This window comes from Diadema antillarum, unplaced genomic scaffold (assembly GCF_040938485.1).
Source record: "Diadema antillarum isolate AM-2024a unplaced genomic scaffold, OU_Dant_1.0 seq00000619_RagTag, whole genome shotgun sequence".
In the NCBI taxonomy this organism is placed as follows: domain Eukaryota; kingdom Metazoa; phylum Echinodermata; class Echinoidea; order Diadematoida; family Diadematidae; genus Diadema; species Diadema antillarum.
The window spans coordinates 1,372,590-1,516,768 of NW_027271542.1; positions in this window are offsets into that span (position 1 = coordinate 1,372,590).

A 144,179-nucleotide genomic window follows, 5' to 3' on the forward strand; every position below is an offset into this window, starting at 1 on the left:
TTGACGTTCAGCTTGAAAGAGCCAGATGCCCCGACACCTTTCGTCTGAACCAGTGTCTCGTTGGCAACCCCTTTCCGCAGAGCTCGCTTGATGAAGATGGTCTGTCGGTCCATATCGCCTACTTTGTAGTTGGCTGCGATGTACTTCTTAATGGCCTGAAGCGAAGATCCATTCCGCTCCTTCAGTGCGCCGATAGCAGCATTGACCATCACCTGAGTCGGTGGATGCTCGGGCGCTTTCTTCTTGGTCGTCTTCTTTGCTGCTTCCGAAGCCGCCATCACGATAACAATCGATGCGATACGTAGTGATTCAGAGAGTAGTGGAACAAAACTAATGACTCGCAACCTTCGCACTGTCGCTTTATCAGCTCATTGCGTACCTCGAAGGAATCACCGGACATCTCGGGCATGGCGTCGTGGAGAACGCTCTGCCTAATGTGCTTCCACGTCTGTTCCCTGTTTCATATTACTTGATTTACATTTCTGCTCCATTTGTTTTATCCACGTGTTTCCCTAAGGCAGCTGTTTTATATTACAACATGCCGAAAACTGCAACAATTTTAGACAGGAAACGCACAAACACTAGAGCATTAACGCAATCAAACACACAAATTTCCTACATACATGTGGCTGTGCTGTTCTCTATATGCTGTCGATGAATTACTCTTTTATCTTAATCCCTTCTTTTTAACCTCAAAACGGCCTCGCCTGACGATTTATCATCTGTGCATTTTTTATAAATTCATAAATTCTTCCGAAATTCTTGTTACTTAATTCTTGCTTATTTTTATACTCTATTATATGCCTATTCATTCTCCATCTTCTCTCCTCATCTAATGGTATGTATTGCCACCTTATATATTTTAGTGTTTATTTTATGCTTATCCCTTATCTATTTTGTCTCCTTATATAATATTGTGCATTGTCACCTTATATGTCTATCATTATATTTCTTCCTTTATTTTCATCACTGTATTTCTTCCTTTCTCTACATTTTCTATTTATGTGTGATTCAAGTAAGGATAATTAGAGAGAGAGAGAGAGAGAGAGAGAAAAAGACAAAAAAAAACACGGAAATTTCAACACAACACAAAATAGCATGATGAATTGAATGTATTCTTTCTGGAAAATGTGGTGGCCCTGATAAGGGCCGTTTGGTTGAAAAGAGCCGTGAAGTCTCTAACTGGACTTTGCAGTCTTCTTCGGCAGAAGCACGGCCTGGATGTTTGGCAGTACACCACCCTGAGCGATTGTCACGCCTCCCAGCAGCTTGTTCAGCTCTTCGTCGTTGCGAACGGCAAGTTGAAGATGTCGCGGGATGATCCTTGTCTTCTTGTTATCGCGGGCGGCGTTGCCGGCCAGCTCCAGAATCTCAGCGGTCAGGTACTCGAGAACAGCAGCTAGGTACACTGGTGCACCAGCGCCTACTCTCTGGGCGTAGTTGCCTTTACGAAGGAAGCGATGAACTCGGCCGACGGGGAACTGCAGGCCGGCGCGTGATGATCGAGACTTGGCCTTGGTGCGAGCCTTGCCAGATTTTCCTCGTCCAGACATGATTGGAGACGGAGAGACAAATGTGTTGACGTGATCTGAATGCTGATTCAACTGAGAGTGTGATCCCCGCTGATTGTTTCCGCACCCATTTATACCCCGCTCGGGGATCCAGCGGGTCAAGATCCTTTTGTTGACCGGTCGACCAATCAGCGTAGCCGGTGGTAGCCGTGGGCAGCTTCTGCTGCCAGTGCGGACACAAGCGCTGTTTGCTGCCCTCTTGCTGGCTAACTCGGCACAGTGTGTAGTGCTTCACTTCAGCTAGTTGTATCGAGGCGGCTATCCGTATATCATATTTCACGATAAAGCAATTGTGAATACACACTTTCAGTTGAATCAGCATTCAGATCACGTCAACACATTGATGAATAGACTCAGAATTGACGTCACAAACTTTTTTTTTCTTTCCTTGGCCATATAGTTTTACTTTGACTAATCCCCCCCCTCACTCCTTCTATCTCCCTATCTATCTACCCCCCCCCCCCCTCTCTCTCTCTCTCTCTCTCTCTATTAAGCACCTAATAGACCCCTTCTCGTCTCAATTACATATGGATTCAGTTGCGAGGTACATAATCACCGTCGACTGCGTTTCATATGAAGAAGGGGGCGGGGACAGATATTCCCTACTTTACGGGCATTTCATTTATCTTTTTGGTTTGTCGACATTTTTTTTTTCTTGTTCTCAATTTTTATTTCCGTTCAACTACGTGTGCACTTTTAAATATATAAATATCTTACATCATCCTAGCCTCTACTTTTTTACAACTAAGAATAACAAACAGAATATTGTATGAACCATGATATTCTTTCTTGATAATGTGGTGGCTCTGAAAAGAGCCGTTGTGTTGGGTGGTGCGACCACGGAGGACAGGCCTCTCTCTACGCCCTCTCTCCCCGGATGCGACGGGCCAGCTGAATGTCCTTGGGCATGATGGTGACCCGCTTGGCGTGGATGGCGCACAGGTTGGTGTCTTCGAACAGACCCACGAGGTAAGCCTCGCTCGCTTCTTGGAGGGCCATGACAGCAGAGCTTTGGAAGCGCAGCTCGGTCTTGAAATCCTGAGCAATCTCACGAACAAGTCGCTGGAAGGGAAGTTTGCGGATGAGAAGTTCGGTGCTCTTCTGGTAGCGGCGAATCTCACGAAGTGCGACTGTGCCGGGCCTATAGCGATGAGGTTTCTTCACTCCTCCGGTGGCGGGGGCACTCTTGCGAGCAGCCTTCGTAGCCAGTTGCTTGCGAGGAGCCTTGCCTCCAGTCGACTTGCGAGCCGTCTGCTTGGTGCGAGCCATGTTTTCTTCAGGTAACGAGTAGGGAGTTTTTTCGATGCGGAGTTGGGAAGAGAATGAAACCGCCGGACATTCAGCTCCCATTTTATATCGCGGACGATGGATCCCTAGACCCGGGACGGATCCAATCCGTGGCCTGTGATTGGTCAAGCAGTGATTTCCTTTGTCCGAGATGACCGCACTGTCCAGCCCCGCAGCGGCGGCCGCCACCCGTCCAGTCTGCTGTGGTTGGTCACGCTGCTCAACCTGTTCACGCGTTCCCGTAGATGGCGCCGTTGAGATACCAGCTCGCGAATTCAATGATTATTGCGACCACTATAATATACTTGTTACTTGTTGAAATAATCCCAAAACTGCAGCTCCGTTGAAGCTATACCGGGATGAACAATCCCTGCCGTGTGTCAACAAGGGTGCAGAGGTGCCATAGTCATAACCCACATATTTACAATAAAAGTGGTTGAACCCGTGCAAGTAAAAATAAGGTTGGCTCCTTACAGGACACTGGAACCAGAAGAAGGCTGCATTATGATGATATGTTGGAGTGCAGCCTCTCTGAATTCTGTTGGGTTGGTGAGTTGAACATCTGCGCCTGGCAAACTGTTCCACAGTCTTGTTGCTCTTGGAAATAGTGAAAACTTGTAGGGGTCGATGGTTGCTGTGGGTACTGTGTACTTGAGTTGGTGGTCATGTCTTCCAATATAAGTTGCAGGTGTGATGACTTGTGGGTGTGGGATGCAAACCAGTTGATAATGAATTTTATGGAATAGGACACACTGTGCTAGAAGTCGACGGTTATGAAGGGTGTGCCAGCCTAGGGCAGAAACTAGGGCTGAGGAAGATGTTGTTCTTCTATAGTCCCCATGCACGAAACGGGCCGCTGCTTTCTGGACTAGTTCAAGTGCATTTATGGCTGTAACAGTGTGTGGATTCCATGCTTCAGCTGCGTATTCCAGTTGTGGGCGGATTAACGCAGCATAAGCTCTGGTCTTGACCTCCATAGAACATGGTGACAGTGTTCGCCGGATAAGACCGAGAGTACGGCTTGCTTTGCGTCTGGTATTCTGACAGTGCGTATTCCATCTCAGATCTGGTGTAACCGTAACTCCTAGGTATTTGTACTCAGTGGGCCTTGGTATTACATCGTTGTGTAGACTGTAGTTGAAGATGCTTGGGGAACGTTTGCGAGTGATCGACAGAACACCGCATTTCTTTACATTGAAGCTCATTTGCCAGACAGATGACCAGGTAGACAGCTGGGTGAGATCATGCTGCAGGATTTGGTGATCTAACTCTGTTGCAATGTCTCTGTATACAACACAGTCATCTGCAAATAGACGGATTTTGGACTGGACTTGATCAGTGATATCATTTATGAAGATGAGAAAGAGGGTGGGACCAATAACAGAGCCTTGTGGCACTCCAGATGACACATTCCTCCAGGAAGACTGAGTTCCATCGACAACCACGGCCTGCTGTCTGTCTGCGAGAAAAGACATGATCCAGTTGAGCGTGTCTCCAGAGATACCATAGAACTGGAGCTTGATCTGAAGGCGTTGATGTGGCACCCTGTCAAAGGCCTTCTGGAAGTCAAGGAATACAGCATCAACTTGGCTCCGATGTTGGAGAGCTGAGGACCAGTCATCCACTGCCAGTGACAGTTGCGTAGTTGTTGAGAGACCCTGTCTGAAGCCATGTTGAGCATCAGTGAGGATCCTGTTTGAAGCCAGGTGTTTGGAGACATGACTAAGGATGATGTGCTCCATAACCTTGCAGGAGATGCAGGTAAGTGATATGGGCCGGTAATTTGACAGCTCACTTTTGTCCCCGGACTTGTGTATTGGAGAGATAAGTGCTGTTTTCCATTGTGAAGGGATCTGTCCAGTGTTGTAACTTTGTTGGAACAGGAATGAGAGTGCAGGAGCTATCTCACTTGCTATCAGTTTGAGGAGCTTGGGTGGTAATTCATCCGGACCACCGGCTTTGGTTGGGTTCAACTGCTGCAGCTGTTTTTCAACTCCTCTCCTGTCGATATGCAAATGGCCTATAGATGGAAAAGGAGACTCTCCCTTGGACGGTAAGCATTGTGTATCTTCTTGGGTGAACACAGACTGGAAGTAGGCATTTAGTGCTTCTGCCTTGTCAGGAGCTGTTGCACATAAATTTGTAGCAGAACGTAGGGATGGTATGCCAATTTGTTCTGAACGACAGCTCTTGATGTATGACCAGAATGTTTTGGGGTTTTCAGTAATGTTTGGTCCTATGATACTGTTGATGTATGTATCATGGGCCTTGTGTACAACTTTAGCAACTTGATTTCGAAAGCATTTGTATGTGTCCCAAGCAGATGTGGTGGCTTGACGACGTGCTCTCTTGAAAAGGCGATCTCGTTTTCTCATCTGCCGCTTAATATCTCGAGTAATCCATGGAAGGTGTCTCCTTCCCTTGCTCAGTTTTGAAGGAACAAGTTCATCCAAACATCTGGTCAGAAAATTAGAGATCATCATACTGAAGACATCATTCCGAACGATTTTTTCTGTACGCAGCAGGCTGCTGTAACATTGATATTATTACTATACGTGCATGATGGTATTTGGAATAGATTCATATAGCAACACCTCGTTAAGAAGATGATTCTATAAAGCGGTGTGGTAATTTAGACTCTTTGTATTCTCTCTTCTACCCGAAGAGGAAGAGCAGGCAGATTGGAAGTTACTGTATATTGTGCGGGTCTTAAGCATTAATCTGTAATATGTATGCATGATTTTTTCGATCAGGTAGTGCTTTAATTCAACTAATTAATGAGTACATTATGTTAACACGAGAAGCTAATATGAATAAGCAGACAATCTGAAATCACTAAGCAAGCAATGATTTGTATTTCTAGTCTGGTGTGTAAAGTACTAGCTTTTTGATTCGTTATAATTAGGATATAATTATGATTTCATACAACAGTTGGATATTCTTTCTTGGTTATGTGGTGGCCCTGATAAGGGCCGTTTGGATTAGAGGCGACTGTGGACATCTACTTGGATGTAGTGTACTTGGTGACAGCTTTGGTGCCCTCGCTGACGGCGTGCTTTGCCAGTTCTCCGGGGAGAAGGAGGCGCACTGCGGTCTGCACTTCACGGCTGCTGATGGTCGACTTCTTGTTGTACTGACCGAGACGGGCAGCTTCGGCGGCGATGCGTTCGAAAATGTCGTTGACGAAGCTGTTCATGATGGACATGGCGCGACTCGAAATTCCAGTATCTGGGTGGACTTGCTTCAGAACCTTGTAGATGTAGATGCCGTAGCTCTCCTTCCTCTTCCTACGCCTCTTCTTGTCGGCATTGGGCCGGGGAGCCTTGGCAGCTTTCTTGGAACCCTTCTTGGCAACTTGTCCGGATGGAGGAGCCATTGTGAGCGTTGATTAGACTAAGCGGGTGCGAATTCGACGTTGCTCTGAAAGAGAAATGTTATGGTCACCTGCCCCCTCTCCTCTTTTATACGCGTTCGGAGGATCCGCTCGCACAGTTCATGCAAATTAGATGAGGATTAGCAGAAGCATCAATTCAGGCGGGCGTGACGGCTCTGCCTGCCGGCCGTGGTGGAATAATGGTTTTTTGCCACCAGATGGCGGTAGACAGATTTCTGTCCAATATCAACCTGATTTTGTCCTTGAACTGCGTGTAAAAATGAAACACATTAATAATTCTCTGTAAATATTTTATTGATAACTTTTCTTTTCTTTTTGTAATCAAACCAGATCCAGAAAAGCTCCTGTAACTATACATATTCTGTTGCGTGTCTCACGAAATAGCTGCTAACTTCCCTTATTTCTTTTCAGTGCCTGTTAAACTTTTACACGTATTATCTACCTTCGTCGCCGTTTCCTAACGCGCTGCAGCTGAAATTCATTTGTAAAGATTTATTATGCGTTAGAGAAACCATACCTTCTTGCTTGCATACAACTGAAGCATGACTTTGTGTCATTTCTTCTTTCTTTTTCTTTTCTTTTTTTTTTTTTTGGCCAGTATGCGCTCTTATGTTTATGGATATCATTTATCTATTGCAAAGGCAAATGTTTTTGTTTATGATGTAATACCTGATTTATCTTGTGTTACGTTGAAAATGAAAATAAATGAATTGAATTGTCGATACTATTCTTTCTTTCTTTCTTTCTTTCTTTATTTGATTGATTGATTGATTGCTTTTTTGTTTCTCACTTCCCAATACTAAACCCAATGTCAAACAGCAAGATATTATCCAGACTTAATTACTCCAACATGTGTACTGCGGGTGCTTAATCTGCGCAAAATTGGCTATATGCTGGTCATGCCAAATAGTGCATAGAATCTTTCCTACACCAAACTTCACCAAAGAAATGTGTAAAGTTGTTGCTTTCTACAACCCACCCACTATGGGAACAACAACTTTACCAAAAAGACAACAACTTTACACACGAAGCAACAACTTCACACAGAAAGCAACAAGTTTACAATCGTATGACAACAACATTACAGAAGCCAAAACAACAACATTACTTGAGAGAAATTCCTCTCTCTCTCCATCTCTCTCTCTCTCTCTCTCTCTTTCCCTATTTGCAACTGGGGGCTGTGATGAGAAAAAACATGCCATAGTCGTTATGCCATCGTCATTTACAACCAGTAAACTCTATACAGCGTACAGTGGAGGCGTTTTTTATGAGCATGATTGCCACAGAACAGAAAAAAACAAAAATCTGAACTAGAAATATGTACGATGTTATATAAAGATGGGGAAATTATTTCAGTACAATATAATGACGAGGTTTGAGCATTGATTCAAACGTGCTTTTCATAATGACGTTCGGTCCATAGAATATGACCTGACGTGTCGTAATAACAAATGAAAGAGATGTGGAAATTTGTTTCATAAAGTGTATTCTTTCTTGATAATGTGGTGGCTCTGAAAAGAGCCGTGGTTTTGTGGTGTAGGAGGCCGTTGAATTCTAGCCGCCAAATCCGTAGAGTGTGCGTCCCTGCCTCTTCAATGCGTAAACGACGTCCATGGCAGTAACCGTCTTGCGTTTGGCATGCTCGCAGTATGTCACTGCATCGCGGATCACGTTCTCAAGGAAGACTTTCAGGACTCCGCGGGTTTCTTCGTAGATGAGGCCCGAGATTCTCTTCACTCCGCCCCTTCTTGCCAGACGACGGATTGCTGGCTTGGTGATGCCCTGGATGTTATCACGAAGAACTTTGCGGTGCCGCTTTGCTCCTCCCTTTCCTAGTCCTTTGCCTCCTTTACCGCGTCCAGACATGATGGTGCGAGTTGATTGTGGTATAGCTGATGAGAAATCCAAAAGCCGAATGATGACACTGCACCTGACCGAACAGGTTTTAAGTAACCGCTTTGCGGACATGGAGGGCGACGCCCCATTCTCCTACTGTCCGCCGCGGCCAGCCCACGATCCGCCTGCACGACATCCGGCTGGATCGAGTGCGCCACCTCACGGCCGTCCGTTGCGTTGACCAGACCAGCTGCACCGCGAGTCGGACGGGCACTGTGTCACATCACATACATTACTCTGTCGCACATTACCTAAAGAAATGAACAAATGAAATACACGTATGATAATATTGACAGCATAAAGCTACATAGATATGGAGTGGCAGATATGCATATATACACATACACTCACACTCACATGATTTCGAGTTTGAAACGATTTTTCAGAGTAAAACTTCTCTCCTAAACGAAAACCATCACCTTCCCCCGCTCACATTCTATTTAGCCTATTTTCGTTAGCTCTCACACAATTGTTTGCTATTGAGTAACACATAAAACTCCTCAATTGTGCCTTCATCTACCATTTCTCTCCTTTTCGACATAAATTCACCAATATAGAATGATTTCTGTTTTTGTAAACTATTCCTTTCTATTTTCCCCGTTTTGTGTGTCTGTGCATGCGTGTATTTCTTTCTTCTTCTTCTTCTTCTTCTTCTTTTCTCAGTGCATCGACTACTTAATACAATTATTCTTTCTTGGGTTTGTGGTGGCTCTTAAAAGAGCCGTTTGATTTTTGATGTGAGGTGCAAATAAAACTTATTTGGCACCCTTCTTGGCAGCAGGCTTCTTTGGTTTTGCCGCCTTGGACTTGGTGGTCGTCTTCTTCGCCACTTTCTTCGGGGTTGTCTTCTTGGATGGCTTCTTTGCTGCGGTCTTCTTCTTGGGCGTCTTCGTTTTCTCCGACTTGGTCGCTGTCTTCTTTGCCGGCTTCTTCTTTGTCGCCTTCTTCTGCTTCTTCTCCTTCTTTTCTGCTGCAGCTTTGGCCTTCTTGGCGACCGCCTTCTCTTTCTTTGCGGCTGCCTTTGCCTTGGTCTTCTCGCGGTCAGCCTTGGCCTTTGCCTTCTGCTTCTCTTTTCGTGCCTTCTCCGCCGCCTCTGCCTTTGCTGCCTTGACGTTCAGCTTGAAAGAGCCAGATGCCCCGACACCTTTCGTCTGAACCAGTGTCTCGTTGGCAACCCCTTTCCGCAGAGCTCGCTTGATGAAGATGGTCTGTCGGTCCATATCGCCTACTTTGTAGTTGGCTGCGATGTACTTCTTAATGGCCTGAAGCGAAGATCCATTCCGCTCCTTCAGTGCGCCGATAGCAGCATTGACCATCACCTGAGTCGATGGATGCTCGGGCGCTTTCTTCTTGGTCGTCTTCTTTGCTGCTTCCGAAGCCGCCATCACGATAACAATCGATGCGATACGTAGTGATTCAGAGAGTAGTGGAACAAAACTAATGACTCGCAACCTTCGCACTGTCGCTTTATCAGCTCATTGCGTACCTCGAAGGAATCACCGGACATCTCGGGCATGGCGTCGTGGAGAACGCTCTGCCTAATGTGCTTCCACGTCTGTTCCCTGTTTCATATTACTTGATTTACATTTCTGCTCCATTTGTTTTATCCACGTGTTTCCCTAAGGCAGCTGTTTTATATTACAACATGCCGAAAACTGCAACAATTTTAGACAGGAAACGCACAAACACTAGAGCATTAACGCAATCAAACACACAAATTTCCTACATACATGTGGCTGTGCTGTTCTCTATATGCTGTCGATGAATTACTCTTTTATCTTAATCCCTTCTTTTTAACCTCAAAACGGCCTCGCCTGACGATTTATCATCTGTGCATTTTTTATAAATTCATAAATTCTTCCGAAATTCTTGTTACTTAATTCTTGCTTATTTTTATACTCTATTATATGCCTATTCATTCTCCATCTTCTCTCCTCATCTAATGGTATGTATTGCCACCTTATATATTTTAGTGTTTATTTTATGCTTATCCCTTATCTATTTTGTCTCCTTATATAATATTGTGCATTGTCACCTTATATGTCTATCATTATATTTCTTCCTTTATTTTCATCACTGTATTTCTTCCTTTCTCTACATTTTCTATTTATGTGTGATTCAAGTAAGGATAATTAGAGAGAGAGAGAGAGAGAGAGAGAGAAAGACAAAAAAAAAACACGGAAATTTCAACACAACACAAAATAGCATGATGAATTGAATGTATTCTTTCTGGAAAATGTGGTGGCCCTGATAAGGGCCGTTTGGTTGAAAAGAGCCGTGAAGTCTCTAACTGGACTTTGCAGTCTTCTTCGGCAGAAGCACGGCCTGGATGTTTGGCAGTACACCACCCTGAGCGATTGTCACGCCTCCCAGCAGCTTGTTCAGCTCTTCGTCGTTGCGAACGGCAAGTTGAAGATGTCGCGGGATGATCCTTGTCTTCTTGTTATCGCGGGCGGCGTTGCCGGCCAGCTCCAGAATCTCAGCGGTCAGGTACTCGAGAACAGCAGCTAGGTACACTGGTGCACCAGCGCCTACTCTGGGCGTAGTTGCCTTTACGAAGGAAGCGATGAACTCGGCCGACGGGGAACTGCAGGCCGGCGCGTGATGATCGAGACTTGGCCTTGGTGCGAGCCTTGCCAGATTTTCCTCGTCCAGACATGATTGGAGACGGAGAGACAAATGTGTTGACGTGATCTGAATGCTGATTCAACTGAGAGTGTGATCCCCGCTGATTGTTTCCGCACCCATTTATACCCCGCTCGGGGATCCAGCGGGTCAAGATCCTTTTGTTGACCGGTCGACCAATCAGCGTAGCCGGTGGTAGCCGTGGGCAGCTTCTGCTGCCAGTGCGGACACAAGCGCTGTTTGCTGCCCTCTTGCTGGCTAACTCGGCACAGTGTGTAGTGCTTCACTTCAGCTAGTTGTATCGAGGCGGCTATCCGTATATCATATTTCACGATAAAGCAATTGTGAATACACACTTTCAGTTGAATCAGCATTCAGATCACGTCAACACATTGATGAATAGACTCAGAATTGACGTCACAAACTTTTTTTTCTTTCCTTGGCCATATAGTTTTACTTTGACTAATCCCCCCCCTCACTCCTTCTATCTCCCTATCTATCTACCCCCCCCCTCTCTCTCTCTCTCTCTCTCTATTAAGCACCTAATAGACCCCTTCTCGTCTCAATTACATATGGATTCAGTTGCGAGGTACATAATCACCGTCGACTGCGTTTCATATGAAGAAGGGGCGGGGACAGATATTCCCTACTTTACGGGCATTTCATTTATCTTTTTGGTTTGTCGACATTTTTTTTTTCTTGTTCTCAATTTTTATTTCCGTTCAACTACGTGTGCACTTTTAAATATATAAATATCTTACATCATCCTAGCCTCTACTTTTTTACAACTAAGAATAACAAACAGAATATTGTATGAACCATGATATTCTTTCTTGATAATGTGGTGGCTCTGAAAAGAGCCGTTGTGTTGGGTGGTGCGACCACGGAGGACAGCCTCTCTCTACGCCCTCTCTCCCCGGATGCGACGGGCCAGCTGAATGTCCTTGGGCATGATGGTGACCCGCTTGGCGTGGATGGCGCACAGGTTGGTGTCTTCGAACAGACCCACGAGGTAAGCCTCGCTCGCTTCTTGGAGGGCCATGACAGCAGAGCTTTGGAAGCGCAGCTCGGTCTTGAAATCCTGAGCAATCTCACGAACAAGTCGCTGGAAGGGAAGTTTGCGGATGAGAAGTTCGGTGCTCTTCTGGTAGCGGCGAATCTCACGAAGTGCGACTGTGCCGGGCCTATAGCGATGAGGTTTCTTCACTCCTCCGGTGGCGGGAGCACTCTTGCGAGCAGCCTTCGTAGCCAGTTGCTTGCGAGGAGCCTTGCCTCCAGTCGACTTGCGAGCCGTCTGCTTGGTGCGAGCCATGTTTTCTTCAGGTAACGAGTAGGGAGTTTTTTCGATGCGGAGTTGGGAAGAGAATGAAACCGCCGGACATTCAGCTCCCATTTTATATCGCGGACGATGGATCCCTAGACCCGGGACGGATCCAATCCGTGGCCTGTGATTGGTCAAGCAGTGATTTCCTTTGTCCGAGATGACCGCACTGTCCAGCCCCGCAGCGGTGGCCGCCACCCGTCCAGTCTGCTGTGGTTGGTCACGCTGCTCAACCTGTTCACGCGTTCCCGTAGATGGCGCCGTTGAGATACCAGCTCGCGAATTCAATGATTATTGCGACCACTATAATATACTGAAGACATCATTCCGAACGATTTTTTCTGTACGCAGCAGGCTGCTGTAACATTGATATTATATGTATGCATGATTTTTTCGATCAGGTAGTGCTTTAATTCAACTAATTAATGAGTACATTATGTTAACACGAGAAGCTAATATGAATAAGCAGACAATCTGAAATCACTAAGCAAGCAATGATTTGTATTTCTAGTCTGGTGTGTAAAGTACTAGCTTTTTGATTCGTTATAATTAGGATATAATTATGATTTCATACAACAGTTGGATATTCTTTCTTGGTTATGTGGTGGCCCTGATAAGGGCCGTTTGGATTAGAGGCGACTGTGGACATCTACTTGGATGTAGTGTACTTGGTGACAGCTTTGGTGCCCTCGCTGACGGCGTGCTTTGCCAGTTCTCCGGGGAGAAGGAGGCGCACTGCGGTCTGCACTTCACGGCTGCTGATGGTCGACTTCTTGTTGTACTGACCGAGACGGGCAGCTTCGGCGGCGATGCGTTCGAAAATGTCGTTGACGAAGCTGTTCATGATGGACATGGCGCGACTCGAAATTCCAGTATCTGGGTGGACTTGCTTCAGAACCTTGTAGATGTAGATGCCGTAGCTCTCCTTCCTCTTCCTACGCCTCTTCTTGTCGGCATTGGGCCGGGGAGCCTTGGCAGCTTTCTTGGAACCCTTCTTGGCAACTTGTCCGGATGGAGGAGCCATTGTGAGCGTTGATTAGACTAAGCGGGTGCGAATTCGACGTTGCTCTGAAAGAGAAATGTTATGGTCACCTGCCCCCTTTCCTCTTTTATACGCGTTCGGAGGATCCGCTCGCACAGTTCATGCAAATTAGATGAGGATTAGCAGAAGCATCGATTCAGGCGGGCGTGACGGCTCTGCCTGCCGGCCGTGGTGGAATAATGTTTTTTTTGCCACCAGATGGCGGTAGACAGATTTCTGTCCAATATCACCCTAATTTTTGTCCTTGAACTGCGTGTAAAAATGAAACACATTAATAATTCTCTGTAAATATTTTATTGATACCTTTTCTTTTCTTTTTGTAATCAAACCAGATCCAGAAAAGCTGTGACCTGTAACTATACATATTCTGTTGCGTGTCTCACGAAATAGCTGTTAACTTCCCTTATTTCTTTTCAGTGCCTGTTAAACTTTTACACGTATTATCTACCTTCGTCGCCGTTTCCTAACGCGCTGCAGCTGAAATTAATTTGTAAAGATTTATTATGCGTTAGAGAAACCATACCTTCTTGCTTGCATACAACTGAAGCATGACTTTGTGTCATTTCTTCTTTCTTTTTGTTTTCTTTTTTTTTTTTTGCCAGTATACGCTCTTATGTTTATGGATATCATTTATCTATTACAAAGGCAAATGTTTTTGTTTATGATGTAATACCTGATTTATCTTGTGTTACGTTGAAAATGAAAATAAATGAATTGAATTGTCGATACTATTCTTTCTTTCTTTCTTTCTTTATTTGATTGATTGATTGCTTTTTTGTTTCTCACTACCCAATACTAAACCCAATGTCAAACAGCAAGATATTATCCAGACTTAATTACTCCAACATGTGTACTGCGGGTGCTTAATCTGCGCTATATGCTGGTCATGCCAAATAGTGCATAGAATCTTTCCTACACCAAACTTCAGAAATGTGTAAAGTTGTTGCTTTCTACAACCCACCCACTATGGGAACAACAACTTTACCAAAAAGACAACAACTTTACACACGAAGCAACAACTTCACACATAAAGCAACAAGTTTACAATCGTATGACAACAACATTACAGAAGCCAAAACAACAACTTTACTTGAGAGAAATTCCCCTCTCTCTCTCTCTCTCTCTCTTTCCCTATTTGCAACTGGGGGCTGTGATGAGCAAAAACATGCCATAGTCGTTATGCCATCGTCATTTACAACCAGTAAACTCTATACAACGTGCAGTGGAGGCGGTTTTTTTTTTTTTTTTTTTATGAGCATGATTGCCACAGAACAGAAAAAAAAAAAAATCTGAACTAGAAATATGTACAATGTTATATAAAGATGGGGAAATTATTTCAGTACAATATAATGACGAGGTTTGAGCATTGATTCAAACGTGCTTTTCATAATAACGTTCGGTCCATAGAATATGACCTGACGTGTCGTAATAACAAATGAAAGAGATGTGGAAATTTGTTTCATAAAGTGTATTCTTTCTTGATAATGTGGTGGCTCTGAAAAGAGCCGTTGTTTTGTGGTGCAGGAGGCCGTTGAATTCTAGCCGCCAAATCCGTAGAGTGTGCGTCCCTGCCTCTTCAATGCGTAAACGACGTCCATGGCAGTAACCGTCTTGCGTTTGGCATGCTCGCAGTATGTCACTGCATCGCGGATCACGTTCTCAAGGAAGACTTTCAGGACTCCGCGGGTTTCTTCGTAGATGAGGCCCGAGATTCGCTTCACTCCGCCCCTTCTTGCCAGACGACGGATTGCTGGCTTGGTGATGCCCTGGATGTTATCACGAAGAACTTTGCGGTGCCGCTTTGCTCCTCCCTTTCCTAGTCCTTTGCCTCCTTTACCGCGTCCAGACATGATGGTGCGAGTTGATTGTGGTATAGCTGATGAGAAATCCAAAAGCCGAATGATGACACTGCACCTGACCGAACAGGTTTTAAGTAACCGCTTTGCGGACATGGAGGGCGACGCCCCATTCTCCTACTGTCCGCCGCGGCCAGCCCACGATCCGCCTGCACGACATCCGGCTGGATCGAGTGCGCCACCTCACGGCCGTCCGTTGCGTTGACCAGACCAGCTGCACCGCGAGTCGGACGGGCACTGTGTCACATCACATACATTACTCTGTCGCACATTACCTAAAGAAATGAACAAATGAAATACACGTATGATAATATTGACAGCATAAAGCTACATAGATATGGAGTGGCAGATATGCATATATACACATACACTCACACTCACATGATTTCGAGTTTGAAACGATTTTTCAGAGTAAAACTTCTCTCCTAAACGAAAACCATCACCCTTCCCCCGCTCACATTCTATTTAGCCTATTTTCGTTAGCTCTCACACAATTGTTTGCTATTGAGTAACACATAAAACTCCTCAATTGTGCCTTCATCTACCATTTCTCTCCTTTTCGACATAAATTCACCAATATAGAATGATTTCTGTTTTTGTAAACTATTCCTTTCTATTTTCCCCGTTTTGTGTTTCTGTGCATGCGTGTATTTCTTTTTCTTCTTCTTCTTCTTCTTCTTTTCTCAGTGCATCGACTACTTAATACAATTATTCTTTCTTGGGTTTGTGGTGGCTCTTAAAAGAGCCGTTTGATTTTTGATGTGAGGTGCAAATAAAACTTATTTGGCACCCTTCTTGGCAGCAGGCTTCTTTGGTTTTGCCGCCTTGGACTTGGTGGTCGTCTTCTTCGCCACTTTCTTCGGGGTTGTCTTCTTGGATGGCTTCTTTGCTGCGGTCTTCTTCTTGGGCGTCTTCGTTTTCTCCGACTTGGTCGCTGTCTTCTTTGCCGGCTTCTTCTTTGTCGCCTTCTTCTGCTTCTTCTCCTTCTTTTCTGCTGCAGCTTTGGCCTTCTTGGCGACCGCCTTCTCTTTCTTTGCGGCTGCCTTTGCCTTGGTCTTCTCGCGGTCAGCCTTGGCCTTTGCCTTCTGCTTCTCTTTTCGTGCCTTCTCCGCCGCCTCTGCCTTTGCTGCCTTGACGTTCAGCTTGAAAGAGCCAGATGCCCCGACACCTTTCGTCTGAACCAGTGTCTCGTTGGCAACCCCTTTCCGCAGAGCTCGCTTGATGAAGATGGTCTGTCGGTCCATATCGCCTACTTTGTAGTTGGCTGCGATGTACTTCTTAATGGCCTGAAGCGAAGATCCATTCCGCTCCTTCAGTGCGCCGATAGCAGCATTGACCATCACCTGAGTCGATGGATGCTCGGGCGCTTTCTTCTTGGTCGTCTTCTTTGCTGCTTCCGAAGCCGCCATCACGATAACAATCGATGCGATACGTAGTGATTCAGAGAGTAGTGGAACAAAACTAATGACTCGCAACCTTCGCACTGTCGCTTTATCAGCTCATTGCGTACCTCGAAGGAATCACCGGACATCTCGGGCATGGCGTCGTGGAGAACGCTCTGCCTAATGTGCTTCCACGTCTGTTCCCTGTTTCATATTACTTGATTTACATTTCTGCTCCATTTGTTTTATCCACGTGTTTCCCTAAGGCAGCTGTTTTATATTACAACATGCCGAAAACTGCAACAATTTTAGACAGGAAACGCACAAACACTAGAGCATTAACGCAATCAAACACACAAATTTCCTACATACATGTGGCTGTGCTGTTCTCTATATGCTGTCGATGAATTACTCTTTTATCTTAATCCCTTCTTTTTAACCTCAAAACGGCCTCGCCTGACGATTTATCATCTGTGCATTTTTTATAAATTCATAAATTCTTCCGAAATTCTTGTTACTTAATTCTTGCTTATTTTCATACTCTATTATATGCCTATTCATTCTCCATCTTCTCTCCTCATCTAATGGTATGTATTGCCACCTTATATATTTTAGTGTTTATTTTATGCTTATCCCTTATCTATTTTGTCTCCTTATATAATATTGTGCATTGTCACCTTATATGTCTATCATTATATTTCTTCCTTTATTTTCATCACTGTATTTCTTCCTTTCTCTACATTTTCTATTTATGTGTGATTCAAGTAAGGATAATTAGAGAGAGAGAGAGAGAGAGAGAGAAAGACAAAAAAAAAAAACACGGAAATTTCAACACAACACAAAATAGCATGATGAATTGAATGTATTCTTTCTGGAAAATGTGGTGGCCCTGATAAGGGCCGTTTGGTTGAAAAGAGCCGTGAAGTCTCTAACTGGACTTTGCAGTCTTCTTCGGCAGAAGCACGGCCTGGATGTTTGGCAGTACACCACCCTGAGCGATTGTCACGCCTCCCAGCAGCTTGTTCAGCTCTTCGTCGTTGCGAACGGCAAGTTGAAGATGTCGCGGGATGATCCTTGTCTTCTTGTTATCGCGGGCGGCGTTGCCGGCCAGCTCCAGAATCTCAGCGGTCAGGTACTCGAGAACAGCAGCTAGGTACACTGGTGCACCAGCGCCTACTCTCTGGGCGTAGTTGCCTTTACGAAGGAAGCGATGAACTCGGCCGACGGGGAACTGCAGGCCGGCGCGTGATGATCGAGACTTGGCCTTGGTGCGAGCCTTGCCAGATTTTCCTCGTCCAGACATGATTGGAGACGGAGAGACAAATGTGTTGACGTGATCTGAATGCTGATTCAACTGAGAGTGTGATCCCCGCTGATTGTTTCCGCACCCATTTATACCCCGCTCGGGGATCCAGCGGGTCAAGATCCTTTTGTTGACCGGTCGACCAATCAGCGTAGCCGGTGGTAGCCGTGGGCAGCTTCTGCTGCCAGTGCGGACACAAGCGCTGTTTGCTGCCCTCTTGCTGGCTAACTCGGCACAGTGTGTAGTGCTTCACTTCAGCTAGTTGTATCGAGGCGGCTATCCGTATATCATATTTCACGATAAAGCAATTGTGAATACACACTTTCAGTTGAATCAGCATTCAGATCACGTCAACACATTGATGAATAGACTCAGAATTGACGTCACAAACTTTTTTTTTCTTTCCTTGGCCATATAGTTTTACTTTGACTAATCCCCCCCCCCTCACTCCTTCTATCTCCCTATCTATCTACCCCCCCCCCTCTCTCTCTCTCTCTCTCTCTCTATTAAGCACCTAATAGACCCCTTCTCGTCTCAATTACATATGGATTCAGTTGCGAGGTACATAATCACCGTCGACTGCGTTTCATATGAAGAAGGGGGCGGGGACAGATATTCCCTACTTTACGGGCATTTCATTTATCTTTTTGGTTTGTCGACATTTTTTTTTTCTTGTTCTCAATTTTTATTTCCGTTCAACTACGTGTGCACTTTTAAATATATAAATATCTTACATCATCCTAGCCTCTACTTTTTTACAACTAAGAATAACAAACAGAATATTGTATGAACCATGATATTCTTTCTTGATAATGTGGTGGCTCTGAAAAGAGCCGTTGTGTTGGGTGGTGCGACCACGGAGGACAGGCCTCTCTCTACGCCCTCTCTCCCCGGATGCGACGGGCCAGCTGAATGTCCTTGGGCATGATGGTGACCCGCTTGGCGTGGATGGCGCACAGGTTGGTGTCTTCGAACAGACCCACGAGGTAAGCCTCGCTCGCTTCTTGGAGGGCCATGACAGCAGAGCTTTGGAAGCGCAGCTCGGTCTTGAAATCCTGAGCAATCTCACGAACAAGTCGCTGGAAGGGAAGTTTGCGGATGAGAAGTTCGGTGCTCTTCTGGTAGCGGCGAATCTCACGAAGTGCGACTGTGCCGGGCCTATAGCGATGAGGTTTCTTCACTCCTCCGGTGGCGGGGGCACTCTTGCGAGCAGCCTTCGTAGCCAGTTGCTTGCGAGGAGCCTTGCCTCCAGTCGACTTGCGAGCCGTCTGCTTGGTGCGAGCCATGTTTTCTTCAGGTAACGAGTAGGGAGTTTTTTCGATGCGGAGTTGGGAAGAGAATGAAACCGCCGGACATTCAGCTCCCATTTTATATCGCGGACGATGGATCCCTAGACCCGGGACGGATCCAATCCGTGGCCTGTGATTGGTCAAGCAGTGATTTCCTTTGTCCGAGATGACCGCACTGTCCAGCCCCGCAGCGGCGGCCGCCACCCGTCCAGTCTGCTGTGGTTGGTCACGCTGCTCAACCTGTTCACGCGTTCCCGTAGATGGCGCCGTTGAGATACCAGCTCGCGAATTCAATGATTATTGCGACCACTATAATATACTGAAGACATCATTCCGAACGATTTTTTCTGTACGCAGCAGGCTGCTGTAACATTGATATTATTACTATACGTGCATGATGGTATTTGGAATAGATTCATATAGCAACACCTCGTTAAGAAGATGATTCTATAAAGCGGTGTGGTAATTTAGACTCTTTGTATTCTCTCTTCTACCCGAAGAGGAAGAGCAGGCAGATTGGAAGTTACTGTATATTGTGCGGGTCTTAAGCATTAATCTGTAATATGTATGCATGATTTTTTCGATCAGGTAGTGCTTTAATTCAACTAATTAATGAGTACATTATGTTAACACGAGAAGCTAATATGAATAAGCAGACAATCTGAAATCACTAAGCAAGCAATGATTTGTATTTCTAGTCTGGTGTGTAAAGTACTAGCTTTTTGATTCGTTATAATTAGGATATAATTATGATTTCATACAACAGTTGGATATTCTTTCTTGGTTATGTGGTGGCCCTGATAAGGGCCGTTTGGATTAGAGGCGACTGTGGACATCTACTTGGATGTAGTGTACTTGGTGACAGCTTTGGTGCCCTCGCTGACGGCGTGCTTTGCCAGTTCTCCGGGGAGAAGGAGGCGCACTGCGGTCTGCACTTCACGGCTGCTGATGGTCGACTTCTTGTTGTACTGACCGAGACGGGCAGCTTCGGCGGCGATGCGTTCGAAAATGTCGTTGACGAAGCTGTTCATGATGGACATGGCGCGACTCGAAATTCCAGTATCTGGGTGGACTTGCTTCAGAACCTTGTAGATGTAGATGCCGTAGCTCTCCTTCCTCTTCCTACGCCTCTTCTTGTCGGCATTGGGCCGGGGAGCCTTGGCAGCTTTCTTGGAACCCTTCTTGGCAACTTGTCCGGATGGAGGAGCCATTGTGAGCGTTGATTAGACTAAGCGGGTGCGAATTCGACGTTGCTCTGAAAGAGAAATGTTATGGTCACTGTTGTTGTTGTTGTTGTTTTAGATTGTGGAGCTCTCTGCCGGGTGGGCAATTTGCTCCAAAAAATATAATTATTCAGATATGCCTGAAATTTAATTATAAAAACCTAAACTACTTTAAATTATTTACAAAAAAGCAAATTACATTTATTTTCATATTTACAATGATATATATACAACGGAAGGAAGGGGACAGGGTTCCGGAAATGATGTCATCTGCCTACTCCTGCATCGAGAGAAATGCAGGGTTACGCCGTTCCCGTCGGCAAAGCAGGTATAGGACCCGCCCGCCGACGCCGGTGATGTCTTGGCCTTTCCCGGGGTCAGGCGCCTCTAGTTGCCTTATCGGCCTAGGTGTTAATTATTATTAGCCTAGTAGGCAGAGACATCGTGGAAGAGAAGTGTTGATAGAAGAATAGCGGAAAGGGTGAAGACAGAACGAGAAGACAGACAGCTAGGGGGGTGGAGGGTGCTGAGCTCCTCTCTCTGACATAGGGTCAGCCCGTTACCAAGATTACATGCATGGGATATAAAAATGGATCACAATTGAAAGAAGCGTTACCGTCGGTCACGAGCCATTGATAATGCTAACCTTAGAGAAAAATGCAGATAAGTGTAGAAGAAGAGAAAGAATAGAGATATAGAACTAAGGATGGCGTTGAATATGACGGTGGTATCGGAATAAAACAAAGGCGTATTGAGTATATCGATGGTACATGTATGCGTGTGGAGTTCTCCCTTGCAGTCGTTTGACCTCTACAAACATACCTTGGTATAATTAATGTAGGTAGTGGCATAGAGATAAAAGGGAAGAGATATCAAATTGTGAAATACTGGTTTGTGTCCTTTACATATTGAAGCAGGTGGTCCATGGACTGCTGGTTGGAGAAAAGATCAGACAGCTGCAGGGTAGATTTATGTAATCTTTGTGCTAATGCTGTACGTTGTTTTAGGAATCGTGTGCAGTATAACAGGTAGTGTCCTACAGTTTCCGGGGAGTTGCAGGTGTGACAAAGGCCATTAGGGTGTTTGTGAATTAAGTGTAAGAAAGCAGGGAGTCGAGCACGACCCATTCTGAGTCTGTGAATGATAATTTCGTCTCGGCGGCAAATACAATCGATGGAGAAAAGCTGTTTGACATTACTATGAATGAAGTATAGATGACGACCATGGGTGGATGTGCGCCAGGTCTCGTTCCAGGCGTCCAGACATTTTGTCGAGATTAAATGTCTAATCTCAGAAACGGTAGGAGGGATCATGATGGTTATGTAATCTTTTTTTAGACTTTTCTTCGCGAGAGAGTCTGCACAATCATTACCTTTTAGACCACAATGTGAGGGGATCCAGACTAGGGAAAGAGAAAATCCATTAGATAATAAATGTGAACATTTCAATAAAATATCGCAAGTTAGGTCGTGTTTATTTGAGGAATAGTTTTCTAATAAAGACAGAGCGCTGAGGGAGTCTGAAAATATTGCAGCTTTCTGTGGAGAAGAAGTTTCTAGCCAGGTTAGAGCTTCTAAAATTGCAGTGAGTTCAGCACGGCATATGGAAATGCGGGAGATTCTTTCGTAGATTTTTATTTCGTGGCGGGGAATATAAATCCCAATGCCAACCCTGTTGCTGGTGGGGTCGTGAGAGCCGTCTGTGTAGAGATGAAGGTGTTTAGCATAGGTAGTGTTGATAATCTGGAGAGCAGTTTGTCTTTGCATTTCAGGGTGGGACGTCTTTGTGCAGTGGTCATGAATGGAGAGGTCGATTGTAGGAAATAATATTGACCATGGCGGACACGGGCAGTCAGATAGCGGGATGAGTTTGCTGAAAGTGGGAAATAAATGTGAAGTGCGGAGGGCAAACGGTTTTTTGTGTTCAGGCCATTTGACAGTGGCAAACTGCCAGCAGTCCGAGATGGCGGCCCGGGCTTGGTGAGTGGTGGAGAGAGAAAACAGATAAGCACAGTAGTTGAAAGCGGCCCTCTCACGGCGTATATCTAAGGGAGCTTCGTGGCATTCCACTTGGAGAGAGTGTAGTGGGGTGGAGGGGAGAGCACCAGTGGCTATACGTAGGGCGTGGCCTTGAACTGAGTCCAGCTTCTTGGCAAGTGTTGGGGAAATGGAATTGTAGATTTCACATGAATAATCAAGGTGGGGGCGAACTAATGAACGATATAATAATAACAAGGTTTTAGTATCAGCGCCCCAGGACGTGCCGGATACAGACCGAAGAAGGTTAAGGCGTCTATTACATTTATTCAGTATATAGTTTACATGAGATGACCACGATAGCGAGGAGTCAAAAATGACGCCGAGGTATTTGTAGTTTTGCACAATTTCTAAAGGAGCATCAGATACATGTATATTGAAATTACTGGCGGCAACTGATCGCGGATAAAAAATCATTACTTTGGATTTATTGCTTGATAAAGAAAGGCCCCATTGTTTCAGCCAAGAGGCGATGTTGTCGATGTCCACCTGTAATTTGAAATTGATGTATCGTAGGTTGGTGGAAGTGCGCCAAATCGCTATATCATCTGCGTAAAGAGATATATTGGATCTGCTGCAGTAAGAGATGTCGTTGATGAAAAGAGTAAAGAGAACTGGACTAATAACGCTTCCTTGAGGAAGACCGATATTTTGGTGATAAGTGTCGGACAGAAAGGAATCAATGCGTACTTGTATAGTCCGCGAGTCTAAAAAGTTGCGAATCCACTCAAGAAATCTACCTTGTAGTCCGATGGATTGGAGTTTGGCAATGAGAGCGTTGTGGTCGACGGTGTCGAATGCTTGGCTGAGATCTAGAAAAATAGCTGCGGTGTAATGTTTAGTGATTAAGGATTTACGGACATCTGATTCAAGAAGAAGAAGGTTGTTGGTTATTCTGCGATGAGGTAAGAAAGCGGATTGAGTGTGAGATACCAGATGGTGTTTGTTTATGACATAGGTTAACCTGCTGGATATCATTCGTTCCATGATCTTGCACAGGAATGGAGTCAGAGAGATGGGACGATAAGAACGTATGTCGTGCTTATCCTTGCCGGGTTTCAGAATGGGTATAACGATAGAGTGTTTCCATTGGGGTGGTAGGGTGGAAGTGTCCCATATGTGATTTATTATTCGTAACAGCGAATGAATCATGCTATCAGTCAGGTGGGATATGAGAGCTTTGTTGATCCCGTCAGCTCCAGGTGAGGAGTTTTTGGCTATGCGGATGGCTCTTTTTAGTTCCCTAAGTGTAAAGGGGGAATTTAATGGAGTGCTGTTATCATGAATGATGTTCGGTGTGGCCGTTGTGGGAAGTTCACGTGTTGAGAAATGTGAAGAGGCGGACTTCTCACAGAATGAGGCTGCTAAAGCGTTGGCTATAGTTAGAGGGTCAGAAGAAAGAAAACCATTGATATGGAGAGGAGGAAAAGTCGTGCCATGCTGGCGGTTATTGGAAAGTATTTTAATCTTACGCCATATGGTAGAGAGAGGAGTAAAACGGTTTAATGTATTACAGAACTGTTCAAAATGAGCACGTTTGGCAGATTTAATCGTTTTCCTCGCCAGAGCGGAGGCTTTGAGATAATCACAGAGATCAGAATATAAATATGAGCTTTCCAATCTTCTTTTAGCTCTGTGTTTAGCCTTGATAACCTGGGCGCATGTTGAATTCCACCACGGATTAGGGGGAAGTTTTTTTAATTTTATTAGTTGGAATGGCGGTTTCCGCTGCTTTCTGGATGCACAGAATAAAAAAGTTGTAGAAATCATAAATGTTTTCAATGTCAACATTTTTCATCTTGTAAGTATTGTGTAATTCCTTTTCAAACAGCTCCCAGTTGGCCCTGTGGAAGGATAGGGATGGTTTAGGTAATCTGAAATCAGTGGGAGTGATGTTGGGTACAGGTGTATTAAGTGCTATATCACATTTGATCAGGAAGTGATCACTTCCCATAGTGGTAGTAGAGACAGACCAGTTGCATCGTGCGGCTAGAGAGGGACTTGAGAGAGTTAAATCTATGGAAGACGATGTCCCGCGTGAAATATCGATTCGTGTGGGGGAGGAATCATTCAATATAGATATGTTGTTGGATAATATATAATCAGCTATCAGTCTCCCGTTATGATCTTCCGTGGTTCCGCCCCACATAGGATGGTGAGCGTTAAAATCACCTGCTAATATAAAATTTGGGATGCAATTGGAGGTTAATGCTTTGAGATTATCTAACGTAAGTTTTTTTAATGGATTATAAAAATTAACAACAGACAATTTAACGGTGCCTAACAAAACATTAACTTGTTGCGCCTCGAGCGAGGGGGTGCAGTTAATGATGTCGTGTGCGATACCGGAGCGTAAGAAAATGGCGCATCCTCCTCTACGGGAGTTGGGACGGTGACGCCAGATGGATACATAATGAGGAATAGAAAAATCAGTGTGTATATGACCCCAAGTCTCTTGAATCAAAATGATGTGTGGGGGATCGTTTGAGGTGTTAATGTGGTAAACTAATTCGTGTCCGTTGGACGATATTCCACGGGCGTTCCACTGCCAGAGCGTGAACTGCATACTGAACAGGGGAAGGGAAAACAGTATGCAGAGCAGCTGTATATCCATTATTGAGAAATGGATGTTAACAGCTCATGAATTTTTTCAGGAGGTATTATCGTGCCGAAACAGGTGTTGGCGGCCTGTACTGTTAGCTTTATTCTGTTGCTCTTCGAGTTGGCAGTCTCTAGGTTGTTGATAACAAAAACAAGGAAGGTGACCAGGTTTTCGACTGTAAGTGGAGAACCAGGAGAGCATTGCGAAGACTGGTTGATCTTGTCTACCTGTGTTGAAGCGTCTGAAGTCGAGGGTCTTGTGGGGGGAAGATTAGGGGTTGGGAGGACTTGAGATGAGTGTTTGGCTGTAGCGGGAGGATGTTGATAATGAGGGGTGGCAGACGATGTAACAGTAAGGGATGGGTTCGTATGGGAAGAAGAGGGTTGGTTAATCGGCGTGGGGAGAGCGACGGGGTCTGAGATGACTTGAGAAGCTGTTGGGTTTTCGGGCGGAGAGTTATGGGCAGGTTGTGTTGAGTTCCGTACTTGCTGGACTGCATCTGCATAAGATAACTTGTTTAGTACTTTAACTGACTGTATTTTCCTTGCCTGTTTGTATTCAGGGCAACCTGCATAAGCGGCACTGTGGGGCCCTCCACATCGCAAGCATCGAGGGGTACCTTTGATGGGACACTGGTCAAGTTGGTGGGGCTCACCACACCTGACACATCGCAGCTTGAACCGGCAGGTGTCGATGCCATGCCCAAATCGTTGGCATCTGAAGCATCGCGTGATAGGGGGAATGTACGTCGATACTTCGAAACGTTCGTACCCTAATGATACAGCTGAAGGAAGAGATTTGAGATTGAAAGTGACAATGACAACAGATGTGGCAGAGCGAGTATTATTGATCTTTTTGTAAATACGGCGTACATCGGTGACTCCCTGATCCCGTAGTTCTTGATGAATTGAGTCGTCTGATAAATCAACTGGAACGCGCTTTATTACTCCCTTTGTTAAGGTGAGGGGGGTATTGGTGTTGGTCACGGAGACTGAAGTGTTGCAGAAGTTGGTTGTCGCTAAAAAAGAATGTACTTGTTTTGAATTGGCGCATTTAATCACGAACGATTTGGGGTGGCGTTGTACTTGTAGGACGTGTCCTGCTATGCGGTTGATTTCCCTTGCTACTTGGATAGGGTTGGATTGAGTTATGTTTTTGTCAACTCCGGTTATTGTAACAAAAAGTGAGATTGACGGTCGTGAGGGGGTGTGGAATTCATCTTCGTTGTCTTCGAGTGATATGGTGTCTTTTCGGGATCGTTTGTTTCTTTTGACAGGAGTGAACATAGTGTCATTGGGGTCTGGGTCAGGTTCCGTTTCAGTGTCCTCCATATTTGATGGATTTGATTGAGCTGAGCCTATGTTTTGTAGTGATTGTATGGGAGTGCTGAAAAACACAAAGAAAATGAGAGAAAGAGGACTGTGACAGGTGCACAGGAGACGACCTATATACTGCTACCACGGGCACAGATTGGACCTAATTCACAGATGAAGGGATTAAGGAAATGCGAGGAAGAGAGTGTGCTGAAAAACGGATTGTTATTGCTAAGGGAAGAAAAGAAATTCCCGGAGAGTTTCAGAGGAGCTTGCAGTGAGTATCTGGGCTAATCTCCGTGCTTAGGAAAGTCCACTGTTCGGTGAATGAAAGACATACAGCTATGGAGTGAAGCGAAACTGTACAGATCTTAGTGCGCTTAACAGTGACCTATGGGTACGTAATGACAACTATGTGGGAAAGGATAAGAAGCGTTGTAGTTATACCGCTCTCAAATGGAAACTAGAAAAGTTGATAATAGGTTGAAAGTTGAAACTAGAAATAGTTGATAATACAAAAAAAAAAGGAAAAAGAAAAACAATGCGAGATGTGATGGAAACTTCCCCACCTTAGTCTGCGAGACCAAGATTGGTGTAATAAGCACAGTGATGTGTATGCAGATAATCGATACAAACAAAGTTTGAGGAAAAGATCGTGTATGGGTTTGTATATAGATATAGTCGATACAAATAAAGGTATGAGGAATAAATCGTGTATAAGTATGGTAATCAATACAAACTGAAGATATGGGGAACAAATCGTATACAGGCAGAGTGTTCTATTACAAAGTATATACAGTATACAGCAGAAGCAAATTGACGAGATGTATCACTCTGAAACCAATGAGTAAATAAAGCAGAACCGTGAGTATCACGGAAAGCACAAGTGAAGAGTAGGGAGAGGGGGAGAGAAAAAAGAAAACAGCATAAGCAGACAAAGGTATATACGGTATTCAGAGAGGAGCTACTGTAAATCATACAAATTTAATTCATTTATAAATTATCTTAGTATTTATTAAACTAAACATTATCTACTAATTATCTAAAGTGGTACTCATCAAAACCCGGCTCAGCCTTCACCCGTATCGCTCGCGAGAGAGGTCCACGTGGGGAGAGAGGCGGAGGGAGCTAGAGGCGGAGAGGTGAAGAAGTACGTCCACCACCGATGACAGCCACCACCGTTGTTTCCGTTGTTTCCGTTGTTGTTTCCGTTGTTTCCGTTGTTTCCGCACCCATTTATACCCCGCTCGGGGATCCAGCGGGTCAAGATCCTTTTGTTGACCGGTCGACCAATCAGCGTAGCCGGTGGTAGCCGTGGGCAGCTTCTGCTGCCAGTGCGGACACAAGCGCTGTTTGCTGCCCTCTTGCTGGCTAACTCGGCACAGTGTGTAGTGGTTCACTTCAGCTAGTTGTATCGAGGCGGCTATCCGTATATCATATTTCACGATAAAGCAACTGTGAATACACACTTTCAGTTGAATCAGCATTCAGATCACGTCAACACATTGATGAATAGACTCAGAATTAACGTCACAAACTTTATTTTTTTCTTTCCTTGGCCATATAGTTTTACTTTGACTAATCCCCCCCCCCTCACTCCTTCTATCTCCCTATCTATCTACCCCCCCTCTCTCTCTCTCTCTCTCTCTCTATTAAGCACCTAATAGACCCCTTCTCGTCTCAATTACATATGGATTCAGTGATTTGCGAGGTACATAATCACCGTCGACTGCGTTTCATATGAAGAAGGGGCGGGGACAGATATTCCCTACTTTACGGGCATTTCATTTATCTTTTTGGTTTGTCGACATTTTTTTTTTCTTGTTCTCAATTTTTATTTCCGTTCAACTGCGTGTGCACTTTTAAATACATAAATATCTTACATCATCCTAGCCTCCTAACAAACAGAATATTGTATGAACCATGATATTCTTTCTTGATAATGTGGTGGCTCTGAAAAGAGCCGTTGTGTTGGGTGGTGCGACCACGGGCCTCTCTCTACGCCCTCTCTCCCCGGATGCGACGGGCCAGCTGAATGTCCTTGGGCATGATGGTGACCCGCTTGGCGTGGATGGCGCACAGGTTGGTGTCTTCGAGCAGACCCACGAGGTAAGCCTCGCTCGCTTCTTGGAGGGCCATGACAGCAGAGCTTTGGAAGCGCAGCTCGGTCTTGAAATCCTGAGCACTCTCACGAACAAGTCGCTGGAAGGGAAGTTTGCGGATGAGAAGTTCGGTGCTCTTCTGGTAGCGGCGAATCTCACGAAGTGCGACTGTGCCGGGCCTATAGCGATGAGGTTTCTTCACTCCTCCGGTGGCGGGGGCACTCTTGCGAGCAGCCTTCGTAGCCAGTTGCTTGCGAGGAGCCTTGCCTCCAGTCGACTTGCGAGCCGTCTGCTTGGTGCGAGCCATGTTTTCTTCAGGTAACGAGTAGGGAGTTTTTTCGATGCGGAGTTGGGAAGAGAATGAAACCGCCGGACATTCAGCTCCCATTTTATATCGCGGACGATGGATCCCTAGACCCGGGACGGATCCAATCCGTGGCCTGTGATTGGTCAAGCAGTGATTTCCTTTGTCCGAGATGACCGCACTGTCCAGCCCCGCAGCGGCGGCCGCCACCCGTCCAGTCTGCTATGGTTGGTCACGCTGCTCAACCTGTTCACGCGTTCCCGTAGATGGCGCCGTTGAGATACCAGCTCGCGAATTCAATGATTATTGCGACCACTATAATATACTGAAGACATCATTCCGAACGATTTTTTCTGTACGCAGCAGGCTGCTGTAACATTGATATTATTACTATACGTGCATGATGGTATTTGGAATAGATTCATATAGCAACACCTCGTTAAGAAGATGATTCTATAAAGCGGTGTGGTAATTTAGACTCTTTGTATTCTCTCTTCTACCCGAAGAGGAAGAGCAGGCAGATTGGAAGTTAATGTATATTGTGCGGGTCTTAAGCATTAATCTGTAATATGTATGCATGATTTTACCATGTTTCGATCAGGTAGTGCTTTCATTCAACTAATTAATGAGTACATTATGTTAACACGAGAAGCTAATATGAATAAGCAGACAATCTGAAATCACTAAGCAAGCAATGATTTGTATTTCTAGTCTGGTGTGTAAAGTACTAGCTTTTTGATTCGTTATAATTAGGATATAATTATGATTTCATACAACAGTTGGATATTCTTTCTTGGTTATGTGGTGGCCCTGATAAGGGCCGTTTGGATTAGAGGCGACTGTGGACATCTACTTGGATGTAGTGTACTTGGTGACAGCTTTGGTGCCCTCGCTGACGGCGTGCTTTGCCAGTTCTCCGGGGAGAAGGAGGCGCACTGCGGTCTGCACTTCACGGCTGCTGATGGTCGACTTCTTGTTGTACTGACCGAGTCGGGCAGCTTCGGCGGCGATGCGTTCGAAAATGTCGTTGACGAAGCTGTTCATGATGGACATGGCGCGACTCGAAATTCCAGTATCTGGGTGGACTTGCTTCAGAACCTTGTAGATGTAGATGCCGTAGCTCTCCTTCCTCTTCCTACGCCTCTTCTTGTCGGCATTGGGCCGGGGAGCCTTGGCAGCTTTCTTGGAACCCTTCTTGGCAACTTGTCCGGATAGAGGAGCCATTGTGAGCGTTGATTAGACTAAGTGGGTGCGAATTCGACGTTGCTCTGAAAGAGAAATGTTATGGTCACTATTCTATTCTATTCTATTGTTTTATTTAAATGGGGATCTATCCATGGACAATTTTCCCCACAATGTACATGTTCTTTATATATAATTATGTGTTGTTAATGAGGATGGGTGGATTGTTAGATGAAATGGGGGATGTAGCGATGTGTTGGGTTCATAACCGTATAGGTTGGTTCATTTATATATTGATACTTATGTAATGTTATTCATAACAATGTATATATGGGTTCATGTTACATAAAATTCAACACAATATAAATATATATTGAGCTTATATTGTATAAATAACGATATGTTATATTGGTTTCGTATCGTATAAAAAATATGGGCTGGTATAATGGCGCAATAATATAAATATATATCTATATATCATTATGCTTATTATATAAATTCTTGATAATATATATATATATATATATATATATATATTGATTTATATTTGGGTTTATATTGTATATAATTCACATATGTTTCCGTGTTTATAAAAGCACCAAAACTGTCACCAATTCTGACATTTAACTTTTTTATCTATATACATTATACCTACATATTTCAAAACAGTATATTGTCTGATTTGAAATATTGCGTACATATATCCTGACATTGGTGGCAGTATATATGCACATATATTCCAACATTGCCTGCTATTTCTACAATTAATCCAACTCCTGATGATCATTAATTGCCTACATATACATATAACTTAGCGCAGACACCTGCATGTACATGTGTGTGCCGATATTACCTATCTTATCATATAATTCAATTTATAGAAACAAAACAAATTTATATTACCCATCTGTGTATTTCCACACTAAAATACATTATTTGTGCTTACACACATATATACATACGTACATACATATATATGCATGCATAGCACACACATACATACGTGATATATATGCATGCACAATATACATGCATACATGCATATGCATGCATAGCATACTCATATATAATTACATATATAATTACATTACATTACAGACAGAAGTGCGATAACATTTAAGGCTTCAAGCCGGTGATACTAAAGATTTAGGGCCAGAAGTGGGTCAACCATGGAGTAAGTACTCCTATAAATTTGATTCATATTTAGCAAATTTGGGAAAATCGCAATTCTGTCTTATAACAATTATTTGTTTTAATTTATGTAATTATTAACAGGACTCACTTGCCTGTATATTTATTCAATAACCACCCCATCAAGAAAACATTACAATATCTGATGGGTATCAAAGAAAAAGAAATACAATATAACAACTTTCAGTAATGACATATTCGAGCCGCTCTCAGCTTGTTGGTTGACCTCAGATGTGAAACAATGCTTTGAGCGGTTCCTTGATACTGAAACTGAAATTCAGACATTCAAATCATAAGATTATCTTAATATATACAAAGAACAGAAAAATATATAATTCGCAGTAATTCATAAGGTGGAAACAAAAAACTAGAATCATATAAATATTGAGACATATTTTGTTGGGGACAAGAGTGCGACTGTAAGAGGCAGGCTTCAAGCCTATCAATATAAAAGAAAAGTCCGGAAAAAAGGGTCACCTAAGGGAGTCGAAAGCTCCTGTTAAATTGTTTCGAAAAAATTCGGCAAATTTCAGTCGCTCTCTTGTCTTTGAGATTATGTCATATTGAAATTTGTGCCAGAGGGGCTGTATATTGTTGAGCAACATGCTCTTACACAAAAAGGAGGATATGCAATCATTATCTTGTAATGTTGCATTCAGTCATATATAAGACTGATAAACATATAAAATATAATTGTATCGATAGTGAAGGTGAATCGAGCCTCTCCATGCTTATTTGGTGACCCGAGTTGTTTAGGTTAGGGGGCTATTGGAGAGATCCGATGCGCCAAAACATATTGAAAGAAAAAAAAAAAGAAGAAAATCGGGTCGGATGTGCAGATGACAGGTGCCAGTAGGGGATAGAGGTCGCTATGCTCGGTGTGGGATGGCCCCCAAGTTGGTGGTAGGATTTCCAGTGATGTCTGCCGTAAGGAATGCCTCCTGCTTGGAAAGGAAGCAGATGTAGGTACAGTCGTCTAAGTACACAGTCATTATCTGTTTATCACCACAGTTTTATTATAAAAAGATAGAATAAGGATAGAAAGGATAGAATAAAGTGTAAGGGGAAGGGTGGGAAAAGGAAAGGATAGAATAAAGTGTAAGGGGAAGGGTGGGGTGAAAGGGTGAAAGGGGGTAAAGTTGGAAGAAAAGAGAGAAGGCGTGGGAACAAAAGACAGAAAACGCTTATATGTTATCACGATCGAAAATTTGCATACAAGATTTTAAAAGTTATAAAATAGTATTCATTTATTCTTCTTCTTTTTTTTGAGCAAAGCATAAATAACAGAGCAAAACAACACATTTAACTATTTACATATATTTACATGTATATTCCATATGAACATATATTTTTTATTGACATCACTTGTAGGTATATAAGGAGAAAATATAAATATTTCTTACCTTATGATATGTGAAGGAGTAACATATATATTAAACGCAGAAAGGCTGGACAGCTTCTTGTAATCTGTTAAATAATAGTAACATAATTGACAAGTATAGTGTTTAGCATGAGAATAATACAAGGGAGGAAGGAGTAGCATGTACCATATATTAAGTCCAGAAAGGCTGGACGGCTCCTTGTTATCTGGTTTGGCATAGTGGTTATTGTATACAGGAGAAAATTGTATAAGTATATGGGAAAATAATAAAAAAGGAGAAAGGAGTAACATATATATTAAAACCAGAATCACTGGACGGCTCCTTGTTATCTGTTTGAATGAGGGTAACATAATTAACATAACATACGATATTTGGCAGGTATGATAAATCAACGGTGGCGAACATGCCATCGATAGAATGGTATTCAAAGTAGTACATGTAGTTATTGTATATAAGATAAAATTGTATATAGGGGAATATAGTGCAGAGGGAGAATGGAGTAACATAAAATGAAATCCAGAGTGACTGGACAGGTCCTTGCTATCTGTTTAGAAACAGTAGCATAAAATGACATACATAATATTCAACATGAGTGATATATCAGTGGAGGCGAACGTGCCGTGAAAATGGTCTTGGGGAAGAACAGATTATAAAGTAGAAAATTTCCCTGTATCTTTAACATATTGCAACGTGTGTAGTACATGTGTATTTGAACTAAAGAAATCTGTGATGTCTAAGTGGGCTTTCCCGATCTTTGTCAAAAAACTTTGTCTTTGGTTTAGATATTTTGTACATGTCATTAAATAATGAAAAACTGTCTCCGGCATCCTGCACCTGTCACACAGCCCAGTGGGATGTTTTCGTATTGTATGCATGTATGACGCGAGGCGGGCCCGCCCCAGGCGCAGGCGATGTATAATGATTTCACTTCGTCGACTTGGGACATCTAGAGGAAAGAAATTGTTAACATTGGATTGTAGAAAGTATAACTGTCGACCGTGGGCCGAGTTTTCCCATTGGTTTTGCCACTGTGTTAGTACATTTTGAGAGAGTATAGATCTTATTTCCTTGGCATTTGGTTTGATATGTATTACAATACTTGGATGATTGAGGCCCCTTTTCGCCACAGTGTCGGCAATTTCATTGCCTATGAGCCCACAGTGGGCAGGGACCCAGGTGAAAGTGACATGAGTACCAGATTGAATCAAATTAGTATACAGTTGTAATATATCGGAAATTAGGGATCGGGAGTTATCGTGGAAGTTTTGCAGTGCTTCTAAGGTGCTAAGCGAATCGGTGAAAATAACTGCCTGTATTGGTCGGTATTCTTCTAGCCATTCTAGTGCGCATAATATTGCAACTTGTTCCGTCCTACATGCTGAAATGTAGGAGATCCGCTTGCTTACTCTTTTTTTGAAATATGGAATGTATACACCAATGCTTGCTCTAGAGCGAGAAGTGTCGACGGAACCATCAGTATATACTTGTAGATGATTATAGTAATCTGTGTTTATTACCTGTAATGCAGCTTGTTGCTGTTGTACGGGGGAGTTGGATTTGCTACATAAAGTGTGGACTTGAAGATCAATTTGGGGGATTAGTAGTAACCATGGTGGTGTATTCGTAAGTTGGATTGGATCGGTACAGGGAATGGGAATTGGATTTCTAAGAGAGAAATGTTTTCGTTTTTCGGGCCACTTGTAGTAATGGTGCTGCCAGCACTCCGCGAGAGCTAGGCGGACAGGATGTTGGGGGTCCAGCCGTGTTATGTATAGTTTGTAGATCATACCAGCTCTCTTCCGGCGGAGGCTGGCGGGTAGCTCGTAGCATTCGACCTGTAGGGAGTGAAGGGGGGTTGTAGGTAGGGCACCTGTACAGATTTGGAGGGATTGATATTGGATTGTGTCAATTCGATGGGTTAGATATTCCGGTAAGGGGTCAAAAATTTCTGAGGCGTATTCAATAATTGGTCTTATAATAGTACGATACAATAGTAATAATGTTTTGCAGTCAGCACCCCATGTGGTGCCTGTGAGGGCGCGAATCATATTAATACGTTTCATACATTTCAAATACATGTCATCAATATGTGATTTCCAGGTTAAACCCGGGTCGAATATAACGCCGAGGAATCTGTATGAGGTAACTACCTCTAGGCGTTCATCATTGAAATACAAATGAATAATATTGGGATCTACTCTGGGAGTATGAAATATCATAATCTTTGATTTGGTGGTTGATGGGGTCAGACTCCATTTCGATAACCAAGTTGTTAGGTTGTTGAGATCTTGTTGGATGCGAGTCTGGAGAAAAGCGATGTTAGTGGAACTCTTCCAGATTGCCACATCATCTGCATACATGGAGATATTGGTATATTGACATATATCAGGCAAATCACATACATATAGATTAAACAACAGTGGGCTTATAACACTACCTTGGGGTAGACCAATATTGCATGGCAGTGTATCTGAAAGAGTCACGCCAACCTTCACCTGAAAGGTGCGGTTAGTCAAAAACATTTTAATCCAGTTTAGTATGTTACCTTCAAAACCAAGGCATTTCAGTTTGTATAACAATAATGAATGTGGAATAGAGTCAAACGCTTTTTCTAAGTCAACAAACACAGATATCAAATAATGCTTACTTACAAGTGTTTTTTGTATGTCAGATTCTAGTCTGACCAAGTTATTCAATATCGTTCTCTTGGGCATAAACCCAGACTGTGTATGTGGAATTATGTTATGTTTGTCAATAATATACAACATTCTTTTAACGATCATTCGTTCCATCACTTTACATAACTGTGGAGTAAGTGATATAGGACGATATGATGTTAGCAAGCGTGGGTTGAGGCCGGGTTTGGGGATAGGAGTGATAATAGAATGTTTCCATACTTCTGGAATTTGGGAGGTTTCCCAGATGAGGTTGATGATGTTGAGGAGGGTGTGCTTTGCCTGTGGAGGTAGATGGGAGATAAGTTCCTTCCCGATACCGTCGTGTCCGGGTGCTGTTGAGTTTGTTGCCTGAATAGCTCTGTTTAACTCTGTGATAGAAAAGGACATGTTAAGAGGATTGTTATTACCAAATTGTATATCACTTTTCTGACATTGGGGGGTGTTGCTGGTGTCTGAGGGGGGAGAGAACTGGAATTGTTTGGCTAAGAGATCAGCCTTAACTTTGGAGTCTTGTATATACTCACCTTCCACTTGTATAGGTGGTATAGTGGGTTTTCTTTGTCTTGTACCGTTTATGACCTTTATTTTGGACCATATTCGTGATAGGGGGGTAAACCTGTTTAGGTCATTACAAAACGAGATAAAATGTTCATGTTTCGCAGTCTTAATAACTCTGCGAGCATACGCGGCTTTCCTTTTGTAAATCAGTAAATCATCGAACAAATAAGTCTTATCTAAAGTACGTTTAGCCTTGTTCCTCTGTCTAATTGCAGAGGTACATTCTGGTGTCCACCAGGGGTTTGGAGGTTTGGTACTAGGTGTTATTGTAGGAATAGCTTTCTTGGCGGCTTCCATTAAGACGGTAATAAAGAAATCATAAAATTCATATATATTATGCAAAGTGAGAGATTTCCCTTCCAACCTGTTGTCAATTTCTTGGGAGAAACGAGTCCAGTCGGCCTTTTTGAATGACCATTTGGGATGTTTGGGTTGTTGTTGCTGTTGGAGGGAATGCGAATTTGTTGTTTCGCTTTGTGAACTTACCTGGATGTGTATTAGGTAATGATCACTTCCTAGATTTTGGGGTGAGACAAACCAGCTGCAGTGGGTGGAGAGGTTGGTTGATGCAATGGTTAAATCTATTGCCGATGATGTGCCGTGATGGGAGTCGAATCTAGTGGGAGAAGAATCATTTAATATAACAAGATTATTATTTTCAATAAAGGATTGAACCGATAAACCATTGGAGTCTCGCTTGTGAGAACCCCATATGGGGTTATGGGCATTAAAATCACCGCATATTATAAATGAAGGAAGACAATGTTTAGTCAGTTCCTCTAAGTCAGTTTCTGAGAGAGAAAGACAGGGGTTATAAAAATTCACAATAGAAATGTCACGCCTGCCGAAGTGAATGTTTATTTGTTGTAATTCCAGGTTTGGACTGTGTTGTACTATTCGATATGAAATGGAGTTATGCAGATATATCGCACAACCACCATGTCGTTTACCTTGACGGTTTCTAAATATTCCTGTGTAGCCAGGTATGATAAAATCTGCTCCGTCTCGGGCCCATGTTTCCTGTATACAGAGTATACTAGGTGGGTCGGGTGTGTTATGTAAATATTGGAGCAATTCTGCCCCGTTACCTGTAAGCCCTCTGGCGTTCCATTGGATGAGAGTGAGACCCGCCATTGTGAGAGAGAGGAGGAAAAGAAGAAAGAAAATATGACAATTCATTACGTACAACATGTTTGTAGCATGTCATGAATCTTTGAAGCTTCGAGATTGATCTTAAAGCAGGCTTGTGCCGCCTCAACAGTGAGTCGAAGTCTGTCACTTTTCGACGTTGTGGTATCTAGATTATTAATGATAAAAACAACAAAGGCTACAATACGCTCAATATTTACGAGATCAATAGTTGCACACTGTGTAGTTGCCTCAATGGAGCTGGTTTGAGTCGAGGCCTCCTTTTGACTCACTTTTGGCTTGCTGGGAAGGATACGGGTGGGTTTGTTGGATGAGTTAATTACAGGAGGGGCAGCTTGATCTTTTGTTGGAATGCTGGATGAAATTGGAGTTGAAGTTGATTGTTGGTTGGCGGGAATGGGTGGTTGTGGTTGAGGTTGTTGTTGTGGCTTGACGGGGGCCGGAGCTTGTTGTTGTTTTTGTCTCTCTTGAATTTGCTTTGCAGCTTCTGCATATGACACTTTGTTTGTGATTTTGTGGTTTTGGATTCGGCGGGCGTCTTTGTAGTGTGTGCATCCAGCGTACGCTGCGCTATGGGGTCCTCCACATCTTAAACATTTGGGGTTTTCTTTGTTTGGGCATTGGTCAAGTATGTGACTGTCGCCACATCGTACACACCGCATTTGGAAACGGCAGGTTTCCTGGCTATGGCCAAATCTTTGGCATTTATAACACCTGGTGACTGGCGGTATGTATGTAGTTACCGGGAAGACTTCAAAGCCAATACTTACGGATGGGGGCAGATTGTTTGACGAGAATGTTAGGATTACAACGGTGGTTGGTTTAAGTACTCCTTGGTCTCGTTTGTTAATGCGTTTTGTTTCAGTTACTCCTTGGGATGATAGTTCCGATTCTATGTCTTTTTCTGTTAGGCTTGTTGAGATTCGTTTTATGACACCTTTTGTGGGTGGGTGATCGTTGTTTGTGTTTACGGCCTTTACTGCACAGTTGCAAAAGTTAGTGATGCCTAGTAGGGATTTTACTTGTTTTGGGGTCTTACATTTGATTACAAAGTGCTTTGCCTTCCGTTTCACTTCTTCGACTTTACCGGCGATTTTGTTAATTTCTCTGGCCACTTGGATAGGGTTGCATTGGGTTATGTTTTTGTCTATGCCAGTGATAGTGACATATGGTATGTTTTTTGGGCGGGATGGTCGTACGGGCGTATGGAATGAATCGCTATCGTAATCATTGTCATTGGTCAAGTCAACTGTTCCTGCTCGTCTTCTTTTTTTCCTACTTGTCACTTCAATGAAGTCTGAATCCTGGAGACCAGGATCGGACGCCATGTCTGTGCTCGACATGGTCTAGATTGAAAGAGGGGTGGGGTGGAGTAAGGATGTCTGTCTCGATCACAAAAAGGTGAGTGATGGATCACAAGTGTGGAAAAGGAAGGAGAATAATCTTATGGGCTGCGCCCCGCGGGGGGGGGGGGGGATTTATGTATACCTCTATGGGGGGAGGAGTTTGATGCACCGTCCCAGTACGAATATAGGTTGGCAAGTGTAGTTAGTAAAAACGGAAGAAGAGTATTTTGTCCGGAGAGGCTAGCTATGCGTTCACTAGGGGGAAGGGAATAAATGCACAAAAATACAAAGGGAGAGCTGGGGGTATAACCAAATAAAGGAGAAGATGCGGCCTTTTACCGAGTGAACGTGATACGTTACAAGACGGTACAAGACGCTTGAACAATGGTCTTGGCGAGGACTGTAGTATGTGGGGGTGATTGACAAAGGGGGAGGGACAAAAAAAAAGGGGGTGGAATGCCTCAGTGGGCAGAGCAGGGGTCGGTAGTGAACGGGGCTGCTGCTTACACAAAGGTATACGTACAAAATGGCGGTTAAAATAAAGTTAGTGTATAAGATATGGAAGAGCTCCCCTAAAAGTAGGAGGGCGATGTTACATGCACATCCGCTATATACGTATGGTGAAAATAGGAGCGTGTACTATGTACGGAATAGTTCACCCCTGCCGGGTGTATAGCTGTAGTATGTATGTCACTGTACGGTGCTAAAATCCCGTTAAGTCTTAACGTACAACGATACAAGAAATGATGGATTCAAATATAAATACAATATATCAAAGAAAGAGGTAATATCAGAAAACTATTCAAATATTACACTACGCGGAGTGAGGCTGACAGGTTGAGGAGAGACAAAAATGGCGCCTGGATTGCGCCAGGGGATGGGGGGGGGGGGGGTACGAGTATGTAGATGAGGCAACGTACGTCGGCGTAAGGTGCGACAGATATATCAAATATTATGCAAGCCGCACTTACAAGTTACAGAGGCCTACTAATATAATAAATTACACAGGGGGTATTAATAGATCAAGGTATATCAAAATAGGTGAGAAAATGGAGGGCTGGGAGAGGAAAGGACGTAGTGGTCAGCCGTGTATGGTCACCTGCCCCCTTTCCTCTTTTATACGCGTTCGGAGGATCCGCTCGCACAGTTCATGCAAATTAGATGAGGATTAGCAGAAGCATCGATTCAGGCGGGCGTGACGGCTCTGCCTGCCGGCCGTGGTGGAATAATGTTTTTTTGCCACCAGATGGCGGTAGACAGATTTCTGTCCAATATCACCCTAATTTTGTCCTTGAACTGCGTGTAAAAATGAAACACATTAATAATTCTCTGTAAATATTTTATTGATACCTTTTCTTTTCTTTTTGTAATCAAACCAGATCCAGAAAAGCTGTGACCTGTAACTATACATATTATGTTGCGTGTCTCACGAACCTTCGTCGCCGTTTCCTAACGCGCTGCAGCTGAAATTAATTTGTAAAGATTTATTATGCGTTAGAGAAACCATACCTTCTTGCTTGCATACAACTGAAGCATGACTTTGTGTCATTTCTTCTTTCTTTTTGTTTTCTTTTTTTTTTGCCAGTATACGCTCTTATGTTTATGGATATCATTTATCTATTACAAAGGCAAATGTTTTTGTTTATGATGTAATACCTGATTTATCTTGTGTTACGTTGAAAATGAAAATAAATGAATTGAATTGTCGATACTATTCTTTCTTTCTTTCTTTCTTTATTTGATTGATTGATTGCTTTTTTGTTTCTCACTACCCAATACTAAACCCAATGTCAAACAGCAAGATATTATCCAGACTTAATTACTCCAACATGTGTACTGCGGGTGCTTAATCTGCGCTATATGCTGGTCATGCCAAATAGTGCATAGAATCTTTCCTACACCAAACTTCAGAAATGTGTAAAGTTGTTGCTTTCTACAACCCACCCACTATGGGAACAACAACTTTACCAAAAAGACAACAACTTTACACACGAAGCAACAACTTCACACATAAAGCAACAAGTTTACAATCGTATGACAACAACATTACAGAAGCCAAAACAACAACTTTACTTGAGAGAAATTCCCCTCTCTCTCTCTCTCTCTCTTTCCCTATTTGCAACTGGGGGCTGTGATGAGCAAAAACATGCCATAGTCGTTATGCCATCGTCATTTACAACCAGTAAACTCTATACAACGTGCAGTGGAGGCGTTTTTTTTTTTATGAGCATGATTGCCACAGAACAGAAAAAAAAAATCTGAACTAGAAATATGTACAATGTTATATAAAGATGGGGAAATTATTTCAGTACAATATAATGACGAGGTTTGAGCATTGATTCAAACGTGCTTTTCATAATAACGTTCGGTCCATAGAATATGACCTGACGTGTCGTAATAACAAATGAAAGAGATGTGGAAATTTGTTTCATAAAGTGTATTCTTTCTTGATAATGTGGTGGCTCTGAAAAGAGCCGTTGTTTTGTGGTGCAGGAGGCCGTTGAATTCTAGCCGCCAAATCCGTAGAGTGTGCGTCCCTGCCTCTTCAATGCGTAAACGACGTCCATGGCAGTAACCGTCTTGCGTTTGGCATGCTCGCAGTATGTCACTGCATCGCGGATCACGTTCTCAAGGAAGACTTTCAGGACTCCGCGGGTTTCTTCGTAGATGAGGCCCGAGATTCGCTTCACTCCGCCCCTTCTTGCCAGACGACGGATTGCTGGCTTGGTGATGCCCTGGATGTTATCACGAAGAACTTTGCGGTGCCGCTTTGCTCCTCCCTTTCCTAGTCCTTTGCCTCCTTTACCGCGTCCAGACATGATGGTGCGAGTTGATTGTGGTATAGCTGATGAGAAATCCAAAAGCCGAATGATGACACTGCACCTGACCGAACAGGTTTTAAGTAACCGCTTTGCGGACATGGAGGGCGACGCCCCATTCTCCTACTGTCCTACAGCCCACGATCCGCCTGCACGACATCCGGCTGGATCGAGTGCGCCACCTCACGGCCGTCCGTTGCGTTGACCAGACCAGCACCGCGAGTCGGACGGGCACTGTGTCACATCACTCTGTCGCACATTACCTAATGAAATGAACAAATGAAATACACGTATGATAATATTGACAGCATAAAGCTACATAGATATGGAGTGGCAGATATGCACATATGCATATATATACACACACACACACACATATACACTCACACTCACATGATTTCGAGTTTGAAACGATTTTTCAGAGTAAAACTTCTCTCCTAAACGAAAACCATCACCCTCCCCCCGCTCACATTGTATTTAGCCTATTTTCGTTAGCTCTCACACAATTGTTTGCTATTGAGTAACACATAAAACTCCTCAATTGTGCCTTCATCTACCATTTCTCTCCTTTTCGACATAAATTCACCAATATAGAATGATTTCTGTTTTTGTAAACTATTCCTTTCTATTTTCCCCGTTTCGTGTTTCTGTGCATGCGTGTATTTCTTTTTCTTCTTCTTCTTCTTCTTCTTTTCTCAGTGCATCGACTACTTAATACAGTTATTCTTTCTTGGGTTTGTGGTGGCTCTTAAAAGAGCCGTTTGATTTTTGATGTGAGGTGCAAATAAACTTATTTGGCAACCTTCTTGGCAGCAGGCTTCTTTGGTTTTGCCGCCTTGGACTTGGTGGTCGTCTTCTTCGCCACTTTCTTCGGGGTTGTCTTCTTGGATGGCTTCTTTGCTGCGGTCTTCTTCTTGGGCGTCTTCGTTTTCTCCGACTTGGTGGCTGTCTTCTTTGCCGGCTTCTTCTTTGTCGCCTTCTTCTTCTTCTCCTTCTTTTCTGCTGCAGCTTTGGCCTTCTTGGCGACCGCCTTCTCTTTCTTTGCGGCTGCCTTTGCCTTGGCCTTCTCGCGGTCAGCCTTGGCCTTTGCCTTCTGCTTCTCTTTTCTTGCCTTCTCCGCCGCCTCTGCCTTTGCTGCCTTGACGTTCAGCTTGAAAGAGCCAGATGCCCCGACACCTTTCGTCTGAACCAGTGTCTCGTTGGCAACCCCTTTCCGCAGAGCTCGCTTGATGAAGATGGTCTGTCGGTCCATATCGCCTACTTTGTAGTTGGCTGCGATGTACTTCTTAATGGCCTGAAGCGAAGATCCATTCCGCTCCTTCAGTGCGCCGATAGCAGCATTGACCATCACCTGAGTCGGTGGATGCTCGGGCGCTTTCTTCTTGGTCGTCTTCTTTGCTGCTTCCGAAGCCGCCATCACGATAACAATCGATGCGATACGTAGTGATTCAGAGAGTAGTGGAACAAAACTAATGACTCGCAACCTTCGCACTGTCGCTTTATCAGCTCATTGCGTACCTCGAAGGAATCACCGGACATCTCGGGCATGGCGTCGTGGAGAACGCTCTGCCTAATGTGCTTCCACATCTGTTCCCTGTTTCATATTACTTGATTTACTTTTCTGCTCCATTTGTTTTATCCACGTGTTTCCCTAAGGCAGCTGTTTTATATTACAACATGCCGAAAACTGCAACAATTTTAGACAGGAAACGCACAAACACTAGAGCATTAACGCAATCAAACACACAAATTTCCTACATACATGTGGCTGTGCTGTTCTCATGCTGTCGATAGATTACTCTTTTATCTTAACCCCTTCTTTTTAACCTCAAAACGGCCTCGCCTGACGTTTTATCATCTGTGCATTTTTTATAAATTCATAAATTCTTCCGAAATTCTTGTTACTTAATTCTTGCTTATTTTCATACTCTATTATATGCCTATTCATTCTCCATCTTCTCTCCTCATCTAATGGTATGTATGGCCACCTTATATATTTTAGTGTTTATTCTATGCTTATCCCTTATCTATTTTGTCTCCTTATATAATATTGTGCATTGTCACCTTATATATCTATCATTATATTTCTTCCTTTATTTTCACCACTGTATTTCTTCCTTTCTCTACATTTTCTATTTATTTGTGATTCAAGTAAGGATAATTAGAGAGAGAGAGAGAGAGAGAGAGAGAAAGACAAAAAAAAAACACGGAAATTTCAACACAACACAAAATAGCATGATGAATGGAATGTATTCTTTCTGGAAAATGTGGTGGCCCTGATAAGGGCCGTTTGGTTGAAAAGATCCGTGAAGTCTCTAACTGGACTTTGCAGTCTTCTTCGGCAGAAGCACGGCCTGGATGTTTGGCAGTACACCACCCTGAGCGATTGTCACGCCTCCCAGCAGCTTGTTCAGCTCTTCGTCGTTGCGAACGGCAAGTTGAAGATGTCGCGGGATGATCCTTGTCTTCTTGTTATCGCGTGCGGCGTTGCCGGCCAGCTCCAGAATCTCAGCGGTCAGGTACTCGAGAACAGCAGCTAGGTACACTGGTGCACCAGCGCCTACTCTCTGGGCGTAGTTGCCTTTACGAAGGAAGCGATGAACTCGGCCGACGGGGAACTGCAGGCCGGCGCGTGATGATCGAGACTTGGCCTTGGTGCGAGCCTTGCCAGATTTTCCTCGTCCAGACATGATTGGAGACGGAGAGACAAATGTGTTGACGTGATCTAAATGCTGATTCAACTGAGAGTGTGATCCCCGCTGATTGTTTCCGCACCCATTTATACCCCGCTCGGGGATCCAGCGGGTCAAGATCCTTTTGTTGACCGGTCGACCAATCAGCGTAGCCGGTGGTAGCCGTGGGCAGCTTCTGCTGCCAGTGCGGACACAAGCGCTGTTTGCTGCCCTCTTGCTGGCTAACTCGGCACAGTGTGTAGTGGTTCACTTCAGCTAGTTGTATCGAGGCGGCTATCCGTATATCATATTTCACGATAAAGCAATTGTGAATACACACTTTCAGTTGAATCAGCATTCAGATCACGTCAACACATTGATGAATAGACTCAGAATTAACGTCACAAACTTTTTTTTTTCTTTCCTTGGCCATATAGTTTTACTTTGACTACCCCCCCCCCCCTCACTCCTTCTATCTCCCTATCTATCTACCCCCCCCCCCCCTCTCTCTCTCTCTCTCTCTCTATTAAGCACCTAATAGACCCCTTCTCGTCTCAATTACATATGGATTCAGTGACTTGCGAGGTACATAATCACCGTCGACTGCGTTTCATATGAAGAAGGGGGCGGGGACAGATATTCCCTACTTTACGGGCATTTCATTTATCTTTTTGGTTTGTCGACATTTTTGTTTTCTTGTTCTCAATTTTTATTTCCGTTCAACTACGTGTGCACTTTTAAATACATAAATATCTTACATCATCCTAGCCTCTACTTTTTTAAAACTAAGAATAACAAACAGAATATTGTATGAACCATGATATTCTTTCTTGATAATGTGGTGGCTCTGAAAAGAGCCGTTGTGTTGGGTGGTGCGACCACGGAGGACGGGCCTCTCTCTACGCCCTCTCTCCCCGGATGCGACGGGCCAGCTGAATGTCCTTGGGCATGATGGTGACCCGCTTGGCGTGGATGGCGCACAGGTTGGTGTCTTCGAACAGACCCACGAGGTAAGCCTCGCTCGCTTCTTGGAGGGCCATGACAGCAGAGCTTTGGAAGCGCAGCTCGGTCTTGAAATCCTGAGCAATCTCACGAACAAGTCGCTGGAAGGGAAGTTTGCGGATGAGAAGTTCGGTGCTCTTCTGGTAGCGGCGAATCTCACGAAGTGCGACTGTGCCGGGCCTATAGCGATGAGGTTTCTTCACTCCTCCGGTGGCGGGGGCACTCTTGCGAGCAGCCTTCGTAGCCAGTTGCTTGCGAGGAGCCTTGCCTCCAGTCGACTTGCGAGCCGTCTGCTTGGTGCGAGCCATGTTTTCTTCAGGTAACGAGTAGGGAGTTTTTTCGATGCGAGTTGGGAAGAGAATGAAACCGCCGGACATTCAGCTCCCATTTTATATCGCGGACGATGGATCCCTAGACCCGGGACGGATCCAATCCGTGGCCTGTGATTGGTCAAGCAGTGATTTCCTTTGTCCGAGATGACCGCACTGTCCAGCCCCGCAGCGGCGGCCGCCACCCGTCCAGTCTGCTATGGTTGGTCACGCTGCTTAAACTGTTCACGCGTTCCCGTAGATGGCGCCGTTGAGATACCAGCTCGCGAATTCAATGATTATTGCGACCACTATAATATACTGAAGACATAATTCCGAACGATTTTTTTCTGTACGCAGCAGGCTGCTGTAACATTGATATTATTACTATACGTGCATGATGGTATTTGGAATAGATTCATATAGCAACACCTCGTTAAGAAGATGATTCTATAAAGCGGTGTGGTAATTTAGACTCTTTGTATTCTCTCTTCTACCCGAAGAGGAAGAGCAGGCATATTGGAAGTTAATGTATATTGTGCGGGTCTTAAGCATTAATCTGTAATATGTATGCATGATTTTACCATGTTTCGATCAGGTAGTGCTTTCATTCAACTAATTAATGAGTACATTATGTTAACACGAGAAGCTAATATGAATAAGCAGACAATCTGAAATCACTAAGCAAGCAATGATTTGTATTTCTAGTCTGGTGTGTAAAGTACTAGCTTTTTGATTCGTTATAATTAGGATATAATAATTAGGATATAATTATGATTTCATACAACAGTTGGATATTCTTTCTTGGTTATGTGGTGGCCCTGATAAGGGCCGTTTGGATTAGAGGCGACTGTGGACATCTACTTGGATGTAGTGTACTTGGTGACAGCTTTGGTGCCCTCGCTGACGGCGTGCTTTGCCAGTTCTCCGGGGAGAAGGAGGCGCACTGCGGTCTGCACTTCACGGCTGCTGATGGTCGACTTCTTGTTGTACTGACCGAGACGGGCAGCTTCGGCGGCGATGCGTTCGAAAATGTCGTTGACGAAGCTGTTCATGATGGACATGGCGCGACTCGAAATTCCAGTATCTGGGTGGACTTGCTTCAGAACCTTGTAGATGTAGATGCCGTAGCTCTCCTTCCTCTTCCTACGCCTCTTCTTGTCGGCATTGGGCCGGGGAGCCTTGGCAGCTTTCTTGGAACCCTTCTTGGCAACTTGTCCGGATGGAGGAGCCATTGTGAGCGTTGATTAGACTAAGCGGGTGCGAATTCGACGTTGCTCTGAAAGAGAAATGTTATGGTCACCTGCCCCCTTTCCTCTTTTATACGCGTTCGGAGGATCCGCTCGCACAGTTCATGCAAATTAGATGAGGATTAGCAGAAGCATCGATTCAGGCGGGCGTGACGGCTCTGCCTGCCGGCCGTGGTGGAATAATGTTTTTTTGCCACCAGATGGCGGTAGACAGATTTCTGTCCAATATCACCCTAATTTTGTCCTTGAACTGCGTGTAAAAATGAAACACATTAATAATTCTCTGTAAATATTTTATTGATACCTTTTCTTTTCTTTTTGTAATCAAACCAGATCCAGAAAAGCTGTGACCTGTAACTATACATATTCTGTTGCGTGTCTCACGAAATAGCTGTTAACTTCCCTTATTTCTTTTCAGTGCCTGTTAAACTTTTACACGTATTATCTACCTTCGTCGCCGTTTCCTAACGCGCTGCAGCTGAAATTAATTTGTAAAGATTTATTATGCGTTAGAGAAACCATACCTTCTTGCTTGCATACAACTGAAGCATGACTTTGTGTCATTTCTTCTTTCTTTTTGTTTTCTTTTTTTTTTGCCAGTATACGCTCTTATGTTTATGGATATCATTTATCTATTACAAAGGCAAATGTTTTTGTTTATGATGTAATACCTGATTTATCTTGTGTTACGTTGAAAATGAAAATAAATGAATTGAATTGTCGATACTATTCTTTCTTTCTTTCTTTCTTTATTTGATTGATTGATTGCTTTTTTGTTTCTCACTACCCAATACTAAACCCAATGTCAAACAGCAAGATATTATCCAGACTTAATTACTCCAACATGTGTACTGCGGGTGCTTAATCTGCGCTATATGCTGGTCATGCCAAATAGTGCATAGAATCTTTCCTACACCAAACTTCAGAAATGTGTAAAGTTGTTGCTTTCTACAACCCACCCACTATGGGAACAACAACTTTACCAAAAAGACAACAACTTTACACACGAAGCAACAACTTCACACATAAAGCAACAAGTTTACAATCGTATGACAACAACATTACAGAAGCCAAAACAACAACTTTACTTGAGAGAAATTCCCCTCTCTCTCTCTCTCTCTCTTTCCCTATTTGCAACTGGGGGCTGTGATGAGCAAAAACATGCCATAGTCGTTATGCCATCGTCATTTACAACCAGTAAACTCTATACAACGTGCAGTGGAGGCGTTTTTTTTTTTATGAGCATGATTGCCACAGAACAGAAAAAAAAAATCTGAACTAGAAATATGTACAATGTTATATAAAGATGGGGAAATTATTTCAGTACAATATAATGACGAGGTTTGAGCATTGATTCAAACGTGCTTTTCATAATAACGTTCGGTCCATAGAATATGACCTGACGTGTCGTAATAACAAATGAAAGAGATGTGGAAATTTGTTTCATAAAGTGTATTCTTTCTTGATAATGTGGTGGCTCTGAAAAGAGCCGTTGTTTTGTGGTGCAGGAGGCCGTTGAATTCTAGCCGCCAAATCCGTAGAGTGTGCGTCCCTGCCTCTTCAATGCGTAAACGACGTCCATGGCAGTAACCGTCTTGCGTTTGGCATGCTCGCAGTATGTCACTGCATCGCGGATCACGTTCTCAAGGAAGACTTTCAGGACTCCGCGGGTTTCTTCGTAGATGAGGCCCGAGATTCGCTTCACTCCGCCCCTTCTTGCCAGACGACGGATTGCTGGCTTGGTGATGCCCTGGATGTTATCACGAAGAACTTTGCGGTGCCGCTTTGCTCCTCCCTTTCCTAGTCCTTTGCCTCCTTTACCGCGTCCAGACATGATGGTGCGAGTTGATTGTGGTATAGCTGATGAGAAATCCAAAAGCCGAATGATGACACTGCACCTGACCGAACAGGTTTTAAGTAACCGCTTTGCGGACATGGAGGGCGACGCCCCATTCTCCTACTGTCCTACAGCCCACGATCCGCCTGCACGACATCCGGCTGGATCGAGTGCGCCACCTCACGGCCGTCCGTTGCGTTGACCAGACCAGCACCGCGAGTCGGACGGGCACTGTGTCACATCACTCTGTCGCACATTACCTAATGAAATGAACAAATGAAATACACGTATGATAATATTGACAGCATAAAGCTACATAGATATGGAGTGGCAGATATGCACATATGCATATATATACACACACACACACACATATACACTCACACTCACATGATTTCGAGTTTGAAACGATTTTTCAGAGTAAAACTTCTCTCCTAAACGAAAACCATCACCCTCCCCCCGCTCACATTGTATTTAGCCTATTTTCGTTAGCTCTCACACAATTGTTTGCTATTGAGTAACACATAAAACTCCTCAATTGTGCCTTCATCTACCATTTCTCTCCTTTTCGACATAAATTCACCAATATAGAATGATTTCTGTTTTTGTAAACTATTCCTTTCTATTTTCCCCGTTTCGTGTTTCTGTGCATGCGTGTATTTCTTTTTCTTCTTCTTCTTCTTCTTCTTTTCTCAGTGCATCGACTACTTAATACAGTTATTCTTTCTTGGGTTTGTGGTGGCTCTTAAAAGAGCCGTTTGATTTTTGATGTGAGGTGCAAATAAACTTATTTGGCAACCTTCTTGGCAGCAGGCTTCTTTGGTTTTGCCGCCTTGGACTTGGTGGTCGTCTTCTTCGCCACTTTCTTCGGGGTTGTCTTCTTGGATGGCTTCTTTGCTGCGGTCTTCTTCTTGGGCGTCTTCGTTTTCTCCGACTTGGTGGCTGTCTTCTTTGCCGGCTTCTTCTTTGTCGCCTTCTTCTTCTTCTCCTTCTTTTCTGCTGCAGCTTTGGCCTTCTTGGCGACCGCCTTCTCTTTCTTTGCGGCTGCCTTTGCCTTGGCCTTCTCGCGGTCAGCCTTGGCCTTTGCCTTCTGCTTCTCTTTTCTTGCCTTCTCCGCCGCCTCTGCCTTTGCTGCCTTGACGTTCAGCTTGAAAGAGCCAGATGCCCCGACACCTTTCGTCTGAACCAGTGTCTCGTTGGCAACCCCTTTCCGCAGAGCTCGCTTGATGAAGATGGTCTGTCGGTCCATATCGCCTACTTTGTAGTTGGCTGCGATGTACTTCTTAATGGCCTGAAGCGAAGATCCATTCCGCTCCTTCAGTGCGCCGATAGCAGCATTGACCATCACCTGAGTCGGTGGATGCTCGGGCGCTTTCTTCTTGGTCGTCTTCTTTGCTGCTTCCGAAGCCGCCATCACGATAACAATCGATGCGATACGTAGTGATTCAGAGAGTAGTGGAACAAAACTAATGACTCGCAACCTTCGCACTGTCGCTTTATCAGCTCATTGCGTACCTCGAAGGAATCACCGGACATCTCGGGCATGGCGTCGTGGAGAACGCTCTGCCTAATGTGCTTCCACATCTGTTCCCTGTTTCATATTACTTGATTTACTTTTCTGCTCCATTTGTTTTATCCACGTGTTTCCCTAAGGCAGCTGTTTTATATTACAACATGCCGAAAACTGCAACAATTTTAGACAGGAAACGCACAAACACTAGAGCATTAACGCAATCAAACACACAAATTTCCTACATACATGTGGCTGTGCTGTTCTCATGCTGTCGATAGATTACTCTTTTATCTTAACCCCTTCTTTTTAACCTCAAAACGGCCTCGCCTGACGTTTTATCATCTGTGCATTTTTTATAAATTCATAAATTCTTCCGAAATTCTTGTTACTTAATTCTTGCTTATTTTCATACTCTATTATATGCCTATTCATTCTCCATCTTCTCTCCTCATCTAATGGTATGTATGGCCACCTTATATATTTTAGTGTTTATTCTATGCTTATCCCTTATCTATTTTGTCTCCTTATATAATATTGTGCATTGTCACCTTATATATCTATCATTATATTTCTTCCTTTATTTTCACCACTGTATTTCTTCCTTTCTCTACATTTTCTATTTATTTGTGATTCAAGTAAGGATAATTAGAGAGAGAGAGAGAGAGAGAGAGAAAGACAAAAAAAAAACACGGAAATTTCAACACAACACAAAATAGCATGATGAATGGAATGTATTCTTTCTGGAAAATGTGGTGGCCCTGATAAGGGCCGTTTGGTTGAAAAGATCCGTGAAGTCTCTAACTGGACTTTGCAGTCTTCTTCGGCAGAAGCACGGCCTGGATGTTTGGCAGTACACCACCCTGAGCGATTGTCACGCCTCCCAGCAGCTTGTTCAGCTCTTCGTCGTTGCGAACGGCAAGTTGAAGATGTCGCGGGATGATCCTTGTCTTCTTGTTATCGCGTGCGGCGTTGCCGGCCAGCTCCAGAATCTCAGCGGTCAGGTACTCGAGAACAGCAGCTAGGTACACTGGTGCACCAGCGCCTACTCTCTGGGCGTAGTTGCCTTTACGAAGGAAGCGATGAACTCGGCCGACGGGGAACTGCAGGCCGGCGCGTGATGATCGAGACTTGGCCTTGGTGCGAGCCTTGCCAGATTTTCCTCGTCCAGACATGATTGGAGACGGAGAGACAAATGTGTTGACGTGATCTAAATGCTGATTCAACTGAGAGTGTGATCCCCGCTGATTGTTTCCGCACCCATTTATACCCCGCTCGGGGATCCAGCGGGTCAAGATCCTTTTGTTGACCGGTCGACCAATCAGCGTAGCCGGTGGTAGCCGTGGGCAGCTTCTGCTGCCAGTGCGGACACAAGCGCTGTTTGCTGCCCTCTTGCTGGCTAACTCGGCACAGTGTGTAGTGGTTCACTTCAGCTAGTTGTATCGAGGCGGCTATCCGTATATCATATTTCACGATAAAGCAATTGTGAATACACACTTTCAGTTGAATCAGCATTCAGATCACGTCAACACATTGATGAATAGACTCAGAATTAACGTCACAAACTTTTTTTTTTCTTTCCTTGGCCATATAGTTTTACTTTGACTACCCCCCCCCTCACTCCTTCTATCTCCCTATCTATCTACCCCCCCCCCCCCCCCCCTCTCTCTCTCTCTCTCTCTCTATTAAGCACCTAATAGACCCCTTCTCGTCTCAATTACATATGGATTCAGTGACTTGCGAGGTACATAATCACCGTCGACTGCGTTTCATATGAAGAAGGGGGCGGGGACAGATATTCCCTACTTTACGGGCATTTCATTTATCTTTTTGGTTTGTCGACATTTTTGTTTTCTTGTTCTCAATTTTTATTTCCGTTCAACTACGTGTGCACTTTTAAATACATAAATATCTTACATCATCCTAGCCTCTACTTTTTTAAAACTAAGAATAACAAACAGAATATTGTATGAACCATGATATTCTTTCTTGATAATGTGGTGGCTCTGAAAAGAGCCGTTGTGTTGGGTGGTGCGACCACGGAGGACGGGCCTCTCTCTACGCCCTCTCTCCCCGGATGCGACGGGCCAGCTGAATGTCCTTGGGCATGATGGTGACCCGCTTGGCGTGGATGGCGCACAGGTTGGTGTCTTCGAACAGACCCACGAGGTAAGCCTCGCTCGCTTCTTGGAGGGCCATGACAGCAGAGCTTTGGAAGCGCAGCTCGGTCTTGAAATCCTGAGCAATCTCACGAACAAGTCGCTGGAAGGGAAGTTTGCGGATGAGAAGTTCGGTGCTCTTCTGGTAGCGGCGAATCTCACGAAGTGCGACTGTGCCGGGCCTATAGCGATGAGGTTTCTTCACTCCTCCGGTGGCGGGGGCACTCTTGCGAGCAGCCTTCGTAGCCAGTTGCTTGCGAGGAGCCTTGCCTCCAGTCGACTTGCGAGCCGTCTGCTTGGTGCGAGCCATGTTTTCTTCAGGTAACGAGTAGGGAGTTTTTTCGATGCGAGTTGGGAAGAGAATGAAACCGCCGGACATTCAGCTCCCATTTTATATCGCGGACGATGGATCCCTAGACCCGGGACGGATCCAATCCGTGGCCTGTGATTGGTCAAGCAGTGATTTCCTTTGTCCGAGATGACCGCACTGTCCAGCCCCGCAGCGGCGGCCGCCACCCGTCCAGTCTGCTATGGTTGGTCACGCTGCTTAAACTGTTCACGCGTTCCCGTAGATGGCGCCGTTGAGATACCAGCTCGCGAATTCAATGATTATTGCGACCACTATAATATACTGAAGACATAATTCCGAACGATTTTTTTCTGTACGCAGCAGGCTGCTGTAACATTGATATTATTACTATACGTGCATGATGGTATTTGGAATAGATTCATATAGCAACACCTCGTTAAGAAGATGATTCTATAAAGCGGTGTGGTAATTTAGACTCTTTGTATTCTCTCTTCTACCCGAAGAGGAAGAGCAGGCATATTGGAAGTTAATGTATATTGTGCGGGTCTTAAGCATTAATCTGTAATATGTATGCATGATTTTACCATGTTTCGATCAGGTAGTGCTTTCATTCAACTAATTAATGAGTACATTATGTTAACACGAGAAGCTAATATGAATAAGCAGACAATCTGAAATCACTAAGCAAGCAATGATTTGTATTTCTAGTCTGGTGTGTAAAGTACTAGCTTTTTGATTCGTTATAATTAGGATATAATAATTAGGATATAATTATGATTTCATACAACAGTTGGATATTCTTTCTTGGTTATGTGGTGGCCCTGATAAGGGCCGTTTGGATTAGAGGCGACTGTGGACATCTACTTGGATGTAGTGTACTTGGTGACAGCTTTGGTGCCCTCGCTGACGGCGTGCTTTGCCAGTTCTCCGGGGAGAAGGAGGCGCACTGCGGTCTGCACTTCACGGCTGCTGATGGTCGACTTCTTGTTGTACTGACCGAGACGGGCAGCTTCGGCGGCGATGCGTTCGAAAATGTCGTTGACGAAGCTGTTCATGATGGACATGGCGCGACTCGAAATTCCAGTATCTGGGTGGACTTGCTTCAGAACCTTGTAGATGTAGATGCCGTAGCTCTCCTTCCTCTTCCTACGCCTCTTCTTGTCGGCATTGGGCCGGGGAGCCTTGGCAGCTTTCTTGGAACCCTTCTTGGCAACTTGTCCGGATGGAGGAGCCATTGTGAGCGTTGATTAGACTAAGCGGGTGCGAATTCGACGTTGCTCTGAAAGAGAAATGTTATGGTCACCTGCCCCCTTTCCTCTTTTATACGCGTTCGGAGGATCCGCTCGCACAGTTCATGCAAATTAGATGAGGATTAGCAGAAGCATCGATTCAGGCGGGCGTGACGGCTCTGCCTGCCGGCCGTGGTGGAATAATGTTTTTTTGCCACCAGATGGCGGTAGACAGATTTCTGTCCAATATCACCCTAATTTTGTCCTTGAACTGCGTGTAAAAATGAAACACATTAATAATTCTCTGTAAATATTTTATTGATACCTTTTCTTTTCTTTTTGTAATCAAACCAGATCCAGAAAAGCTGTGACCTGTAACTATACATATTCTGTTGCGTGTCTCACGAAATAGCTGTTAACTTCCCTTATTTCTTTTCAGTGCCTGTTAAACTTTTACACGTATTATCTACCTTCGTCGCCGTTTCCTAACGCGCTGCAGCTGAAATTAATTTGTAAAGATTTATTATGCGTTAGAGAAACCATACCTTCTTGCTTGCATACAACTGAAGCATGACTTTGTGTCATTTCTTCTTTCTTTTTGTTTTCTTTTTTTTTTTGCCAGTATACGCTCTTATGTTTATGGATATCATTTATCTATTACAAAGGCAAATGTTTTTGTTTATGATGTAATACCTGATTTATCTTGTGTTACGTTGAAAATGAAAATAAATGAATTGAATTGTCGATACTATTCTTTCTTTCTTTCTTTCTTTATTTGATTGATTGATTGCTTTTTTGTTTCTCACTACCCAATACTAAACCCAATGTCAAACAGCAAGATATTATCCAGACTTAATTACTCCAACATGTGTACTGCGGGTGCTTAATCTGCGCTATATGCTGGTCATGCCAAATAGTGCATAGAATCTTTCCTACACCAAACTTCAGAAATGTGTAAAGTTGTTGCTTTCTACAACCCACCCACTATGGGAACAACAACTTTACCAAAAAGACAACAACTTTACACACGAAGCAACAACTTCACACATAAAGCAACAAGTTTACAATCGTATGACAACAACATTACAGAAGCCAAAACAACAACTTTACTTGAGAGAAATTCCCCTCTCTCTCTCTCTCTCTCTCTTTCCCTATTTGCAACTGGGGGCTGTGATGAGCAAAAACATGCCATAGTCGTTATGCCATCGTCATTTACAACCAGTAAACTCTATACAACGTGCAGTGGAGGCGTTTTTTTTTTTTTTTTTTATGAGCATGATTGCCACAGAACAGAAAAAAAAAATCTGAACTAGAAATATGTACAATGTTATATAAAGATGGGGAAATTATTTCAGTACAATATAATGACGAGGTTTGAGCATTGATTCAAACGTGCTTTTCATAATAACGTTCGGTCCATAGAATATGACCTGACGTGTCGTAATAACAAATGAAAGAGATGTGGAAATTTGTTTCATAAAGTGTATTCTTTCTTGATAATGTGGTGGCTCTGAAAAGAGCCGTTGTTTTGTGGTGCAGGAGGCCGTTGAATTCTAGCCGCCAAATCCGTAGAGTGTGCGTCCCTGCCTCTTCAATGCGTAAACGACGTCCATGGCAGTAACCGTCTTGCGTTTGGCATGCTCGCAGTATGTCACTGCATCGCGGATCACGTTCTCAAGGAAGACTTTCAGGACTCCGCGGGTTTCTTCGTAGATGAGGCCCGAGATTCGCTTCACTCCGCCCCTTCTTGCCAGACGACGGATTGCTGGCTTGGTGATGCCCTGGATGTTATCACGAAGAACTTTGCGGTGCCGCTTTGCTCCTCCCTTTCCTAGTCCTTTGCCTCCTTTACCGCGTCCAGACATGATGGTGCGAGTTGATTGTGGTATAGCTGATGAGAAATCCAAAAGCCGAATGATGACACTGCACCTGACCGAACAGGTTTTAAGTAACCGCTTTGCGGACATGGAGGGCGACGCCCCATTCTCCTACTGTCCTACAGCCCACGATCCGCCTGCACGACATCCGGCTGGATCGAGTGCGCCACCTCACGGCCGTCCGTTGCGTTGACCAGACCAGCACCGCGAGTCGGACGGGCACTGTGTCACATCACTCTGTCGCACATTACCTAATGAAATGAACAAATGAAATACACGTATGATAATATTGACAGCATAAAGCTACATAGATATGGAGTGGCAGATATGCACATATGCATATATATACACACACACACACACATATACACTCACACTCACATGATTTCGAGTTTGAAACGATTTTTCAGAGTAAAACTTCTCTCCTAAACGAAAACCATCACCCTCCCCCCGCTCACATTGTATTTAGCCTATTTTCGTTAGCTCTCACACAATTGTTTGCTATTGAGTAACACATAAAACTCCTCAATTGTGCCTTCATCTACCATTTCTCTCCTTTTCGACATAAATTCACCAATATAGAATGATTTCTGTTTTTGTAAACTATTCCTTTCTATTTTCCCCGTTTCGTGTTTCTGTGCATGCGTGTATTTCTTTTTCTTCTTCTTCTTCTTCTTCTTTTCTCAGTGCATCGACTACTTAATACAGTTATTCTTTCTTGGGTTTGTGGTGGCTCTTAAAAGAGCCGTTTGATTTTTGATGTGAGGTGCAAATAAACTTATTTGGCAACCTTCTTGGCAGCAGGCTTCTTTGGTTTTGCCGCCTTGGACTTGGTGGTCGTCTTCTTCGCCACTTTCTTCGGGGTTGTCTTCTTGGATGGCTTCTTTGCTGCGGTCTTCTTCTTGGGCGTCTTCGTTTTCTCCGACTTGGTGGCTGTCTTCTTTGCCGGCTTCTTCTTTGTCGCCTTCTTCTTCTTCTCCTTCTTTTCTGCTGCAGCTTTGGCCTTCTTGGCGACCGCCTTCTCTTTCTTTGCGGCTGCCTTTGCCTTGGCCTTCTCGCGGTCAGCCTTGGCCTTTGCCTTCTGCTTCTCTTTTCTTGCCTTCTCCGCCGCCTCTGCCTTTGCTGCCTTGACGTTCAGCTTGAAAGAGCCAGATGCCCCGACACCTTTCGTCTGAACCAGTGTCTCGTTGGCAACCCCTTTCCGCAGAGCTCGCTTGATGAAGATGGTCTGTCGGTCCATATCGCCTACTTTGTAGTTGGCTGCGATGTACTTCTTAATGGCCTGAAGCGAAGATCCATTCCGCTCCTTCAGTGCGCCGATAGCAGCATTGACCATCACCTGAGTCGGTGGATGCTCGGGCGCTTTCTTCTTGGTCGTCTTCTTTGCTGCTTCCGAAGCCGCCATCACGATAACAATCGATGCGATACGTAGTGATTCAGAGAGTAGTGGAACAAAACTAATGACTCGCAACCTTCGCACTGTCGCTTTATCAGCTCATTGCGTACCTCGAAGGAATCACCGGACATCTCGGGCATGGCGTCGTGGAGAACGCTCTGCCTAATGTGCTTCCACATCTGTTCCCTGTTTCATATTACTTGATTTACTTTTCTGCTCCATTTGTTTTATCCACGTGTTTCCCTAAGGCAGCTGTTTTATATTACAACATGCCGAAAACTGCAACAATTTTAGACAGGAAACGCACAAACACTAGAGCATTAACGCAATCAAACACACAAATTTCCTACATACATGTGGCTGTGCTGTTCTCATGCTGTCGATAAATTACTCTTTTATCTTAACCCCTTCTTTTTAACCTCAAAACGGCCTCGCCTGACGTTTTATCATCTGTGCATTTTTTATAAATTCATAAATTCTTCCGAAATTCTTGTTACTTAATTCTTGCTTATTTTCATACTCTATTATATGCCTATTCATTCTCCATCTTCTCTCCTCATCTAATGGTATGTATGGCCACCTTATATATTTTAGTGTTTATTCTATGCTTATCCCTTATCTATTTTGTCTCCTTATATAATATTGTGCATTGTCACCTTATATATCTATCATTATATTTCTTCCTTTATTTTCACCACTGTATTTCTTCCTTTCTCTACATTTTCTATTTATTTGTGATTCAAGTAAGGATAATTAGAGAGAGAGAGAGAGAGAGAGAAAGACAAAAAAAAAAACACGGAAATTTCAACACAACACAAAATAGCATGATGAATGGAATGTATTCTTTCTGGAAAATGTGGTGGCCCTGATAAGGGCCGTTTGGTTGAAAAGATCCGTGAAGTCTCTAACTGGACTTTGCAGTCTTCTTCGGCAGAAGCACGGCCTGGATGTTTGGCAGTACACCACCCTGAGCGATTGTCACGCCTCCCAGCAGCTTGTTCAGCTCTTCGTCGTTGCGAACGGCAAGTTGAAGATGTCGCGGGATGATCCTTGTCTTCTTGTTATCGCGTGCGGCGTTGCCGGCCAGCTCCAGAATCTCAGCGGTCAGGTACTCGAGAACAGCAGCTAGGTACACTGGTGCACCAGCGCCTACTCTCTGGGCGTAGTTGCCTTTACGAAGGAAGCGATGAACTCGGCCGACGGGGAACTGCAGGCCGGCGCGTGATGATCGAGACTTGGCCTTGGTGCGAGCCTTGCCAGATTTTCCTCGTCCAGACATGATTGGAGACGGAGAGACAAATGTGTTGACGTGATCTAAATGCTGATTCAACTGAGAGTGTGATCCCCGCTGATTGTTTCCGCACCCATTTATACCCCGCTCGGGGATCCAGCGGGTCAAGATCCTTTTGTTGACCGGTCGACCAATCAGCGTAGCCGGTGGTAGCCGTGGGCAGCTTCTGCTGCCAGTGCGGACACAAGCGCTGTTTGCTGCCCTCTTGCTGGCTAACTCGGCACAGTGTGTAGTGGTTCACTTCAGCTAGTTGTATCGAGGCGGCTATCCGTATATCATATTTCACGATAAAGCAATTGTGAATACACACTTTCAGTTGAATCAGCATTCAGATCACGTCAACACATTGATGAATAGACTCAGAATTAACGTCACAAACTTTTTTTTTCTTTCCTTGGCCATATAGTTTTACTTTGACTACCCCCCCCCCTCACTCCTTCTATCTCCCTATCTATCTACCCCCCCCCCTCTCTCTCTCTCTCTCTCTCTCTCTCTCTCTATTAAGCACCTAATAGACCCCTTCTCGTCTCAATTACATATGGATTCAGTGACTTGCGAGGTACATAATCACCGTCGACTGCGTTTCATATGAAGAAGGGGGCGGGGACAGATATTCCCTACTTTACGGGCATTTCATTTATCTTTTTGGTTTGTCGACATTTTTGTTTTCTTGTTCTCAATTTTTATTTCCGTTCAACTACGTGTGCACTTTTAAATACATAAATATCTTACATCATCCTAGCCTCTACTTTTTTAAAACTAAGAATAACAAACAGAATATTGTATGAACCATGATATTCTTTCTTGATAATGTGGTGGCTCTGAAAAGAGCCGTTGTGTTGGGTGGTGCGACCACGGAGGACGGGCCTCTCTCTACGCCCTCTCTCCCCGGATGCGACGGGCCAGCTGAATGTCCTTGGGCATGATGGTGACCCGCTTGGCGTGGATGGCGCACAGGTTGGTGTCTTCGAACAGACCCACGAGGTAAGCCTCGCTCGCTTCTTGGAGGGCCATGACAGCAGAGCTTTGGAAGCGCAGCTCGGTCTTGAAATCCTGAGCAATCTCACGAACAAGTCGCTGGAAGGGAAGTTTGCGGATGAGAAGTTCGGTGCTCTTCTGGTAGCGGCGAATCTCACGAAGTGCGACTGTGCCGGGCCTATAGCGATGAGGTTTCTTCACTCCTCCGGTGGCGGGGGCACTCTTGCGAGCAGCCTTCGTAGCCAGTTGCTTGCGAGGAGCCTTGCCTCCAGTCGACTTGCGAGCCGTCTGCTTGGTGCGAGCCATGTTTTCTTCAGGTAACGAGTAGGGAGTTTTTTCGATGCGAGTTGGGAAGAGAATGAAACCGCCGGACATTCAGCTCCCATTTTATATCGCGGACGATGGATCCCTAGACCCGGGACGGATCCAATCCGTGGCCTGTGATTGGTCAAGCAGTGATTTCCTTTGTCCGAGATGACCGCACTGTCCAGCCCCGCAGCGGCGGCCGCCACCCGTCCAGTCTGCTATGGTTGGTCACGCTGCTTAAACTGTTCACGCGTTCCCGTAGATGGCGCCGTTGAGATACCAGCTCGCGAATTCAATGATTATTGCGACCACTATAATATACTGAAGACATAATTCCGAACGATTTTTTTCTGTACGCAGCAGGCTGCTGTAACATTGATATTATTACTATACGTGCATGATGGTATTTGGAATAGATTCATATAGCAACACCTCGTTAAGAAGATGATTCTATAAAGCGGTGTGGTAATTTAGACTCTTTGTATTCTCTCTTCTACCCGAAGAGGAAGAGCAGGCATATTGGAAGTTAATGTATATTGTGCGGGTCTTAAGCATTAATCTGTAATATGTATGCATGATTTTACCATGTTTCGATCAGGTAGTGCTTTCATTCAACTAATTAATGAGTACATTATGTTAACACGAGAAGCTAATATGAATAAGCAGACAATCTGAAATCACTAAGCAAGCAATGATTTGTATTTCTAGTCTGGTGTGTAAAGTACTAGCTTTTTGATTCGTTATAATTAGGATATAATAATTAGGATATAATTATGATTTCATACAACAGTTGGATATTCTTTCTTGGTTATGTGGTGGCCCTGATAAGGGCCGTTTGGATTAGAGGCGACTGTGGACATCTACTTGGATGTAGTGTACTTGGTGACAGCTTTGGTGCCCTCGCTGACGGCGTGCTTTGCCAGTTCTCCGGGGAGAAGGAGGCGCACTGCGGTCTGCACTTCACGGCTGCTGATGGTCGACTTCTTGTTGTACTGACCGAGACGGGCAGCTTCGGCGGCGATGCGTTCGAAAATGTCGTTGACGAAGCTGTTCATGATGGACATGGCGCGACTCGAAATTCCAGTATCTGGGTGGACTTGCTTCAGAACCTTGTAGATGTAGATGCCGTAGCTCTCCTTCCTCTTCCTACGCCTCTTCTTGTCGGCATTGGGCCGGGGAGCCTTGGCAGCTTTCTTGGAACCCTTCTTGGCAACTTGTCCGGATGGAGGAGCCATTGTGAGCGTTGATTAGACTAAGCGGGTGCGAATTCGACGTTGCTCTGAAAGAGAAATGTTATGGTCACCTGCCCCCTTTCCTCTTTTATACGCGTTCGGAGGATCCGCTCGCACAGTTCATGCAAATTAGATGAGGATTAGCAGAAGCATCGATTCAGGCGGGCGTGACGGCTCTGCCTGCCGGCCGTGGTGGAATAATGTTTTTTTGCCACCAGATGGCGGTAGACAGATTTCTGTCCAATATCACCCTAATTTTGTCCTTGAACTGCGTGTAAAAATGAAACACATTAATAATTCTCTGTAAATATTTTATTGATACCTTTTCTTTTCTTTTTGTAATCAAACCAGATCCAGAAAAGCTGTGACCTGTAACTATACATATTCTGTTGCGTGTCTCACGAAATAGCTGTTAACTTCCCTTATTTCTTTTCAGTGCCTGTTAAACTTTTACACGTATTATCTACCTTCGTCGCCGTTTCCTAACGCGCTGCAGCTGAAATTAATTTGTAAAGATTTATTATGCGTTAGAGAAACCATACCTTCTTGCTTGCATACAACTGAAGCATGACTTTGTGTCATTTCTTCTTTCTTTTTGTTTTCTTTTTTTTTTTGCCAGTATACGCTCTTATGTTTATGGATATCATTTATCTATTACAAAGGCAAATGTTTTTGTTTATGATGTAATACCTGATTTATCTTGTGTTACGTTGAAAATGAAAATAAATGAATTGAATTGTCGATACTATTCTTTCTTTCTTTCTTTCTTTATTTGATTGATTGATTGCTTTTTTGTTTCTCACTACCCAATACTAAACCCAATGTCAAACAGCAAGATATTATCCAGACTTAATTACTCCAACATGTGTACTGCGGGTGCTTAATCTGCGCTATATGCTGGTCATGCCAAATAGTGCATAGAATCTTTCCTACACCAAACTTCAGAAATGTGTAAAGTTGTTGCTTTCTACAACCCACCCACTATGGGAACAACAACTTTACCAAAAAGACAACAACTTTACACACGAAGCAACAACTTCACACATAAAGCAACAAGTTTACAATCGTATGACAACAACATTACAGAAGCCAAAACAACAACTTTACTTGAGAGAAATTCCCCTCTCTCTCTCTCTCTCTCTCTTTCCCTATTTGCAACTGGGGGCTGTGATGAGCAAAAACATGCCATAGTCGTTATGCCATCGTCATTTACAACCAGTAAACTCTATACAACGTGCAGTGGAGGCGTTTTTTTTTTTTTTTTTTTATGAGCATGATTGCCACAGAACAGAAAAAAAAAATCTGAACTAGAAATATGTACAATGTTATATAAAGATGGGGAAATTATTTCAGTACAATATAATGACGAGGTTTGAGCATTGATTCAAACGTGCTTTTCATAATAACGTTCGGTCCATAGAATATGACCTGACGTGTCGTAATAACAAATGAAAGAGATGTGGAAATTTGTTTCATAAAGTGTATTCTTTCTTGATAATGTGGTGGCTCTGAAAAGAGCCGTTGTTTTGTGGTGCAGGAGGCCGTTGAATTCTAGCCGCCAAATCCGTAGAGTGTGCGTCCCTGCCTCTTCAATGCGTAAACGACGTCCATGGCAGTAACCGTCTTGCGTTTGGCATGCTCGCAGTATGTCACTGCATCGCGGATCACGTTCTCAAGGAAGACTTTCAGGACTCCGCGGGTTTCTTCGTAGATGAGGCCCGAGATTCGCTTCACTCCGCCCCTTCTTGCCAGACGACGGATTGCTGGCTTGGTGATGCCCTGGATGTTATCACGAAGAACTTTGCGGTGCCGCTTTGCTCCTCCCTTTCCTAGTCCTTTGCCTCCTTTACCGCGTCCAGACATGATGGTGCGAGTTGATTGTGGTATAGCTGATGAGAAATCCAAAAGCCGAATGATGACACTGCACCTGACCGAACAGGTTTTAAGTAACCGCTTTGCGGACATGGAGGGCGACGCCCCATTCTCCTACTGTCCTACAGCCCACGATCCGCCTGCACGACATCCGGCTGGATCGAGTGCGCCACCTCACGGCCGTCCGTTGCGTTGACCAGACCAGCACCGCGAGTCGGACGGGCACTGTGTCACATCACTCTGTCGCACATTACCTAATGAAATGAACAAATGAAATACACGTATGATAATATTGACAGCATAAAGCTACATAGATATGGAGTGGCAGATATGCACATATGCATATATATACACACACACACACACATATACACTCACACTCACATGATTTCGAGTTTGAAACGATTTTTCAGAGTAAAACTTCTCTCCTAAACGAAAACCATCACCCTCCCCCCGCTCACATTGTATTTAGCCTATTTTCGTTAGCTCTCACACAATTGTTTGCTATTGAGTAACACATAAAACTCCTCAATTGTGCCTTCATCTACCATTTCTCTCCTTTTCGACATAAATTCACCAATATAGAATGATTTCTGTTTTTGTAAACTATTCCTTTCTATTTTCCCCGTTTCGTGTTTCTGTGCATGCGTGTATTTCTTTTTCTTCTTCTTCTTCTTCTTCTTTTCTCAGTGCATCGACTACTTAATACAGTTATTCTTTCTTGGGTTTGTGGTGGCTCTTAAAAGAGCCGTTTGATTTTTGATGTGAGGTGCAAATAAACTTATTTGGCAACCTTCTTGGCAGCAGGCTTCTTTGGTTTTGCCGCCTTGGACTTGGTGGTCGTCTTCTTCGCCACTTTCTTCGGGGTTGTCTTCTTGGATGGCTTCTTTGCTGCGGTCTTCTTCTTGGGCGTCTTCGTTTTCTCCGACTTGGTGGCTGTCTTCTTTGCCGGCTTCTTCTTTGTCGCCTTCTTCTTCTTCTCCTTCTTTTCTGCTGCAGCTTTGGCCTTCTTGGCGACCGCCTTCTCTTTCTTTGCGGCTGCCTTTGCCTTGGCCTTCTCGCGGTCAGCCTTGGCCTTTGCCTTCTGCTTCTCTTTTCTTGCCTTCTCCGCCGCCTCTGCCTTTGCTGCCTTGACGTTCAGCTTGAAAGAGCCAGATGCCCCGACACCTTTCGTCTGAACCAGTGTCTCGTTGGCAACCCCTTTCCGCAGAGCTCGCTTGATGAAGATGGTCTGTCGGTCCATATCGCCTACTTTGTAGTTGGCTGCGATGTACTTCTTAATGGCCTGAAGCGAAGATCCATTCCGCTCCTTCAGTGCGCCGATAGCAGCATTGACCATCACCTGAGTCGGTGGATGCTCGGGCGCTTTCTTCTTGGTCGTCTTCTTTGCTGCTTCCGAAGCCGCCATCACGATAACAATCGATGCGATACGTAGTGATTCAGAGAGTAGTGGAACAAAACTAATGACTCGCAACCTTCGCACTGTCGCTTTATCAGCTCATTGCGTACCTCGAAGGAATCACCGGACATCTCGGGCATGGCGTCGTGGAGAACGCTCTGCCTAATGTGCTTCCACATCTGTTCCCTGTTTCATATTACTTGATTTACTTTTCTGCTCCATTTGTTTTATCCACGTGTTTCCCTAAGGCAGCTGTTTTATATTACAACATGCCGAAAACTGCAACAATTTTAGACAGGAAACGCACAAACACTAGAGCATTAACGCAATCAAACACACAAATTTCCTACATACATGTGGCTGTGCTGTTCTCATGCTGTCGATAAATTACTCTTTTATCTTAACCCCTTCTTTTTAACCTCAAAACGGCCTCGCCTGACGTTTTATCATCTGTGCATTTTTTATAAATTCATAAATTCTTCCGAAATTCTTGTTACTTAATTCTTGCTTATTTTCATACTCTATTATATGCCTATTCATTCTCCATCTTCTCTCCTCATCTAATGGTATGTATGGCCACCTTATATATTTTAGTGTTTATTCTATGCTTATCCCTTATCTATTTTGTCTCCTTATATAATATTGTGCATTGTCACCTTATATATCTATCATTATATTTCTTCCTTTATTTTCACCACTGTATTTCTTCCTTTCTCTACATTTTCTATTTATTTGTGATTCAAGTAAGGATAATTAGAGAGAGAGAGAGAGAGAGAGAAAGAAAGAAAAAAAAAAACACGGAAATTTCAACACAACACAAAATAGCATGATGAATGGAATGTATTCTTTCTGGAAAATGTGGTGGCCCTGATAAGGGCCGTTTGGTTGAAAAGATCCGTGAAGTCTCTAACTGGACTTTGCAGTCTTCTTCGGCAGAAGCACGGCCTGGATGTTTGGCAGTACACCACCCTGAGCGATTGTCACGCCTCCCAGCAGCTTGTTCAGCTCTTCGTCGTTGCGAACGGCAAGTTGAAGATGTCGCGGGATGATCCTTGTCTTCTTGTTATCGCGTGCGGCGTTGCCGGCCAGCTCCAGAATCTCAGCGGTCAGGTACTCGAGAACAGCAGCTAGGTACACTGGTGCACCAGCGCCTACTCTCTGGGCGTAGTTGCCTTTACGAAGGAAGCGATGAACTCGGCCGACGGGGAACTGCAGGCCGGCGCGTGATGATCGAGACTTGGCCTTGGTGCGAGCCTTGCCAGATTTTCCTCGTCCAGACATGATTGGAGACGGAGAGACAAATGTGTTGACGTGATCTAAATGCTGATTCAACTGAGAGTGTGATCCCCGCTGATTGTTTCCGCACCCATTTATACCCCGCTCGGGGATCCAGCGGGTCAAGATCCTTTTGTTGACCGGTCGACCAATCAGCGTAGCCGGTGGTAGCCGTGGGCAGCTTCTGCTGCCAGTGCGGACACAAGCGCTGTTTGCTGCCCTCTTGCTGGCTAACTCGGCACAGTGTGTAGTGGTTCACTTCAGCTAGTTGTATCGAGGCGGCTATCCGTATATCATATTTCACGATAAAGCAATTGTGAATACACACTTTCAGTTGAATCAGCATTCAGATCACGTCAACACATTGATGAATAGACTCAGAATTAACGTCACAAACTTTTTTTTTCTTTCCTTGGCCATATAGTTTTACTTTGACTACCCCCCCCCCCTCACTCCTTCTATCTCCCTATCTATCTACCCCCCCCCCCCCCTCTCTCTCTCTCTCTCTCTCTCTCTCTCTATTAAGCACCTAATAGACCCCTTCTCGTCTCAATTACATATGGATTCAGTGACTTGCGAGGTACATAATCACCGTCGACTGCGTTTCATATGAAGAAGGGGGCGGGGACAGATATTCCCTACTTTACGGGCATTTCATTTATCTTTTTGGTTTGTCGACATTTTTGTTTTCTTGTTCTCAATTTTTATTTCCGTTCAACTACGTGTGCACTTTTAAATACATAAATATCTTACATCATCCTAGCCTCTACTTTTTTAAAACTAAGAATAACAAACAGAATATTGTATGAACCATGATATTCTTTCTTGATAATGTGGTGGCTCTGAAAAGAGCCGTTGTGTTGGGTGGTGCGACCACGGAGGACGGGCCTCTCTCTACGCCCTCTCTCCCCGGATGCGACGGGCCAGCTGAATGTCCTTGGGCATGATGGTGACCCGCTTGGCGTGGATGGCGCACAGGTTGGTGTCTTCGAACAGACCCACGAGGTAAGCCTCGCTCGCTTCTTGGAGGGCCATGACAGCAGAGCTTTGGAAGCGCAGCTCGGTCTTGAAATCCTGAGCAATCTCACGAACAAGTCGCTGGAAGGGAAGTTTGCGGATGAGAAGTTCGGTGCTCTTCTGGTAGCGGCGAATCTCACGAAGTGCGACTGTGCCGGGCCTATAGCGATGAGGTTTCTTCACTCCTCCGGTGGCGGGGGCACTCTTGCGAGCAGCCTTCGTAGCCAGTTGCTTGCGAGGAGCCTTGCCTCCAGTCGACTTGCGAGCCGTCTGCTTGGTGCGAGCCATGTTTTCTTCAGGTAACGAGTAGGGAGTTTTTTCGATGCGAGTTGGGAAGAGAATGAAACCGCCGGACATTCAGCTCCCATTTTATATCGCGGACGATGGATCCCTAGACCCGGGACGGATCCAATCCGTGGCCTGTGATTGGTCAAGCAGTGATTTCCTTTGTCCGAGATGACCGCACTGTCCAGCCCCGCAGCGGCGGCCGCCACCCGTCCAGTCTGCTATGGTTGGTCACGCTGCTTAAACTGTTCACGCGTTCCCGTAGATGGCGCCGTTGAGATACCAGCTCGCGAATTCAATGATTATTGCGACCACTATAATATACTGAAGACATAATTCCGAACGATTTTTTTCTGTACGCAGCAGGCTGCTGTAACATTGATATTATTACTATACGTGCATGATGGTATTTGGAATAGATTCATATAGCAACACCTCGTTAAGAAGATGATTCTATAAAGCGGTGTGGTAATTTAGACTCTTTGTATTCTCTCTTCTACCCGAAGAGGAAGAGCAGGCATATTGGAAGTTAATGTATATTGTGCGGGTCTTAAGCATTAATCTGTAATATGTATGCATGATTTTACCATGTTTCGATCAGGTAGTGCTTTCATTCAACTAATTAATGAGTACATTATGTTAACACGAGAAGCTAATATGAATAAGCAGACAATCTGAAATCACTAAGCAAGCAATGATTTGTATTTCTAGTCTGGTGTGTAAAGTACTAGCTTTTTGATTCGTTATAATTAGGATATAATAATTAGGATATAATTATGATTTCATACAACAGTTGGATATTCTTTCTTGGTTATGTGGTGGCCCTGATAAGGGCCGTTTGGATTAGAGGCGACTGTGGACATCTACTTGGATGTAGTGTACTTGGTGACAGCTTTGGTGCCCTCGCTGACGGCGTGCTTTGCCAGTTCTCCGGGGAGAAGGAGGCGCACTGCGGTCTGCACTTCACGGCTGCTGATGGTCGACTTCTTGTTGTACTGACCGAGACGGGCAGCTTCGGCGGCGATGCGTTCGAAAATGTCGTTGACGAAGCTGTTCATGATGGACATGGCGCGACTCGAAATTCCAGTATCTGGGTGGACTTGCTTCAGAACCTTGTAGATGTAGATGCCGTAGCTCTCCTTCCTCTTCCTACGCCTCTTCTTGTCGGCATTGGGCCGGGGAGCCTTGGCAGCTTTCTTGGAACCCTTCTTGGCAACTTGTCCGGATGGAGGAGCCATTGTGAGCGTTGATTAGACTAAGCGGGTGCGAATTCGACGTTGCTCTGAAAGAGAAATGTTATGGTCACCTGCCCCCTTTCCTCTTTTATACGCGTTCGGAGGATCCGCTCGCACAGTTCATGCAAATTAGATGAGGATTAGCAGAAGCATCGATTCAGGCGGGCGTGACGGCTCTGCCTGCCGGCCGTGGTGGAATAATGTTTTTTTGCCACCAGATGGCGGTAGACAGATTTCTGTCCAATATCACCCTAATTTTGTCCTTGAACTGCGTGTAAAAATGAAACACATTAATAATTCTCTGTAAATATTTTATTGATACCTTTTCTTTTCTTTTTGTAATCAAACCAGATCCAGAAAAGCTGTGACCTGTAACTATACATATTCTGTTGCGTGTCTCACGAAATAGCTGTTAACTTCCCTTATTTCTTTTCAGTGCCTGTTAAACTTTTACACGTATTATCTACCTTCGTCGCCGTTTCCTAACGCGCTGCAGCTGAAATTAATTTGTAAAGATTTATTATGCGTTAGAGAAACCATACCTTCTTGCTTGCATACAACTGAAGCATGACTTTGTGTCATTTCTTCTTTCTTTTTGTTTTCTTTTTTTTTTTGCCAGTATACGCTCTTATGTTTATGGATATCATTTATCTATTACAAAGGCAAATGTTTTTGTTTATGATGTAATACCTGATTTATCTTGTGTTACGTTGAAAATGAAAATAAATGAATTGAATTGTCGATACTATTCTTTCTTTCTTTCTTTCTTTATTTGATTGATTGATTGCTTTTTTGTTTCTCACTACCCAATACTAAACCCAATGTCAAACAGCAAGATATTATCCAGACTTAATTACTCCAACATGTGTACTGCGGGTGCTTAATCTGCGCTATATGCTGGTCATGCCAAATAGTGCATAGAATCTTTCCTACACCAAACTTCAGAAATGTGTAAAGTTGTTGCTTTCTACAACCCACCCACTATGGGAACAACAACTTTACCAAAAAGACAACAACTTTACACACGAAGCAACAACTTCACACATAAAGCAACAAGTTTACAATCGTATGACAACAACATTACAGAAGCCAAAACAACAACTTTACTTGAGAGAAATTCCCCTCTCTCTCTCTCTCTCTCTCTTTCCCTATTTGCAACTGGGGGCTGTGATGAGCAAAAACATGCCATAGTCGTTATGCCATCGTCATTTACAACCAGTAAACTCTATACAACGTGCAGTGGAGGCGGTTTTTTTTTTTTTTTTATGAGCATGATTGCCACAGAACAGAAAAAAAAAATCTGAACTAGAAATATGTACAATGTTATATAAAGATGGGGAAATTATTTCAGTACAATATAATGACGAGGTTTGAGCATTGATTCAAACGTGCTTTTCATAATAACGTTCGGTCCATAGAATATGACCTGACGTGTCGTAATAACAAATGAAAGAGATGTGGAAATTTGTTTCATAAAGTGTATTCTTTCTTGATAATGTGGTGGCTCTGAAAAGAGCCGTTGTTTTGTGGTGCAGGAGGCCGTTGAATTCTAGCCGCCAAATCCGTAGAGTGTGCGTCCCTGCCTCTTCAATGCGTAAACGACGTCCATGGCAGTAACCGTCTTGCGTTTGGCATGCTCGCAGTATGTCACTGCATCGCGGATCACGTTCTCAAGGAAGACTTTCAGGACTCCGCGGGTTTCTTCGTAGATGAGGCCCGAGATTCGCTTCACTCCGCCCCTTCTTGCCAGACGACGGATTGCTGGCTTGGTGATGCCCTGGATGTTATCACGAAGAACTTTGCGGTGCCGCTTTGCTCCTCCCTTTCCTAGTCCTTTGCCTCCTTTACCGCGTCCAGACATGATGGTGCGAGTTGATTGTGGTATAGCTGATGAGAAATCCAAAAGCCGAATGATGACACTGCACCTGACCGAACAGGTTTTAAGTAACCGCTTTGCGGACATGGAGGGCGACGCCCCATTCTCCTACTGTCCTACAGCCCACGATCCGCCTGCACGACATCCGGCTGGATCGAGTGCGCCACCTCACGGCCGTCCGTTGCGTTGACCAGACCAGCACCGCGAGTCGGACGGGCACTGTGTCACATCACTCTGTCGCACATTACCTAATGAAATGAACAAATGAAATACACGTATGATAATATTGACAGCATAAAGCTACATAGATATGGAGTGGCAGATATGCACATATGCATATATATACACACACACACACACATATACACTCACACTCACATGATTTCGAGTTTGAAACGATTTTTCAGAGTAAAACTTCTCTCCTAAACGAAAACCATCACCCTCCCCCCGCTCACATTGTATTTAGCCTATTTTCGTTAGCTCTCACACAATTGTTTGCTATTGAGTAACACATAAAACTCCTCAATTGTGCCTTCATCTACCATTTCTCTCCTTTTCGACATAAATTCACCAATATAGAATGATTTCTGTTTTTGTAAACTATTCCTTTCTATTTTCCCCGTTTCGTGTTTCTGTGCATGCGTGTATTTCTTTTTCTTCTTCTTCTTCTTCTTCTTTTCTCAGTGCATCGACTACTTAATACAGTTATTCTTTCTTGGGTTTGTGGTGGCTCTTAAAAGAGCCGTTTGATTTTTGATGTGAGGTGCAAATAAACTTATTTGGCAACCTTCTTGGCAGCAGGCTTCTTTGGTTTTGCCGCCTTGGACTTGGTGGTCGTCTTCTTCGCCACTTTCTTCGGGGTTGTCTTCTTGGATGGCTTCTTTGCTGCGGTCTTCTTCTTGGGCGTCTTCGTTTTCTCCGACTTGGTGGCTGTCTTCTTTGCCGGCTTCTTCTTTGTCGCCTTCTTCTTCTTCTCCTTCTTTTCTGCTGCAGCTTTGGCCTTCTTGGCGACCGCCTTCTCTTTCTTTGCGGCTGCCTTTGCCTTGGCCTTCTCGCGGTCAGCCTTGGCCTTTGCCTTCTGCTTCTCTTTTCTTGCCTTCTCCGCCGCCTCTGCCTTTGCTGCCTTGACGTTCAGCTTGAAAGAGCCAGATGCCCCGACACCTTTCGTCTGAACCAGTGTCTCGTTGGCAACCCCTTTCCGCAGAGCTCGCTTGATGAAGATGGTCTGTCGGTCCATATCGCCTACTTTGTAGTTGGCTGCGATGTACTTCTTAATGGCCTGAAGCGAAGATCCATTCCGCTCCTTCAGTGCGCCGATAGCAGCATTGACCATCACCTGAGTCGGTGGATGCTCGGGCGCTTTCTTCTTGGTCGTCTTCTTTGCTGCTTCCGAAGCCGCCATCACGATAACAATCGATGCGATACGTAGTGATTCAGAGAGTAGTGGAACAAAACTAATGACTCGCAACCTTCGCACTGTCGCTTTATCAGCTCATTGCGTACCTCGAAGGAATCACCGGACATCTCGGGCATGGCGTCGTGGAGAACGCTCTGCCTAATGTGCTTCCACATCTGTTCCCTGTTTCATATTACTTGATTTACTTTTCTGCTCCATTTGTTTTATCCACGTGTTTCCCTAAGGCAGCTGTTTTATATTACAACATGCCGAAAACTGCAACAATTTTAGACAGGAAACGCACAAACACTAGAGCATTAACGCAATCAAACACACAAATTTCCTACATACATGTGGCTGTGCTGTTCTCATGCTGTCGATAAATTACTCTTTTATCTTAACCCCTTCTTTTTAACCTCAAAACGGCCTCGCCTGACGTTTTATCATCTGTGCATTTTTTATAAATTCATAAATTCTTCCGAAATTCTTGTTACTTAATTCTTGCTTATTTTCATACTCTATTATATGCCTATTCATTCTCCATCTTCTCTCCTCATCTAATGGTATGTATGGCCACCTTATATATTTTAGTGTTTATTCTATGCTTATCCCTTATCTATTTTGTCTCCTTATATAATATTGTGCATTGTCACCTTATATATCTATCATTATATTTCTTCCTTTATTTTCACCACTGTATTTCTTCCTTTCTCTACATTTTCTATTTATTTGTGATTCAAGTAAGGATAATTAGAGAGAGAGAGAGAGAGAGAGAAAGACAAAAAAAAAAACACGGAAATTTCAACACAACACAAAATAGCATGATGAATGGAATGTATTCTTTCTGGAAAATGTGGTGGCCCTGATAAGGGCCGTTTGGTTGAAAAGATCCGTGAAGTCTCTAACTGGACTTTGCAGTCTTCTTCGGCAGAAGCACGGCCTGGATGTTTGGCAGTACACCACCCTGAGCGATTGTCACGCCTCCCAGCAGCTTGTTCAGCTCTTCGTCGTTGCGAACGGCAAGTTGAAGATGTCGCGGGATGATCCTTGTCTTCTTGTTATCGCGTGCGGCGTTGCCGGCCAGCTCCAGAATCTCAGCGGTCAGGTACTCGAGAACAGCAGCTAGGTACACTGGTGCACCAGCGCCTACTCTCTGGGCGTAGTTGCCTTTACGAAGGAAGCGATGAACTCGGCCGACGGGGAACTGCAGGCCGGCGCGTGATGATCGAGACTTGGCCTTGGTGCGAGCCTTGCCAGATTTTCCTCGTCCAGACATGATTGGAGACGGAGAGACAAATGTGTTGACGTGATCTAAATGCTGATTCAACTGAGAGTGTGATCCCCGCTGATTGTTTCCGCACCCATTTATACCCCGCTCGGGGATCCAGCGGGTCAAGATCCTTTTGTTGACCGGTCGACCAATCAGCGTAGCCGGTGGTAGCCGTGGGCAGCTTCTGCTGCCAGTGCGGACACAAGCGCTGTTTGCTGCCCTCTTGCTGGCTAACTCGGCACAGTGTGTAGTGGTTCACTTCAGCTAGTTGTATCGAGGCGGCTATCCGTATATCATATTTCACGATAAAGCAATTGTGAATACACACTTTCAGTTGAATCAGCATTCAGATCACGTTCGACTGCGTTTCATATGAAGAAGGGGGCGGGGACAGATATTCCCTACTTTACGGGCATTTCATTTATCTTTTTGGTTTGTCGACATTTTTGTTTTCTTGTTCTCAATTTTTATTTCCGTTCAACTACGTGTGCACTTTTAAATACATAAATATCTTACATCATCCTAGCCTCTACTTTTTTAAAACTAAGAATAACAAACAGAATATTGTATGAACCATGATATTCTTTCTTGATAATGTGGTGGCTCTGAAAAGAGCCGTTGTGTTGGGTGGTGCGACCACGGAGGACGGGCCTCTCTCTACGCCCTCTCTCCCCGGATGCGACGGGCCAGCTGAATGTCCTTGGGCATGATGGTGACCCGCTTGGCGTGGATGGCGCACAGGTTGGTGTCTTCGAACAGACCCACGAGGTAAGCCTCGCTCGCTTCTTGGAGGGCCATGACAGCAGAGCTTTGGAAGCGCAGCTCGGTCTTGAAATCCTGAGCAATCTCACGAACAAGTCGCTGGAAGGGAAGTTTGCGGATGAGAAGTTCGGTGCTCTTCTGGTAGCGGCGAATCTCACGAAGTGCGACTGTGCCGGGCCTATAGCGATGAGGTTTCTTCACTCCTCCGGTGGCGGGGGCACTCTTGCGAGCAGCCTTCGTAGCCAGTTGCTTGCGAGGAGCCTTGCCTCCAGTCGACTTGCGAGCCGTCTGCTTGGTGCGAGCCATGTTTTCTTCAGGTAACGAGTAGGGAGTTTTTTCGATGCGAGTTGGGAAGAGAATGAAACCGCCGGACATTCAGCTCCCATTTTATATCGCGGACGATGGATCCCTAGACCCGGGACGGATCCAATCCGTGGCCTGTGATTGGTCAAGCAGTGATTTCCTTTGTCCGAGATGACCGCACTGTCCAGCCCCGCAGCGGCGGCCGCCACCCGTCCAGTCTGCTATGGTTGGTCACGCTGCTTAAACTGTTCACGCGTTCCCGTAGATGGCGCCGTTGAGATACCAGCTCGCGAATTCAATGATTATTGCGACCACTATAATATACTGAAGACATAATTCCGAACGATTTTTTTCTGTACGCAGCAGGCTGCTGTAACATTGATATTATTACTATACGTGCATGATGGTATTTGGAATAGATTCATATAGCAACACCTCGTTAAGAAGATGATTCTATAAAGCGGTGTGGTAATTTAGACTCTTTGTATTCTCTCTTCTACCCGAAGAGGAAGAGCAGGCATATTGGAAGTTAATGTATATTGTGCGGGTCTTAAGCATTAATCTGTAATATGTATGCATGATTTTACCATGTTTCGATCAGGTAGTGCTTTCATTCAACTAATTAATGAGTACATTATGTTAACACGAGAAGCTAATATGAATAAGCAGACAATCTGAAATCACTAAGCAAGCAATGATTTGTATTTCTAGTCTGGTGTGTAAAGTACTAGCTTTTTGATTCGTTATAATTAGGATATAATAATTAGGATATAATTATGATTTCATACAACAGTTGGATATTCTTTCTTGGTTATGTGGTGGCCCTGATAAGGGCCGTTTGGATTAGAGGCGACTGTGGACATCTACTTGGATGTAGTGTACTTGGTGACAGCTTTGGTGCCCTCGCTGACGGCGTGCTTTGCCAGTTCTCCGGGGAGAAGGAGGCGCACTGCGGTCTGCACTTCACGGCTGCTGATGGTCGACTTCTTGTTGTACTGACCGAGACGGGCAGCTTCGGCGGCGATGCGTTCGAAAATGTCGTTGACGAAGCTGTTCATGATGGACATGGCGCGACTCGAAATTCCAGTATCTGGGTGGACTTGCTTCAGAACCTTGTAGATGTAGATGCCGTAGCTCTCCTTCCTCTTCCTACGCCTCTTCTTGTCGGCATTGGGCCGGGGAGCCTTGGCAGCTTTCTTGGAACCCTTCTTGGCAACTTGTCCGGATGGAGGAGCCATTGTGAGCGTTGATTAGACTAAGCGGGTGCGAATTCGACGTTGCTCTGAAAGAGAAATGTTATGGTCACCTGCCCCCTTTCCTCTTTTATACGCGTTCGGAGGATCCGCTCGCACAGTTCATGCAAATTAGATGAGGATTAGCAGAAGCATCGATTCAGGCGGGCGTGACGGCTCTGCCTGCCGGCCGTGGTGGAATAATGTTTTTTTGCCACCAGATGGCGGTAGACAGATTTCTGTCCAATATCACCCTAATTTTGTCCTTGAACTGCGTGTAAAAATGAAACACATTAATAATTCTCTGTAAATATTTTATTGATACCTTTTCTTTTCTTTTTGTAATCAAACCAGATCCAGAAAAGCTGTGACCTGTAACTATACATATTCTGTTGCGTGTCTCACGAAATAGCTGTTAACTTCCCTTATTTCTTTTCAGTGCCTGTTAAACTTTTACACGTATTATCTACCTTCGTCGCCGTTTCCTAACGCGCTGCAGCTGAAATTAATTTGTAAAGATTTATTATGCGTTAGAGAAACCATACCTTCTTGCTTGCATACAACTGAAGCATGACTTTGTGTCATTTCTTCTTTCTTTTTGTTTTCTTTTTTTTTTGCCAGTATACGCTCTTATGTTTATGGATATCATTTATCTATTACAAAGGCAAATGTTTTTGTTTATGATGTAATACCTGATTTATCTTGTGTTACGTTGAAAATGAAAATAAATGAATTGAATTGTCGATACTATTCTTTCTTTCTTTCTTTCTTTATTTGATTGATTGATTGCTTTTTTGTTTCTCACTACCCAATACTAAACCCAATGTCAAACAGCAAGATATTATCCAGACTTAATTACTCCAACATGTGTACTGCGGGTGCTTAATCTGCGCTATATGCTGGTCATGCCAAATAGTGCATAGAATCTTTCCTACACCAAACTTCAGAAATGTGTAAAGTTGTTGCTTTCTACAACCCACCCACTATGGGAACAACAACTTTACCAAAAAGACAACAACTTTACACACGAAGCAACAACTTCACACATAAAGCAACAAGTTTACAATCGTATGACAACAACATTACAGAAGCCAAAACAACAACTTTACTTGAGAGAAATTCCCCTCTCTCTCTCTCTCTCTCTTTCCCTATTTGCAACTGGGGGCTGTGATGAGCAAAAACATGCCATAGTCGTTATGCCATCGTCATTTACAACCAGTAAACTCTATACAACGTGCAGTGGAGGCGTTTTTTTTTTTTTATGAGCATGATTGCCACAGAACAGAAAAAAAAAATCTGAACTAGAAATATGTACAATGTTATATAAAGATGGGGAAATTATTTCAGTACAATATAATGACGAGGTTTGAGCATTGATTCAAACGTGCTTTTCATAATAACGTTCGGTCCATAGAATATGACCTGACGTGTCGTAATAACAAATGAAAGAGATGTGGAAATTTGTTTCATAAAGTGTATTCTTTCTTGATAATGTGGTGGCTCTGAAAAGAGCCGTTGTTTTGTGGTGCAGGAGGCCGTTGAATTCTAGCCGCCAAATCCGTAGAGTGTGCGTCCCTGCCTCTTCAATGCGTAAACGACGTCCATGGCAGTAACCGTCTTGCGTTTGGCATGCTCGCAGTATGTCACTGCATCGCGGATCACGTTCTCAAGGAAGACTTTCAGGACTCCGCGGGTTTCTTCGTAGATGAGGCCCGAGATTCGCTTCACTCCGCCCCTTCTTGCCAGACGACGGATTGCTGGCTTGGTGATGCCCTGGATGTTATCACGAAGAACTTTGCGGTGCCGCTTTGCTCCTCCCTTTCCTAGTCCTTTGCCTCCTTTACCGCGTCCAGACATGATGGTGCGAGTTGATTGTGGTATAGCTGATGAGAAATCCAAAAGCCGAATGATGACACTGCACCTGACCGAACAGGTTTTAAGTAACCGCTTTGCGGACATGGAGGGCGACGCCCCATTCTCCTACTGTCCTACAGCCCACGATCCGCCTGCACGACATCCGGCTGGATCGAGTGCGCCACCTCACGGCCGTCCGTTGCGTTGACCAGACCAGCACCGCGAGTCGGACGGGCACTGTGTCACATCACTCTGTCGCACATTACCTAATGAAATGAACAAATGAAATACACGTATGATAATATTGACAGCATAAAGCTACATAGATATGGAGTGGCAGATATGCACATATGCATATATATACACACACACACACACATATACACTCACACTCACATGATTTCGAGTTTGAAACGATTTTTCAGAGTAAAACTTCTCTCCTAAACGAAAACCATCACCCTCCCCCCGCTCACATTGTATTTAGCCTATTTTCGTTAGCTCTCACACAATTGTTTGCTATTGAGTAACACATAAAACTCCTCAATTGTGCCTTCATCTACCATTTCTCTCCTTTTCGACATAAATTCACCAATATAGAATGATTTCTGTTTTTGTAAACTATTCCTTTCTATTTTCCCCGTTTCGTGTTTCTGTGCATGCGTGTATTTCTTTTTCTTCTTCTTCTTCTTCTTCTTTTCTCAGTGCATCGACTACTTAATACAGTTATTCTTTCTTGGGTTTGTGGTGGCTCTTAAAAGAGCCGTTTGATTTTTGATGTGAGGTGCAAATAAACTTATTTGGCAACCTTCTTGGCAGCAGGCTTCTTTGGTTTTGCCGCCTTGGACTTGGTGGTCGTCTTCTTCGCCACTTTCTTCGGGGTTGTCTTCTTGGATGGCTTCTTTGCTGCGGTCTTCTTCTTGGGCGTCTTCGTTTTCTCCGACTTGGTGGCTGTCTTCTTTGCCGGCTTCTTCTTTGTCGCCTTCTTCTTCTTCTCCTTCTTTTCTGCTGCAGCTTTGGCCTTCTTGGCGACCGCCTTCTCTTTCTTTGCGGCTGCCTTTGCCTTGGCCTTCTCGCGGTCAGCCTTGGCCTTTGCCTTCTGCTTCTCTTTTCTTGCCTTCTCCGCCGCCTCTGCCTTTGCTGCCTTGACGTTCAGCTTGAAAGAGCCAGATGCCCCGACACCTTTCGTCTGAACCAGTGTCTCGTTGGCAACCCCTTTCCGCAGAGCTCGCTTGATGAAGATGGTCTGTCGGTCCATATCGCCTACTTTGTAGTTGGCTGCGATGTACTTCTTAATGGCCTGAAGCGAAGATCCATTCCGCTCCTTCAGTGCGCCGATAGCAGCATTGACCATCACCTGAGTCGGTGGATGCTCGGGCGCTTTCTTCTTGGTCGTCTTCTTTGCTGCTTCCGAAGCCGCCATCACGATAACAATCGATGCGATACGTAGTGATTCAGAGAGTAGTGGAACAAAACTAATGACTCGCAACCTTCGCACTGTCGCTTTATCAGCTCATTGCGTACCTCGAAGGAATCACCGGACATCTCGGGCATGGCGTCGTGGAGAACGCTCTGCCTAATGTGCTTCCACATCTGTTCCCTGTTTCATATTACTTGATTTACTTTTCTGCTCCATTTGTTTTATCCACGTGTTTCCCTAAGGCAGCTGTTTTATATTACAACATGCCGAAAACTGCAACAATTTTAGACAGGAAACGCACAAACACTAGAGCATTAACGCAATCAAACACACAAATTTCCTACATACATGTGGCTGTGCTGTTCTCATGCTGTCGATAGATTACTCTTTTATCTTAACCCCTTCTTTTTAACCTCAAAACGGCCTCGCCTGACGTTTTATCATCTGTGCATTTTTTATAAATTCATAAATTCTTCCGAAATTCTTGTTACTTAATTCTTGCTTATTTTCATACTCTATTATATGCCTATTCATTCTCCATCTTCTCTCCTCATCTAATGGTATGTATGGCCACCTTATATATTTTAGTGTTTATTCTATGCTTATCCCTTATCTATTTTGTCTCCTTATATAATATTGTGCATTGTCACCTTATATATCTATCATTATATTTCTTCCTTTATTTTCACCACTGTATTTCTTCCTTTCTCTACATTTTCTATTTATTTGTGATTCAAGTAAGGATAATTAGAGAGAGAGAGAGAGAGAGAGAGAAAGACAAAAAAAAAAAACACGGAAATTTCAACACAACACAAAATAGCATGATGAATGGAATGTATTCTTTCTGGAAAATGTGGTGGCCCTGATAAGGGCCGTTTGGTTGAAAAGATCCGTGAAGTCTCTAACTGGACTTTGCAGTCTTCTTCGGCAGAAGCACGGCCTGGATGTTTGGCAGTACACCACCCTGAGCGATTGTCCACGCCTCCCAGCAGCTTGTTCAGCTCTTCGTCGTTGCGAACGGCAAGTTGAAGATGTCGCGGGATGATCCTTGTCTTCTTGTTATCGCGTGCGGCGTTGCCGGCCAGCTCCAGAATCTCAGCGGTCAGGTGACTCGAGAACAGCAGCTAGGTACACTGGTGCACCAGCGCCTACTCTCTGGGCGTAGTTGCCTTTACGAAGGAAGCGATGAACTCGGCCGACGGGAACTGCAGGCCGGCGCGTTGATGATCGAGACTTGGCCTTGGTGCGAGCCTTGCCAGATTTTCCTCGTCCAGACATGATTGGAGACGGAGAGACAAATGTGTTGACGTGATCTAAATGCTGATTCAACTGAGAGTGTGATCCCCGCTGAGTTGTTTCCGCACCCATTTATACCCCGCTCGGGGATCCAGCGGGTCAAGATCCTTTTGTTGACCGGTCGACCAATCAGCGTAGCCGGTGGTAGCCGTGGGCAGCTTCTGCTGCCAGTGCGGACACAAGCGCTGTTTGCTGCCCTCTTGCTGGCTAACTCGGCACAGTGTGTAGTGGTTCACTTCAGCTAGTTGTATCGAGGCGGCTATCCGTATATCATATTTCACGATAAAGCAATTGTGAATACACACTTTCAGTTGAATCAGCATTCAGATCACGTCAACACATTGATGAATAGACTCAGAATTAACGTCACAAACTTTTTTTTTCTTTCCTTGGCCATATAGTTTTACTTTGACTACCCCCCCCCCCTCACTCCTTCTATCTCCCTATCTATCTACCCCCCCCCTCTCTCTCTCTCTCTCTCTCTCTATTAAGCACCTAATAGACCCCTTCTCGTCTCAATTACATATGGATTCAGTGACTTGCGAGGTACATAATCACCGTCGACTGCGTTTCATATGAAGAAGGGGGCGGGGACAGATATTCCCTACTTTACGGGCATTTCATTTATCTTTTTTGGTTTGTCGACATTTTTGTTTTCTTGTTCTCAATTTTTATTTCCGTTCAACTACGTGTGCACTTTTAAATACATAAATATCTTACATCATCCTAGCCTCTACTTTTTTAAAACTAAGAATAACAAACAGAATATTGTATGAACCATGATATTCTTTCTTGATAATGTGGTGGCTCTGAAAAGAGCCGTTGTGTTGGGTGGTGCGACCACGGAGGACGGGCCTCTCTCTACGCCCTCTCTCCCCGGATGCGACGGGCCAGCTGAATGTCCTTGGGCATGATGGTGACCCGCTTGGCGTGGATGGCGCACAGGTTGGTGTCTTCGAACAGACCCACGAGGTAAGCCTCGCTCGCTTCTTGGAGGGCCATGACAGCAGAGCTTTGGAAGCGCAGCTCGGTCTTGAAATCCTGAGCAATCTCACGAACAAGTCGCTGGAAGGAAGTTTGCGGATGAGAAGTTCGGTGCTCTTCTGGTAGCGGCGAATCTCACGAAGTGCGACTGTGCCGGGCCTATAGCGATGAGGTTTCTTCACTCCTCCGGTGGCGGGGGCACTCTTGCGAGCAGCCTTCGTAGCCAGTTGCTTGCGAGGAGCCTTGCCTCCAGTCGACTTGCGAGCCGTCTGCTTGGTGCGAGCCATGTTTTCTTCAGGTAACGAGTAGGGAGTTTTTTCGATGCGAGTTGGGAAGAGAATGAAACCGCCGGACATTCAGCTCCCATTTTATATCGCGGACGATGGATCCCTAGACCCGGGACGGATCCAATCCGTGGCCTGTGATTGGTCAAGCAGTGATTTCCTTTGTCCGAGATGACCGCACTGTCCAGCCCCGCAGCGGCGGCCGCCACCCGTCCAGTCTGCTATGGTTGGTCACGCTGCTTAAACTGTTCACGCGTTCCCGTAGATGGCGCCGTTGAGATACCAGCTCGCGAATTCAATGATTATTGCGACCACTATAATATACTGAAGACATAATTCCGAACGATTTTTTTCTGTACGCAGCAGGCTGCTGTAACATTGATATTATTACTATACGTGCATGATGGTATTGGAATAGATTCATATAGCAACACCTCGTTAAGAAGATGATTCTATAAAGCGGTGTGGTAATTTAGACTCTTTGTATTCTCTCTTCTACCCGAAGAGGAAGAGCAGGCATATTGGAAGTTAATGTATATTGTGCGGGTCTTAAGCATTAATCTGTAATATGTATGCATGATTTTACCATGTTTCGATCAGGTAGTGCTTTCATTCAACTAATTAATGAGTACATTATGTTAACACGAGAAGCTAATATGAATAAGCAGACAATCTGAAATCACTAAGCAAGCAATGATTTGTATTTCTAGTCTGGTGTGTAAAGTACTAGCTTTTTGATTCGTTATAATTAGGATATAATAATTAGGATATAATTATGATTTCATACAACAGTTGGATATTCTTTCTTGGTTATGTGGTGGCCCTGATAAGGGCCGTTTGGATTAGAGGCGACTGTGGACATCTACTTGGATGTAGTGTACTTGGTGACAGCTTTGGTGCCCTCGCTGACGGCGTGCTTTGCCAGTTCTCCGGGGAGAAGGAGGCGCACTGCGGTCTGCACTTCACGGCTGCTGATGGTCGACTTCTTGTTGTACTGACCGAGACGGGCAGCTTCGGCGGCGATGCGTTCGAAAATGTCGTTGACGAAGCTGTTCATGATGGACATGGCGCGACTCGAAATTCCAGTATCTGGGTGGACTTGCTTCAGAACCTTGTAGATGTAGATGCCGTAGCTCTCCTTCCTCTTCCTACGCCTCTTCTTGTCGGCATTGGGCCGGGGAGCCTTGGCAGCTTTCTTGGAACCCTTCTTGGCAACTTGTCCGGATGGAGGAGCCATTGTGAGCGTTGATTAGACTAAGCGGGTGCGAATTCGACGTTGCTCTGAAAGAGAAATGTTATGGTCACCTGCCCCCTTTCCTCTTTTATACGCGTTCGGAGGATCCGCTCGCACAGTTCATGCAAATTAGATGAGGATTAGCAGAAGCATCGATTCAGGCGGGCGTGACGGCTCTGCCTGCCGGCCGTGGTGGAATAATGTTTTTTTGCCACCAGATGGCGGTAGACAGATTTCTGTCCAATATCACCCTAATTTTGTCCTTGAACTGCGTGTAAAAATGAAACACATTAATAATTCTCTGTAAATATTTTATTGATACCTTTTCTTTTCTTTTTGTAATCAAACAGATCCAGAAAAGCTGTGACCTGTAACTATACATATTCTGTTGCGTGTCTCACGAAATAGCTGTTAACTTCCCTTATTTCTTTTCAGTGCCTGTTAAACTTTTACACGTATTATCTACCTTCGTCGCCGTTTCCTAACGCGCTGCAGCTGAAATTAATTTGTAAAGATTATTATGCGTTAGAGAAACCATACCTTCTTGCTTGCATACAACTGAAGCATGACTTTGTGTCATTTCTTTTTTCTTTTTGTTTTCTTTTTTTTTTGCCAGTATACGCTCTTATGTTTATGGATATCATTTATCTATTACAAAGGCAAATGTTTTTGTTTATGATGTAATACCTGATTTATCTTGTGTTACGTTGAAAATGAAAATAAATGAATTGAATTGTCGATACTATTCTTTCTTTCTTTCTTTCTTTATTTGATTGATTGATTGCTTTTTTGTTTCTCACTACCCAATACTAAACCCAATGTCAAACAGCAAGATATTATCCAGACTTAATTACTCCAACATGTGTACTGCGGGTGCTTAATCTGCGCTATATGCTGGTCATGCCAAATAGTGCATAGAATCTTTCCTACACCAAACTTCAGAAATGTGTAAAGTTGTTGCTTTCTACAACCCACCCACTATGGGAACAACAACTTTACCAAAAAGACAACAACTTTACACACGAAGCAACAACTTCACACATAAAGCAACAAGTTTACAATCGTATGACAACAACATTACAGAAGCCAAAACAACAACTTTACTTGAGAGAAATTCCCCTCTCTCTCTCTCTCTCTCTTTCCCTATTTGCAACTGGGGGCTGTGATGAGCAAAAACATGCCATAGTCGTTATGCCATCGTCATTTACAACCAGTAAACTCTATACAACGTGCAGTGGAGGCGTTTTTTTTTTTTATGAGCATGATTGCCACAGAACAGAAAAAAAAAATCTGAACTAGAAATATGTACAATGTTATATAAAGATGGGGAAATTATTTCAGTACAATATAATGACGAGGTTTGAGCATTGATTCAAACGTGCTTTTCATAATAACGTTCGGTCCATAGAATATGACCTGACGTGTCGTAATAACAAATGAAAGAGATGTGGAAATTTGTTTCATAAAGTGTATTCTTTCTTGATAATGTGGTGGCTCTGAAAAGAGCCGTTGTTTTGTGGTGCAGGAGGCCGTTGAATTCTAGCCGCCAAATCCGTAGAGTGTGCGTCCCTGCCTCTTCAATGCGTAAACGACGTCCATGGCAGTAACCGTCTTGCGTTTGGCATGCTCGCAGTATGTCACTGCATCGCGGATCACGTTCTCAAGGAAGACTTTCAGGACTCCGCGGGTTTCTTCGTAGATGAGGCCCGAGATTCGCTTCACTCCGCCCCTTCTTGCCAGACGACGGATTGCTGGCTTGGTGATGCCCTGGATGTTATCACGAAGAACTTTGCGGTGCCGCTTTGCTCCTCCCTTTCCTAGTCCTTTGCCTCCTTTACCGCGTCCAGACATGATGGTGCGAGTTGATTGTGGTATAGCTGATGAGAAATCCAAAAGCCGAATGATGACACTGCACCTGACCGAACAGGTTTTAAGTAACCGCTTTGCGGACATGGAGGGCGACGCCCCATTCTCCTACTGTCCTACAGTCCACGATCCGCCTGCACGACATCCGGCTGGATCGAGTGCGCCACCTCACGGCCGTCCGTTGCGTTGACCAGACCAGCACCGCGAGTCGGACGGGCACTGTGTCACATCACTCTGTCGCACATTACCTAATGAAATGAACAAATGAAATACACGTATGATAATATTGACAGCATAAAGCTACATAGATATGGAGTGGCAGATATGCACATATGCATATATATACACACACACACACACATATACACTCACACTCACATGATTTCGAGTTTGAAACGATTTTTCAGAGTAAAACTTCTCTCCTAAACGAAAACCATCACCCTCCCCCCGCTCACATTGTATTTAGCCTATTTTCGTTAGCTCTCACACAATTGTTTGCTATTGAGTAACACATAAAACTCCTCAATTGTGCCTTCATCTACCATTTCTCTCCTTTTCGACATAAATTCACCAATATAGAATGATTTCTGTTTTTGTAAACTATTCCTTTCTATTTTCCCCGTTTCGTGTTTCTGTGCATGCGTGTATTTCTTTTTCTTCTTCTTCTTCTTCTTCTTTTCTCAGTGCATCGACTACTTAATACAGTTATTCTTTCTTGGGTTTGTGGTGGCTCTTAAAAGAGCCGTTTGATTTTTGATGTGAGGTGCAAATAAACTTATTTGGCAACCTTCTTGGCAGCAGGCTTCTTTGGTTTTGCCGCCTTGGACTTGGTGGTCGTCTTCTTCGCCACTTTCTTCGGGGTTGTCTTCTTGGATGGCTTCTTTGCTGCGGTCTTCTTCTTGGGCGTCTTCGTTTTCTCCGACTTGGTGGCTGTCTTCTTTGCCGGCTTCTTCTTTGTCGCCTTCTTCTTCTTCTCCTTCTTTTCTGCTGCAGCTTTGGCCTTCTTGGCGACCGCCTTCTCTTTCTTTGCGGCTGCCTTTGCCTTGGCCTTCTCGCGGTCAGCCTTGGCCTTTGCCTTCTGCTTCTCTTTTCTTGCCTTCTCCGCCGCCTCTGCCTTTGCTGCCTTGACGTTCAGCTTGAAAGAGCCAGATGCCCCGACACCTTTCGTCTGAACCAGTGTCTCGTTGGCAACCCCTTTCCGCAGAGCTCGCTTGATGAAGATGGTCTGTCGGTCCATATCGCCTACTTTGTAGTTGGCTGCGATGTACTTCTTAATGGCCTGAAGCGAAGATCCATTCCGCTCCTTCAGTGCGCCGATAGCAGCATTGACCATCACCTGAGTCGGTGGATGCTCGGGCGCTTTCTTCTTGGTCGTCTTCTTTGCTGCTTCCGAAGCCGCCATCACGATAACAATCGATGCGATACGTAGTGATTCAGAGAGTAGTGGAACAAAACTAATGACTCGCAACCTTCGCACTGTCGCTTTATCAGCTCATTGCGTACCTCGAAGGAATCACCGGACATCTCGGGCATGGCGTCGTGGAGAACGCTCTGCCTAATGTGCTTCCACATCTGTTCCCTGTTTCATATTACTTGATTTACTTTTCTGCTCCATTTGTTTTATCCACGTGTTTCCCTAAGGCAGCTGTTTTATATTACAACATGCCGAAAACTGCAACAATTTTAGACAGGAAACGCACAAACACTAGAGCATTAACGCAATCAAACACACAAATTTCCTACATACATGTGGCTGTGCTGTTCTCATGCTGTCGATAGATTACTCTTTTATCTTAACCCCTTCTTTTTAACCTCAAAACGGCCTCGCCTGACGTTTTATCATCTGTGCATTTTTTATAAATTCATAAATTCTTCCGAAATTCTTGTTACTTAATTCTTGCTTATTTTCATACTCTATTATATGCCTATTCATTCTCCATCTTCTCTCCTCATCTAATGGTATGTATGGCCACCTTATATATTTTAGTGTTTATTCTATGCTTATCCCTTATCTATTTTGTCTCCTTATATAATATTGTGCATTGTCACCTTATATATCTATCATTATATTTCTTCCTTTATTTTCACCACTGTATTTCTTCCTTTCTCTACATTTTCTATTTATTTGTGATTCAAGTAAGGATAATTAGAGAGAGAGAGAGAGAGAGAGAGAAAGACAAAAAAAAAAACACGGAAATTTCAACACAACACAAAATAGCATGATGAATGGAATGTATTCTTTCTGGAAAATGTGGTGGCCCTGATAAGGGCCGTTTGGTTGAAAAGATCCGTGAAGTCTCTAACTGGACTTTGCAGTCTTCTTCGGCAGAAGCACGGCCTGGATGTTTGGCAGTACACCACCCTGAGCGATTGTCACGCCTCCCAGCAGCTTGTTCAGCTCTTCGTCGTTGCGAACGGCAAGTTGAAGATGTCGCGGGATGATCCTTGTCTTCTTGTTATCGCGTGCGGCGTTGCCGGCCAGCTCCAGAATCTCAGCGGTCAGGTACTCGAGAACAGCAGCTAGGTACACTGGTGCACCAGCGCCTACTCTCTGGGCGTAGTTGCCTTTACGAAGGAAGCGATGAACTCGGCCGACGGGGAACTGCAGGCCGGCGCGTGATGATCGAGACTTGGCCTTGGTGCGAGCCTTGCCAGATTTTCCTCGTCCAGACATGATTGGAGACGGAGAGACAAATGTGTTGACGTGATCTAAATGCTGATTCAACTGAGAGTGTGATCCCCGCTGATTGTTTCCGCACCCATTTATACCCCGCTCGGGGATCCAGCGGGTCAAGATCCTTTTGTTGACCGGTCGACCAATCAGCGTAGCCGGTGGTAGCCGTGGGCAGCTTCTGCTGCCAGTGCGGACACAAGCGCTGTTTGCTGCCCTCTTGCTGGCTAACTCGGCACAGTGTGTAGTGGTTCACTTCAGCTAGTTGTATCGAGGCGGCTATCCGTATATCATATTTCACGATAAAGCAATTGTGAATACACACTTTCAGTTGAATCAGCATTCAGATCACGTCAACACATTGATGAATAGACTCAGAATTAACGTCACAAACTTTTTTTTTTCTTTCCTTGGCCATATAATTTTACTTTGACTACCCCCCCCCCCCCTCACTCCTTCTATCTCCCTATCTATCTACCCCCCCCCTCTCTCTCTCTCTCTCTCTCTATTAAGCACCTAATAGACCCCTTCTCGTCTCAATTACATATGGATTCAGTGACTTGCGAGGTACATAATCACCGTCGACTGCGTTTCATATGAAGAAGGGGGCGGGGACAGATATTCCCTACTTTACGGGCATTTCATTTATCTTTTTGGTTTGTCGACATTTTTGTTTTCTTGTTCTCAATTTTTATTTCCGTTCAACTACGTGTGCACTTTTAAATACATAAATATCTTACATCATCCTAGCCTCTACTTTTTTAAAACTAAGAATAACAAACAGAATATTGTATGAACCATGATATTCTTTCTTGATAATGTGGTGGCTCTGAAAAGAGCCGTTGTGTTGGGTGGTGCGACCACGGAGGACGGGCCTCTCTCTACGCCCTCTCTCCCCGGATGCGACGGGCCAGCTGAATGTCCTTGGGCATGATGGTGACCCGCTTGGCGTGGATGGCGCACAGGTTGGTGTCTTCGAACAGACCCACGAGGTAAGCCTCGCTCGCTTCTTGGAGGGCCATGACAGCAGAGCTTTGGAAGCGCAGCTCGGTCTTGAAATCCTGAGCAATCTCACGAACAAGTCGCTGGAAGGGAAGTTTGCGGATGAGAAGTTCGGTGCTCTTCTGGTAGCGGCGAATCTCACGAAGTGCGACTGTGCCGGGCCTATAGCGATGAGGTTTCTTCACTCCTCCGGTGGCGGGGGCACTCTTGCGAGCAGCCTTCGTAGCCAGTTGCTTGCGAGGAGCCTTGCCTCCAGTCGACTTGCGAGCCGTCTGCTTGGTGCGAGCCATGTTTTCTTCAGGTAACGAGTAGGGAGTTTTTTCGATGCGAGTTGGGAAGAGAATGAAACCGCCGGACATTCAGCTCCCATTTTATATCGCGGACGATGGATCCCTAGACCCGGGACGGATCCAATCCGTGGCCTGTGATTGGTCAAGCAGTGATTTCCTTTGTCCGAGATGACCGCACTGTCCAGCCCGCGCAGCGGCGGCCGCCACCCGTCCAGTCTGCTATGGTTGGTCACGCTGCTTAAACTGTTCACGCGTTCCCGTAGATGGCGCCGTTGAGATACCAGCTCGCGAATTCAATGATTATTGCGACCACTATAATATACTGAAGACATAATTCCGAACGATTTTTTCTGTACGCAGCAGGCTGCTGTAACATTGATAGTTATTACTATACGTGCATGATGGTATTTGGAATAGATTCATATAGCAACACCTCGTTAAGAAGATGATTCTATAAAGCGGTGTGGTAATTTAGACTCTTTGTATTCTCTCTTCTACCCGAAGAGGAAGAGCAGGCATATTGGAAGTTAATGTATATTGTGCGGGTCTTAAGCATTAATCTGTAATATGTATGCATGATTTTTACCATGTTTCGATCAGGTAGTGCTTTCATTCAACTAATTAATGAGTACATTATGTTAACACGAGAAGCTAATATGAATAAGCAGACAATCTGAAATCACTAAGCAAGCAATGATTTGTATTTCTAGTCTGGTGTGTAAAGTACTAGCTTTTTGATTCGTTATAATTAGGATATAATAATTAGGATATAATTATGATTTCATACAACAGTTGGATATTCTTTCTTGGTTATGTGGTGGCCCTGATAAGGGCCGTTTGGATTAGAGGCGACTGTGGACATCTACTTGGATGTAGTGTACTTGGTGACAGCTTTGGTGCCCTCGCTGACGGCGTGCTTTGCCAGTTCTCCGGGGAGAAGGAGGCGCACTGCGGTCTGCACTTCACGGCTGCTGATGGTCGACTTCTTGTTGTACTGACCGAGACGGGCAGCTTCGGCGGCGATGCGTTCGAAAATGTCGTTGACGAAGCTGTTCATGATGGACATGGCGCGACTCGAAATTCCAGTATCTGGGTGGACTTGCTTCAGAACCTTGTAGATGTAGATGCCGTAGCTCTCCTTCCTCTTCCTACGCCTCTTCTTGTCGGCATTGGGCCGGGGAGCCTTGGCAGCTTTCTTGGAACCCTTCTTGGCAACTTGTCCGGATGGAGGAGCCATTGTGAGCGTTGATTAGACTAAGCGGGTGCGAATTCGACGTTGCTCTGAAAGAGAAATGTTATGGTCACCTGCCCCCTTTCCTCTTTTATACGCGTTCGGAGGATCCGCTCGCACAGTTCATGCAAATTAGATGAGGATTAGCAGAAGCATCGATTCAGGCGGGCGTGACGGCTCTGCCTGCCGGCCGTGGTGGAATAATGTTTTTTTGCCACCCAGATGGCGGTAGACAGATTTCTGTCCAATATCACCCTAATTTTGTCCTTGAACTGCGTGTAAAAGTGAAACACATTAATAATTCTCTGTAAATATTTATTGATACCTTTTCTTTTCTTTTTGTAATCAAACCAGATCCAGAAAAGCTGTGACCTGTAACTATACATATTCTGTTGCGTGTCTCACGAAATAGCTGTTAACTTCCCTTATTTCTTTTCAGTGCCTGTTAAACTTTTACACGTATTATCTACCTTCGTCGCCGTTTCCTAACGCGCTGCAGCTGAAATTAATTTGTAAAGATTTATTATGCGTTAGAGAAACCATACCTTCTTGCTTGCATACAACTGAAGCATGACTTTGTGTCATTTCTTCTTTCTTTTTGTTTTCTTTTTTTTTTGCCAGTATACCGCTCTTATGTTTATGGATATCATTTATCTATTACAAAGGCAAATGTTTTTGTTTATGATGTAATACCTGATTTATCTTGTGTTACGTTGAAAATGAAAATAAATGAATTGAATTGTCGATACTATTCTTTCTTTCTTTCTTTCTTTATTTGATTGATTGATTGCTTTTTTGTTTCTCACTACCCAATACTAAACCCAATGTCAAACAGCAAGATATTATCCAGACTTAATTACTCCAACATGTGTACTGCGGGGTGCTTAATCTGCGCTATATGCTGGTCATAAGCCAAATAGTGCATAGAATCTTTCCTACACCAAACTTCAGAAATGTGTAGAAGTTGTTGCTTTCTACAACCCACCCACTATGGGAACAACAACTTTACCAAAAAGACAACAACTTTACACACGAAGCAACAACTTCACACATAAAGCAACAAGTTTACAATCGTATGACAACAACATTACAGAAGCCAAAACAACAACTTTACTTGAGAGAAATTCCCCTCTCTCTCTCTCTCTCTCTTTCCCTATTTGCAACTGGGGGCTGTGATGAGCAAAAACATGCCATAGTCGTTATGCCATCGTCATTTACAACCAGTAAACTCTATACAACGTGCAGTGGAGGCGTTTTTTTTTTATGAGCATGATTGCCACAGACACAGAAAAAACATATCTGAACTAGAAATATGTACAATGTTATATAAAGATGGGGAAATTATTTCAGTACAATATAATGACGAGGTTTGAGCATTGATTCAAACGTGCTTTTCATAATAACGTTCGGTCCATAGAATATGACCTGACGTGTCGTAATAACAAATGAAAGAGATGTGGAAATTTGTTTCATAAAGTGTATTCTTTCTTGATAATGTGGTGGCTCTGAAAAGAGCCGTTGTTTTGTGGTGCAGGAGGCCGTTGAATTCTAGCCGCCAAATCCGTAGAGTGTGCGTCCCTGCCTCTTCAATGCGTAAACGACGTCCATGGCAGTAACCGTCTTGCGTTTGGCATGCTCGCAGTATGTCACTGCATCGCGGATCACGTTCTCAAGGAAGACTTTCAGGACTCCGCGGGTTTCTTCGTAGATGAGGCCCGAGATTCGCTTCACTCCGCCCCTTCTTGCCAGACGACGGATTGCTGGCTTGGTGATGCCCTGGATGTTATCACGAAGAACTTTGCGGTGCCGCTTTGCTCCTCCCTTTCCTAGTCCTTTGCCTCCTTTACCGCGTCCAGACATGATGGTGCGAGTTGATTGTGGTATAGCTGATGAGAAATCCAAAAGCCGAATGATGACACTGCACCTGACCGAACAGGTTTTAAGTAACCGCTTTGCGGACATGGAGGGCGACGCCCCATTCTCCTACTGTCCTACAGCCCACGATCCGCCTGCACGACATCCGGCTGGATCGAGTGCGCCACCTCACGGCCGTCCGTTGCGTTGACCAGACCAGCACCGCGAGTCGGACGGGCACTGTGTCACATCACTCTGTCGCACATTACCTAATGAAATGAACAAATGAAATACACGTATGATAATATTGACAGCATAAAGCTACATAGATATGGAGTGGCAGATATGCACATATGCATATATATACACACACACACACACATATACACTCACACTCACATGATTTCGAGTTTGAAACGATTTTTCAGAGTAAAACTTCTCTCCTAAACGAAAACCATCACCCTCCCCCCGCTCACATTGTATTTAGCCTATTTTCGTTAGCTCTCACACAATTGTTTGCTATTGAGTAACACATAAAACTCCTCAATTGTGCCTTCATCTACCATTTCTCTCCTTTTCGACATAAATTCACCAATATAGAATGATTTCTGTTTTTGTAAACTATTCCTTTCTATTTTCCCCGTTTCGTGTTTCTGTGCATGCGTGTATTTCTTTTTCTTCTTCTTCTTCTTCTTCTTTTCTCAGTGCATCGACTACTTAATACAGTTATTCTTTCTTGGGTTTGTGGTGGCTCTTAAAAGAGCCGTTTGATTTTTGATGTGAGGTGCAAATAAACTTATTTGGCAACCTTCTTGGCAGCAGGCTTCTTTGGTTTTGCCGCCTTGGACTTGGTGGTCGTCTTCTTCGCCACTTTCTTCGGGGTTGTCTTCTTGGATGGCTTCTTTGCTGCGGTCTTCTTCTTGGGCGTCTTCGTTTTCTCCGACTTGGTGGCTGTCTTCTTTGCCGGCTTCTTCTTTGTCGCCTTCTTCTTCTTCTCCTTCTTTTCTGCTGCAGCTTTGGCCTTCTTGGCGACCGCCTTCTCTTTCTTTGCGGCTGCCTTTGCCTTGGCCTTCTCGCGGTCAGCCTTGGCCTTTGCCTTCTGCTTCTCTTTTCTTGCCTTCTCCGCCGCCTCTGCCTTTGCTGCCTTGACGTTCAGCTTGAAAGAGCCAGATGCCCCGACACCTTTCGTCTGAACCAGTGTCTCGTTGGCAACCCCTTTCCGCAGAGCTCGCTTGATGAAGATGGTCTGTCGGTCCATATCGCCTACTTTGTAGTTGGCTGCGATGTACTTCTTAATGGCCTGAAGCGAAGATCCATTCCGCTCCTTCAGTGCGCCGATAGCAGCATTGACCATCACCTGAGTCGGTGGATGCTCGGGCGCTTTCTTCTTGGTCGTCTTCTTTGCTGCTTCCGAAGCCGCCATCACGATAACAATCGATGCGATACGTAGTGATTCAGAGAGTAGTGGAACAAAACTAATGACTCGCAACCTTCGCACTGTCGCTTTATCAGCTCATTGCGTATACCTCGAAGGAATCACCGGACATCTCGGGCATGGCGTCGTGGAGAACGCTCTGCCTAATGTGCTTCCACATCTGTTCCCTGTTTCATATTACTTGATTTACTTTTCTGCTCCATTTGTTTTATCCACGTGTTTCCCTAAGGCAGCTGTTTTATATTACAACATGCCGAAAACTGCAACAATTTTAGACAGGAAACGCACAAACACTAGAGCATTAACGCAATCAAACACACAAATTTCCTACATACATGTGGCTGTGCTGTTCTCATGCTGTCGATAGATTACTCTTTTATCTTAACCCCTTCTTTTTAACCTCAAAACGGCCTCGCCTGACGTTTTATCATCTGTGCATTTTTTATAAATTCATAAATTCTTCCGAAATTCTTGTTACTTAATTCTTGCTTATTTTCATACTCTATTATATGCCTATTCATTCTCCATCTTCTCTCCTCATCTAATGGTATGTATGGCCACCTTATATATTTTAGTGTTTATTCTATGCTTATCCCTTATCTATTTTGTCTCCTTATATAATATTGTGCATTGTCACCTTATATATCTATCATTATATTTCTTCCTTTATTTTCACCACTGTATTTCTTCCTTTCTCTACATTTTCTATTTATTTGTGATTCAAGTAAGGATAATTAGAGAGAGAGAGAGAGAGAGAGAGAAAGACAAAAAAAAAACACGGAAATTTCAACACAACACAAAATAGCATGATGAATGGAATGTATTCTTTCTGGAAAATGTGGTGGCCCTGATAAGGGCCGTTTGGTTGAAAAGATCCGTGAAGTCTCTAACTGGACTTTGCAGTCTTCTTCGGCAGAAGCACGGCCTGGATGTTTGGCAGTACACCACCCTGAGCGATTGTCACGCCTCCCAGCAGCTTGTTCAGCTCTTCGTCGTTGCGAACGGCAAGTTGAAGATGTCGCGGGATGATCCTTGTCTTCTTGTTATCGCGTGCGGCGTTGCCGGCCAGCTCCAGAATCTCAGCGGTCAGGTACTCGAGAACAGCAGCTAGGTACACTGGTGCACCAGCGCCTACTCTCTGGGCGTAGTTGCCTTTACGAAGGAAGCGATGAACTCGGCCGACGGGGAACTGCAGGCCGGCGCGTGATGATCGAGACTTGGCCTTGGTGCGAGCCTTGCCAGATTTTCCTCGTCCAGACATGATTGGAGACGGAGAGACAAATGTGTTGACGTGATCTAAATGCTGATTCAACTGAGAGTGTGATCCCCGCTGATTGTTTCCGCACCCATTTATACCCCGCTCGGGGATCCAGCGGGTCAAGATCCTTTTGTTGACCGGTCGACCAATCAGCGTAGCCGGTGGTAGCCGTGGGCAGCTTCTGCTGCCAGTGCGGACACAAGCGCTGTTTGCTGCCCTCTTGCTGGCTAACTCGGCACAGTGTGTAGTGGTTCACTTCAGCTAGTTGTATCGAGGCGGCTATCCGTATATCATATTTCACGATAAAGCAATTGTGAATACACACTTTCAGTTGAATCAGCATTCAGATCACGTCAACACATTGATGAATAGACTCAGAATTAACGTCACAAACTTTTTTTTTTCTTTCCTTGGCCATATAGTTTTACTTTGACTACCCCCCCCCCCTCACTCCTTCTATCTCCCTATCTATCTACCCCCCCCCCTCTCTCTCTCTCTCTCTCTCTCTCTATTAAGCACCTAATAGACCCCTTCTCGTCTCAATTACATATGGATTCAGTGACTTGCGAGGTACATAATCACCGTCGACTGCGTTTCATATGAAGAAGGGGGCGGGGACAGATATTCCCTACTTTACGGGCATTTCATTTATCTTTTTGGTTTGTCGACATTTTTGTTTTCTTGTTCTCAATTTTTATTTCCGTTCAACTACGTGTGCACTTTTAAATACATAAATATCTTACATCATCCTAGCCTCTACTTTTTTAAAACTAAGAATAACAAACAGAATATTGTATGAACCATGATATTCTTTCTTGATAATGTGGTGGCTCTGAAAAGAGCCGTTGTGTTGGGTGGTGCGACCACGGAGGACGGGCCTCTCTCTACGCCCTCTCTCCCCGGATGCGACGGGCCAGCTGAATGTCCTTGGGCATGATGGTGACCCGCTTGGCGTGGATGGCGCACAGGTTGGTGTCTTCGAACAGACCCACGAGGTAAGCCTCGCTCGCTTCTTGGAGGGCCATGACAGCAGAGCTTTGGAAGCGCAGCTCGGTCTTGAAATCCTGAGCAATCTCACGAACAAGTCGCTGGAAGGGAAGTTTGCGGATGAGAAGTTCGGTGCTCTTCTGGTAGCGGCGAATCTCACGAAGTGCGACTGTGCCGGGCCTATAGCGATGAGGTTTCTTCACTCCTCCGGTGGCGGGGGCACTCTTGCGAGCAGCCTTCGTAGCCAGTTGCTTGCGAGGAGCCTTGCCTCCAGTCGACTTGCGAGCCGTCTGCTTGGTGCGAGCCATGTTTTCTTCAGGTAACGAGTAGGGAGTTTTTTCGATGCGAGTTGGGAAGAGAATGAAACCGCCGGACATTCAGCTCCCATTTTATATCGCGGACGATGGATCCCTAGACCCGGGACGGATCCAATCCGTGGCCTGTGATTGGTCAAGCAGTGATTTCCTTTGTCCGAGATGACCGCACTGTCCAGCCCCGCAGCGGCGGCCGCCACCCGTCCAGTCTGCTATGGTTGGTCACGCTGCTTAAACTGTTCACGCGTTCCCGTAGATGGCGCCGTTGAGATACCAGCTCGCGAATTCAATGATTATTGCGACCACTATAATATACTGAAGACATAATTCCGAACGATTTTTTTCTGTACGCAGCAGGCTGCTGTAACATTGATATTATTACTATACGTGCATGATGGTATTTGGAATAGATTCATATAGCAACACCTCGTTAAGAAGATGATTCTATAAAGCGGTGTGGTAATTTAGACTCTTTGTATTCTCTCTTCTACCCGAAGAGGAAGAGCAGGCATATTGGAAGTTAATGTATATTGTGCGGGTCTTAAGCATTAATCTGTAATATGTATGCATGATTTTACCATGTTTCGATCAGGTAGTGCTTTCATTCAACTAATTAATGAGTACATTATGTTAACACGAGAAGCTAATATGAATAAGCAGACAATCTGAAATCACTAAGCAAGCAATGATTTGTATTTCTAGTCTGGTGTGTAAAGTACTAGCTTTTTGATTCGTTATAATTAGGATATAATAATTAGGATATAATTATGATTTCATACAACAGTTGGATATTCTTTCTTGGTTATGTGGTGGCCCTGATAAGGGCCGTTTGGATTAGAGGCGACTGTGGACATCTACTTGGATGTAGTGTACTTGGTGACAGCTTTGGTGCCCTCGCTGACGGCGTGCTTTGCCAGTTCTCCGGGGAGAAGGAGGCGCACTGCGGTCTGCACTTCACGGCTGCTGATGGTCGACTTCTTGTTGTACTGACCGAGACGGGCAGCTTCGGCGGCGATGCGTTCGAAAATGTCGTTGACGAAGCTGTTCATGATGGACATGGCGCGACTCGAAATTCCAGTATCTGGGTGGACTTGCTTCAGAACCTTGTAGATGTAGATGCCGTAGCTCTCCTTCCTCTTCCTACGCCTCTTCTTGTCGGCATTGGGCCGGGGAGCCTTGGCAGCTTTCTTGGAACCCTTCTTGGCAACTTGTCCGGATGGAGGAGCCATTGTGAGCGTTGATTAGACTAAGCGGGTGCGAATTCGACGTTGCTCTGAAAGAGAAATGTTATGGTCACCTGCCCCCTTTCCTCTTTTATACGCGTTCGGAGGATCCGCTCGCACAGTTCATGCAAATTAGATGAGGATTAGCAGAAGCATCGATTCAGGCGGGCGTGACGGCTCTGCCTGCCGGCCGTGGTGGAATAATGTTTTTTTGCCACCAGATGGCGGTAGACAGATTTCTGTCCAATATCACCCTAATTTTGTCCTTGAACTGCGTGTAAAAATGAAACACATTAATAATTCTCTGTAAATATTTTATTGATACCTTTTCTTTTCTTTTTGTAATCAAACCAGATCCAGAAAAGCTGTGACCTGTAACTATACATATTCTGTTGCGTGTCTCACGAAATAGCTGTTAACTTCCCTTATTTCTTTTCAGTGCCTGTTAAACTTTTACACGTATTATCTACCTTCGTCGCCGTTTCCTAACGCGCTGCAGCTGAAATTAATTTGTAAAGATTTATTATGCGTTAGAGAAACCATACCTTCTTGCTTGCATACAACTGAAGCATGACTTTGTGTCATTTCTTCTTTCTTTTTGTTTTCTTTTTTTTTTGCCAGTATACGCTCTTATGTTTATGGATATCATTTATCTATTACAAAGGCAAATGTTTTTGTTTATGATGTAATACCTGATTTATCTTGTGTTACGTTGAAAATGAAAATAAATGAATTGAATTGTCGATACTATTCTTTCTTTCTTTCTTTCTTTATTTGATTGATTGATTGCTTTTTTGTTTCTCACTACCCAATACTAAACCCAATGTCAAACAGCAAGATATTATCCAGACTTAATTACTCCAACATGTGTACTGCGGGTGCTTAATCTGCGCTATATGCTGGTCATGCCAAATAGTGCATAGAATCTTTCCTACACCAAACTTCAGAAATGTGTAAAGTTGTTGCTTTCTACAACCCACCCACTATGGGAACAACAACTTTACCAAAAAGACAACAACTTTACACACGAAGCAACAACTTAACACATAAAGCAACAAGTTTACAATCGTATGACAACAACATTACAGAAGCCAAAACAACAACTTTACTTGAGAGAAATTCCCCTCTCTCTCTCTCTCTCTCTTTCCCTATTTGCAACTGGGGGCTGTGATGAGCAAAAACATGCCATAGTCGTTATGCCATCGTCATTTACAACCAGTAAACTCTATACAACGTGCAGTGGAGGCGTTTTTTTTTTTATGAGCATAATTGCCACAGAACAGAAAAAAAAAATCTGAACTAGAAATATGTACAATGTTATATAAAGATGGGGAAATTATTTCAGTACAATATAATGACGAGGTTTGAGCATTGATTCAAACGTGCTTTTCATAATAACGTTCGGTCCATAGAATATGACCTGACGTGTCGTAATAACAAATGAAAGAGATGTGGAAATTTGTTTCATAAAGTGTATTCTTTCTTGATAATGTGGTGGCTCTGAAAAGAGCCGTTGTTTTGTGGTGCAGGAGGCCGTTGAATTCTAGCCGCCAAATCCGTAGAGTGTGCGTCCCTGCCTCTTCAATGCGTAAACGACGTCCATGGCAGTAACCGTCTTGCGTTTGGCATGCTCGCAGTATGTCACTGCATCGCGGATCACGTTCTCAAGGAAGACTTTCAGGACTCCGCGGGTTTCTTCGTAGATGAGGCCCGAGATTCGCTTCACTCCGCCCCTTCTTGCCAGACGACGGATTGCTGGCTTGGTGATGCCCTGGATGTTATCACGAAGAACTTTGCGGTGCCGCTTTGCTCCTCCCTTTCCTAGTCCTTTGCCTCCTTTACCGCGTCCAGACATGATGGTGCGAGTTGATTGTGGTATAGCTGATGAGAAATCCAAAAGCCGAATGATGACACTGCACCTGACCGAACAGGTTTTAAGTAACCGCTTTGCGGACATGGAGGGCGACGCCCCATTCTCCTACTGTCCTACAGCCCACGATCCGCCTGCACGACATCCGGCTGGATCGAGTGCGCCACCTCACGGCCGTCCGTTGCGTTGACCAGACCAGCACCGCGAGTCGGACGGGCACTGTGTCACATCACTCTGTCGCACATTACCTAATGAAATGAACAAATGAAATACACGTATGATAATATTGACAGCATAAAGCTACATAGATATGGAGTGGCAGATATGCACATATGCATATATATACACACACACACACACATATACACTCACACTCACATGATTTCGAGTTTGAAACGATTTTTCAGAGTAAAACTTCTCTCCTAAACGAAAACCATCACCCTTCCCTCCGCTCACATTGTATTTAGCCTATTTTCGTTAGCTCTCACACAATTGTTTGCTATTGAGTAACACATAAAACTCCTCAATTGTGCCTTCATCTACCATTTCTCTCCTTTTCGACATAAATTCACCAATATAGAATGATTTCTGTTTTTGTAAACTATTCCTTTCTATTTTCCCCGTTTCGTGTTTCTGTGCATGCGTGTATTTCTTTTTCTTCTTCTTCTTCTTCTTCTTTTCTCAGTGCATCGACTACTTAATACAGTTATTCTTTCTTGGGTTTGTGGTGGCTCTTAAAAGAGCCGTTTGATTTTTGATGTGAGGTGCAAATAAACTTATTTGGCAACCTTCTTGGCAGCAGGCTTCTTTGGTTTTGCCGCCTTGGACTTGGTGGTCGTCTTCTTCGCCACTTTCTTCGGGGTTGTCTTCTTGGATGGCTTCTTTGCTGCGGTCTTCTTCTTGGGCGTCTTCGTTTTCTCCGACTTGGTGGCTGTCTTCTTTGCCGGCTTCTTCTTTGTCGCCTTCTTCTTCTTCTCCTTCTTTTCTGCTGCAGCTTTGGCCTTCTTGGCGACCGCCTTCTCTTTCTTTGCGGCTGCCTTTGCCTTGGCCTTCTCGCGGTCAGCCTTGGCCTTTGCCTTCTGCTTCTCTTTTCTTGCCTTCTCCGCCGCCTCTGCCTTTGCTGCCTTGACGTTCAGCTTGAAAGAGCCAGATGCCCCGACACCTTTCGTCTGAACCAGTGTCTCGTTGGCAACCCCTTTCCGCAGAGCTCGCTTGATGAAGATGGTCTGTCGGTCCATATCGCCTACTTTGTAGTTGGCTGCGATGTACTTCTTAATGGCCTGAAGCGAAGATCCATTCCGCTCCTTCAGTGCGCCGATAGCAGCATTGACCATCACCTGAGTCGGTGGATGCTCGGGCGCTTTCTTCTTGGTCGTCTTCTTTGCTGCTTCCGAAGCCGCCATCACGATAACAATCGATGCGATACGTAGTGATTCAGAGAGTAGTGGAACAAAACTAATGACTCGCAACCTTCGCACTGTCGCTTTATCAGCTCATTGCGTACCTCGAAGGAATCACCGGACATCTCGGGCATGGCGTCGTGGAGAACGCTCTGCCTAATGTGCTTCCACATCTGTTCCCTGTTTCATATTACTTGATTTACTTTTCTGCTCCATTTGTTTTATCCACGTGTTTCCCTAAGGCAGCTGTTTTATATTACAACATGCCGAAAACTGCAACAATTTTAGACAGGAAACGCACAAACACTAGAGCATTAACGCAATCAAACACACAAATTTCCTACATACATGTGGCTGTGCTGTTCTCATGCTGTCGATAGATTACTCTTTTATCTTAACCCCTTCTTTTTAACCTCAAAACGGCCTCGCCTGACGTTTTATCATCTGTGCATTTTTTATAAATTCATAAATTCTTCCGAAATTCTTGTTACTTAATTCTTGCTTATTTTCATACTCTATTATATGCCTATTCATTCTCCATCTTCTCTCCTCATCTAATGGTATGTATGGCCACCTTATATATTTTAGTGTTTATTCTATGCTTATCCCTTATCTATTTTGTCTCCTTATATAATATTGTGCATTGTCACCTTATATATCTATCATTATATTTCTTCCTTTATTTTCACCACTGTATTTCTTCCTTTCTCTACATTTTCTATTTATTTGTGATTCAAGTAAGGATAATTAGAGAGAGAGAGAGAGAGAGAGAGAAAGACAAAAAAAAAACACGGAAATTTCAACACAACACAAAATAGCATGATGAATGGAATGTATTCTTTCTGGAAAATGTGGTGGCCCTGATAAGGGCCGTTTGGTTGAAAAGATCCGTGAAGTCTCTAACTGGACTTTGCAGTCTTCTTCGGCAGAAGCACGGCCTGGATGTTTGGCAGTACACCACCCTGAGCGATTGTCACGCCTCCCAGCAGCTTGTTCAGCTCTTCGTCGTTGCGAACGGCAAGTTGAAGATGTCGCGGGATGATCCTTGTCTTCTTGTTATCGCGTGCGGCGTTGCCGGCCAGCTCCAGAATCTCAGCGGTCAGGTACTCGAGAACAGCAGCTAGGTACACTGGTGCACCAGCGCCTACTCTCTGGGCGTAGTTGCCTTTACGAAGGAAGCGATGAACTCGGCCGACGGGGAACTGCAGGCCGGCGCGTGATGATCGAGACTTGGCCTTGGTGCGAGCCTTGCCAGATTTTCCTCGTCCAGACATGATTGGAGACGGAGAGACAAATGTGTTGACGTGATCTAAATGCTGATTCAACTGAGAGTGTGATCCCCGCTGATTGTTTCCGCACCCATTTATACCCCGCTCGGGGATCCAGCGGGTCAAGATCCTTTTGTTGACCGGTCGACCAATCAGCGTAGCCGGTGGTAGCCGTGGGCAGCTTCTGCTGCCAGTGCGGACACAAGCGCTGTTTGCTGCCCTCTTGCTGGCTAACTCGGCACAGTGTGTAGTGGTTCACTTCAGCTAGTTGTATCGAGGCGGCTATCCGTATATCATATTTCACGATAAAGCAATTGTGAATACACACTTTCAGTTGAATCAGCATTCAGATCACGTCAACACATTGATGAATAGACTCAGAATTAACGTCACAAACTTTTTTTTTTCTTTCCTTGGCCATATAGTTTTACTTTGACTACCCCCCCCCCCCCTCACTCCTTCTATCTCCCTATCTATCTACCCCCCCCCCTCTCTCTCTCTCTCTCTCTCTATTAAGCACCTAATAGACCCCTTCTTGTCTCAATTACATATGGATTCAGTGACTTGCGAGGTACATAATCACCGTCGACTGCGTTTCATATGAAGAAGGGGGCGGGGACAGATATTCCCTACTTTACGGGCATTTCATTTATCTTTTTGGTTTGTCGACATTTTTGTTTTCTTGTTCTCAATTTTTATTTCCGTTCAACTACGTGTGCACTTTTAAATACATAAATATCTTACATCATCCTAGCCTCTACTTTTTTAAAACTAAGAATAACAAACAGAATATTGTATGAACCATGATATTCTTTCTTGATAATGTGGTGGCTCTGAAAAGAGCCGTTGTGTTGGGTGGTGCGACCACGGAGGACGGGCCTCTCTCTACGCCCTCTCTCCCCGGATGCGACGGGCCAGCTGAATGTCCTTGGGCATGATGGTGACCCGCTTGGCGTGGATGGCGCACAGGTTGGTGTCTTCGAACAGACCCACGAGGTAAGCCTCGCTCGCTTCTTGGAGGGCCATGACAGCAGAGCTTTGGAAGCGCAGCTCGGTCTTGAAATCCTGAGCAATCTCACGAACAAGTCGCTGGAAGGGAAGTTTGCGGATGAGAAGTTCGGTGCTCTTCTGGTAGCGGCGAATCTCACGAAGTGCGACTGTGCCGGGCCTATAGCGATGAGGTTTCTTCACTCCTCCGGTGGCGGGGGCACTCTTGCGAGCAGCCTTCGTAGCCAGTTGCTTGCGAGGAGCCTTGCCTCCAGTCGACTTGCGAGCCGTCTGCTTGGTGCGAGCCATGTTTTCTTCAGGTAACGAGTAGGGAGTTTTTTCGATGCGAGTTGGGAAGAGAATGAAACCGCCGGACATTCAGCTCCCATTTTATATCGCGGACGATGGATCCCTAGACCCGGGACGGATCCAATCCGTGGCCTGTGATTGGTCAAGCAGTGATTTCCTTTGTCCGAGATGACCGCACTGTCCAGCCCCGCAGCGGCGGCCGCCACCCGTCCAGTCTGCTATGGTTGGTCACGCTGCTTAAACTGTTCACGCGTTCCCGTAGATGGCGCCGTTGAGATACCAGCTCGCGAATTCAATGATTATTGCGACCACTATAATATACTGAAGACATAATTCCGAACGATTTTTTTCTGTACGCAGCAGGCTGCTGTAACATTGATATTATTACTATACGTGCATGATGGTATTTGGAATAGATTCATATAGCAACACCTCGTTAAGAAGATGATTCTATAAAGCGGTGTGGTAATTTAGACTCTTTGTATTCTCTCTTCTACCCGAAGAGGAAGAGCAGGCATATTGGAAGTTAATGTATATTGTGCGGGTCTTAAGCATTAATCTGTAATATGTATGCATGATTTTACCATGTTTCGATCAGGTAGTGCTTTCATTCAACTAATTAATGAGTACATTATGTTAACACGAGAAGCTAATATGAATAAGCAGACAATCTGAAATCACTAAGCAAGCAATGATTTGTATTTCTAGTCTGGTGTGTAAAGTACTAGCTTTTTGATTCGTTATAATTAGGATATAATAATTAGGATATAATTATGATTTCATACAACAGTTGGATATTCTTTCTTGGTTATGTGGTGGCCCTGATAAGGGCCGTTTGGATTAGAGGCGACTGTGGACATCTACTTGGATGTAGTGTACTTGGTGACAGCTTTGGTGCCCTCGCTGACGGCGTGCTTTGCCAGTTCTCCGGGGAGAAGGAGGCGCACTGCGGTCTGCACTTCACGGCTGCTGATGGTCGACTTCTTGTTGTACTGACCGAGACGGGCAGCTTCGGCGGCGATGCGTTCGAAAATGTCGTTGACGAAGCTGTTCATGATGGACATGGCGCGACTCGAAATTCCAGTATCTGGGTGGACTTGCTTCAGAACCTTGTAGATGTAGATGCCGTAGCTCTCCTTCCTCTTCCTACGCCTCTTCTTGTCGGCATTGGGCCGGGGAGCCTTGGCAGCTTTCTTGGAACCCTTCTTGGCAACTTGTCCGGATGGAGGAGCCATTGTGAGCGTTGATTAGACTAAGCGGGTGCGAATTCGACGTTGCTCTGAAAGAGAAATGTTATGGTCACCTGCCCCCTTTCCTCTTTTATACGCGTTCGGAGGATCCGCTCGCACAGTTCATGCAAATTAGATGAGGATTAGCAGAAGCATCGATTCAGGCGGGCGTGACGGCTCTGCCTGCCGGCCGTGGTGGAATAATGTTTTTTTGCCACCAGATGGCGGTAGACAGATTTCTGTCCAATATCACCCTAATTTTGTCCTTGAACTGCGTGTAAAAATGAAACACATTAATAATTCTCTGTAAATATTTTATTGATACCTTTTCTTTTCTTTTTGTAATCAAACCAGATCCAGAAAAGCTGTGACCTGTAACTATACATATTCTGTTGCGTGTCTCACGAAATAGCTGTTAACTTCCCTTATTTCTTTTCAGTGCCTGTTAAACTTTTACACGTATTATCTACCTTCGTCGCCGTTTCCTAACGCGCTGCAGCTGAAATTAATTTGTAAAGATTTATTATGCGTTAGAGAAACCATACCTTCTTGCTTGCATACAACTGAAGCATGACTTTGTGTCATTTCTTCTTTCTTTTTGTTTTCTTTTTTTTTTGCCAGTATACGCTCTTATGTTTATGGATATCATTTATCTATTACAAAGGCAAATGTTTTTGTTTATGATGTAATACCTGATTTATCTTGTGTTACGTTGAAAATGAAAATAAATGAATTGAATTGTCGATACTATTCTTTCTTTCTTTCTTTCTTTATTTGATTGATTGATTGCTTTTTTGTTTCTCACTACCCAATACTAAACCCAATGTCAAACAGCAAGATATTATCCAGACTTAATTACTCCAACATGTGTACTGCGGGTGCTTAATCTGCGCTATATGCTGGTCATGCCAAATAGTGCATAGAATCTTTCCTACACCAAACTTCAGAAATGTGTAAAGTTGTTGCTTTCTACAACCCACCCACTATGGGAACAACAACTTTACCAAAAAGACAACAACTTTACACACGAAGCAACAACTTCACACATAAAGCAACAAGTTTACAATCGTATGACAACAACATTACAGAAGCCAAAACAACAACTTTACTTGAGAGAAATTCCCCCCTCTCTCTCTCTCTCTCTTTCCCTATTTGCAACTGGGGGCTGTGATGAGCAAAAACATGCCATAGTCGTTATGCCATCGTCATTTACAACCAGTAAACTCTATACAACGTGCAGTGGAGGCGTTTTTTTTTTTTATGAGCATGATTGCCACAGAACAGAAAAAAAAAATCTGAACTAGAAATATGTACAATGTTATATAAAGATGGGGAAATTATTTCAGTACAATATAATGACGAGGTTTGAGCATTGATTCAAACGTGCTTTTCATAATAACGTTCGGTCCATAGAATATGACCTGACGTGTCGTAATAACAAATGAAAGAGATGTGGAAATTTGTTTCATAAAGTGTATTCTTTCTTGATAATGTGGTGGCTCTGAAAAGAGCCGTTGTTTTGTGGTGCAGGAGGCCGTTGAATTCTAGCCGCCAAATCCGTAGAGTGTGCGTCCCTGCCTCTTCAATGCGTAAACGACGTCCATGGCAGTAACCGTCTTGCGTTTGGCATGCTCGCAGTATGTCACTGCATCGCGGATCACGTTCTCAAGGAAGACTTTCAGGACTCCGCGGGTTTCTTCGTAGATGAGGCCCGAGATTCGCTTCACTCCGCCCCTTCTTGCCAGACGACGGATTGCTGGCTTGGTGATGCCCTGGATGTTATCACGAAGAACTTTGCGGTGCCGCTTTGCTCCTCCCTTTCCTAGTCCTTTGCCTCCTTTACCGCGTCCAGACATGATGGTGCGAGTTGATTGTGGTATAGCTGATGAGAAATCCAAAAGCCGAATGATGACACTGCACCTGACCGAACAGGTTTTAAGTAACCGCTTTGCGGACATGGAGGGCGACGCCCCATTCTCCTACTGTCCTACAGCCCACGATCCGCCTGCACGACATCCGGCTGGATCGAGTGCGCCACCTCACGGCCGTCCGTTGCGTTGACCAGACCAGCACCGCGAGTCGGACGGGCACTGTGTCACATCACTCTGTCGCACATTACCTAAAGAAATGAACAAATGAAATACACGTATGATAATATTGACAGCATAAAGCTACATAGATATGGAGTGGCAGATATGCACATATGCATATATATACACACACACACACACATATACACTCACACTCACATGATTTCGAGTTTGAAACGATTTTTCAGAGTAAAACTTCTCTCCTAAACGAAAACCATCACCCTCCCCCGCTCACATTCTATTTAGCCTATTTTCGTTAGCTCTCACACAATTGTTTGCTATTGAGTAACACATAAAACTCCTCAATTGTGCCTTCATCTACCATTTCTCTCCTTTTCGACATAAATTCACCAATATAGAATGATTTCTGTTTTTGTAAACTATTCCTTTCTATTTTCCCCGTTTCGTGTTTCTGTGCATGCGTGTATTTCTTTTTCTTCTTCTTCTTCTTCTTCTTTTCTCAGTGCATCGACTACTTAATACAATTATTCTTTCTTGGGTTTGTGGTGGCTCTTAAAAGAGCCGTTTGATTTTTGATGTGAGGTGCAAATAAACTTATTTGGCACCCTTCTTGGCAGCAGGCTTCTTTGGTTTTGCCGCCTTGGACTTGGTGGTCGTCTTCTTCGCCACTTTCTTCGGGGTTGTCTTCTTGGATGGCTTCTTTGCTGCGGTCTTCTTCTTGGGCGTCTTCGTTTTCTCCGACTTGGTCGCTGTCTTCTTTGCCGGCTTCTTCTTTGTCGCCTTCTTCTTCTTCTTCTCCTTCTTTTCTGCTGCAGCTTTGGCCTTCTTGGCGACCGCCTTCTCTTTCTTTGCGGCTGCCTTTGCCTTGGCCTTCTCGCGGTCAGCCTTGGCCTTTGCCTTCTGCTTCTCTTTTCGTGCCTTCTCCGCCGCCTCTGCCTTTGCTGCCTTGACGTTCAGCTTGAAAGAGCCAGATGCCCCGACACCTTTCGTCTGAACCAGTGTCTCGTTGGCAACCCCTTTCCGCAGAGCTCGCTTGATGAAGATGGTCTGTCGGTCCATATCGCCTACTTTGTAGTTGGCTGCGATGTACTTCTTAATGGCCTGAAGCGAAGATCCATTCCGCTCCTTCAGTGCGCCGATAGCAGCATTGACCATCACCTGAGTCGGTGGATGCTCGGGCGCTTTCTTCTTGGTCGTCTTCTTTGCTGCTTCCGAAGCCGCCATCACGATAACAATCGATGCGATACGTAGTGATTCAGAGAGTAGTGGAACAAAACTAATGACTCGCAACCTTCGCACTGTCGCTTTATCAGCTCATTGCGTACCTCGAAGGAATCACCGGACATCTCGGGCATGGCGTCGTGGAGAACGCTCTGCCTAATGTGCTTCCACATCTGTTCCCTGTTTCATATTACTTGATTTACATTTCTGCTCCATTTGTTTTATCCACGTGTTTCCCTAAGGCAGCTGTTTTATATTACAACATGCCGAAAACTGCAACAATTTTAGACAGGAAACGCACAAACACTAGAGCATTAACGCAATCAAACACACAAATTTCCTACATACATGTGGCTGTGCTGTTCTCATGCTGTCGATAAATTACTCTTTTATCTTAATCCCTTCTTTTTAACCTCAAAACGGCCTCGCCTGACGATTTATCATCTGTGCATTTTTTATAAATTCATAAATTCTTCCGAAATTCTTGTTACTTAATTCTTGCTTATTTTCATACTCTATTATATGCCTATTCATTCTCCATCTTCTCTCCTCATCTAATGGTATGTATTGCCACCTTATATATTTTAGTGTTTATTCTATGCTTATCCCTTATCTATTTTGTCTCCTTATATAATATTGTGCATTGTCACCTTATATATCTATCATTATATTTCTTCCTTTATTTTCATCACTGTATTTCTTCCTTTCTCTACATTTTCTATTTATGTGTGATTCAAGTAAGGATAATTAGAGAGAGAGAGAGAGAGAGAGAGACAAGAAAAAAAAAAAACACGGAAATTTCAACACAACACAAAATAGCATGATGAATTGAATGTATTCTTTCTGGAAAATGTGGTGGCCCTGATAAGGGCCGTTTGGTTGAAAAGAGCCGTGAAGTCTCTAACTGGACTTTGCAGTCTTCTTCGGCAGAAGCACGGCCTGGATGTTTGGCAGTACACCACCCTGAGCGATTGTCACGCCTCCCAGCAGCTTGTTCAGCTCTTCGTCGTTGCGAACGGCAAGTTGAAGATGTCGCGGGATGATCCTTGTCTTCTTGTTATCGCGGGCGGCGTTGCCGGCCAGCTCCAGAATCTCAGCGGTCAGGTACTCGAGAACAGCAGCTAGGTACACTGGTGCACCAGCGCCTACTCTCTGGGCGTAGTTGCCTTTACGAAGGAAGCGATGAACTCGGCCGACGGGGAACTGCAGGCCGGCGCGTGATGATCGAGACTTGGCCTTGGTGCGAGCCTTGCCAGATTTTCCTCGTCCAGACATGATTGGAGACGGAGAGACAAATGTGTTGACGTGATCTGAATGCTGATTCAACTGAGAGTGTGATCCCCGCTGATTGTTTCCGCACCCATTTATACCCCGCTCGGGGATCCAGCGGGTCAAGATCCTTTTGTTGACCGGTCGACCAATCAGCGTAGCCGGTGGTAGCCGTGGGCAGCTTCTGCTGCCAGTGCGGACACAAGCGCTGTTTGCTGCCCTCTTGCTGGCTAACTCGGCACAGTGTGTAGTGCTTCACTTCAGCTAGTTGTATCGAGGCGGCTATCCGTATATCATATTTCACGATAAAGCAATTGTGAATACACACTTTCAGTTGAATCAGCATTCAGATCACGTCAACACATTGATGAATAGACTCAGAATTGACGTCACAAACTTTTTTTTTTCTTTCCTTGGCCATATAGTTTTACTTTGACTATCCCCCCCCCCCCCCCCTCACTCCTTCTATCTCCCTATCTATCTACCCCCCCCCCCCCTCTCTCTCTCTCTCTCTCTCTCTCTATTAAGCACCTAATAGACCCCTTCTCGTCTCAATTACATATGGATTCAGTGATTGCGAGGTACATAATCACCGTCGACTGCGTTTCATATGAAGAAGGGGGCGGGGACAGATATTCCCTACTTTACGGGCATTTCATTTATCTTTTTGGTTTGTCGACATTTTTTTTTCTTGTTCTCAATTTTTATTTCCGTTCAACTACGTGTGCACTTTTAAATATATAAATATCTTACATCATCCTAGCCTCTACTTTTTTACAACTAAGAATAACAAACAGAATATTGTATGAACCATGATATTCTTTCTTGATAATGTGGTGGCTCTGAAAAGAGCCGTTGTGTTGGGTGGTGCGACCACGGAGGACAGGCCTCTCTCTACGCCCTCTCTCCCCGGATGCGACGGGCCAGCTGAATGTCCTTGGGCATGATGGTGACCCGCTTGGCGTGGATGGCGCACAGGTTGGTGTCTTCGAACAGACCCACGAGGTAAGCCTCGCTCGCTTCTTGGAGGGCCATGACAGCAGAGCTTTGGAAGCGCAGCTCGGTCTTGAAATCCTGAGCAATCTCACGAACAAGTCGCTGGAAGGGAAGTTTGCGGATGAGAAGTTCGGTGCTCTTCTGGTAGCGGCGAATCTCACGAAGTGCGACTGTGCCGGGCCTATAGCGATGAGGTTTCTTCACTCCTCCGGTGGCGGGGGCACTCTTGCGAGCAGCCTTCGTAGCCAGTTGCTTGCGAGGAGCCTTGCCTCCAGTCGACTTGCGAGCCGTCTGCTTGGTGCGAGCCATGTTTTCTTCAGGTAACGAGTAGGGAGTTTTTTCGATGCGGAGTTGGGAAGAGAATGAAACCGCCGGACATTCAGCTCCCATTTTATATCGCGGACGATGGATCCCTAGACCCGGGACGGATCCAATCCGTGGCCTGTGATTGGTCAAGCAGTGATTTCCTTTGTCCGAGATGACCGCACTGTCCAGCCCCGCAGCGGCGGCCGCCACCCGTCTAGTCTGCTGTGGTTGGTCACGCTGCTCAACCTGTTCACGCGTTCCCGTAGATGGCGCCGTTGAGATACCAGCTCGCGAATTCAATGATTATTGCGACCACTATAATATACTGAAGACATCATTCCGAACGATTTTTTCTGTACGCAGCAGGCTGCTGTAACATTGATATTATTACTATACGTGCATGATGGTATTTGGAATAGATTCATATAGCAACACCTCGTTAAGAAGATGATTCTATAAAGCGGTGTGGTAATTTAGACTCTTTGTATTCTCTCTTCTACCCGAAGAGGAAGAGCAGGCAGATTGGAAGTTACTGTATATTGTGCGGGTCTTAAGCATTAATCTGTAATATGTATGCATGATTTTTTCGATCAGGTAGTGCTTTCATTCAACTAATTAATGAGTACATTATGTTAACACGAGAAGCTAATATGAATAAGCAGACAATCTGAAATCACTAAGCAAGCAATGATTTGTATTTCTAGTCTGGTGTGTAAAGTACTAGCTTTTTGATTCGTTATAATTAGGATATAATTATGATTTCATACAACAGTTGGATATTCTTTCTTGGTTATGTGGTGGCCCTGATAAGGGCCGTTTGGATTAGAGGCGACTGTGGACATCTACTTGGATGTAGTGTACTTGGTGACAGCTTTGGTGCCCTCGCTGACGGCGTGCTTTGCCAGTTCTCCGGGGAGAAGGAGGCGCACTGCGGTCTGCACTTCACGGCTGCTGATGGTCGACTTCTTGTTGTACTGACCGAGACGGGCAGCTTCGGCGGCGATGCGTTCGAAAATGTCGTTGACGAAGCTGTTCATGATGGACATGGCGCGACTCGAAATTCCAGTATCTGGGTGGACTTGCTTCAGAACCTTGTAGATGTAGATGCCGTAGCTCTCCTTCCTCTTCCTACGCCTCTTCTTGTCGGCATTGGGCCGGGGAGCCTTGGCAGCTTTCTTGGAACCCTTCTTGGCAACTTGTCCGGATGGAGGAGCCATTGTGAGCGTTGATTAGACTAAGCGGGTGCGAATTCGACGTTGCTCTGAAAGAGAAATGTTATGGTCACTATTCTCATTCTATTCTATTGTTCTATTTAAATGGGGATCTATCCATGGACAATTTTCCCCACAATGTACATGTTCTTTATATGAAAATTATGTGTTGTTAATGAGGATGGGTGGATTGTTAGATGAAATGGGGGATGTAGCGATGTGTTGGGTTCATAACTGTATAGGTTGGTTCATTTATATATTGATACTTATGTAATGTTATTCATAACAATGTATATATGGGTTCATGTTACATAAATTCAAAACAATATAAATATATATTGAGTATATATTGTATACATAACGATATATTATATTGGTTTCATATCGTATAGAAAAATATGGGCTTGTGTAAAGACGCAATAATATAAGTATATATCTATATATCACTATGCTTATTATATAAATTCTTGATAATGTGTGTGTATATATATATATGCGTTTAAAAAATGTACTGATTTATATTTGGGTTTATATTGTATATAATTCACATATGTTTCCGTGTTTATAAAAGCACCAAAACTGTCACCGAGTCTGACATTTTTAACTTTCTTATCTATATACATTATACCTACATGTTTCAAAAACAGTATGTCGTCTGTTTTGAAAAAAAAAAAATATGCGTATATATACCCTGACATTGATTGCAGTATATATGCACATATATTCCAACATTGCCTGCTATTTCTATAATTAATCCAATTCCTGATAATCATTAACTGCCTACATATACATATAACTTAGCGCAGACACCTGCATGTACATGTGTGTGCCGATATTACCTATCTTCTCATATGATTCAATTTATAAAAACAAAACATATTTATATTACCCATCTGTGTCATTTCCACACTAAAGTACAATATTTGTGCTTACACACATATATACATACGTACATACATATATATGCATGCATAGCACACACATACATACGTGATATATATGCATGCACAATATATATGCATACATGCATATGCATGCATAGCATACTCATATATAATTACATTACATTACAGACAGAAGTGCGATAACATTAAAGGCTTCAAGCCGGTGATACTAAAGATTTAGGGCCAGAAGTGGGTCAACCATGGAGTAAGTACTCCTATAAATTTGGTTCATATTTAGCAAATTTGGAAAAATCGCAATTCTGTCTTATAACAATTATTTGTTTTAATTTATATAATTATTAACAGGACTCACTTGCCTGTATATTTATTCAATAACCACCCCATCAAGAAAACATTACAATATCTGATGGGTATCAAAGAAAAAAAAATACAATATAACAACTTTCAGTAATGACATATTCGAGCCGCTCTCAGCTTGTTGGTTGACCTCAGATGTGAAACAATGCTTTGAGCGGTTCGTTGATACTGAACTGAAATTCAGACATTCAAATCATAAGATTATCTTAGTATATACAAAGAACAGAGAAATATATAATTCGCAGTAATCATAAGATTATCTTAATATGTACAAAGAACAGAAAATATATAATTCGCAGTAATTCATGAGGTGGTAACAAAAAACTAGAATCATATAAATATTGAGACATATTTTGTTGGGGACAAGAGTGCGACTGTAAGAGGCAGGCTTCAAGCCTATCAATATAAAAGAAAAGTCCGGAAAAGAGGGTCACCTAAGGGAGTCGAATGCTCCTGTTAAATTGTTTCGAAAAAAAAATCGGCAAATTTCAGTCGCTCTCTTGTCTTTGAGATTATGTCATATTGAAATTTGTGCCAGGGGGGCTGTATATTGTTGAGCAACATGCTCTTACATAGAAGGGAGGATATGCAATCATTATCGTGTAATGTTGCATTCAGTCATATATATGACTGATAAACATATAAAATATAATTGTATCGATAGTGAAGGTGAATCGAGCCTCTCCATGCTTATTTGGTGACCCGAGTTGTTTAGGTTAGGGGGCTATTGGAGAGATCCGATGCGCCAAAACATATTCAAAGAAAAAAAAAAAGAAGAAAATCGGGTCGGATGTGCAGATGACAGGTGCCAGTGGGGGATAGAGGTCGCTATGCTCGGTGTGGGATGGCCCCCAAGTTGGTGGTAGGATTTCCAGTGATGTCTGCCGTAACGATAAAGAAGGAGTGCCTCCTGCTTGGAAAGGAAGCAGATGTAGGTACAATCGTCTAAGTACACAGTCATTATCTGTTTATCACCACAGTTATATTATATTGGAGGAGGGAAGTGAAAGGATAGAATAAAGTGTAAGGGGAAGGGTGGGAAAAGGAAAGGAGAGAATAAAGTGTAAGGGGAAGGGTGGGGTGAAAGGGTGAGAGGGGGTAAAGTTGGGAGAAAAGAGAGAAGGCGTGGGAACAAAAGACAGAAAACGCTTATATGTTATCACGATCGAAAATTTGCATACAAGATTTTCAAAGTTATAAAATAGTATTCATTTATTCTTCTTCTTCCTTTTTTGAGCAAAGCATAAATAACAGAGCAAAACAACACATTTAACTATTTACATATATTTACATGTATATTCCATATGAACATATATTTTTGATTGACATCACCTATAGGTATATAAAGAGAAAATATAAATATTTCTTACCTTGTGATATGTGAAGGAGTAACATATATATTAAACGCAGAAAGGCTGGACAGCTTCTTGTGATCTGTTAAATAATAGTAACATAATTGACAAGTATAGTGTTTAGCATGAGAATAATACAAGGGAGGAAGGAGTAGCATGTACCATATATTAAGTCCAGAAAGGCTGGACGGCTCCTTGTGATCTGGTTTGGCATAGTGGTTATTGTATACAGGAGAAAATTGTATAAGTATATGGGAAAAATATAAAAAGGAGAAAGGAGTAACATATATATTAGAACCAGAATCTCTGGACGGCTCCTTGTTATCTGTTTGAATGAGGGTAACATAAGTAACATAACATACAATATTTGGCAGGTATGAATAATTCAACGGTGGCGAACGTGCCATCGATTGAATGGTATTCAAAGTAGTACATGTAGTTATTGTATATGAGATAAAATTGTATATAGGGGAATATAGTGCAGAGGGAGAATGGAGTAACATAAAATCAAATCCAGAGTGACTGGACAGGTCCTTGCTATCTGTTTAGAAACAGTAGCATGAAATGACATATATAATATTCGAAGAACAGATTATAAAGTAGAAAATTTCCCTGTATCTTTAACATATTGCAACGTGTGTAGTACATTTGTATTTGAATTAAAGAAATCTGTGATGTCTAAGTGGGCTTTCCCGATCTTTGTCAAAAAACTTTGTCTTTGGTTTAGATATTTTGTACATGTCATTAAATAATGAAAAACTGTCTCCGGCATCCTGCACCTGTCACACAGCCCAGTGGGATGTTTTCGTATTGTATGCATGTATGACGCGAGGCGGGCCCGCCCCAGGCGCAGGCGATGTATAATGATTTCACTTCGTCGACTTGGGACATCTAGAGGAAAGGAATTGTTAACATTGGATTGTAGAAAGTATAGCTGTCGACCGTGGGCCGAGTTATCCCATTGGTTTTGCCACTGTGTTAGTACATTTTGAGAGAGTATAGATCTTATTTCCTTGGCATTTGGTTTGATATGTATTACAATACTTGGATGATTGAGGCCCCTTTTCGCCACAGTGTCGGCAATTTCATTGCCTATGAGCCCACAGTGGGCAGGGACCCAGGTGAAAGTGACATGAGTACCAGATTGAATCAAATTAGTATACAGTTGTAATATATCGGAAATTAGGGATCGGGAGTTATCGTGGAAGTTTTGCAGTGCTTCTAAGGTGCTAAGCGAATCGGTGAAAATAACTGCCTGCATTGGTCGGTATTCTTCTAGCCATTCTAGTGCGCATAATATTGCAACTTGTTCCGTCCTACATGTTGAAATGTAGGAGATCCGCTTGCTTACTCTTTTTTTGAAATATGGAATGTATACACCAATGCTTGCTCTAGAGCGAGAAGTGTCGACGGAACCATCAGTATATATTTGTAGATGATTATAGTAATCTGTGTTTATTACCTGTAATGCAGCTTGTTGTTGTTGTACGGGGGAGTTGGATTTGCTACATAAAGTGTGGACTTGAAGATCAATTGGGGGGATTAGTAGTAACCATGGTGGTGTATTAGTAAGTTGGATTGGATCGGTACAGGGAATGGGAATTGGATTTCTAAGAGAGAAATGTTTTCGTTTTTCGGGCCACTTGTAGTAATGGTGCTGCCAGCACTCCGCGAGAGCTAGGCGGACAGGATGTTGGGGGTCCAGCCGTGTTATGTATAGTTTGTAGATCATACCAGCTCTCTTCCGGCGGAGGCTGGCGGGTAGCTCGTAGCATTCGACCTGTAGGGAGTGAAGGGGGGTTGTAGGTAGGGCACCTGTACAGATTTGGAGGGATTGGTATTGGATTGTGTCAATTCGATGGGTTAAATATTCCGGTAAGGGGTCAAAAATTTCTGAGGCGTATTCAATAATGGGTCTTATAATAGTACGATACAATAGTAATAATGTCTTACAGTCTGCACCCCATGTGGTGCCTGTGAGGGCGCGAATCATATTAATACGTTTTATACATTTGAAATACATGTCATCAATATGTGATTTCCAGGTTAAACCCGGGTCGAATATAACGCCGAGGAATCTGTATGAGGTAACTACCTCTAGGCGTTCATCATTGAAATACAAGTGGATAATATTGGGATCTACTCTGGGAGTATGAAATATCATAATCTTTGATTTGGAGGTTGATGGGGTCAGACTCCATTTCGATAGCCAAGTTGTTAGGTTGTTTAGATCTTGTTGGATGCGAGTCTGGAGAAAAGCGATGTTAGTGGAACTCTTCCAGATTGCCACATCATCTGCATACATCGAGATATTGGTATATTGACATATGTCAGGCAAATCACATACATATAAATTAAACAACAGTGGGCTTATAACACTACCTTGGGGTAGACCAATATTGCATGGCAGTGTATCTGAAAGAGTCACGCCAACCTTCACCTGAAAGGTGCGGTTAGTCAAAAACATTTTAATCCAGTTTAGTATGTTACCTTCAAAACCAAGGCATTTCAGTTTGTATAACAATAATGAATGTGGAATAGAGTCAAACGCTTTTTCTAAGTCAACAAACACAGATATCAAATAATGCTTACTTACAAGTGTTTTTTGTATGTCAGATTCTAGTCTGACTAAGTTATTCAATATCGTTCTCTTGGGCATAAACCCAGACTGTGTATGTGGGATTATGTTATGTTTGTCAATAATATACAACATTCTTTTAACGATCATTCGTTCCATCACTTTACATAACTGTGGAGTAAGTGATATAGGACGATATGATGTTAGCAAGTGTGGGTTGAGGCCGGGTTTTGGGATAGGAGTGATAATAGAATGTTTCCATACTTCTGGAATTTGGGAGGTTTCCCAGATGAGGTTGATGATGTTGAGGAGGGTGTGCTTTGCCTGTGGAGGTAGATGGGAGATAAGTTCCTTCCCGATACCGTCGTGTCCGGGTGCTGTTGAGTTTGTTGCCTGAATAGCTCTGTTTAACTCTGTGATAGAAAAGGACATGTTAAGAGGATTGTTATTACCAAATTGTATATCACTTTTCTGACATTGGGGGGTGTTGCTGGTGTCTGAGGGGGGAGAGAACTGGAATTGTTTGGCTAAGAGATCAGCCTTAACTTTGGAGTCTTGTATATACTCACCTTCCACTTGTATAGGTGGTATAGTGGGTTTTCTTTGTCTTGTACCGTTTATGACCTTTATTTTGGACCATATTCGTGATAGGGGGGTAAACCTGTTTAGGTCATTACAAAACGAGATAAAATGTTCATGTTTCGCAGTCTTAATAACTCTGCGAGCATACGCGGCTTTCCTTTTGTAAATCAGTAAATCATCGAACAAATAAGTCTTATCTAAAGTACGTTTAGCCTTGTTCCTCTGTCTAATTGCAGAGGTACATTCTGGTGTCCACCAGGGGTTTGGAGGTTTGGTACTAGGTGTTATTGTAGGAATAGCTTTCTTGGCGGCTTCCATTAAGACGGTAATAAAGAAATCATAAAATTCATATATATTATGCAAAGTGAGAGATTTCCCTTCCAACCTGTTGTCAATTTCTTGGGAGAAACGAGTCCAGTCGGCCTTTTTGAATGACCATTTGGGATGTTTGGGTTGTTGTTGCTGTTGGAGGGAATGCGAATTTGTTGTTTCGCTTTGTGAACTTACCTGGATGTGTATTAGGTAATGATCACTTCCTAGATTTTGGGGTGAGACAAACCAGCTGCAGTGGGTGGAGAGGTTGGTTGATGCAATGGTTAAATCTATTGCCGATGATGTGCCGTGGTGGGAGTCGAATCTAGTGGGAGAAGAATCATTTAATATAACAAGATTATTATTTTCAATAAAGGATTGAACCGATAAACCATTGGAGTCTCGCTTGTGAGAACCCCATATGGGGTTATGGGCATTAAAATCACCGCATATTATAAATGAAGGAAGACAATGTTTAGTCAGTTCCTCTAAGTCAGTTTCTGAGAGAGAAAGACAGGGGTTATAAAAATTCACAATAGAAATGTCACGCCTGCCGAAGTGAATGTTTATTTGTTGTAATTCCAGGTTTGGACTGTGTTGTACTATTCGATATGAAATGGAGTTATGCAGATATATCGCACAACCACCATGTCGTTTACCTTGACGGTTTCTAAATATTCCTGTGTAGCCAGGTATGATAAAATCTGCTCCGTCTCGGGCCCATGTTTCCTGTATACAGAGTATACTAGGTGGGTCGGGTGTGTTATGTAAATATTGGAGCAATTCTGCCCCGTTACCTGTAAGCCCTCTGGCGTTCCATTGGATGAGAGTGAGACCCGCCATTGTGAGAGAGAGGAGGAAAAGAAGAAAGAAAATATGACAATTCATTACGTACAACATGTTTGTAGCATGTCATGAATCTTTGAAGCTTCGAGATTGATCTTAAAGCAGGCTTGTGCCGCCTCAACAGTGAGTCGAAGTCTGTCACTTTTCGACGTTGTGGTATCTAGATTATTAATGATAAAAACAACAAAGGCTACAATACGCTCAATATTTACGAGATCAATAGTTGCACACTGTGTAGTTGCCTCAATGGAGCTGGTTTGAGTCGAGGCCTCCTTTTGACTCACTTTTGGCTTGCTGGGAAGGATACGGGTGGGTTTGTTGGATGAGTTAATTACAGGAGGGGCAGCTTGATCTTTTGTTGGAATGCTGGATGAAATTGGAGTTGAAGTTGATTGTTGGTTGGCGGAATGGGTGGTTGTGGTTGAGGTTGTTGTTGTGGCTTGACGGGGGCCGGAGCTTGTTGTTGTTTTTGTCTCTCTTGAATTTGCTTTGCAGCTTCTGCATATGACACTTTGTTTGTGATTTTGTGGTTTTGGATTCGGCGGGCGTCTTTGTAGTGTGTGCATCCAGCGTACGCTGCGCTATGGGGTCCTCCACATCTTAAACATTTGGGGTTTTCTTTGTTTGGGCATTGGTCAAGTATGTGACTGTCGCCACATCGTACACACCGCATTTGGAAACGGCAGGTTTCCTGGCTATGGCCAAATCTTTGGCATTTATAACACCTGGTGACTGGCGGTATGTATGTAGTTACCGGGAAGACTTCAAAGCCAATACTTACGGATGGGGGCAGATTGTTTGACGAGAATGTTAGGATTACAACGGTGGTTGGTTTAAGTACTCCTTGGTCTCGTTTGTTAATGCGTTTTGTTTCAGTTACTCCTTGGGATGATAGTTCCGATTCTATGTCTTTTTCTGTTAGGCTTGTTGAGATTCGTTTTATGACACCTTTTGTGGGTGGGTGATCGTTGTTTGTGTTTACGGCCTTTACTGCACAGTTGCAAAAGTTAGTGATGCCTAGTAAGGATTTTACTTGTTTTGGGGTCTTACATTTGATTACAAAGTGCTTTGCCTTCCGTTTCACTTCTTCGACTTTACCGGCGATTTTGTTAATTTCTCTGGCCACTTGGATAGGGTTGCATTGGGTTATGTTTTTGTCTATGCCAGTGATAGTGACATATGGTATGTTTTTTGGGCGGGATGGTCGTACGGGCGTATGGAATGAATCGCTATCGTAATCATTGTCATTGGTCAAGTCAACTGTTCCTGCTCGTCTTCTTTTTTTCCTACTTGTCACTTCAATGAAGTCTGAATCCTGGAGACCAGGATCGGACGCCATGTCTGTGCTCGACATGGTCTAGATTGAAAGAGGGGTGGGGTGGAGTAAGGATGTCTGTCTCGATCACAAAAAGGTGAGTGATGGATCACAAGTGTGGAAAAGGAAGGAGAATAATCTTATGGGCTGCGCCCCGCGGGGGGGGGGGGGATTTATGTATACCTCTATGGGGGAGGAGTTTGATGCACCGTCCCAGTACGAATATAGGTTGACAAGTGTAGTTAGTAAAAACGGAAGAAGCAGTGGGCAGAGCAGGGGTCGGTAGTGAACGGGGCTGCTGCTTACACAAAGGTATACGTACAAAATGGCGGTTAAAATAAAGTTAGTGTATAAGATATGGAAGAGCTCCCCTAAAAGTAGGAGGGCGATGTTACATGCACATCCGCTATATACGTATGGTGAAAATAGGAGCGTGTACTATGTACGGAATAGTTCACCCCTGCCGGGTGTATAGCTGTAGTATGTATGTCACTGTACGGTGCTAAAAGCCCGTTAAGTCTTAACGTACAACGATACAAGAAATGATGGATTCAAATATAAATACAATATATCAAAGAAAGAGGTAATATCAGAAAACTATTCAAATATTACACTACGCGGAGTGAGGCTGACAGGTTGAGGAGAGACAAAAATGGCGCCTGGATTGCGCCAGGGGATGGGGGGGGGGGGGTACGAGTATGTAGATGAGGCAACGTACGTCGGCGTAAGGTGCGACAGATATATCAAATATTATGCAAGCCGCACTTACAAGTTACAGAGGCCTACTAATATAATAAATTACACAGGGGGTATTAATAGATCAAGGTATATCAAAATAGGTGAGAAAATGGAGGGCTGGGAGAGGAAAGGACGTAGTGGTCAGCCGTGTATGGTCACCTGCCCCCTTTCCTCTTTTATACGCGTTCGGAGGATCCGCTCGCACAGTTCATGCAAATTAGATGAGGATTAGCAGAAGCATCGATTCAGGCGGGCGTGACGGCTCTGCCTGCCGGCCGTGGTGGAATAATGTTTTTTTGCCACCAGATGGCGGTAGACAGATTTCTGTCCAATATCACCCTAATTTTGTCCTTGAACTGCGTGTAAAAATGAAACACATTAATAATTCTCTGTAAATATTTTATTGATACCTTTTCTTTTCTTTTTGTAATCAAACCAGATCCAGAAAAGCTGTGACCTGTAACTATACATATTCTGTTGCGTGTCTCACGAAATAGCTGTTAACTTCCCTTATTTCTTTTCAGTGCCTGTTAAACTTTTACACGTATTATCTACCTTCGTCGCCGTTTCCTAACGCGCTGCAGCTGAAATTAATTTGTAAAGATTTATTATGCGTTAGAGAAACCATACCTTCTTGCTTGCATACAACTGAAGCATGACTTTGTGTCATTTCTTCTTTCTTTTTGTTTTCTTTTTTTTTTGCCAGTATACGCTCTTATGTTTATGGATATCATTTATCTATTACAAAGGCAAATGTTTTTGTTTATGATGTAATACCTGATTTATCTTGTGTTACGTTGAAAATGAAAATAAATGAATTGAATTGTCGATACTATTCTTTCTTTCTTTCTTTCTTTATTTGATTGATTGATTGCTTTTTTGTTTCTCACTACCCAATACTAAACCCAATGTCAAACAGCAAGATATTATCCAGACTTAATTACTCCAACATGTGTACTGCGGGTGCTTAATCTGCGCTATATGCTGGTCATGCCAAATAGTGCATAGAATCTTTCCTACACCTGTGATGAGCAAAAAACATGCCATAGTCCGTTTATGCCATCGTCATTTACAACCAGTAAAACTCTATACAAACGTGCAGTGGAGGCGTTTTTTTTTTTTTTATGAGCATGATTGCCACAGAACAGAAAAAAAAAAAATCTGAACTAGAAATATGTACAATGTTATATAAAAGATGGGGAAAATTATTTCAGTACAATATAATGACGAGGTTTTGAGCATTGATTCAAACGTGCTTTTTCATAATAAACGTTCGGTCCATAGAATATGACCTGACGTGTCGTAATAACAAATGAAAGAGATGTGGAAATTTGTTTTCATAAAGTGTATTCTTTCTTGATAATGTGGTGGCTCTGAAAAGAGCCGTTGTTTTTGTGGTGCAGGAGGCCGTTGAATTCTAGCCGCCAAATCCGTAGAGTGTGGCGTCCCTGCCTCTTCAATGCGTAAACGACGTCCATGGCAGTAACCGTCTTGCGTTTGGCATGCTCGCAGTATGTCACTGCATCGCGGATCACGTTTCTCAAGGAAGACTTTCAGGGACTCCGCGGGTTTTCTTCGTAGATGAGGCCCGAGATTCGCTTCACTCCGCCCCTTCTTGCCAGACGACGGATTGCTGGCTTGGTGATGCCCTGGATGTTATCACGAAGAAACTTTTGCGGTGCCGCTTTGCTCCTCCCTTTCCTAGTCCTTTGCCTCCTTTACCGCGTCCAGACATGATGGTGCGAGTTGATTGTGGTATAGCTGATGAGAAAATCCAAAAGCCGAATGATGACACTGCACCTGACCGAAACAGGTTTTTAAGTAACCGCTTTGCGGACATGGAGGGCGACGCCCCATTCTCCTACTGTCCTACAGCCCACGATCCGCCTGCACGACATCCGGCTGGATCGAGTGCGCCACCTCACGGCCGTCCGTTTGCGTTGACCAGACCAGCACCGCGAGTCGGGACGGGGCACTGTGTCACATCACTCTGTCCGCACATTACCTAATGAAATGAAACAAATGAAATACACGTATGATAATATTGACAGCATAAAGCTACATAGATATGGAGTGGCAGATATGCACATATGCATATATACACACACACACACACACATATATACACTCACACTCACATGATTTCGAGTTTGAAAACGATTTTTTCAGAGTAAAAACTTCTCTCCTAAAACGAAAACCATCACCCTCCCCCCGCTCACATTGTATTTAGCCTATTTTTCGTTAGCTCTCACACAATTGTTTTGCTATTGAGTAACACATAAAAACTCCTCAATTGTGCCTTCATCTACCATTTTCTCTCCTTTTTCGACATAAAATTCACCAATATAGAAATGATTTTCTGTTTTTTGTAAAACTATTCCTTTCTATTTTTCCCCGTTTTCGTGTTTTCTGTGCATGCGTGTATTTCTTTTTTCTTCTTCTTCTTCTTCTTCTTTTCTCAGTGCATCGACTACTTAATACAGTTATTCTTTCTTGGGTTTTGTGGTGGCTCTTAAAAGAGCCGTTTGATTTTTTGATGTGAGGTGCAAATAAACTTATTTGGCAACCTTCTTGGCAGCAGGCTTCTTTGGTTTTTGCCGCCTTGGACTTGGTGGTCGTCTTCTTCGCCACTTTTCTTCGGGGTTGTCTTCTTGGATGGCTTCTTTGCTGCGGTCTTCTTCTTGGGCGTCTTCGTTTTTCTCCGACTTGGTGGGCTGTCTTTCTTTGCCGGCTTCTTCTTTGTCGCCTTCTTCTTCTTCTCCTTCTTTTTCTGCTGCAGCTTTGGCCTTCTTGGCGACCGCCTTCTCTTTCTTTGCGGCTGCCTTTGCCTTGGCCTTCTCGCGGTCAGCCTTGGCCTTTGCCTTCTGCTTCTCTTTTTCTTGCCTTCTCCGCCGCCTCTGCCTTTTGCTGCCTTGACGTTTCAGCTTGAAAGAGCCAGATGCCCCCGACACCTTTCGTCTGAACCAGTGTCTCGTTGGCAAACCCCTTTCCGCAGAGCTCGCTTGATGAAGATGGTCTGTCGGTCCATATCGCCCTACTTTGTAGTTGGCTGCGATGTACTTCTTAATGGCCTGAAGCGAAGATCCATTCCGCTCCTTCAGTGCGCCGATAGCAGCATTGACCATCACCTGAGTCGGTGGATTGCTCGGGCGCTTTCTTCTTGGTCGTCTTCTTTGCTGCTTCCGAAGCCGCCATCACGATAAACAATCGATGCGATACGTAGTGATTCAGAGAGTAGTGGAACAAAAACTAATGACTCGCAACCTTCGCACTGTCGCTTTATCAGCTCATTGCGTACCTCGAAGGAATCACCGGACATCTCGGGCATGGCGTCGTGGAGAACGCTCTGCCTAATGTGCTTCCACATCTGTTTCCCTGTTTTCATATTACTTGATTTACTTTTTCTGCTCCATTTGTTTTTATCCACGTGTTTTCCCTAAGGCAGCTGTTTTTATATTACAAACATGCCGAAAAACTGCAACAATTTTTAGACAGGAAAACGCACAAAACACTAGAGCATTAACGCAATCAAAACACAAAAAATTTTCCTACATACATGTGGCTGTGCTGTTCTCATGCTGTCGATAGATTACTCTTTTATCTTAACCCCTTCTTTTTAACCTCAAAAACGGCCTCGCCTGACGTTTTTTATCATCTGTGCATTTTTTTTATAAATTCATAAATTCTTCCGAAATTCTTGTTACTTAATTCTTGCTTATTTTTCATACTCTATTATATGCCTATTCATTCTCCATCTTCTCTCCTCATCTAATGGTATGTATGGCCACCTTATATATTTTAGTGTTTTATTCTATGCTTATCCCTTATCTATTTTTGTCTCCTTATATAATATTGTGCATTGTCACCTTATATATCTATCATTATATTTTCTTCCTTTATTTTCACCACTGTATTTCTTCCTTTCTCTACATTTTTCTATTTATTTGTGATTCAAGTAAGGATAATTAGAGAGAGAGAGAGAGAGAGAGAGAGAAAGACAAAAAAAAAAACACGGAAATTTCAACACAACACAAAATAGCATGATGAATGGAATGTATTCTTTCTGGAAAAATGTGGTGGCCCTGATAAGGGCCGTTTGGTTGAAAAGATCCGTGAAGTCTCTAACTGGACTTTGCAGTCTTCTTCGGCAGAAGCACGGCCTGGATGTTTGGCAGTACACCACCCTGAGCGATTGTCACGCCTCCCAGCAGCTTGTTCAGCTCTTCGTCGTTGCGAACGGCAAGTTGAAGATGTCGCGGGATGATCCTTGTCTTCTTGTTATCGCGTGCGGCGTTGCCGGCCAGCTCCAGAATCTCAGCGGTCAGGTACTCGAGAACAGCAGCTAGGTACACTGGTGCACCAGCGCCTACTCTCTGGGCGTAGTTGCCTTTACGAAGGAAGCGATGAACTCGGCCGACGGGGAACTGCAGGCCGGCGCGTGATGATCGAGACTTGGCCTTGGTGCGAGCCTTGCCAGATTTTCCTCGTCCAGACATGATTGGAGACGGAGAGACAAATGTGTTGACGTGATCTAAATGCTGATTCAAACTGAGAGTGTGATCCCCGCTGATTGTTTCCGCACCCATTTATACCCCGCTCGGGGATCCAGCGGGTCAAGATCCTTTTGTTGACCGGTCGACCAATCAGCGTAGCCGGTGGTAGCCGTGGGCAGCTTCTGCTGCCAGTGCGGACACAAGCGCTGTTTTGCTGCCCTCTTGCTGGCTAACTCGGCACAGTGTGTAGTGGTTCACTTCAGCTAGTTGTATCGAGGCGGCTATCCGTATATCATATTTCACGATAAAGCAATTGTGAATACACACTTTTCAGTTGAATCAGCATTCAGATCACGTCAACACATTGATGAATAGACTCAGAATTAACGTCACAAAACTTTTTTTTTTCTTTCCTTGGCCATATAGTTTTACTTTGACTACCCCCCCCTCACTCCTTCTATCTCCCTATCTATCTACCCCCCCCCCCTCTCTCTCTCTCTCTCTCTCTCTATTAAGCACCTAATAGACCCCTTCTCGTCTCAATTACATATGGATTCAGTGACTTGCGAGGTACATAATCACCGTCGACTGCGTTTTCATATGAAGAAGGGGGCGGGGACAGATATTCCCTACTTTACGGGCATTTCATTTATCTTTTTGGTTTGTCGACATTTTTGTTTTCTTGTTCTCAATTTTTTATTTCCGTTCAACTACGTGTGCACTTTTAAATACATAAATATCTTACATCATCCTAGCCTCTACTTTTTTTAAAACTAAGAATAACAAAACAGAATATTGTATGAACCATGATATTCTTTCTTGATAATGTGGTGGCTCTGAAAAGAGCCGTTGTGTTGGGTGGTGCGACCACGGAGGACGGGCCTCTCTCTACGCCCTCTCTCCCCGGATGCGACGGGCCAGCTGAATGTCCTTGGGCATGATGGTGACCCGCTTGGCGTGGATGGCGCACAGGTTGGTGTCTTCGAACAGACCCACGAGGTAAGCCTCGCTCGCTTCTTGGAGGGCCATGACAGCAGAGCTTTGGAAGCGCAGCTCGGTCTTGAAATCCTGAGCAATCTCACGAACAAGTCGCTGGAAGGGAAGTTTGCGGATGAGAAGTTCGGTGCTCTTCTGGTAGCGGCGAATCTCACGAAGTGCGACTGTGCCGGGCCTATAGCGATGAGGTTTCTTCACTCCTCCGGTGGCGGGGGCACTCTTGCGAGCAGCCTTCGTAGCCAGTTGCTTGCGAGGAGCCTTGCCTCCAGTCGACTTGCGAGCCGTCTGCTTGGTGCGAGCCATGTTTTCTTCAGGTAACGAGTAGGGAGTTTTTTCGATGCGAGTTGGGAAGAGAATGAAACCGCCGGACATTCAGCTCCCATTTTTATATCGCGGACGATGGATCCCTAGACCCGGGACGGATCCAATCCGTGGCCTGTGATTGGTCAAGCAGTGATTTCCTTTGTCCGAGATGACCGCACTGTCCAGCCCCGCAGCGGCGGCCGCCACCCGTCCAGTCTGCTATGGTTGGTCACGCTGCTTAAACTGTTCACGCGTTCCCGTAGATGGCGCCGTTGAGATACCAGCTCGCGAATTCAATGATTATTGCGACCACTATAATATACTGAAGACATAATTCCGAACGATTTTTTTTTCTGTACGCAGCAGGCTGCTGTAACATTGATATTATTACTATACGTGCATGATGGTATTTGGAATAGATTCATATAGCAACACCTCGTTAAGAAGATGATTCTATAAAGCGGTGTGGTAATTTAGACTCTTTGTATTCTCTCTTCTACCCGAAGAGGAAGAGCAGGCATATTGGAAGTTAATGTATATTGTGCGGGTCTTAAGCATTAATCTGTAATATGTATGCATGATTTTACCATGTTTTCGATCAGGTAGTGCTTTCATTCAACTAATTAATGAGTACATTATGTTAACACGAGAAGCTAATATGAATAAGCAGACAATCTGAAAATCACTAAGCAAGCAATGATTTGTATTTCTAGTCTGGTGTGTAAAAGTACTAGCTTTTTTGATTCGTTATAATTAGGATATAATAATTAGGATATAATTATGATTTCATACAACAGTTGGATATTCTTTCTTGGTTATGTGGTGGCCCTGATAAGGGCCGTTTTGGATTAGAGGCGACTGTGGACATCTACTTGGATGTAGTGTACTTGGTGACAGCTTTTGGTGCCCTCGCTGACGGCGTGCTTTGCCAGTTTCTCCGGGGAGAAGGAGGCGCCACTGCGGTCTGCACTTCACGGCTGCTGATGGTCGACTTCTTGTTGTACTGACCGAGACGGGCAGCTTCGGCGGCGATGCGTTCGAAAAATGTCGTTGACGAAGCTGTTCATGATGGACATGGCGCGACTCGAAATTCCAGTATCTGGGTGGACTTGCTTCAGAAACCTTGTAGATGTAGATGCCGTAGCTCTCCTTCCTCTTCCTACGCCTCTTCTTGTCGGCATTGGGCCGGGGAGCCTTGGCAGCTTTTCTTGGAACCCTTCTTGGCAACTTGTCCGGATGGAGGAGCCATTGTGAGCGTTGATTAGACTAAGCGGGTGCGAATTCGACGTTGCTCTGAAAGAGAAATGTTTATGGTCACCTGCCCCCTTTCCTCTTTTATACGCGTTCGGAGGATCCGCTCGCACAGTTTCATGCAAATTAGATGAGGATTAGCAGAAGCATCGATTCAGGCGGGCGTGACGGCTCTGCCTGCCGGCCGTGGTGGAATAATGTTTTTTTTTTGCCACCAGATGGCGGTAGACAGATTTCTGTCCAATATCACCCTAATTTTGTCCTTGAACTGCGTGTAAAAAATGAAAAACACATTAATAATTCTCTGTAAATATTTTATTGATACCTTTTTCTTTTCTTTTTGTAATCAAACCAGATCCAGAAAAGCTGTGACCTGTAACTATACATATTCTGTTTGCGTGTCTCACGAAATAGCTGTTTAACTTCCCTTATTTCTTTTCAGTGCCTGTTAAACTTTTACACGTATTATCTACCTTCGTCGCCGTTTCCTAACGCGCTGCAGCTGAAATTAATTTGTAAAGATTTATTATGCGTTAGAGAAACCATACCTTCTTGCTTGCATACAACTGAAGCATGACTTTTGTGTCATTTCTTCTTTCTTTTTGTTTTTCTTTTTTTTTTTTGCCAGTATACGCTCTTATGTTTTATGGATATCATTTATCTATTACAAAGGCAAATGTTTTTTTGTTTATGATGTAATACCTGATTTATCTTGTGTTACGTTGAAAATGAAAAATAAATGAATTGAATTGTCGATACTATTCTTTCTTTCTTTCTTTCTTTATTTGATTGATTGATTGCTTTTTTTGTTTTCTCACTACCCAATACTAAACCCAATGTCAAACAGCAAGATATTATCCAGACTTAATTACTCCAACATGTGTACTGCGGGTGCTTAATCTGCGCTATATGCTGGTCATGCCAAATAGTGCATAGAATCTTTCCTACACCAAACTTCAGAAATGTGTAAAGTTGTTGCTTTCTACAACCCACCCACTATGGGAACAACAACTTTACCAAAAAGACAACAACTTTACACACGAAGCAACAACTTCACACATAAAGCAACAAGTTTACAATCGTATGACAACAACATTACAGAAGCCAAAAACAACAACTTTACTTGAGAGAAATTTCCCCTCTCTCTCTCTCTCTCTCTTTCCCTATTTTGCAACTGGGGGCTGTGATGAGCAAAAAACATGCCATAGTCGTTATGCCATCGTCATTTACAACCAGTAAACTCTATACAACGTGCAGTGGAGGCGTTTTTTTTTTTTTTTATGAGCATGATTGCCACAGAACAGAAAAAAAAAAAATCTGAACTAGAAATATATACAATGTTATATAAAGATGGGGAAAATTATTTCAGTACAATATAATGACGAGGTTTGAGCATTGATTCAAACGTGCTTTTCATAATAACGTTCGGTCCATAGAATATGACCTGACGTGTCGTAATAACAAATGAAAGAGATGTGGAAATTTGTTTCATAAAGTGTATTCTTTCTTGATAATGTGGTGGCTCTGAAAAAGAGCCGTTGTTTTTTGTGGTGCAGGAGGCCGTTGAATTCTAGCCGCCAAATCCGTAGAGTGTGCGTCCCTGCCTCTTCAATGCGTAAACGACGTCCATGGCAGTAACCGTCTTGCGTTTGGCATGCTCGCAGTATGTCACTGCATCGCGGATCACGTTCTCAAGGAAGACTTTCAGGACTCCGCGGGTTTCTTCGTAGATGAGGCCCGAGATTCGCTTCACTCCGCCCCTTCTTGCCAGACGACGGATTGCTGGCTTGGTGATGCCCTGGATGTTATCACGAAGAACTTTGCGGTGCCGCTTTGCTCCTCCCTTTCCTAGTCCTTTGCCTCCTTTACCGCGTCCAGACATGATGGTGCGAGTTGATTGTGGTATAGCTGATGAGAAATCCAAAAGCCGAATGATGACACTGCACCTGACCGAACAGGTTTTAAGTAACCGCTTTGCGGACATGGAGGGCGACGCCCCATTCTCCTACTGTCCTACAGCCCACGATCCGCCTGCACGACATCCGGCTGGATCGAGTGCGCCACCTCACGGCCGTCCGTTGCGTTGACCAGACCAGCACCGCGAGTCGGACGGGCACTGTGTCACATCACTCTGTCGCACATTACCTAATGAAATGAACAAATGAAATACACGTATGATAATATTGACAGCATAAAGCTACATAGATATGGAGTGGCAGATATGCACATATGCATATATATACACACACACACACACACATATACACTCACACTCACATGATTTCGAGTTTGAAACGATTTTTCAGAGTAAAAACTTCTCTCCTAAACGAAAACCATCACCCTCCCCCCGCTCACATTGTATTTAGCCTATTTTCGTTAGCTCTCACACAATTGTTTGCTATTGAGTAACACATAAAACTCCTCAATTGTGCCTTCATCTACCATTTCTCTCCTTTTCGACATAAATTCACCAATATAGAATGATTTCTGTTTTTGTAAACTATTCCTTTCTATTTTCCCCGTTTCGTGTTTCTGTGCATGCGTGTATTTCTTTTTCTTCTTCTTCTTCTTCTTCTTTTCTCAGTGCATCGACTACTTAATACAGTTATTCTTTCTTGGGTTTGTGGTGGCTCTTAAAAGAGCCGTTTGATTTTTGATGTGAGGTGCAAATAAACTTATTTGGCAACCTTCTTGGCAGCAGGCTTCTTTGGTTTTGCCGCCTTGGACTTGGTGGTCGTCTTCTTCGCCACTTTCTTCGGGGTTGTCTTCTTGGATGGCTTCTTTGCTGCGGTCTTCTTCTTGGGCGTCTTCGTTTTCTCCGACTTGGTGGCTGTCTTCTTTGCCGGCTTCTTCTTTGTCGCCTTCTTCTTCTTCTCCTTCTTTTCTGCTGCAGCTTTGGCCTTCTTGGCGACCGCCTTCTCTTTCTTTGCGGCTGCCTTTGCCTTGGCCTTCTCGCGGTCAGCCTTGGCCTTTGCCTTCTGCTTCTCTTTTCTTGCCTTCTCCGCCGCCTCTGCCTTTGCTGCCTTGACGTTCAGCTTGAAAGAGCCAGATGCCCCGACACCTTTCGTCTGAACCAGTGTCTCGTTGGCAACCCCTTTCCGCAGAGCTCGCTTGATGAAGATGGTCTGTCGGTCCATATCGCCTACTTTGTAGTTGGCTGCGATGTACTTCTTAATGGCCTGAAGCGAAGATCCATTCCGCTCCTTCAGTGCGCCGATAGCAGCATTGACCATCACCTGAGTCGGTGGATGCTCGGGCGCTTTCTTCTTGGTCGTCTTCTTTGCTGCTTCCGAAGCCGCCATCACGATAACAATCGATGCGATACGTAGTGATTCAGAGAGTAGTGGAACAAAACTAATGACTCGCTGTTGTTGTTGTTTTGAATTAATGGAGGTCTGCCTAATATGGCAATTTTCTCCAAAAAATGCTGATAGACTCAGATTTCATAAGAATATTTAATTTTACATATTTTCCTTTATATTCTAACAGATATATAATATATCTATAATGAATTTATTTAGTTTCATATATCATTTTCTTTTACGGACGAGTGGCTGTGATTTTTTTTTTTTTTTTTATAAATTATGTGCTCAAGGCACTTAAGTATACATTAGGATATACTGTACATTGATATGAAAACACATACATACACTCATACATACACACACGTACGTATTGTAGAGAGAAATAGGTAGATAGGAATCAGATATCACCTGCCCACTCCTGTACCGAAGTGCAGGGATACGCCGTTCCCGTCGACAGGAGGGCCTAAGACCCTCAAGTCGACCCACGGTTAAGTCTTGGGCTTTTCCGGGGGCGGGCGCCTTTCCTAGCGGCCTAGGTTTAGATAAGAGCCTAGCAGGCAGGGATATCATCGAAAGGGGGACAGTGGTAAGAGATTAGCAGATAGTGTGAAGATAGTGGTAGGGAGATAGGATAGATAGGTAGGATGGTCAGCTAGGGCGGTAGAGGGCGCTGTACTCCTCACTCTGACCGTTCGTCAGCCCTTTACCAATTCAATAAATAGTACGTAATAACAAAGCACAAAATTTGCTAACTGATATGGGTGTACAGGGGAAATACAAAATATGGTTGTTGTTGTTTTTTTTTTTTTGAAGTTATAATAGTTATAATAGTTGGTCATATTCTGATCAAAGATTAGAAGAAGAGGGGAGATCGATCAATTATAAGATATATGGTTGAACTGAGAAAAACAAAAGTGTACTGTCACTTATGTCGGATCTCCTGAAATGATATTCCTTTTGGAATACATATTTAAAGTTGTGAGAGAGGTTCAGGATGAGGTGAGGGTAGGATGAAGAGAAACAGGGGTAAAAGGTTAGAAGGAAACAGATCCAACTAGAAGCGCGTCGGAAAACATCGGTAAAGAAATTGGTGCTATCTGGGTCTTGATTGCACAATCGGTTAATAATATATAAGTTTAGTGCTATACAACAAAATGTAATATTGTTGTACCAGCGGCCGAAGACGAGACTTGGGTACACAAATACGGACTCCTTTTATGTCTATGGGACATATCCAAATAAAATTTTGAAACGGTATTCAAACACGTTGTAATACGTAAAGTGTGAGACTGAGTGAGATAGAGTCGGTATCTAGTTAAATCGGTAGATAATTATACTGATTAGTAAACATAACTATACTAAATTAAAGCATCAATGTAGGTCTAGGTTGAGTTTTCGGAAATTAGGACTTATTTCGGAAAGATATAGGGCATGGTCTAATACCGTGATGATATCATATAGCATAGAAAATAGCCACAGGCCTAAGTATAATAAGGAAGGCGTGGGTCTAAATCTAGGAAGCATGTTTAGACATACATTTCTAGTCAGTATATATTCGGAAAGAGGGGTATGCGCATATGCGTAGATCTAAGTCGCGTTGCAAATAGCGATCAGGAGAGAAGATAGAATTAAGGCCAGTGAGGGGACAGGTTAGAGATAGAGAGGGGATAGGAAGGAAGAAGAAGTTAGAGAAGATGAAGGAATAAAGTATCATGAACGTAAACATCAAATCGCTTTGATTTGTATCACATCTGTCATGGTTTACACTTCAGGTTGAATAAACCGAAAGAGGAAGATAATATTACAATTTACTTATTTTTTTTTTCATACAGATGGAAAAATGTAAAGAGTGTGATTCAGAGAAAAAATATATCATTACACTGATATAGAAAAAAGGGTAACGGTGCGTCTTATGATATACTAGTATATATTTGTTGTTTTTTATTTTTTTCATGTAACAAGTATCCAGGGTGGATATTTGTTGATATTGCTACCATGCGATAAAGAAGTTGGCAATTGTCGGCAATATACATAGTATTATATGCTGATACATAACTACATCGTATTATATTTTATGTCAGGTAGCAGTTGATCTAGGAGAAAAAAAAAACAAAAATCGATCTGTGTGAACACTTTTACTAAATATAGGGGTTTACGTGTGTCCCAGTTAATGTCATATTTTCATATACAAATATTTTGTTTCGTTATGTTACCCAAGGGGTAATATTATAAACAAAGTGTATTGGGAAAATAAAATAAGGAAATTAATACCCACCCAGTGATAAAATACCAGGTTGGTTTTGTCTCGAGTACATGTTCGGAGACTTATGTCAGAGATCATACTCGTTTGTATATTTGTATTCGTTTAGTTGCACGTAATTGTACTGAGAAAAAAAAAATATCTGTAGTTTTCCGTTCTGATCACTGTTTCAGTATATTTGAGATAGCGTCTAGCGAAGTACATTCAATAAAAAATCTCTTGGGTTAGGATCCGAATAGGATCCGAGTTGGCATAAAAATATAAAGTGCTTATATACAGTCTCACAAAGGTGAGATTATTGTTGCCTTGTCTGATTTCGAGACAAAAAGTTGCCTCACAAAATGTAAGCGAGGGAAGAAAAAGAGAGTTTGGGTGAAAAAAAATAAAGCTACTCGGGGTTTTATTTGTAGCTATGTAAGAAGAAAAAAAAAAGAATACAAATTGTTTAAATTATGTGTATAAATACACTGAGAAAGCCGGCTTTAGGCCCTTCTCAAGTCTCTGTTATACATTCAGAGATAGAATATAAAAACCTAACTAGTTACATTACCGTAAAAGGTAATATCATAAATTAAAGCATAATAGAAGAGATGCTAGAGGAAGGATGGGTGTCTATAACTTATAAAGATGTAAGAGGTTGTTTGAACCCCAATCCGCAGGTTCAGATGTATATTTGAGAGATTTCCATGAATGGAAATATGCTTTAAAGGTGTATCATACAGCTGTTGAGTCTGAACCACATGTTCAGACACATATTTCAAATAATTCTATTTATGAGAGTTATATCCGTTTAGTTGTACATTGGTGTACCGAACGGAAATATTAGTAGTTTCTAATTCTGATAACTCTTCCAGTAAAGGAGGTGCTGAAAAGGTAAATTCAGCAGAGATAATATTGGGTTAAGAACCCGGATGAAATCAAGGTGAGTGTAAAAAATACAGTATCTATATGTGTTCTCACTGACGTGAGGTGAGAGTTTGTACCTTTATTGGTCTCAAAACAAAAGGTATGTTGACTTACATAAAGGGAAAAGGTAAGTCTGTGTACTGACGTGTAAACACGTGTATAAATACACTGAGAATGCAGGCTTTAGGCCCTTCTCAAGTCTCTGTTGTACATTCAGAGATAAAATATAAAAACCTAACTAATTACATTACCGTAAGAGGTAATATCATAAATTAAAGCATAATAGAAGAGATGCTAGAGGGAGGATGGGTGTCTATAACTTATAAAGATGTAAGAGGTTGTTTGAACCCCAATCCACAGGTTCAGATGTATATTTGAGAGATTTCCATGAAATGGAAATATGCTTTAAAGGTGTATCATACAGCTGTTGAGTCTGAACCACATGTTCAGACACATATTTCAAATAATTCTATTTGTAAGAGTTATATCCGTTTAGTTGTACATTGGTGTACTGAACGGAGAATTAGTAGTTTCTTATTCTGATCACTCTTCCAGAAAAGGTGAGGTGCTGGAAAAGGTAAATTTATTAAAGATAATATTGGGTTAAGAACCCGGATGAACTCAAGGTGAGTGTAGAAATATACAATATCTATATGTGTTCTCACTGACGTGAGGTGAGAGTTTATACCTTTAATGGTTTCAAAACAGAAGGTATCTTGACTTACGTAGAGGGAAAAGGTAACTCTGTGTACTCACGTGTAACATAGAGCATAATAATGTAAGAGGTTGGTTTTCCTTCATTATAATGTTGTTTGTTATCGTTTACCTAGAAAGTCAAACGCTTAGCATTCGGCGATTGCGAGAATAAGTGAAGGAAAAAAAATATATATACATATAAACAAAATCATCTTTCATTCTTCTCTCTCTCTCACACTCTCTCGCTCTCTTTCTCTCTACCCCTTATTATACGAGCATCATATTGGACCCTTTTTTTTTTTTTTTTTTTTTTTTTTTTTTTTCCTTCATTAAAATGTTATGTATGTGTACTCACACTAGGATGAAAGGTTCATACATTAACAAGTAAAATGTTCGGTATATTTCATATATACCGGAATTGTTGACTAAAGATTTATTGGTCTTGTCTCTTAGTCAATATAAGAATCTACAGTTCGTTAAACATATCTGTTTCCTTTGTGTAAAGTAGTAAGTGATTAATAGACAGGCAGGAAAGTAGGTTAGTGAGAGTGAATGGTGTATTTCCCATCCTTTGACGGAGGGCTGTCCTTTGGGCATCATGTTTTCGACATTGCATAAGATAATGTTCTACGGTTTCAGGAGTGTTGCAGGTAGAACAGAGACCGTTTGGATGTTTTCCAATACCGTGTAGGAAAGATGCCAGGCATGCTCGACCCATACGAAGTCTATGGACTATACACTCACTGCGTCTGGTTGCGCAGTTTGGGGCGAATGAAGTGGTTACTGTTGGGTGGATATTGAACAAGTGTCGCCCATGTGGGGATGTGTTCCACATTTCCTGCCATTTTTTCTTCATTTGAGACTTGACTGAATTCTTCAGTTCACTTACACTTGGAGAGATTTGACATTCGATTGAATTTTGATTTAAGGCTTTCTTGGCGGCCTTATCTGCTTCTTCGTTTCCTAGTATGCCGCAGTGGGCAGGTACCCAGGTGAACGTTAAGTGACAACCGTTTGTGATAATGCTGGAGCATTTGAGTAATATCTCAGATGCTAGGTTGTGTTGATGGGCAGATAGATGGGATAGTTCTTGTAAAGTACTCAGAGAGTCAGAAAAAATCACTGCCTGTAGGGGGCAGAGGGTTTCGAGCCACTCAAGGGCGATCAAGATGGCTGCTTTCTCAGCCCGACAAACAGACACATTTGAGATTCGTTTAGAGATAGATACTTTGTAATGTGGGATGAATATCCCGATACCTGATCTATTGGTAATCGGGTCAAAAGACCCATCTGTGTATATGTGTAGATGGTTAATGTACTTGGTGCCGATTACCTCTAAGCTGCTCTGTAGTTGTAAGAAAGTGGAGTCAGCTTTACTACACATTTCTTGGATAGATAGATCTATGTCTGGTGTAATTAAATGCCAAGGTGGGGACTGGATCATCTTATATGGCTGTACTATGGGGGTCTCTTCTGTGAATCGTAGAGCAAAAGGCTCTTTACCAGGTTGAAAAGAGGAATAGGCATATAGTGAGCAATCTGTTGCACTCAAGCGAACTGGGTGATTATTGCTTAGTGAGGCAAGGCGGATGCGGTAAAAGTGTTCCGCCCTCTCTCGGCGGATTTCGAGAGGGAGTTCGCTGCACTCTACTTGTAAGGCGTTAAGTGGAGTAGTGGGCAGAGCGCCCGTACATACTTGTAGACATTTGTACTGGATTGCTCTGATGCGATTTGCCTGCGTGGTAGAGAGGGTATTGAATATTTCGGAGCCGTATTCAAGAATAGGCCGAATAATTGCTCTATACAACATCAACAGTGTCTTGGAATCAGCTCCCCATTTTGTACCCGCCAATGATCTCATGATATTGAATCTTTTACAGCACTTGGTGCAGATATCATCGATATGATATTTCCAGCTAAGTCGAGAGTCTAGGACAATGCCAAGAAATTTGAAATTTGTTACAAATTCTAGTTTCACATTGTCAATGTGCAAATAGATATCGCCCCTTGGTTTCTTACAGAAGGCGAGGACTTTTGACTTGGCGGTAGATAATGAGAGACCCCATTTCAAACACCACTGCTGGATATTATCTAGATCCAGTTGGAGTTGACGTAGGAGAAAGGGAATGTTTGTGAGAGTTCTCCAAATTGCGACGTCGTCTGCGTATAAAGAGATACTAGACTTAGGGCAGCAAAGTGGGAGATCATTGATAAATATGTTAAACAGAATAGGACTGATCACACTGCCTTGCGGCAGGCCAATCTTACATTCTTTGATATCAGAGAGTGAGTTATTTAGGCGTACTTGATATGTTCGTCCCGAGAGGAAGGCTTCTATCCAGTTTATGATTCGGCCATCAAATCCCAGTGTTCTTATTTTGTGGAGCAATGCTGAAGGGGACACACTGTCGAAAGCCTTAGCAAAGTCCAAGAAAATAGCGATTGTATTGTTTCTCTTTGAACCAAGGGATTTGCGTGCGTCACTTTCTAGGCGTAATAAGTTGTCTAAAGTATGCCTGTTTTTCATAAAACCGGACTGTATGGGCGTAATCATGTTGTATTTTTCTAATATCCACATCATTCTCTTGGTTATCATTCGTTCCATGAGCTTTGATAGGAACGAGGTTAATGATATTGGGCGATATGAAGTTGTCAGGTGTTTATCTTTACCGGGTTTGAGTAGTGGAACAATAATGGAATGTTTCCATGTCGTAGGTAGGATACCGGTTTCCCAAATATCATTTATTATAGCAAGCAGTTTCTTTTTGTACATTATTGTTAAGTTTTCGATTAGAGGTTTGCGTATACCATCTGCTCCGGGAGAGGAGTCATTTGAGGCTGAAATAGCTGTTTCAAGTTCTTGCTCATTAAAAGGTTCGTTTATAGGAGACGTGTTGTCATGAACGTCTTCATTGTTAGGAGTGGTATCTTCAGAGTATTGTGACGTATCTGGCTGATTATGATGAAACTGTGCTGCTAAAGCATCAGCCTTTGCTTTATCATCTTGGCAGATAGTATTATCAATATGCAATGGAGGGAATTGCTTGGGATTATTTGATGATGTACTACTTATTGTTCGTACCATTCTCCATATCTGGTCAATAGGAGTAAAGCGGTTTAATTTGGAGCAGAACTTGATAAAATGATCGTATTTAGCAGCTCTGATTGTTTTCCGTGCGATGGCTGCTTTAACTTTATACGTTAATAAATCAGCGTAGAGATAAGACTTTTGAAAGATACGTTTTGCCTTATTGCGATCTTTTATCGCTGCAGAGCATTCTGCCGTCCACCAAGGGGTTGAAGGGCGAGAGGAGGTATTCTTAGTAGGAATAGCCAACTTGGCAGCATCTAAGATTGATGTAATAAACTTATCATAGCATGGATGTGTAGCCGATGTCACTTGGGCATCATCAGTGCTATCTTCTAGTAGCTCTTTATACATTTGCCAATTTGCTTTCTTAAAGGCAAATGGCTTGAAAGTGTCGTTAGAGAATGTGGTGTGCTGGGGTCTGGATTGACTCAATACATGGAGTTGAGTGTTGATAACATAATGATCGCTTCCTAATAAGTGTGGGGTAGTCTGCCATGTGCAGCGACTTGAAAGTGAGTTTGATATAAGTGTTAAGTCAATGGCTGACGAACCTCCTGTAGAGATGTCAAATCGTGTGGGTGAGCAGTCATTCATGACGATAATATTATTTTCTTCCACAAAAGTTTGTATCATACGTCCATTTTTGGATGTGGAGTTAGAGCCCCATAGGGTATTGTGGGCATTAAAGTCACCGACAATGACAAAATTGTCTAAGCAATTATCCAACATAGAGATAAGGTCAAGTAGATGAATAGTGGTACATGGGTTATAGTAGTTCAAGAGTGAGAAGCAGAAAGATCCAAAGGATGCATTGATTTGCTGCAACTCTAGTTCAGTGTCGAGTGGAATGATATTAAAGGCTATACTTGACTGGACGTAGATGGCGCACCCACCTCGCCTTTGATTTGGACGGTTTCGTGCAGTTGACATGTAATTTGGTATACTAATGGAGGATGATTCGTTATCCCACGTTTCTTGAATACATATAAAATGAGGCTTTTCAGCCAGGGAGTCGACGTAATGGAGAAGCTCCCCGCTGTTTGCCGTTAGGCCTCTAGCGTTCCATTGTAGAATGGAGATCGCCATTACTAAGTAAAGGAAAGGTTTTATGAGTGAGGTGTGATGTGGTAGGTTATGCTTCATTTAGCTAGCATGGCATGAATTTCAGTTGGTGTGACGCTTGATTGGAGACATTTCTGTGCAGCCTCTACGACCAATTGAAGTCTGTTACTTTTGGAAGCTCTCAGGTCTAGATTATTTATTACAAATACAACGAAAGCAATCAGCTGTTCGTGTGACAATTGAAAGGTGGGATTGGTTTTATCTGCTTGCGTTTCTTCACATACTGTTTCAACTTGTGTGGATTTTTCAACCATTTGAGGTTTAGGCCTTTGTACTGAGCGTCTTTGTGTCTGTGCAGGGGGGCGTTGTTCTAGTGGGGGTGGAGGTGTGGGTAGAATAGAGGTAGTCTGGTGTTGAGAAGGCATAGCGTGGGGTTTTGGAGAACGTGGGGGTTGTGGTTGTGCAGGGAGTGGGGGTTCAGTCTGAGCGGGGGCTGGGGCTTTTTTGAGTTGTTTGGCAGCCTCAGCGTAGGAAATTTTATTAACGACACGGAGAGCCTGTACTTTCTTGGCCTCCTTGTAGAAGGGGCAGCCGCCGTATGCGGCGCTGTGTGATGCACCGCATCTTAAGCAGGTTGGGGATGATTTGTTGGTACATTGGTCGAAATCATGCTCCCCGCCGCACCTCACGCAGCGGATTTTGTACTTGCAAAATTCTTTTGTATGCCCAAATCGTTGGCAGTTGTAGCACCTCGGGACAGGGGGGACGTATTCGTGTATGTCGAAAACTTCGAACCCAATTTGAACTGACTTTGGTAATGATTTCTTAAAAGTCAGGATTGCTGCTCTGGTAGGAGTAATTGTGTTGTTTCGGGATTTGTTAATACGGCGGACAGCCGTGACACCTTGGTCTTTTAGTGCATCTAGGAGTTCAGACTCGGGGATGTCAGCCGGTACCCCGGTTATTACCCCTCTCATTGCTGGAGAAGGGGTAGGTCCAGGGACCGTCTTGACATCCCTGTCACAGAAGGTGGTAGTTTCGAGAAGAATTTTGGTCTGTTTTGTGTTGTGGCATCGAATGACGAAATGCCGAGCCTTCCTCTGTACCTGTGCCACGGGGCCTACAATGCGGTTCAGCTCTCTAGCGAAAGCAATTGGGGAAATTGAGGTGATTGGTGATGCGTGAGTTGCGGCGACTAGAGATACAATAAGCGTCTGCTTTTTGGTCGTATCTTGGCTTGAATCACTTTCCGTAGGGGAGCCCACACGCTGCCTTTTCTTTTTGTTTGCTACTTGAGTGAAGCCGTCGCTACACTCTTGGAATAAAGTGTTATCTTCCTCGTCCTCCATTATTGTGGAGGTACTGAGGGGGAGTACGGGGGAAGACTGCTTTAACAATAGGGGGATTAATAGCCACGGGGAGACCGCGGTAAAACAAAGATTGCTGGTGAGAGCCCCGAGGGGCTAATACTACTGTATAGAAAAGATAGCCACTCGTCCAGTGCCAGATAGACAATAAAACTTCACGGTCAATAGTAACCCAGCAGGGTAAAAACTCTGTATTTTACGCTACACTAAGTGTCGTATGGTAGACTGACTTAATTCTACGTAGTTTACTATTTTAAGACAGTATGAAGCTACACAACACAACGCTGAGATATATCTAAATTAACAAAATTGAAATTAGTAATGGCAACAACTTAAACACAACAACTTAGCTGGCGATAAATGAGTCTCGATAGAAGAAAACTGGTTCTCTGCGGTCGGTCGGACGTCAGGCCCGGAGTATGATGGCAGCTGCGGTCCCTCACCGAGCACCGGCAGGGCGGCAATCTCTGGTCGTTCAGTGATGCCGGAACGCAAGACGGTGCCCGTGAAGATCGCAGTAGTGCCTCGTCCACTCCGTCTACACCTTCCTCCCAGAGAAGCAAGATCCACACAATAACAGAATTAATGCTGTAGAGGTTTAGAGCTCTCCACAGTATGAACAAAATAAGAAGACAAATCAGATCACAAAACTAACAGAAATATAGATCACAAGAAAGAAAGTTCTCCGCTCAAAATTCGCTCGATAGGTTCGCTCAGGTTCGCTCAGGTTCGCTCAGATCTCCCCGCTGATTGTTTCCGCACCCATTTATACCCCGCTCGGGGTCATCCAGCGGGTCAAGATCCTTTTGTTGACCGGTCGACCAATCAGCGTAGCCGGTGGTAGCCGTGGGCAGCTTCTGCTGCCAGTGCGGACACAAGCGCTGTTTGCTGCCCTCTTGCTGGCTAACTCGGCACAGTGTGTAGTGGTTCACTTCAGCTAGTTGTATCGAGGCGGCTATCCGTATATCATATTTCACGATAAAGCAATTGTGAATACACACTTTCAGTTGAATCAGCATTCAGATCACGTCAACACATTGATGAATAGACTCAGAATTAACGTCACAAACTTTATTTTTTTTTCTTTCCTTGGCCATATAGTTTTACTTTGACTACCCCCCCCCTCACTCCTTCTATCTCCCTATCTATGTTTATTCTATGCTTATCCCTTATCTATTTTGTCTCCTTATATAATATTGTGCATTGTCACCTTATATATCTATCATTATATTTCTTCCTTTATTTTCATCACTGTATTTCTTCCTTTCTCTACATTTTCTATTTATGTGTGATTCAAGTAAGGATAATTAGAGAGAGAGAGAGAGAGAGAGAGAAAGACAAAAAAAAAACACGGAAATTTCAACACAACACAAAATAGCATGATGAATTGAATGTATTCTTTCTGGAAAATGTGGTGGCCCTGATAAGGGCCGTTTGGTTGAAAAGATCCGTGAAGTCTCTAACTGGACTTTGCAGTCTTCTTCGGCAGAAGCACGGCCTGGATGTTTGGCAGTACACCACCCTGAGCGATTGTCACGCCTCCCAGCAGCTTGTTCAGCTCTTCGTCGTTGCGAACGGCAAGTTGAAGATGTCGCGGGATGATCCTTGTCTTCTTGTTATCGCGTGCGGCGTTGCCGGCCAGCTCCAGTCTACCCCCCCCCCCCTCTCTCTCTCTCTCTCTCTCTATTAAGCACCTAATAGACCCCTTCTCGTCTCAATTACATATGGATTCAGTGACTTGCGAGGTACATAATCACCGTCGACTGCGTTTCATATGAAGAAGGGGGCGGGGACAGATATTCCCTACTTTACGGGCATTTCATTTATCTTTTTGGTTTGTCGACATTTTTGTTTTCTTGTTCTCAATTTTTATTTCCGTTCAACTACGTGTGCACTTTTAAATACATAAATATCTTACATCATCCTAGCCTCTACTTTTTTAAAACTAAGAATAACAAACAGAATATTGTATGAACCATGATATTCTTTCTTGATAATGTGGTGGCTCTGAAAAGAGCCGTTGTGTTGGGTGGTGCGACCACGGAGGACGGGCCTCTCTCTACGCCCTCTCTCCCCGGATGCGACGGGCCAGCTGAATGTCCTTGGGCATGATGGTGACCCGCTTGGCGTGGATGGCGCACAGGTTGGTGTCTTCGAACAGACCCACGAGGTAAGCCTCGCTCGCTTCTTGGAGGGCCATGACAGCAGAGCTTTGGAAGCGCAGCTCGGTCTTGAAATCCTGAGCAATCTCACGAACAAGTCGCTGGAAGGGAAGTTTGCGGATGAGAAGTTCGGTGCTCTTCTGGTAGCGGCGAATCTCACGAAGTGCGACTGTGCCGGGCCTATAGCGATGAGGTTTCTTCACTCCTCCGGTGGCGGGGGCACTCTTGCGAGCAGCCTTCGTAGCCAGTTGCTTGCGAGGAGCCTTGCCTCCAGTCGACTTGCGAGCCGTCTGCTTGGTGCGAGCCATGTTTTCTTCAGGTAACGAGTAGGGAGTTTTTTCGATGCGAGTTGGGAAGAGAATGAAACCGCCGGACATTCAGCTCCCATTTTATATCGCGGACGATGGATCCCTAGACCCGGGACGGATCCAATCCGTGGCCTGTGATTGGTCAAGCAGTGATTTCCTTTGTCCGAGATGACCGCACTGTCCAGCCCCGCAGCGGCGGCCGCCACCCGTCCAGTCTGCTATGGTTGGTCACGCTGCTTAAACTGTTCACGCGTTCCCGTAGATGGCGCCGTTGAGATACCAGCTCGCGAATTCAATGATTATTGCGACCACTATAATATACTGAAGACATAATTCCGAACGATTTTTTCTGTACGCAGCAGGCTGCTGTAACATTGATATTATTACTATACGTGCATGATGGTATTTGGAATAGATTCATATAGCAACACCTCGTTAAGAAGATGATTCTATAAAGCGGTGTGGTAATTTAGACTCTTTGTATTCTCTCTTCTACCCGAAGAGGAAGAGCAGGCATATTGGAAGTTAATGTATATTGTGCGGGTCTTAAGCATTAATCTGTAATATGTATGCATGATTTTACCATTTTCGATCAGGTAGTGCTTTCATTCAACTAATTAATGAGTACATTATGTTAACACGAGAAGCTAATATGAATAAGCAGACAATCTGAAATCACTAAGCAAGCAATGATTTGTATTTCTAGTCTGGTGTGTAAAGTACTAGCTTTTTGATTCGTTATAATTAGGATATAATTATGATTTCATACAACAGTTGGATATTCTTTCTTGGTTATGTGGTGGCCCTGATAAGGGCCGTTTGGATTAGAGGCGACTGTGGACATCTACTTGGATGTAGTGTACTTGGTGACAGCTTTGGTGCCCTCGCTGACGGCGTGCTTTGCCAGTTCTCCGGGGAGAAGGAGGCGCACTGCGGTCTGCACTTCACGGCTGCTGATGGTCGACTTCTTGTTGTACTGACCGAGACGGGCAGCTTCGGCGGCGATGCGTTCGAAAATGTCGTTGACGAAGCTGTTCATGATGGACATGGCGCGACTCGAAATTCCAGTATCTGGGTGGACTTGCTTCAGAACCTTGTAGATGTAGATGCCGTAGCTCTCCTTCCTCTTCCTACGCCTCTTCTTGTCGGCATTGGGCCGGGGAGCCTTGGCAGCTTTCTTGGAACCCTTCTTGGCAACTTGTCCGGATGGAGGAGCCATTGTGAGCGTTGATTAGACTAAGCGGGTGCGAATTCGACGTTGCTCTGAAAGAGAAATGTTATGGTCACCTGCCCCCTCTCCTCTTTTATACGCGTTCGGAGGATCCGCTCGCACGGTTCATGCAAATTAGATGAGGATTAGCAGAAGCATCAATTCAGGCGGGCGTGACGGCTCTGCCTGCCGGCCGTGGTGGAATAATGGTTTTTGGCCACCAGATGGCGGTAGACAGATTTCTGTCCAATATCACCCTGATTTTGTCCTTGAACTGCGTGTAAAAATGAAACACATTAATAATTCTCTGTAAATATTTTATTGATAACTTTTCTTTTCTTTTTGTAATCAAACCAGATCCAGAAAAGCTCCTGTAACTATACATATTCTGTTGCGTGTCTCACGAAATAGCTGCTAACTTCCCTTATTTCTTTTCAGTGCCTGTTAAACTTTTACACGTATTATCTACCTTCGTCGCCGTTTCCTAACGCGCTGCAGCTGAAATTCATTTGTAAAGATTTATTATGCGTTAGAGAAACCATACCTTCTTGCTTGCATACAACTGAAGCATGACTTTGTGTCATTTCTTCTTTCTTTTTCTTTTCTTTTTTTTTTTTGCCAGTATGCGCTCTTATGTTTATGGATATCATTTATCTATTGCAAAGGCAAATTTTTTGTTTATGATGTAATACCTGATTTATCTTGTGTTACGTTGAAAATGAAAATAAATGAATTGAATTGTCGATACTATTCTTTCTTTCTTTCTTTCTTTCTTTATTTGATTGATTGATTGATTGCTTTTTTGTTTCTCACTTCCCAATACTAAACCCAATGTCAAACAGCAAGATATTATCCAGACTTAATACTCCAACATGTGTACTGCGGGTGCTTAATCTGCGCTATATGCTGGTCATGCCAAATAGTGCATAGAATCTTTCCTACACCAAACTTCACCAGAAATGTGTAAAGTTGTTGCTTTCTACAACCCACCCACTATGGGAACAACAACTTTACCAAAAAGACAACAACTTTACACACGAAGCAACAACTTCACACATAAAGCAACAAGTTTACAATCGTATGACAACAACATTACAGAAGCCAAAACAACAACTTTACTTGAGAGAAATTCCTCTCTCTCTCCCCTCTCTCTCTCTCTCTCTCTTTCCCTATTTGCAACTGGGGGCTGTGATGAGCAAAAACATGCCATAGTCGTTATGCCATCGTCATTTACAACCAGTAAACTCTATACAGCGTGCAGTGGAGGCGTTTTTTATGAGCATGATTGCCACAGAACAGAAAAAAAAAAACAAAAATCTGAACTAGAAATATGTACAATGTTATATAAAGATGGGGAAATTATTTCAGTACAATATAATGACGAGGTTTGAGCATTGATTCAAACGTGCTTTTCATAATAACGTTCGGTCCATAGAATATGACCTGACGTGTCGTAATAACAAATGAAAGAGATGTGGAAATTTGTTTCATAAAGTGTATTCTTTCTTGATAATGTGGTGGCTCTGAAAAGAGCCGTTGTTTTGTGGTGCAGGAGGCCGTTGAATTCTAGCCGCCAAATCCGTAGAGTGTGCGTCCCTGCCTCTTCAATGCGTAAACGACGTCCATGGCAGTAACCGTCTTGCGTTTGGCATGCTCGCAGTATGTCACTGCATCGCGGTAGCGGCGAATCTCACGAAGTGCGACTGTGCCGGGCCTATAGCGATGAGGTTTCTTCACTCCTCCGGTGGCGGGGGCACTCTTGCGAGCAGCCTTCGTAGCCAGTTGCTTGCGAGGAGCCTTGCCTCCAGTCGACTTGCGAGCCGTCTGCTTGGTGCGAGCCATGTTTTCTTCAGGTAACGAGTAGGGAGTTTTTTCGATGCGAGTTGGGAAGAGAATGAAACCGCCGGACATTCAGCTCCCATTTTATATCGCGGACGATGGATCCCTAGACCCGGGACGGATCCAATCCGTGGCCTGTGATTGGTCAAGCAGTGATTTCCTTTGTCCGAGATGACCGCACTGTCCAGCCCCGCAGCGGCGGCCGCCACCCGTCCAGTCTGCTATGGTTGGTCACGCTGCTTAAACTGTTCACGCGTTCCCGTAGATGGCGCCGTTGAGATACCAGCTCGCGAATTCAATGATTATTGCGACCACTATAATATACTGAAGACATAATTCCGAACGATTTTTTTCTGTACGCAGCAGGCTGCTGTAACATTGATATTATTACTATACGTGCATGATGGTATTTGGAATAGATTCATATAGCAACACCTCGTTAAGAAGATGATTCTATAAAGCGGTGTGGTAATTTAGACTCTTTGTATTCTCTCTTCT